Source organism: Tamandua tetradactyla, chromosome 6 (genome assembly GCF_023851605.1).
Source record: "Tamandua tetradactyla isolate mTamTet1 chromosome 6, mTamTet1.pri, whole genome shotgun sequence".
NCBI lineage: Eukaryota > Metazoa > Chordata > Mammalia > Pilosa > Myrmecophagidae > Tamandua > Tamandua tetradactyla.
The window spans coordinates 129,569,528-129,702,034 of NC_135332.1; the positions used below are offsets into that span (position 1 = coordinate 129,569,528).

The 132,507-nt window shown below is 37.8% G+C and overlaps 2 protein-coding genes and 1 pseudogene across 2 annotated transcripts; 1 reads left to right on the forward strand and 2 right to left on the reverse strand.

Annotated features, from left to right (window-relative positions):
• Nucleotides 1–4,763: 4,763 nt before the first annotated feature.
• PSKH2 (protein serine kinase H2) lies at nt 4,764–22,000 on the reverse strand. The gene is given in 8 exon segments (XM_077163311.1): nt 4,764–4,858; nt 4,861–5,101; nt 10,141–10,545; nt 10,548–10,598; nt 10,600–10,620; nt 10,622–10,802; nt 14,839–15,052; nt 21,868–22,000. Coding segments are annotated over 8 exon segments (1,341 nt in total).
• Nucleotides 22,001–51,600: 29,600 nt separating this feature from the next.
• Nucleotides 51,601–112,006, forward strand: ATP6V0D2 (ATPase H+ transporting V0 subunit d2). The gene is made up of 8 exons (XM_077163223.1): nt 51,601–51,931; nt 62,197–62,368; nt 93,483–93,661; nt 94,777–94,856; nt 96,223–96,300; nt 107,717–107,893; nt 109,142–109,219; nt 111,182–112,006. Exons 1-8 carry the CDS (start codon nt 51,802–51,804, stop codon nt 111,341–111,343), a joined length of 1,056 nt encoding a protein of 351 aa, XP_077019338.1. The 5' UTR covers nt 51,601–51,801; the 3' UTR covers nt 111,344–112,006.
• On the reverse strand, nt 82,831–83,385 carry LOC143685722 (thiamine pyrophosphokinase 1 pseudogene; annotated as a pseudogene).
• Nucleotides 112,007–132,507: the final 20,501 nt, after the last annotated feature.

Here is a 132,507-nt window from a genome sequence, read left to right on the forward strand (position 1 = left end):
GGGTATAGTTTCTTCGTGGAAGAAAAGGAAATGTCTTTGTATAGATTATGGTAGCGAAGGCATGGCTATTTACTTAGGCTGGATTGTATGATGTATGAATAAGACTGTTTTTAAATGAATGGAGAGAAACAAGTGCTAGAGAAAATATGGAGAAAGTGATGTACCTGTTCAATGTCAGTAGGAAATGAGAGATGCAGTCCCTGGAGGGCAGGGTGGTGGTTCCACAGGAGGCTAGGGGTGGGGTTGCCATAGGATCCTGCCACCCCATTGCTTAGTATATACCTGGAGGAACTGAGCATGAGGGCTGGAATGGACATTTGCACATGGTGTTTAAGGTAGCAGTGCTCATAATTCGCAATGGAATGCAGATGGGCTAAGAGTACAATGACTGAGGGAAGGAAGGGGGTACTGTGGTGTTTGCATACAATGGACTTCTGAGTAGCTGCAAGAGGGAATGAAGTTGTGAGGCATGCAATTAGGTGAATGAACCTTAAGGACTGTATGTTGAATGAAGTGTCAGAAACAAAAGACAAATATAATTATGCCTCACTCATATAGACTAACTATAATGTACAAACTTGGTGAATTGAAGTTCGAAAGCATGGATTACCAGGTTGGGGCCTATTGTAAGGGGTCCTAGATTGTAAACTCTTACAGCAGTCATTGAGTTTGTAACTGTTTTAATTCAGAGATACTGATCTGTTTGTATATAACCTGGTTGTTTCTAGTAACTTTGGGTATTTATGTGGCACCTGAAACTCAGAGTTAGAGCTCTGAAGCTATGAAAGTCAGCACTACCCCATACAGGAACTGTTTAAAATTTTGACTAGGGATATGAAGGAGGCTAATCTGGATAGCACTAAAGTAGATTAGAATACAGGGTAAGGATGATATCTTCCATATTTTAGAGCATCAACTTCTGTGTGAGACCAAAGGGAGAGATGTGTATCTGATGCAAAACTTATATTTTGGGTAATGTATTACCTAATTTAATTTGTACGGTCAGTTTAATTGAAACCATAAGTGCATGAATCTTGAATAGGGCATGAGATTTTGTTGGTTTGTCCAGATCAGTGTGATGTCCCAATATATCCCAGAGTAATTTGGGTACTGAATAAAGAAGTATTTGCAAAGCCCCCTTGGGGAAATAGGGAGAAAAAAGGAAATACTCAACTTCCCCATTTGTATAATTTCTGATATTCTTGCAAGCAGTGGGGACAAGCAGATCAATGGACTGAATCCTTGATCTTGTAGTTCGACCCTATGAAACTTATTCCTGCAAAGGATAGGCTAAGCCTACTTAAAATTATGCTTAAGAGTCACCCCCAGAGAACCTCTTCTGTTGCTCAGATGTGGCCTCTCTCTCTCTAAGCCAACTTGGCAGTGAACTCACTGTCCTCCTCACTATGTGGAATGTGACTCCCAGGTGTATTAAATATCCCTGCAATCTGAGTCAGAACTCCCAGAGTGAGCCAGAACCTGGCATCATAGGATTGAGAAAGCCTTCTTGACCATAATGGGGGAGAGAGAAAAAAAACAAAATAAGGTTTCAATGGCTAAGAGGTTTCAAACAAAGTCAATAGGTTATCCTTGAGGCTGTTCTTATGCATTATATAGATATCCCTTTTTAGTTTATGGTGTATTGGAGTGGCTGCAGGGAAGTACCTGAAATTGTTGGAGCTGTGTTCCAGTAGCCTTGATTCTTGAAGACAATTGTATAATGATATAGCTTTTACAACGTGACCATGTGATTGTGAAAACCTAATATCTGATGCTCCTTTTTATCTAGGGTATGGATAGATAATTTAAAAAATAAATAAAGAATTGGGGGGATAAAGCGTAAAACATCGAGTAATTGAGATACAGGTGTTCAAAGAGAGGGAAGGGTAAGGGGTATAGGATATATGAGTTTTTCTTTTTATTTCTTTTTCTGGAGTGATGTAAATGTTCTAAAAATGACCATGGTGATGAATACACAACTATGTGATGATATTGTGAGCCACTGATTGTACACCATGTACGGACTGTGTGTGTGTGAAGATTTCTCAATAAAAAACATTTTTTTTTTAAATAAAGGTAAAATAGCATGAAAAGGGATGAAATATAATTCAGGTGTGCATTATTTCTGTTACTCAGATTATGTCAGTCAAACATTAGGAAACTTCTCAAACTTCAGTCATCAATCTTCTGCATACCACGGAAAACAGATCTTTTTGACTAACATCTTTTACTGTGCATTTTGACGAACAATTTTAGTGCACTATTACATGACTGCCAGGAGACAGGGAAAAATGGTGAGAGAGAAAGTACAGGGCAAATAATAACACAAAACAAGGCCTAAATAGAGATTAGGCAATGTTGAAAGAGAAGTTAGTAAATTCAGGAGAAACATATTTGTATGTTTGTTTCTAATTAGGAAAAAACAGAGATTCATAAAATTAATGAGAAGAAATTTTAAATGGAAATATGAGATTTAATGTGCTTATTATAAAATAATTTGGCGTTTCTTTTCAGTTTGTATTAACCTTTGTCAAGTAAAGAAAACAGTATCCAAGTATTTACAAATTGGTGTGCAATACCTAATTTCACCAGAAGATGGTAGAATAGGGTCAAAACATGAGAAAGTGCTCGTTTGTACTTTTCTATCAGGAGTTTCACAAGATCAAACGTTATCATATTTAAGGAGCTGCCTAATTATTTTCATTTAAAAATGAAATTTAGAAAGATGACATGGTTGGTTGGTTAATCTGCTTGCTAGTCTGTTTAGGGTTGGGGAAGGAAAGTGGGAGAACTCCTTTCTTGGAAATAAAATACAATATGGAAGTTTCTTTTCACATCAACTTAATAAGTCTGTAAAAGAGCTATGAATATCTCAGAGAAAAAGTTCAAAACTCCTAGGTATTCCCCAAAATGAATTGAAAACTTATAACCATGTAAGAACCGGCTCATAAATGTTTATAACAGCTTTATTCATAATTGCCCAAAAGTGGAAGCAACCATAATGTCCCAATAGTGAACAGCTAAACAGACTGTGGAATGCTACTTAGTGATAAAAAAGGAATGAGCTATAAACCATGAAAAGACATGGAGGGATCTTAAATGTATATTGCTAAGCGAAAGAAGCAAGTCTAAAAAGGCTACATACTATATGATTTCAACTATGTGACATTCTTGAAAAGTCAAATCTATATGGAGAAAAATAGTCAGTGGTCGTCAGGGGTTGGGGAGTTCAAGGGTTCTTGAAGAATAGGTAAATAGGGGATTTTTAGGGAATGATATTGTGTACTTATTAAAACCCAAAGAACTGTACATGTGGACTTCTTTAGTTGGTGTTCTAGTTTGCTAGCTGCCAGAATGCAATATACCAGAAACAGAATGGCTTTCAAAAGGGGGAATTCAATAAGTTGGAAGTTTACAGTTTTAAAGCTAATTAAAGAAAGTCTGTAGAAATGTCCAATCTAAGGCACCCAGGGAAAGATACCTTGATTTAAGAAGGCCGATAATGTTCAGGGTCTCTCTCTTGGCTGGAAGGGCACATGGCAAAGTCTGCTAGCTTTCTCTTCTGGCTTAGTGTTTCATGAAATTCCTCGGGAGGCACTTTCCTTCTTCATCCTTAAAAGTCGCTGGCTGGTGGACTCTCTGCTTCATTGTTCTGTAGTGTTCTGAAGCTTTCTCCAAATTACTTCTTCTGTCATAGGATTCCAGTAAACTAACGTAGAATGGGTGGAGACACATCTCCATCTAATCCAGTTTAATACCCACAACTGATTGGGTCACATCTCAGTGGAGATAATCTAATCAAGTTTCCAGCCTACCGTACTGAATAGGGATTAGAAGAAACCATTGCTCCCACAAGATTGATTAGGATTAAAACATGGCTTTTCTAGGGTACATAAATCCTTTCAACTCAGCACACTTGGTAACTGTAGTTATTAGCTTTAGTTAATAATATGAAGTACCTATATTGGGTCACAACTTGTAACAAATGTACCATAGTAACTGTGCTAGTTTGAAACTGTTATGTACCCCAGAAAAGCCATGTTCTTCTAATCCAATCTTGTGGGTACTTATCTGTTGTGGGTGGGACCTTTTGATTACGTTGTTTTCATGGGATGTGACCTATCCAGTTCAAGGTGGGTTTTAATCCTTTTACTGGAGTCCTCTATGAAAAGAATAAAAAGCAAAAAATAAAGTGAAAGCTCAGAGCTGATACAGAAAGCAGACAAACACAGATGTTTGGAGATGCTAAACTAAAAGATGAAGGCCAGATTTGTTCCAGAGAAGCTAAGTGAGGACCCATAGATGCTTAGAGGGGAAGCCACTGGAATTAGAGCCGTTTGAAACCAGAAGTCAGGAGAAAAGCACAGCAGACATTGTCATGTGCTTTTCCATGTGACAGAGAAACCCCAAATGCCATCAGCCTTTCTTCAGAGTCAAGTTAACTTCTCTAAATGCCTTAGTTTGGACATTTTTATGGCCTTAGAACTGTAAACTAGTAACTTGACAAATCCCTTTTGTAAAAGCCAACCAATTTCTGCGGTATTCCATGCCAGCAGACTTAGCAAACTGAAACAATAATGTAATGCAAGATGTTAATGATAGAGGAAAATGTGTAGGGGAGCTGAGGATAAGTGGGAATTCTCTTTACGGTCTGCTAAGTTTTTTGTAAATCTAAAACTGTTTTAAAAAATAAAATTGGCATCTTTAATGGATGTCTTAGGTTCCTTAATCATGGTGAAATGGTCCCCACTGACATGGTCTTGTTAATATCTCTGGCTTAAAATGGATAAAATGGTTTTGAAGGTCATCCATAACAGAAGTGGTGATTCTTCTACGTTTCCCTTGCTCCTCCTGTGCTTGATTTGTGAGGATAATATGACTTCGAAGACTGTGCCGATCTGGGACTCTGTGGGTAGGGAGGGGTCTTCCACATGAGGTTCCAGGAAATAACCTTCTGAATATTCTTCATGGAAGACCCTGCAGCCCTGGTGATCACCCAAGGATGGTCCAGGGCCTGGCCAGTTGACATGCGGTAATCAGTGTCCAAAATCAGCAGTTTGTCTATAAAGTCTTTTGCCAACTGGGAAACATTTGGCCAAGGGTAAAAAACAAAAAAATATATATATATATACATATGCATATACATATATAGATTTAAATATGCACACATAGACACAAAGAAAATTGTATTATTATATACTCTTAATTATGTAGATCTTATACGTAATTTTTTATTTAGAGTAGTTGTAGGTTTATAGAAAAATTATGCAAAAAGTAAAGAACTCTCATGTATCTCCTTCTCACACACACAGTTTTCCCTGTTATTAACATTTTGCATTAGTTGATACTATTGTTACTGTTGGTGAAACAATATTATTATAGATATACTATTAACTTTATCCCACTGTTAACATTAGGGTTCATTCTGTTGTAGAGTTCTATAGAGTTTTTTGTGTGAGGTAACTTATAGACAACCTAAAATTTCACTTTATATCCCTTTAAAGTACCCAGGTGGTATTATCTATATTCACAAAGTTTTGCTTCCATCACCATCACCCATTGCCAAAACTTTTCCAACTCCCCAAACAGAAACTCCATACTAATAAAATATTAACAGGTTGCCTTCTTCTACCCAGCCCCTGGCAATCTGTATTCCAGTTTCTGATAATGGATTTGCATATTCTGCTTATTTCATACAAAAGAGATTACACAATATTTGTCCTTTCGTGCCTGGCATATTGCACTCAAATTATGTGTTCAAAGTTCACCCATACTTTTGCTTCATTCCTTTTTACAACTTCATTCTTTTTTTTTTTTTTACCACTGAATAATGTTCCATTTTATGTAGGTAACGTTGTGTTTATTCATTCATCTGTTGATGGACACTTGGTTAGTTCCACATTTGGCAGGTGTGTATAATGCCCCTATGAACACTGGTGTGCAAATATCTGCTTGATTCCCTGTGTTCAGTTTTTTTGGGTGTATACCTAGAAGTGGAACTGCCACATCATATGGTAATTCTATACTTAAGTTTCTGAGAAACTGCCAAATTTTTCCACAGCATCTGCACCATTTGACATTCCCACTAAAAACTGAGCAAAGTTCCTATTTCTACATATCCCCTCCAATACTTACTTTCCTTTTTTTTCATAGTCGCCTTTGTACTAGGTGTGAAATGGTATCTCATTGTAATTTAAATTTGCATATCCCTGGTGACTAATGATATTAAGCAGCTTTTCCTGTATTTATTGACCATTTGTTTATCCTCTTTGGAGAAATATCTATTCAAGTCTTTTTCTCATTTGTTCATTAGGTTGTTTGAGTTGTAGGAATTCTTCCTTTTGCTGTTGAGTTGTAGGAATTCTTCATATGTTCTGGGTATTAATTCCTTATCAGATATATGGTTTCCAAACATTTTCTCCCATTCAGTAGATTGTCTTTTTACTTTCTTGATAAATTCCTTTGATGGACAAAAGTTGATTCTGATTAAGTCTCATTTATTTATTTTCTTCATTTGTTGCTCATGCTCTTGCTGTAAAGTATAAGGAACCACAGCCAAACACAAGGCGCGGAATTCCCTATGTTTTCTTCTAGGAGTTTTAGAGTTTTGGTTCTTATGTTTAGATCTTTGATTCATTTTGAATTAATTTTTGTATTTGGTGTAAGGTAGGGGTCCACCTTCATTCTTTTGCATATGGATATCCAGTTCTCCAGCACCATTTGTTGAAAAGACTCTTCTCTTCCCTCTGAGTGGAAAAGGTAACTTGGTCAAAGATCAATTCAATTTCATTGGTCTATATTTCTGTCCCTGTACCAGTACCATGCTGTTTTGATTATTTTGTAATAAGTTTTAAATTTTGTAAATGTGAGTCCTCCAACTTTGTTCTTCTTATTCAAGACTGTTTTGGTTACTCAAGGCTGCTTTCTCTTCCATATGAATTTTCTTTTTTTTTGGCTTGGGCAGGCATCAGGAATCGAACACGGGTCTCCGGCACGGCAGGCGAGAACTCTGCCTGTTGAGCCACTGTGGCCTGCCCTCTTCCATATGAATTTAATGATTGCTTTTCCATTTCTGCAAAGAAGTCTGTAGGAATTTTAATTGTAATTGTGCTGAATCTATATATCACTTTGGGTAAAACTGACACCTTAGCACTAATTCTTTCAATCCATGCATATATATTCTTAATTACACATATCAATGCATATCAAATCCAAAAAGCTTTTTCAAATAAGTAATTGGAAGACTATGTCATTAAATACACAGTAAACCTAAAAATATACTTTTGCGAGAGGAGAAATAAATCTCTTTAGCAAAAGAATAAAAACAAACACAAAAGGAAATTCTCTGTCCAATGAGTTCCTTTCTAGAAGTCTGTAGAGGGTACTGTCATTAGCAATATGAGTTCCACATCATATTTACTCGAGCTGTAGATATCTCATACAATCCCTTGGACCACAAGAAGTACAGTGGAGAGCAGACTGAGTAGAGAAATCACCAACTTTTCTCTCCCTTTAAAAGCTAAATTTGGACTTAAGCCACCTCCATCCCCACAGCCTGGAGAGAGAAGGGGAAGGAAGAACATTAAGGATTCTTCAGCGAGGACTCCTCCTGTGGTGATTTTCTCTAAATGCACAGGCCCTCCTTGTTTCCAATCAGCTGACTACAAGTGGGATTCAGCATGTAGCAGAGATACAACACAGTGCAATAGGAGCAGCCAGCTATTTGATGTTTCAGGGATTTATTCTGGCAATATTTGCAGCATTTGCACATACTTTAAGTACAGTAGCAGCAATTCATAGTGGCTTTGTGAAGATGAGGACAAGAGGGCTATTGTTTGTTCTCAAACTTGTCTCTACGTTACTTACCAACACATTGCACATACCTAGAGAAAGTATCCCTCATCATATAAAAAAAAGAAACATCGATAAAATGGCCTTGCATTTGTTTTATCTCAAACACAATTTTAGTTGCTGTTTTTAATTGTCTCTCTCAGGAATGATAAGAGATTCTTTATGCTCTATTGTCTTTGCCTTGTGGAAGAAAAAATCAGTTTCTGCATGTAAACATCATACTCTAATCCTTCAACACCGTACTAACCTAGAATTTGAATCAAAAGAAAGCAGTGAAAGAATTAATCTGTTTTCTCTTGAGTTTATTTAGGTAAATAAGATATGACAAATGTGTATTCCAAACTAAAAATCACAAAACAATTTAACATATTTGCCGAATACTCAAACATGGGAAAAAGAAAATGTAAACTCTGCAAATCTAGACAAAGCACATCTGTAGGTGACACTCATAATGACATGCCCTCCGATGCTGGCCAGTCAGTTAGCTCCTTGACCCTGAATCCAGACACATTTGTCTAGGCTAAAGATTACTGAAATGAAGGTCAAATTAGATGTCCCCTATGGAACAAGCGACTGAATCCGTTTGGAATGAATATAAAATATGTGCAGCAAGGTGTATGAAGAACTCATTAGGATGACCACAAATGCATATACGCGTAAAACACAATTACAGAAAACAAAGTAACTGGCGTCCTGGGAAAAAAGGTTTTCTGCCAATGCTCATGTGCAAACACAGGTTATAAACTACAGATTCCTGAGTGGTAAAAAGCAACTGAAAAATATCTAGGAGTCAACTTCATCTTGCATATTTGAAAACAGCAGCCCTCACATCTCTCCACCCGCGTGGTAGGCAATGGCTCCCAAGCACAGTCTAGAATTATCCATTGGGGTTCAGGAAGAGCAGTTCAGAACTTCTTTTTTATGTACTTATCCTAAAATTTAGTTTTGTTTATGTTTTATAAAATATAAATAGACTAATATACATACGTATGTACATTTTATACATGAATAAATACTGACTGTGCATGCTCAAAATTTCTGACTAATTGTAGTATGTGACCCTCCAAAAATCTGGATGCCACACTTTGAATCAGATTCCCACTCTGAACCACCTGTCACCCGATGACCTCATTAAGTCCCTTCAACATCTTTCACATCCACTTAGTTACAAATCAAGTTTTTTTCATAATTCCTCCTCCCAGAGTCAGCTCACGCTGACACCGTCGCCTCACAGATCCCCCTTTGGTTTTCCTCTGCAGTTTGGGGGAGACGCTGCCCTTGACAGGCTGTTAAATCATCTTAACGGGGAAAAATCTTGGGATGGTGGACAGTGGATAGGGCTAGAAAGCCTGCCCAGCCACATGCACAAAAAAAGCTGTACAGCCTCAGGGCCTCAGTTTCCTTGTCAGCAAAGTGGAAATTATATTTCTTTCACAGGATTGTTATTAAAACCAAATTAGACCAAGTTTATGAAAATGTTGTTGTTGCTGCTATTAAATCTTTACAACTTCACTCCTCAGTTCTTTTGTAGACATGTTAGCCTACTATATTTAGAGAACTGGAAGATGAAAATGTCCCCCAAATTCTCAGACCTTTTCCACTTAATACTCTCATGCAAAATGAGATAAATCATTTATCCCATGATAAATCCCCTAAAAAAAGTTCTGTGTTAAGAAGTACTGAACCATGCAAAAAGAAAGGAAGTACTTTCTCTTATCAAGATATCCAATTTAGAGGGAATTTATTTGTACAATTTAGTTACAATAAGTGGCAATAAATGTGGATAATTTTGACCTTTTAGTTCTTCTTCTGTTGCTTATCGCATTCTTTGCCTATTGTTCTGTCCTCTCCAATAGAGACTAGCTAAAAACTGTGCAAAACAGCCAGTTTTTTAAAAAGGTACAAAGCTGAAATTTAATATTAGCAATTGCACAACTTATTAGCTTTGGAGGAATAAAAGGAATTTTTGGCTAAGTAGATACATTAATCTATTCAGCCAGTTTAGGTACATGCAATTGTGTGCTAACCACAGACTATTCAGTAATCTAGACACTCATTAACTCTAGACCAGTGGTTCTCAATCAGGGGTGATTTTGCTTCCTAGGGGGATGTTCGGCCATGTCTGAGGATATTTTTCTCTGGGGATGGGGATGCTACTGGTATCTCACAAACAGATCAGAGATGCTGCTAAACATCCTACAATGCACAGGACAGAAAAGAATAATTTGGCAGCCAAGAGTGACAAACCCTGTTCTTGGCCAACACCATAGGAATAAAATGATCGCTTACCTCTCCCATATGATTATATTTGCCTTTCAGAATCTTCCTTTAAAGCTTCGTCTAGCTTTCATTATCAAAAGGCAGGAATCCACTGGGCAGAATGTATGTAATTACACTAAGAGCCCACATGTCCAATGCACTGGTTTACGGTGTTCTTAGCAAAACCTCAGGGACTAAGTACTCTAGTGTCCCACACAGCATCTTCATTGCTCAGTCACCACTTTTGTTCCCAGAGTTTGCCAACCCCAAATCTGTGATTAAAGTTTTTGACTCAGCACCTAGATGATAGTATAAGAGATTTTCAGGCTTTAGGTCCCAATGAGTTATTCACAAAGTGTGCAAATACCTAACTCCATCAGCAACCATCTGGAAGATTCTAACGGCATCCCATTATGCAAAGGATCTCTGAGTTGATCAGGTCGATCAAGGGGCTCTCCTCCGGTGGCCAGCTCCATCACCACCGAAACTCATATCACGTGCTTCAAAGACAGAGCTCCCTGAGCTGGACTCGGTAATGACGGCTAGCCGGCCTCAAGTCGTTGAGCTCGGACTCACTCGCTTCTCTGCCTTCCCTCTCTCTGGTGTCCATCACTTTTATTGCAAACTTCTCCTCCATCCTGACAACCTTACTGAAACTGCCTCTCCCAATAACAGCCTTGAAGTCATATCTGCTGGGAAGAAAAAAACAAATCGGTTATCTCTCTGAAATGATTCTCAGATGTATCTAAGCCCATGTCTTATATTATCCTCTCAATCCTCATATTCGCCCCCGCTCTGATTTCTTCACTTATTATTGCGTAATTATGTTTATTATTTTTGAAAACCATGCCAAATCCTGTTTTTAAATGGAGGGAGGTGATAGAAAGTTAATTAGCTGGTAGATAACAAAGAGTCTCAATAAAATAGCTACCATTTATTGTGTCAGTCATCATATATATATATGTATCATTATATATATATATATATATATATAATGATACATATATATATATATATAAACCTTACCATTACAAAACCCTGGTAGGGAATATAATACTATCCCCCTTTTTTAGGTTAGGCAAGTAAGGCTAAAAAAAAAAAAAGTTAAGAGATTTTTACAGGGCCACACAAATTGTAGTTAGAATGGACAGGACTGAAATTCAGTTCCTTTAAATGTGTTTCACCAAACTGTCCTTGAAGAATTTCAGGTCCTCCCTCTGCTATTTCCTTACCTCTCTCCAGACCTTGCTTTTATCGTTCATCAACAACAAGCACCAAAGCAGTTTGAGAGAACAAAATAGAGATTTACTCCTGAGTACAACTTCTCTAAGGAGAGAGGGTACCGTATCAGGAGACCGGTACAAATAGTATGCTTCTTTGTGTTACCTGACTATGAGTTCTAAGTCCCATACGCAATCCCATACATTAATTCCTAAAGAATTATCAGTGGAAAAGTAAACACAGCTATGTTATTACAAGGGCAGGTTTCAGAAGTTGGGTGGGGTAAGGTTAGTGCCACCCTCGAGCCTTCAGTTCCCACAGTCCCGTCCCCACTGCCTGCCCCCCTGTACTTGCAATGTCTAAGTTGTAAACAGAAATTTAACATGAGATTTATGTCAATAATGTGTAAAGTAATTATCTCTCAGAAGAGTCCAAAAGTCAGTTAGGATTTCAAAGGCTAGGGATTTTAAACTTTGAGTTATCAGCGTAAATTTCTCTATAAATTTAGGAATACTATAAAATTAAGCCCTCTACTTATATTTAAGAGATGTTGAGAAAATGCTAAACTTAGAGTCATGATTTCAAAGCTGGAAAAAATCAGAGAACAATTTAGTTAGAGCTCTCATTTTGCAAATAAGAAAATTTGAGGCTTAGGTTAGTCAATTGGTTGTTGGAGCTGTAGAGACCCAGAGCTCCTGACTGACACCATTATCTGGTGCTCTTCCTATTTTATTAGAATTTCTCCTGAGTCAGGTTACTAGAGAATGGAACAAAAATCTAATATACCCAGGGAAAATGTAATTCTTTAAGTCACATAATCAATACTAATGATTCAAAGGAAAATATCAAGTCTTATTTAGTTTTGCTTAGTTTAGTTTTTCTGTAATTTTTATTTCTGCCTACTTATTTTTTCTTTATACTCCTGTGCTTACTGGATAAAAATTACATTCTGCTATATCAGGTTACAGAAAACAGCTTGGTTCTATACAGTACATTTAATTTTCTGGTCAATTACCTTATCAAAACAGATAGCAATTCAGCAGTTGTAAATGGATTCTTTCCCCTCTTTCCTTTCTAATTCTGCTTTTTTATTCACATACATCCCCAGTGTGATTCTGAAGCTAATCACAGGCATTTCAAATTCTATTGCTTCACAGAACAACTAAGTTTTACATTACCTCTAATATGGATGAAAGCGCTTTGCAAATCCTAATTTATTGTTATGCCCTCAAACCGCAAGAGAAGCTCATTTACTCATGGAATTAATCATCAGATATCAGACAAATGACCATTTCTGGGCACAACTTTCATTTGCTTAAATAAAAGAAGCTTTATTTAATACTGTTAAAGAGCCTTCATATAACCAATACTTGGGGAAAATGCTAGTCGTTTGGAACCGGAGAAAACAATAGACTTTAAGCTAAGATTTAAAGTAGTTGAAATAGATGGCCTCAGAATGAATAAAAATTATCCTAGAATAAGTTCCTAAAGCATATCCTTACCCGCAAGTCCTGATTATGCTTGAGTAGCTATACAAGCACAGTTCCTGGCACAGAGGAGACAGTAATAAATGTTATTTGGATGAAATAATCATTCACTATGTACATACGTGTAATAAAATAAAATGGCCTCTGCACAGCATGTTGCAGGGAGGGACCCTTTCTGAGAAAGGAATTTCTAGAAGACAAAATAATTGGCCTGCAAGGACTTTCCAAGAAAATGGAACAATGGGATGCACCCTATAGAACTGCAGAGAAGTTTTCAGTCCAGGACAGATAGCTTATCAGACTGGACGTACCATACCAGCCAATGATATCTGCTCCCTGTTTGTAAGACCCTGCTATGTAAAATGGAAACTTAAAGCCAGCCAATGCCAATCAGAAAACTTCCTCAATTGCTTCTGTGTTAGCCCTATATAGGCTCCCCTTTTCCACCCCAACCCCCCTTGCAGGGCTCCCTTCTACTTTCTGAATGGGAAAGTTGCCCGATTTATGAATTGCTCAATAAAGCTGTGAGATCCTAAGCTGCATAATAAGCTTTTCCATTAACATATTAATCCCTATCATCACATATATTTTTAAAGTATTAATCAAGGATTGAATCAAGCAGGAGAGAGTGTATTTACAAGTCCTTCCATTTCCCTCACTTCCATACCTTCCCAACAGAACAGTTTTATAGGTGATGAGATGTCCCATCATTTCAGAAGATGATGAAAATTGAACTTATCAATTTAGCCTCAGCTGCTACAAACTGGGAAATTTTTGCGCATGGATAAAAAATGAAGCAGGGAAGCAATAATACCACAACCTGTTTGATAGAAACAATCATAATGGGCTCTCAAGGAGAAAGTGAGTATAATCAGAAGTAAATTCTATCATTTCTAGTCTGTGAAAGTTATAAATAAAAATAACAAAGGGCAGAGGAAAGACAACTGCTATTGACCCAATTCTACCAATATTTATTAACCTTTTGGAGCTCAACTCCTTATCAGTTAAGAAGAATGTTGAGTTAGTCTCTAAAGCCCTTACGTGCTGAGAGCCTCTGCTTCTTTATTTATACTCTTTGTATTTATGCTTCTTTATACTCTAAGAGGCTGGAGCTACTCTGGAGGTCGAGACTGAACAAGTACAGAGAGAGGCTGGACCAGACTAGCCTTATCTCCCTGTCACACTGATGACCAGAGAGGATGTTTAACCAATTCAGTCCTGACAAGTTCACACTGACTCAAGTTCAATTGGATAAACCAGCTTTGTTCTTCTCTAAGCCTAGCAGATACTGGGCTGATTTATAAGAAGTCACTGTACTAAAAGTTTCCCAGGAGACCAGGAAATGGCTCTCCCGGCAAAGCACTGCCAAGAAACAAGAATGCAAAAGACAACAAGTGTCCCAAGAAGCCATCTGAGCTCCCACCACTGTGTCCCGCCAAACACTGCAGAGTGGAAGGGAATTCTGTTATTTCCTTGGTCAACATGTCCAACAAAGTACGTTCAGAGGAAATTATTTTGTTCTTCATGACGTCAATACGCACAATACACACTAAACAAGGATTTGTGCCATGCACTGGGCAACATAATTTATATGGCACTATTTTAATTATCCTCACAACGATCAACTGTTGTTATTAGTATCATCTATTCCCATTTTACAGAGGTGGAAACTGAGAAAGAAGAAAAGTTAAGAAATGTTCCCAATGACACAGGATAGAAGAGACAGGAGTGGATCTCAAGCCAGCTGACTCAAAGCCTCATTGGTATTTCACTATGGCTCCTTTTTTCACGAATTTATTAGAGGCGGGACCCAGATAACTTTGGTAACTTCCCCATTGCCCCTGCTCAGATTGGAGGCTTGCCTCCTTCCCAAACTCTGAGGACAGGAATTGCCTCCCTTTTCTTGCTGTTCTCCTACCCTCCTTTTCAGTCTCTAATCTTGCCCACGCCCTGCCTCCCTGCTCAGAAGTCACAAGGCACAGCCAAGGCCTGGGCCAGCTCCTGGGCCGCGCTTTCCCTGGCGAGGACCCGGGGATCGGAGTTGCTTGGGAAGCGGGCCGCCTGCAGCCTCCACGCCGCTTCTGCAGCCACCTCCAGCCCCGGCCCCGCGCCCCCAGCGATGCCTTGGCCCTGACCCTCCTGCTGTTCCCGGGTCCACCTTCCTGCCTCATCGGTTGCGCCGCAACCTGTGCCCTGCCGCACGTCCCCACCGGAGCGGCTCTCCCAAGAGGGACCTGGGGTTCAGGAAGGAGGGCCTGCCAGTGCGGCCGCCCATTTATCCCCAGAACAGCTGGGAGGGGAAGGGACGGAGGACACCCGCAAGGACAGGCTGGGAAAGGAACCCCACGGAGGAATCTTTGTTAGGAAGACCGCCCTCAGCACTTCCCAGTGAGACTCAGAACCCCTTCATCGTTCCGCGCCACCGGCCTTCTCTAGGGCTTGGCTTGGTAAGAGCAAAGTGGGCCAGGACACAGGAGCCCCGGCTTTCTTCTCTCGACCTCAGTTTCTTCCTCTATACACGTACAAGGATGACATCTTTTTAAAAATTATATATTATAAAAATATTTTTTTTGTATATTTCATCTATGTATTTATATAAATGTAAGCATGTGAGTGGTGTGTGCATGTGTATGTGTGTTTGTGTGTGTGTGTGTGTGTGTGTGTGTGTGTGATTTGGTGGGAAATGAAATTCAATCAAGGCCGAGCAAGTCTTACAGGGCTAGAAAGCTGTAGAACAGAACTGAAGGCCAAACTTCCTGACTTCCTGTCCAGTGCTCTTTCAGTTATGTCCTGTTTCACTTCTAATTTCATTTATATTTCATTGTGATTTAACAGGGAACATTTGTTGTGGGTAAATTAGTCATGGATTTTTCCAGAAGAATTGCATTTTAAGGGAAATTTTGAAATATGACTGAGAGAAAATTAGAAAATTAGCCCATTCTGCAAAGGTGGTATATCTGCTAAATAAAGGACTTTTCTTTGTAAAGAGCTCTCAGGATTCTCCAAGTACTTGAAATAAAGAAAGAAGGTTGGTTTTAAGCAAGCGAACAACACAGGCTTTCCTATCTCAAGCTTTTGACGTAATTCACTGGATAGACTATATAAGCAGAGTGGAAAAAATAGAAGGGAACAAATGGAGACAGGGAAATGTTAAGATGCTGCTTAAAGAACAATATCTGTTGCTCAGAGAACCCTGATGTAAGGATTGTTTGAATATGTCACCCAAAAAACAGGAAACACCTATAATAAATCCTAAACCTGGGAGACATTTGAAGGCTTTGGTAATTCCATGATTCATTTCTGCGTACCTGGGTTTCCCCAGCAGCACTCTGCTTCATAGCAAGCTTCAGAAACCTCTCCTGTCTGGCCACAGCTGACCCCACAGCAGAGAAAATTATGTCAAGAGCTCCCTCCCTATGCCTGAACCGTGTTCCGTGAGAATTGGCTAATGCAACCTCTGATTTTAAGGCCCTCGACAATGAAAACATTAATAGAAACCACTGATTAATTCTCTTTTGGAAGCACCAATCATTAACTGCAAGTGTTACTGATAATGTGAATTCTCTCCCTGGAAACAAATCGTAAGTTCTTATGCATTGGAAACTTTGACTTTCAAGGGTTTTCACCAAGCTTTGAAATGTTCAAGTGATTATAAATGTATTCTTTTAGCCTAACTAGCCCCTGAGAAAGAAGATACCTAAAGCATATTAGATTAGTATCCTACTACATGGGATACATGCATAGTTGCCTCATTATATAAGATGGCTCATTGTTTACAACTGCATGCTATTTACCAATTAACTATTTATAGTTATATAAAATATATATTTTATCCTAAATGAAGTAATAAATAGTTAAAATGAGCTTTAGACTTAATTTTACATTATTGTGTTTAGTATTCATAAGTGTCTTCCTGTAACCCTTATAAGTGGCTTCCCATAACTGTCACACCAGCTGAGTAAATGGAAATGGTGTTTATCACCTGGTTCAATGATTTTTACTCCACTGGTGTTTTCTGAAGAGTAAATAAATAAACAGAACGTCCAGTTTCTAACCAAAAATCTTACGTTACCCGCAACTCCCATTCATAGCCCAAAATTCACAGACTCACTAGATAGCGATTATAGCATTCCTACCACTGTGTAACCCATACTCCAGTTATTCAGTGCCATCCGGGCTCCATCCCAGACCACTTTTTAAAAAGTATTATTAGAAAGAGTTAGAATTCTAGGCATAGAGTTAAATCCTAGAATGGGTGGGTCCTGGAAAATAAAGATCCTGAACCCATAGAAACTTTCCTAGAATAATTTTGTCTTATATTTCATATGTTGATTTAATTAAGTAGCTTAAAAAATATACTCCACAAGTTATAATATAGCCCCTAAGAGTATGCCACTGAAAGGGCTTAAGGAGTTATGCCAAATCAAATATTCATTAACGATATGGACTATCATTTAGGGAAAACTCACTTCTTTCTTAACATGAGCAATATTGGGAAAAAAACACAAAAAAAATTTTATATGCATTTTGAGTTTTATTCTACTTGCATGGTCTTTCATACAGGTGAATAAAATAGAAAGTAAAATAAGTAATTAGGAGTAGCACAGGGAATGATATGCTGGGAAGCCCTATGATTCTATTCCCTCCTATATCCTAAAAAATAAAAGGATAGAATCAAAGACATTCTACAGATAGCATGAAGACTTGCTTCCTTGAGAATTAGTTCCTCTTGAAATAGCTGCACTTTTAGTTCAGTTTTGTTTTGTTTTGGTGGTAGCAAGTTTTAAAAAGTTTTAGTACTCTTTGAGCCCTCCTACTGGGATTGATTTTCTCTGCAGTGATCTCAGGCCTGAAACAACAGTTAGAAGGTGTTCATCTTATCGACCTCCTTTCCCCTGAGGTATAGGATTTGTGTTTGTAATGACAGGTAGTATGGGGCTCTTTTAAGCCGATTTCACATACACCGTGATGTGTGGGGAGAACAGTGCAGAAATGCTCTCTGACCTTTTCCTCCATAAACAAATAATAATAAACTTTTAAGTAAGATGTCTTTGTGTGAAATGCAGATGGCAGAAATTTTCCTACTTCCTTGGCAGAATATTTCTCCTACCAAAAAAACCTTACCAAAACTCCTACCAAAAAAAACAAACAAATAAACACAAAAGAGCATAATGTTTCAAACAAATCAGTAATTTTTCAATTACTGAAAATAATTTTTTTAGTACACTAATGGATTTTTCATGTTAATTTGCATGGCTCCATATTTAGCACGAAAGAATTGAATTTTAAGCTCAGCAAGTTATTTATTTTATAGTTACAATAAAAAAGAAAAGAAATAATAGTTTATAGTAATAAATTGCAAGTTAAATCTTTGCTATCTGTGTAAAAACACAAATTTCACCTTTTTTCATAGTCGTAAATCAAAAAGCAATCAGTTACCATGGTGAATGAAGTTTCCCTATTATAGTGGATAAAATAAAGACAGATGAGAGTCTTTCGCTGTATTTTAGCTGATTTGCCTAAAAGAACTCTGCCTTTTCAAGTTGGCAGTTTGCATCCAAAGCCTTAAAAATATATGTGGTTAGAAATATATTTAGCTACATGAAAAATACTTACAATATGTTGCTGGTTGAAAAAAATTCTATATAGTTAGTGTGATCTTATTTTTAAAATCATTAATGAAATAAACTCCTATACTGAAGAATGGAGGCCTCTGGGCAACTGCCAACAAGGAACTGAGGACTAATAACAATGATGTAAACTTGGAAATGGATTCTCCAGCCCGGGTGGAACCTTGGGATAACTGTAATCTCAATTTACAGCTTGACTGTGACCTCATGAGAGTCTGGCTCTGACAGCAGACTTCCTAAATTCAAGTCCTGTTACCATCACTTACAAGCTCTGTGACCTTGGGGAAGTTATTTTTACTCTCTGTCCCCACCCCCACTCCCATCTATGAAATCAAAACGGTAAAAGCCCAAACATTAGAGGGTTGTTGTGAATAATTTAATTCATCTAACACACTTAGAATAGTACCTAGAACATTGTAAATGCTCAATAAATATTAGCTGTTTTAAGTAAATGGCTTTAAGGGGTTGTATTAGTTATCTAATGCTGCATAACAAGTTGCTCCAAAATTTAGCAGACTAAAACAACAATAGTTTCTCACAGTTTCTAAAGATCAGGTATCTGATAGCAACCTCACTGGGGTGGATCCAGCTCAAGGTTTCACATGATTGTAGCCGAGGTCTCTGTTGAGCATGCTGTCATCCCAAAGCTTGACTGAGGCTGAAGAATCCCCTTCCAGGTTCATGCACATGAAAGTTAGCAGAACTTTTCCCTTGCTGACTGTTGGCCAAAGGCCTTTCCTCACCACATGGGCCTCTCCATAGTCTGCCTGAGAATCCCCATGACATGGCAGCTGGCCTCCTCCATAGAAAACAATAAGAGAAAGAGTATGCAAGAGCAAATGAGCAGTAGGGAGCCCAAAATAGAACCTGCAGTCTTTTATAGCAGTCTCACAAGTAATATACCATCAGCTCCACCTCTAAGCTATAGCTCACACAGAGCAATATTGGAAAAGTGTGAGATGGGACCAAACAAGGATGTGGCTACCAGAAGGTGGGGATTTAGGGGGCGCATCTTGGAGGCTGGCTACCACAGGAGTAGAAATTAGGACCAAAGAGTGAAATTTCATTATAAAGAGGAATCTGGAAAAGTTAGAGCTATCTAGACATGTAGCATTCACTTAGTTGCAGATTCTCCCTTGCCAAAGTTATTCAAACATAGTCTTGGAAACACTTGGCCGTGCTGGAGAAGATGATCATAAGGTGATGGGGCTTGACGAACATTCAGATCTCTTCCAAGTCTAGGGTTCTATAATTTTGTGTTTGTTTCATGTGGTTAAGTCTAAACTTCATAACTAGATAGTGAACTCCTTGAAGAGAAGGACCACATCTTTGCTTTCTTAGTATCCCTCACTGTGTGCAGCTGATTGGTGCAAAGAAAGATTTCTGTAAATTCTTATTGATTCACTGTGAGGCCACTCAGATGTTGAAATCATTATCAGATGGAATCAACAAGAATTTATGCGTATATCTGTATGTTTATATGTTTTTAAATACAACATTTAGATCTAGGCCTTTTTACTAAAAGTCTTTGATTTTGGTATAGGAAGTGCTTTACTCACTTCTGTTAAATTTCCCTAGGGTCTTCCCTTCCATTTTTTTGAGCTTTCTTTAAGATCTGAGACAACTCATAAACCATGAGATTTCAAGTAAAGTGTCTTGCAAGGAAAAATATGCAGTTGCCAGGAGATCAAGAAACAAAAACTAAAAAGAGGATCAATTCATCCCAGATATTTAAAGGGGGAGAGGAAATACAAAGACAATGAATGAATACCAGTGGCATCATAGCACAAGTAAGACAATTTTTAACTTTCTATCACTGAAGTCTAGCTTCTACTTCTATATGTGTCCTTTATGAAACCAAAAAAAAGCAAAAAAATTTCTATTCCTATACCTCAAATTCTACTGTTATGACTTCCGACTATATTGACAACTATTTGGTAAGACGCTACCAAAAAGATATTGTGTTATTCTAGGGCTTCAAAGCAAGAGATGCCAAGCTAGGACTATACATGTAAGGATTTTATTAGGTAAAATTTGGTCTGTGTGAAAAGACTTTGGGAGGAAGCCAAAAAAGGATGAGAAAGCTATTGAAGAACATTGTATCCACACGTCATAGAGTGACAAGCAGCAACTTCTCTGGGTATCCTTGAGCCAAAGGAGTCCCCTATCTCTTAGGAATAGATCTGCCAAAGTGTACCCGCCATACTCAGTCATCATGAGGGGCTGCTTATAAGAAGTATGACACTGGCACAAAGGCAATGGTGGATTTCAAAGAGCAATTATCCTCCCTATAGAGATTGGCAAGACATAATTCTCATGGCTTCCACAAATATCAAGTATAGAATATAATTATTATAAAAGGAAAGCAGTATTTTACTAGCTAGATAAACTTTTCAAATGAGCATTTTAATAAATAAAAATCAACACATCACTTCCTATTAGATAAATTTTTCCATAGTGTTCATAAAAATTTCAAACACCAGTGGCTTAGATAGATTGAGTTCACCCCTGCTCCAAGGAGCAGCTAGAGAAGTGACAGAAAAACAACTGGGAAAGAGGTTCCATGGTGCAAGTGACCTGAGACGGTCTTCTACACTATATATGGAGGTACCGGATGAAAAAAATCCCTCAGCTCTGAAGCCCTGAGCTCCCTTGGGGGATCCAAAAGCCAGTAAATGAGCTTTCCCTGCTCAGAGATGCCGTCCAACTAATACAAAGAGCTTACGTCTCCTCTCTCCAAACGGAGGCCCAGAAACCTCAGAAGTACAGGGACAGGGAGGTGGGATGAGGAAGTAAAGCAAGCCCCGCCCCTGACCACCCTGCACCCATGTGCACCAGCTCCCCAAACCATGACCCACCCTCCACAGCCCACCACCCACACCCTTAACAACCTTGTCCCATCAGTTGCCGCCCACTGGCACTCCAAGCACCTGTATCGCACACCACCCACACCTGCACCCTGGCGCCCTCCCATACCTTGCACACACAGATACTCTCCACCCCACCCCTCCACACCCCATGCACCTGTGCCCCAGACCCCCCACCTGTGTCCTGTGCAGGCCCCCACCCACTCCCCACCACATCCTGCAAACGCACTGTGCCCCGCCCCCCCCCAAGTCCTGCACACATGTGAACATGCACCCTATGCCCCACACCCTGCTCACCATGCCGTGCCCACCCTTGGTCCAGGCACCAGCCCCATGACACCACTGCCTGTGACCCCTGCACTGCATACTCCCCATATCTCACTCCCCAGCGTCCCGTCACCCCCCCCATGCCCCACCCCAGTGCATCATGCACCCATGCCTTATTCCACCATACCTTGCCCCTCCCCTGCAATCATTCTCCCACCATGCCATGTCTCCATGCTCCCCATACCACCCCCTTGCCCTTGTGCTCAAGGCCTGCCCATGCTGCACCTTGCCCCAACATGACCAGTGCCTCCACTCTTGACCCTGCGCCCTGCACTCCGCACCCCTGGGCACCACTGCCAAGCCCCTGCTCCATGCATAGCCTTGTGCCATGCTCTGCCACCGTGTCACCAGGCTCCATGCCCATCCAACAAATACAAAGCCTTAGGTGACTGAGAGAAATCAACTTCCAAAGTAGCCCTATCAAGATAATTAATGTCTCCAAAGTGAACAGAAAATCACAAAGCATGTGAAGATGTAGACAAATGTAACCCAGCCTAATAGCCAAGTTAAAAAGACTGGATGAGACACAGACTTCGGAACAACTAATCAAAGATGTTCATACAACTCTAGAAGTAAATTCAGTGGGTTGGCTAATGACATAAGGGAGATCAAGAAGACACTAGAAGAGCATAAAGAATAATTTGAAAGAATAAGTAGAAACTGGCAGATATCACAGAGATGAAAGATACTGTAGACCAAATAACAAATATACTAGAAATACACAACAGCAAATTTGAAGAGGCAGAAGAAAGAATAAGCAAAGTAAAGAACAGAACAATTGAATTCATATGCACAAAAGAACAAATGGCAAAAAGGATGGAGAAATTTGAATTCGATCTTAGGGAGATAATGGGCAATACAAAGCATAGAAATATAAGAATACTTGGGTCCCAGAGGGGGAAGCGAAGAGTAAAGGACTAGAAAGATTAGTTGAGGAGATAAGAAAGAAAACTTCCAACCCTTATAAAAGACATAAATATGCAAATCAAAGAAGCCTAATGAACCCCAAATAGAATAAATTCAAATGAACTCATCCAAAGACACATACTAATCAGACTGGTGAATGCTGAAGAGAAGCAGTCCTGAAAGCAGCAAGAGAGAAGCAACTCGCCACATACAAGAGAAACCATGTAAGACTGAGTTAGGACTATGCAACAGGCACCATGGGGATGGGAAGGCAGTGGTACGATATATTTAAGATCATGAAAGAGAAAGACTTCCAGTCAAGAATTCTGTATCCAGCTAAATTTTCCTTCAAACCTGAAGGAGAGATTAAAATTTTCAACAGACAGACAAAGGCTGAGAGAATTTGTAACAGGAGATCAGCCCTACAGGAAATACTAAAGGCAGTTCTGTCAGCTGAAAAAATAAGACAGGAGAGGGAGGTTCTGGAGGAGAGCACAGAATTGAAGAATACCAGTAAGGATAGCTTAAAGGATAAAAAGAGAAAGGCTAAGGAATATATAGATCTGACAAATAAAAAACAAAAGATAAGATGGTAGATTCAAGAACAGTTTTTTTGTTATAACTTTGAATGTTAACAGACTAAATTCACCAATTAAAAGATACAATTGGCAGAATGGATTAAGAAATTCGATCTATCTATATGCTGCATACACGAGACTCATCTTAGACCCAAGGATACAAATAGATTGAAGCTGAAAGGATGAGAAAAGATGTTCCATACAAGCTGTAACCAAAAGAAAGCAGGAATAGCTATACTAATATCAGACAAAATAGATTTTAAATGTAAAGACATCATAAGAGACAAGGAAGGACACTACAATTAATAAAAGGGGCAATTCATCAAGAAGAAATAACAATCATAAATGTTTATGCTACCAATCAAGGAGCTCCAAAGTACAGGAGACAGACATTTGACAAAACTGAAGGGAGCAATAGATGTTTCAACAACAATAGTGGGAGACTTCAATGCACCACTCTCCTTGGATAGAACAACCAGACAGAGGATCAATAAGGAAACAGAGAACTTAAACAATTTGATAAATGAATTAGACCTAACAGACATCCCAAAACACCAGATACACATTCTTCTTTAGTGCTCATGGAATGTTCTCCAGGATAGATCCTAAGCTGGGGCACAAAATAGGTCTTTGTAAATTTAAAAATATTGAAACAATCCAAAAACACTCAATGGAATGATGCTGGAAATAATAACCACCAAGGATCCAAATTTTCACAGATATATGGAAACTAAATAATTCACTCTTAAACAACTGGTGGGTCAAAAAAGAAATTGCCTGAGAAATAAGTAAATGTCTGAAGATGAATGGGAAAAGAGAATACAACATATCAGAACTTATGGGATGCAGCAAAGACAGTGATGTAAGGGAGATTTCTTGCCCTGAATGCTGATATTGAAAAAAGAAGAGACTTCCCGGCTAAGATGGCAGCTTAACAATGTGCGCATTTTAGTTCATCCTCCAGAAAAACTACTAAATAACCAGAAACAGTACAGAACAGCTCCTGGGCCATGTCAGTGACTGGACACACAGCATACCCCAGTGTGGATAAACTGGACCGGCTGCAAGCCCCCTCAGAATCATGAGTTCCCCAAGCCATGGCAGCTGGCACCCCTCCCCCACAGGCTGCTTCCCAGAGGGGACAGGAAAGGAACTTTACCAGCAGCAGGGGCTGAGCCCAACCACACCAATTGTGGAATTAATTAACAAGTACTGACTACTAAAAATAGGCCCCCAGCTCAGGTGAACCTGGTCAAAGTGGAGGTCGCTGATTTTTGCCCCAGAGCTGGGGGGCAGGGCTAATGGAAAAAGAAAAAAAAAGGAAACAGAGGTTTTTGTGGCTGTGTTTCTACAAAGGCTTGACTGCCTCTGGATTCAGCAGTGGGACTTCTCGGGCTGCAACTGCCTCAGACATATGCAGAAACATGGTTGTTTGAGAGCTTGTCTGGAGACTTTGCCTTCCCGGGGGGGGGGGGGGGGGTGAAGTCCAACTCAGATGGAATCCCTCCCTCAAGGAATTCAGACCTCAGGACTTGGTAATTTGAAGCCATTGAAACCAGCCTACAATCTCTCCTCTGTCTCCACCACGTTCCCAGCAGGGAGAGTCTGCCAAAATTAAAGGTACCTCATCATCTTATGCTGGTAGGACCCGCAGGCAGACAAGCGCCACATACTGGGCAGGATATGAAAAACAGAGTCCAGAGACTTCACAGGAAAGTCTTTCAACTTGCTGGGTCTCACCCTCAGGGAAAACCAATGCAGGTGACTCTTTCCTCCTGATAGGAGGCCAGTTTGGTCTGGGAAAATCCAGCTGGGATCTATAATACCTAGGTAGACCCTCCTAAGTGTGTGTGTGGGGGGGTGGAAGGCACCATACAAGCAGGGCAAGAAACAAGAAAACAAGAACTGAAAAATTCTCCTCTGTTAAACAAAACCTAAGCTAGAGGTCCAGATAAAGCTGAACTGAAGGTCAAAGAACAGACAGACAACAAATTCATCAGCAAGATAACCCTAGGTAAAAGAAGTGAAAGCAATCTCCAGAATAAACTAATTAATGTAATTAAATGCCTAGACGCCAGCAAAAAATAATAACTCACACTGGGAAAATTGAAGATATGGCCCAGTCAAAGGAGCAAACCAACAATTCAAATGACATACAGGAGCTGAAATAATTAATTCAGAATATACGAACAGACATGGAAAACCTCATCAAAAACCAAATCAATGAATTGAGGGAAGATATAAAGAAGGCAAGGAATGAACAAAAAGAAGAAATTGAAAGTCCGAAAAAACAAATCACAGAACTTAATGGGAATGAAAGGCACGGTAGAGGAGATGAAAAAAAACAATGGAAACCTACAATGGTAGATTTTGAGAGACAGAACATAGGATTTCAAAACTGGAGGATGGGACATCTGAAATCCGACAAGAAACAGAAAATATAGGGGAAAAATGGAAAAATATTAGCAGGGACTCAGGGAATTGAAGGACAATATGAAGCGCACAAATATACATGTTGTGGGTGTCCCAGAAGGAGAAGAGAAGGGAAAAGGAGGAGAAAAACTAATGGAGGAAATTATCACTGAAAATTTCCCAACTCTTATGAAAGACTTAAAATTACAGATCCAAGAAGTGGAGCGTACCCCAAAGAGAATAGATCCAAATAGACGTACTCCAAGACACTTACTAATCACAATGTCAGAGGTAAAAGAGAAAGAGAGAATCTTGAAAGCAGCAAGAGAAAAGCAATCCATTACATACAAGGGAAGCCCAATAAGACTATGCATAGATTTCTCAGCAGAAACCGTGGAGGCGAGAAGACAGTGAGATGATATACTTAAATTATTAAATGAGAAAAACTGCCAACCAAGAATTCTATATCCAGCAAAACTGTCCTTCAAAAATAAGGGAGAAATTAAAACATTTTCAGACAAAAAATCACTGAGAGAATTTGTGACCAAGAGACCAGCTCTGCAAGAAATACTAAAGGGAGCACTAGAGACAGATACGAAAAGATAGAAGAGAGAGGTGTGTGAAGAAGAGTGTAGAAAGGAAGACTATGAGTAAAAGTAAAAAGAAGGAAAATTAGATATGACATAAAATCCAGAAGGCAAAATAGTAGAAGAAAGTACTACTCATGCAGTAATAACACTAAACATTAATGTATTAAACTCCCCAATCGAAAGACATAGACTGGCAGAATGGATTAAAAAACAGGACCCATCTATATGCTGTCTCTACTCAAAGGACATGAGGGCAAGGACATAAATGGACATTTGCACACCAATATTTATAGCAGCATTATTTACAATTACCAAGAGATGGAAATAGCCAAAATGTCCATCAACAGACAGGTGGCTAAACAAAGTGTGGCATATACATATAATGGAATATTATGCAGCTGTAAGACAGAATAAAGTTATGAAGCATGTAACTATGCTTTCGGACATTATGCTGAGTGAGATTTGCCAAAAACAAAAGGACAAATACTGTATGGTCTCACTGATATGAACTGACATTAGTGAACAAACTTGGAATATTTCGTTGGTGACAGAGACCATCAGGACATAGAAATAGGGTAAGATATTGGGTAATTGGAGCTGAAGGGATACAGATTGTGCAACAGGACTGAATATAAAACTTCAGAAATGGACAGCACAATACTATCTAACTGTAATACAATTATGTTAAAACACTGAATGAAGTTGAATGTGAGAATGATAGAGGGAGGAGGGCTGGAAGCATAAATGAAATCACAAAGAAAAATAGATGATAAAGATTGAGATGGTATAATCTAGGAATGCCTAGAGTGTATAATGATAGTGTCTAATAAATGTACAAATTTAAAAAATGTTTTTGCATGACGAAGAACAAAGGAATATCATTACTGCAGTGTGCTGAAAATTGATGGTAATATTTTAAAATTTCAACTTATGTGTGAGACTAAAGCAAAAAATGTTTATTTGGTACAAAATTTATATTTTGACTAGTGCATGTCCTAATATAACTTATGTAGATAGTTGGTTGAACAACATAAGTACATGGAACCTTGAGTAGAATATGAGATTTTGTTGGTTTGTCCAGAGTAATGCCCCAATGAATCCCAGAGTGATTTGATGAGTGAGTGGAAAAGTATTTGCAAAGTTCTCTTTGGGGAATGGTGAGAACGGGGGAAAATTCAACCCCCCCAGTTGAATTCTTGATATTCTCACAAGCAGTGTGGACAACCAAAGCTATAAGCTGAGCCCCCAGTCTTGGGGTTTGTTCATATGAAACTTAACCCCACAAAGGATAGGTCAAGCCTACTTAAAGTTAGGCCTAAAAGTCATCCCCAAGAGAGTCTCTTTTGTTGCTCAGATGTGGCCTCTCTCTCCAGCCAACACAACAAGCAAACTCACCACCCTCCTCCTATCTATGTGGGACATGACTCCCAGGAGTGTGAACCTTCCTGGCAATGTGGGACAGAAATCCTAGAATGAACAGAGACTCAGCATGAAGGGATTGAGAAAAATCCTAGAATGAGCTGAGGCTCAGCATCAAGGGATTGAGAAAATCTTCTCGGCCAAAAGGGGGAAGAGTGAAAGGAGACAAAGTGTCAATGGCTGAGAGATTCCAAACAGAGTCAAGAGGCTGTCCTGGAGGTTATTCTTATGCATTAAGTAGATATCACCTTGTTATTCAAGATGTAATGGAGCAGCTGGAGGGAACTGCCTGAAAATGTAGAGCTGTGTTCCAGTAGCCATGTTTCTTGATGATAATTGTATAATGATATAGCTTTCACAATGTGACTGTAAGATTGTGAAAACCTTGTGTCTGATGCTCCTTTTATCTACCTTGTCAACAGATGAGTAGAACATATGGAATAAAATTAATTAATAAGGGGAACAAATGTTGAAATAAAAAAAAAGAAGAAAGAGCAAAAATCAAGGACTTAATTGCTTACCTGGAGGAACTAGCAAAAGAACAGCAAACTAACCCCAAAGCAAATAGAAGAAGAGAGATAACAAAGATTAAAGCAGAAATAAATGAATTGGAGAACAAAAGAATAATAGAGAGAATCAATAAAGCCAAAAGTTGATTCTTTGAGAAAATCAATAAAATAATGGACCCTTAGCCAGGCTGTCAAAGAAAAAAAAAGAGAGAGTATGCAAATAAACAGAAATGAAAAGGTAGTCCTTACCACAGACCTTGAAGAAATTTTTTAAAAATTGTAAGAGGGGCGGGCCGCGGTGGCTCAGCGGGCAAAGTGCTTGCCTGCTATGCCGGAGGACCTCGGTTCGATTCCCGGCCCCAGCCCATGTAACAAAAACGGAGAAACAGAATACAATAAAACAAGAAAATGTTTAAAAATGTTTCCCTTTCTTCCTTCCTTCCTTCCTTCTATCCTTCCTTCCTTCTCTCTGTCTTTCCTTATAAAAAAAAAAAAAAAAAAAAAAAAATTGTAAGAGGATACTATGAACAACTACACACCAATAAACTAGACAACTTAGAGGAAATGGAAAAATTCCTAGAAACACATGAACGACCTACACTGACTCGAGAAGAAATAGAAGATGTCAAGAAATCAATCACAATCAAAATCTTCCTACAAAGGAAAGGCCAGGGCCAGACGGCTTCCCAGGGGAATTTTATCATACATTTCAAAAAGAACTAACTCCTCAAACTCCTCAAAAAATTTGAGGAAAGAGGAATACTATCTCAAGTGTGGAAGGGAAAGAGACCTCAAATAGCTAAAAATATCTTTAAAAAGAAGGACAAAGTGGCAAGATTAACAGTTCATGATTTTAAAGCTTATTATAAAGCCACAGCAGTCAAAAAAGCATAGTATAGACACAAAGATGAAGAATTGACCAATGGAATTAAATCAAGAGTGTGGAAATAGACCACCAAATCTATGGTCAACTGATCATTGATGACGCTTCCAAATCCACTGAATTGGGACAAAACAGTCTGTGCTGGTTCGAATCTTGTGGACCCCAGAAGAGCCATGTCCTGTAATCCTCATTCAGTACTGCTGGGTGGGACCTTTCTGATTGTTTCCATGGAGATGTGATCCACCCAATTGTGGGTGGTAACTTTTGATTACATGGTTTCCATGGAGCTGTGTCTCTACTATTCAAGGTGGGGTTGCTTACTGGAGCCTTTTAAGAGGGAACCATTTTGGAAAAAGCTTGAGAGCCCACGCAGCCAGAGACCTTTGCAGATGGAGAAAGAAAACAGCCCCAGGGGAGCTTCATGAAACAAGAAGCCTGGAGGGAAAGCACATGAAGAGATGTCCATTTTCATTAACTAAGGGAAATGCAGATCAAGATTACAATGAGATATCACTTCACATCTATAAGAATGACTGCTACTAAACAAGCAGGAAACTGCAAATATTGGAGAGGATGTGGAGAAATTGGAACACTTTTGCCCAGCTGGTAGGAATGTATAATGGTACAGCCACTATGCAAGACAGTTTGGCAGTTCCTTAGAAAACTAAATATCAAGTTACCCCTATGACCTGGCAGTACTACTATTTGAATACCCAGAAGAGCTGAGAGCAGTGACATAAACAGACATTTGCACATTGATGTTTCTAGCAGCATTATTCACAATTGCCAAAAGATGGAACCAACTGAAGTGCCTCTCAATAGATGAGTGGATAACAAAATGTGGTGTGTATATACACCAAATTTTGTTTGTATATATACATAACCAAATATATATATATATATAGTGTATATATATATATAACCAAAAATATATAAGACAATCAAATCAGACAGGAAGAAGTAAACATTACTTCAAGTTACCCCTATATACATGTTATTTGGTTGCCTTATATATATTTGGTTGCCATATGTATATATATATATATATATATGATGAAATATTATGCAGCAATAATATGAAATGATGTTCTGAAGCATATAGCATGTATGAAAATTGATGACATAATGCTGAATGAAATAAACCAGACACAAAAGAATAGAGAGTGTATGATTTTTCTTTTATGACCTTGATGAAGGTAAACTCAGAGCCTTTTAATATAGAATATAGGAGACATAGAGATACATGGAAGCTAGAGATAGGTGAATGGTTATCTAATGAGGTTGAATTTAAATCTAAGGTAATGCATAGAAGTCATGGCAGTTCATGAGTGGTTCTATAAGTAATATTGCCTAATTGAAGGTGAACATGACTGAAAGGGGTTAAATAGAACCTTGCATCCCACTGATTATCACTACAAATATAAATAAGTTCTTGCACGAACTACTTGAAAGGTATGAATCATGTACAAAGATTAAATAATATTGTGGTATGGGGGAAACTACTATTCAATGCTGTGGTCTATGTTTAACAGGAGGACATCAGCAGTACTATGGCAATACCAGAGATAAATAATTGGGTTGGGGGAGGAGACGAGTTAAGGGTAGGTTTGGATTTTCTGTTTGGTGAGGGTGTGTTTATCAGTCATTTTTCTCTTAGAAGCAATGGAAATTTTCTAAAATTGAGAGTGTTGATTGCTATACAACTAAGTGACAATAATGTGGGACATGGATTCTTGACTATGGACATTATACATGATGCCCGTGAATGAAGTTTACACTGACTGAGAAGTAGAATGGCGAACTGTGGTGTATACATATCATTAAATATCGTGAGGCTATTCAAAGGAACTAAGTTGTGAGACATGCAATGAGGTGAATGAATCTGGGGGACATTATATGATGCAAAATAAGCCAGAAACTAAAGAACAAGTATTGTATGGTCTCTTTTAGAAAATACTTATGAGAAAATTGAGGCCTAAATTGTAAGCTCTTATAGCGGTCACATTTAGTCTGGACATGTAATTGTTTTTCCTAAATTTTGAGATCCTGTGCGTATAACCTGGTTTCTCACTGGAACTTTGGGTACCTGTGTGACACCCAAGACTCAGAGTAGGATTTCTACAGATCTGAAAATAAGCAATGCTACAAACTATTAAAGAAACTGAAAAAGAGATCAGGCTTCAATTAGAGATAAGAACAAAGCTGGGGTCAGGACTAAGATAAATCAGAACACAGGGGTAAGGAGGACATTGTCTATATTTTAGAACTTCACCCACCCAATGAGACCAATGGAAGGTTTTATCCAAAACTTAAATTCCTGAATGGAGAGATCATTTAACCAACCCAAACACATGGAGCCCAGAATGGGAATGTGGGCTTGTAATTCTGTATAGCTTAATTAATGCCTGGAAACTTCCCAGAATATGTTGGGCAGATAATTAAAAATTAGTGGCAAAGTCCCTTGAGGAACACGAGAAAAAAATAGGGAAATATTAAACTTTATTACCGGGGAAACCCCTGATACTGTCTCAGACATTAGAGACTCCCAAGTGAATAGGCCTACCTATAGTTATGCCTAAGAGTTACTTCCAGAAAGCTTCTTTTGTTCCTCAGATGTGGCCTCTCTCTCTATGCCCAACTCTACAAGTAAAACCAGTACCTTCTCCCCTGTGTGGGACATGACACCCAAGGTTGAAAGTCTTCCTGGCAATGTGGGATATGACTCCCAGGGATGAGCCTGGCCCTGGTACCATGGGATCGATAATTCCTTCCTGACCAAATGAGGGGAAAGAATTGTAATGAAGTAAAGTATCAGTGGCTGAGAGAGTTCAGACAAAGCCAAAAGGCTATTCTGGAGCCTGCTCTCATGCAAGCTTCAGCTAGGTACTGCTATTTACCATGGTTTGCCAAACCCCAACCAAAACATTTCCTGCCATCCCTAAAGAATACCTAGGGCTCTATCTGAGATTCTACAAAATTAGTTTGATATGTGATTACTTTCCAGAAAACTACAACCTCCAGATGGATTCCCAGGCCAGATAAATCCTGAAACCCAGAGGCCCAGCCTGTCCAGAACATCAACTAGTTTCATTCCCCTATTTCATATTATCAACAGCCTTTTCCAACATGAAAAAATTAGAGTGGCTATAGTCTAAATACCCCTAAAGATTGAGAGGATGATCAGAGGAGAAGGAGAAGTTATAACAGAGAAGATGGAATTGAACAAATTAGTATGACTGCTGAATCATTGTATCACTATTTCTTTTAGTTTCCAGTGTCTTGTGGCAGCTAGAAGGAACAATCTAAAACTGTGGAACAGTAACCTACACCAAACTCTGAATTCTGTTCTCAAACTATTTGCTACAATGTATTTTGAAATTTATTGTTTTTTGTACATATATTGTATTTCAAGATAAATATAGAAATGAAATTTTTGAAAAATAAGGCATCAGTTGCCAAGAGAGATTGAAAGGAGTCAAGAGTCTATTCTGAAGGTTATGCTTATGCAAGCTTCAGTTAGATTGTGCTAATTGCCATGGTTTGCTAAACCCCATCAGCATCACCCTTAAGAACACCTAGAGCTCCAGCTGAGACTCTATAATGGTTTCCTGCACTAGGTTTGCCTTCCTGGAACATGTAATTCCTGGAGGGTTCCTAGGTCACAGAAATCCTGAAACTCAGAAGGACCAGCCTCTTCAAATTTGTCAATTAATTTCATCCCCCTATTCTTTAGTGTGGCCACCCCATCTCAATATGAAAAAATCAGAACTAGCATTGCCCAAAGATCCCTGCAGATTGGGAGATTAAAGGGGAAGGAGGAAGAATAACAGAGAAAATGGGATTTACCAAATGAGTGTGGCTGCTGAAGCATGCCCCAGATTTCCCTGTTGTAATGTTTAAGCAAAACAAGGCTAAAAAACTGCTGTTGATGAAAAGAACTTTGATTCTTGTTTGACCTGTGGTTCCAATGCATTTATGCAACCTAAACAAGATAATTCTCATAAATCTATAATTCCAACACAAGCTTTTCTCCCTACAGAAATGCTTTTTTCTTCCTAACACACCATCAGTTGCATTCTTGGCAAAACTTTTCTCTCTGACTGTTAGCCTGTGATTAATTTTCTCTCTCCAACGTTTTGTAGAAGCCTGCTGTGAACTGAAATTGGAGGTCACAGTTTCCTTCCAAACATTAGGCTTTGGAGGAAGGACATGGCCTTACTGCCCAAAAGAAGATCTCTGTCAAGCTGAAGCCAGCTGTGAAAGCTTTGAAGGCTCAATTCTCTTCACCCTGTCATCAGCGCCTCTGGTATCCAAATTTTTCAGGTGTCATTAAGTTTCAGTAATGGCAGGGAATAGTTAAATCCAAATTTTATTCCTCCATTACACGAGGTTTTATTTCTGAAATTGTTTGTTTTTGTTTGGTTGTTTTAAGAAATTGCTTGGTTTATTTACTTAATTTCCAAATTCATGCTGGGTGCTTTAATGAAGTAGTAAATTTCTGTAAAAGAAATAAGCTCTCAGGTTATTAAAATTGCATCATTGATTTATCCCTATGAGTTTTGTGGGGAAAATAGCTCAGACAAGACGCCAAATAAGTAAAATCTAGAGTTTAAAAAGAATTTTAAATTCATTAGTTTGATATGTGTATTCTTATTTTTTTCACCCTATATCCCAGCCATTACCAATGGTTATCAAACTTAAATGTTCATAAAAATAACCTGAGGAGCTAGTTAAATATGCAAATTCCAGGACAACATTCTCCAAATTTCAGCTCCATTGACCCCGGGAAAGAGCCCAAGAATCTGCATTTTTAATAAGCATCCAATACAAGTGGTCTATAAGTCACAATTTGAAAATACTCTTTTAGATATTCAAATGTAAATAACACTAATTTTTTTTTTTTTTTTTTTTACTTTTTCTATTGTATGGTATAACATCAAAGCAAAGAAATAAAAAAGCCATAGTTTTCAAAGCACTCTTCAATAAGTGGTTACAGGACAGATCCCAGAGTTTGTCATGGGCTACTATATGATCCTGCCAGATTTTTCCTTCTGGCTGCTCCAGAATATAGGAGGCTACAGGGCTTAAATGCTTTTTTATCATCACAATTGACTTTTTTCCTTCTTTTTTGTGAAAAATAACATATATACAGAAAAAGCTATAAGCTTCAAAGCACAGCACCACAATTAGTTGTAGAACATATTTCAGGCTTTGACATGGGTTACAATTCCACAATTTTAGGTTTTTACTTCTAGCTGCTCTAAAATACTGGAGGCTAAAAGGGATATCAATGTAATATACCCAAAACAATTGAAAGCAGAGATATGAACTACTATTAGTACACCAGTGTTTATGGCAGCATTATTCTCAATTCACAAAGGTAGAAGCAATGTAACTATCCATTGACAGGCTAATATTGGTAAATAAAATAGTATAGCTATTATTTAGCCATTAACAGGAATTAAGTTCTAATACATGTTAAACATGAATGAGCCTTGAAGATATCATGTTGAGTGAAATAAGCCAAACATAAAAGGACAAATATTATAAGATCTTACCTATATGAAATAACTAGAATATGCAAATTCATAGAGACAGACAGTCAGTTTACCAGGGATAAGGGATAGACATAGGGAATGGAGAATCAATGCTTAGTAGGTACAGAGTTTCTGTATGGGGTGATAAAAAATTTGGGCAATGGAGGGTGATGATGGTAGCATAACATTGTCAATGTGATTAACACCATTTAATTGCATGCTTTAAAATGGTTAAGTGGGAAATTTTATTTTTCAGCTTTGTTACCACAATTAAAAAAAAAAAACACAACTGGTAGTTTGTGTGTGTATTTCCATGATTATTAGAAGGGCTAAGTTTTTTTCCTGGCATTTCTTAGCCATTTGTACTCTATGAATTGTCTCTCATTTTGTCCATTTTTCTTTGGGGTTAGTATCCCCTCTTCCAATAGAATTATGTTTTCTTAATTTTCTTTCCCTTATTAATTTGCTTTTAATAAATTAAAGATATTAATTCTTTCTGATGAATTCAGACCTGCCCAATGTCACATTCCCTTCTCAGTAGATTATCTAGTCTATGAGAATTGATACAATTCTAGCAGTTGAAGTTTTGTTTATGGTCATTTTTGAACACAGTTATTTAAATATTTATGTATCAATTTTTTTCCTTTATTGTTTCTGCCTTTTGCACTGTACCCAGAAAGGCCTTCTACATTGGATACATTCTGATGTTGAAACACACTGTGTAGTCAGTCTCCATACTTTTTATTAAACACTTTCTCATTTTCCACTCACTACAAGAATCGAAACTCCCCAAAGCAAACTACATCTCCGGATTCAAGAGTTGTTAGAACTTTGCTTTTGAAGTAAAGTGAAGTGAGAAAGTGATGGCCTCATTCTCCCCAAGTTAACCCCATTCACCCAAATCTTTACAACCTGCTGTCTCTTGTGACTTCACAATTCACCAATCTTTTCATTGACCCCATTGACTAATGTAGACCTACATATTAAGGTCTCATATTGTGGGCTGCTTAGTAGTCTGTCATCTAGTGGTGAAAGTGGAGAATTACAGTGGGGGTTGGGGGAAGGAAAAGGTAAAATGTCATTTACTGTCTATGAAGAAGGAAAGAAGGGCAAAGGCTTGGATTTGTGATGGAGGCCAACGATGCTTTGGGGAATGAAGTGAAACCTAGACAGTAGCAAAACTCACTGACATTTAGTAAGGTGTGTAAAAAAGTTCTTAGCATAGACAACTGGAAGTCACTGGTTTAAATCTTGATGTGACATTTTTATATTAAAAATTTAGAGGTGGAATGTAGACACTTGCTATAATGCTATAGCGACCTCTTGTGGTTCAAAACCAAAACGGTCCTTTTAAAAAAGTATTGTGGCCCTCTAGCAGCATATTATTTTAGACTTAGATGACTTCTTTCAATGTTCACCCAAGCTGTTATCAGTGATTTTCAGCGGTATAAGGAAAACTTTTCTTTCATATATTTCTGTAATATTTTAATTTTTGCAGAAAGTGTGCATTGCTCTGAAGAGCAGAAAAGAAAACAATAAGGACAGAGAAAAATAAAATTAGACGCAGGGGAAAATTATTGTCTCACTCAGGTAACTGTTCTTCTGAAAGTCAGAATGTAGAGTTTGGGTGAAACTACTAATGCCCATAAGTTTTTTAAATAGATAGCCATGATTTTGAACTTTTCACCTATGTTTTATAGACCTACCTATATAAATATTGAATTTAAATATTAATGAGTGATGACTGATTTTTGTATTTTTTTTAATCAGATTAAAAATTCTTGCCTTAGAACAGATTTCATAATTAGAAATGAAGTAAGGTTACTGAAGGACAATGAGATATTATGAAGGAAGAAAGATATGTACTAAATCAGGTCCAAATTTAACTAACTATAAAAGCAAAAAATATTATTTTAAGTGCAAAAGGTGAATCATTATGGCAAATAGCACATTACACATTATTGACAGGAAAGATTCAATAACTAGCCAATACCTAAAATATTTTTAGTCTGCTCTTCAGGAAAAATAAAATATTAAAACACCATTGAAACTTTAAAGTATATAAAATTAGTAAAGGATAAAAGATCCCACTCTAACCTCACACATGAGGGATTCTTCTGGCTGAAGTAGTTTAGAAAGTCAGTGATCGCGATGACAGTTCACAAATTCTTCTGTTTATAAGAAGCAAGTTAAACCAGGACTGCGCTTTGGCTGGATAACACAATAGCTGTTCTGAGTCAATGTCAAGGGAGCAATTTTGGTTTGCCTGCAGTTTTCTTGTACTAAAGATAGTCACATGCTTTCTGGTTTTTCTCACTGTAATCCACTTTAATGAAGTTGGGACTCTTAAAAACATATACCAGAGTTAAGGTTACATGGCATTAAAATTCAAACATTTCAGTATAATGATTTTCTTGGACTCATATGGGAGGTTTGTTTTGTCTTGCCTTACTCCAGTTGGGAAATGTAAGTACTGGACAGAAAAATTAAGGAAAGGCAACTCTGTACCCATTTACCAAAGCACTGTCCCCTATCTGAGCAAGGAAAATCTCAGTAAGGTCTTTGAAATCTGATTCCTGCTTGTATTGACCTTGGCTTTCAGAGGAATATGTGGCCATCACACTACTTACTGCCCTGTCCACAACACTGCAGACTTTGCCTTTTCCACAAGTATAAAGAACTGCAATGCTAAATCAGAGCTCCTTGGAGAAATGATTCCAGGTCTGGACAAAAAATATACAAAATAAGCATGAACCATTCTGTCATTCCAGAAAATGAGGAAGCTATCAAAGACTACCAGGATTATGTCAAAAGAGCATGTTGACTATGTTTAAACCCATAAGTCTGTAATAATATTTTTAAAATCCCTAATTAATCACTTTTGGAGGAAGAGAATATCTGACCACTCAATTTTAAAACTAGGAACCCTTTAAGCACTTATCCTGCCTTTCATCTACAAATTGTAAAAAGGGTAAATAGGAGTTAATGCTAGAATTCTTTTTTTATCAAAATGTGACAGTTAAGAAACGAAAAAGAAAGCTCACACCCTTCAAGATGGTAGAGAAGCTTCAGGGCTCCATCCCCCTATGGGAGCTTTGAACAATCAGCAAGAACAGGAAGAAACATTTTCCTCAGAGCTCCAGAAAACAGTAAAAGGACTGCAGTAACAGGGCAGAGTGCTGAATCAAGGAAAAGTCTCCTGAGAAACTCTATGATTGTGTGGCACCCTGGCTGGCTCCTCTCCCATCTTCTCACCAGCTCCAAGGGGAGCCGGCCCACATTCCCGGTGCCTGGACCTGGTTCCAGAGGAAGAAGAGGCCCTTGTGTACATGCCAGGAAACTGCATGCCTGGCCCAATCTGTCTGGTGGTGGCTGGTGGGACTTACCTTGCCAGAACTCGCCCTGCATGTAGAAGGCAGCTCCTAGAGCTCTGCTACACAACACAGTGGGAGGACAGACAAGTTGTGCTGCCTGGGGCAAGGGATTAATGGCTATTAGACATACAGTGCAGTGCTTGGGACCATGAGGAAACAGTTTCTTAAGGAAAAGGGAACATTATATAACAGTGTAAATGAGGGAATTCCTAGGGCCACACATGCATGCCCCACATAAGACACCTGTGCAGAAAGGAGCAGAAGGCTCCTACACTTTGGCTGGAGCAATTCTCATACAGCTCATTGTATAGATAAACCCTAAAGGGGAGCTCTTGACAGGTTAATCTGCAAAGACTGTGAAAGATATTTTCTTTTCTTCTTTCCTTCTTTTTTTTTTTTTTTTTGTTAACTCCTGGCATTTGAGGAAAACTCTCATACACTAGCTGGTTGCAAGCTTAAGGAACAGATGTGGCATGATCTACATTTCAGTGATAACATTAAGATATCAACATCTCCAGAGTTCAACAAAAGATTACAAAACATACAAAGAAACAGGAAGTGGTGCCCAGCAAAGGAGAAGATTAAAGCATTGGAAACCATTAACATGAAGGATTAAGCCTGGGGCATTCCAGGCAACAACTCAAAAAATAAAATTAAAAAAAAATGCTAAATAGGTTCAAACAGCTAAAGGAAAACATAGACAAAGAACGAAAGAAAATCAGGAAAATGATAGATGAATACAGACAATATCAGTAGAGAGATGGAAATTATGAAAAGGGACCAAACAGAGCTGAAGACCACAGTAATAAATTTAAAATTCCCTAGAAGGATTCAACAGCAGATCGGAACTGGCAGAAGAAAGAATCAGTGAAATTGAAATCATTCAGTCTGAGAAACAAAAAGAAGAGGAAATGAAGAAAAGAGAACAGAGCCTGAGGAACCTGTAGGGAAGAAAAAAGGGTGCAGAGAGAAGGTTTATTGAAATAATGCCTGAAAACTTCCCAAATTTAAAAAAATACATGAATATGCATATCCAAGATGCTCACAAATTCCAAATGGAATAATCCTAAATAGACCCACATTGCAGCATGTTATACTCAGACTGTCAAATGCCAAAGATAAAGCGAGAATTCTGAAAGCCACAAGGAAGAAACATCATGGCACATGCAAGGGGTCCTCAATAAGAGTAAGTGGCAGTTTCTCATTGGAAACCATGGAGGTAAGAAGGCAGTGGGATGACATATTTAAAGTGCTGAAAGGTAAAAAGAAAAAATGATCATCTAAGAATTTTATATCTGGCAAAACTGTCGTTCAAAAATAGGGAGAGAAATTAAGTCATCCCTGGATACACAATACCGGGGTAGTTTTTCGCCACTAGACCAGTGCTATTAAGAAATACTAAAGGGAATCTGCAGGGTAAAAGGACACTAGGGTAGGCCACGGTGGCTCAGTGACAGATTTCTCGCCTGCCATGCCGGAAACCTGGGTTCAATTCCTGGTGCCTGTCCAAGTTAAAAAAAAAAAGGAAAGGACACTAGACAGTGTAAAGAAATACAGATCTCCATTGAGAGTAAAGACATGAGTAAATATGAATGTTAGTACTGTTGTATTTTTGGCTTGTAACTGCGTTTTTTACTTTCTATAGTATCTAAAAAACAAGTACATAAAATCTTATAATAAATCAATGGTTTCACATTCATATTGTATAAACATGTAATTTGTGACAAAGAATTATATAAAGGTGGGGGTGGAGGGTATAGGAACATAGTTGGTTTATACCATTGAAGTTAAATTGGTGTCAAACAAATGAGATTGTTATAGATTTAGGATGTTAAATTTAAGCCCCGTGACAACTGCAAAGAAAATATCAGAGCATATGTAAGCTCATAGAGACAAATTAGAGTACGGTTGCCAGGGATGGGGATTAGAGATCAATGGGGAGTTAATACATAATAGGTAAACGGTTTCTGTTTGGGGAGATGGGAAAACTTTAGTAATAGAAGGTGGTAAGGGTACTGCAGTATTATGAATGTGATTAATCCCATTGAATGACATACTTGGGAGTAGCTGAAATGGGAAATATTTACACTGAGTATATATTCCCACAATTAAAAAAAAAGAAGGAACAACTGAACAGGCAATGACAATTAAATGCAATCCTAGAAGAGATCTAGTAAGGGAGGACAAAAGGCTCAAATGGATATTATTGGGGCATATGAAAAAATCAGAATATAGACTGTAAGCTTTATATCGATGTTAAATTGCTTGAACTTGGTAAATGCACTTAAGTTGGTCACATAAGTGACTGTCCTTGTCCTTAAGAAATGTGCATGGCAATACTAAGTGCTCAAGAAGGAGGATGTACACAACCTGCACTCAAGTGTTCAGAAAACTGGATGGATAGATAGGTAGATAGGTGATGGATGGATGGATGATAAGACAATACAGCAAATGTGGCAAAACCTTAAAATTGATGGATCTGTATCTGAGAGGGTAGGGGTATATGGGACTTCTCTGTATAGGGTTTGTATTATTTTTGTAACTGTTCTGTAACTTTAAATGTGTTTCAAAACAAAAAATTATCTACAAAAGTAAAAATTAAAAAACAAAAGGAAATAAAGAAATCCTAGAAAAAGATATAATCATTTTATTTAATGAAACAATGCATCTAGACAGTGATCATAAATGGCTGCTAACCTTAAAAAGTGAGACATTACATGCATCCTGATAGAAATATTAAATACCACTATGAGGTGCTTGTGTGAAAAAAATACATATGTACATATATATACATATAAGTTAAAGGACACCTCGGGATACAATCAGCAAACTCCAAACTGTGGGAAACTATATTAGACATGTGACCAAGTTTCTTAAAAATAAAAAAAAAGAAAAAGTAGGATTAGGAGAAGGAAAAGAGTACCTAAAAGAAAGTTAAGAGACATGTGGAGCAATTGCAGTGTCTCCTGATAAAAACAAACCTACTGTAAAAGAAATAAAATGTATGAGACCATTAAGGAAATTTGAACACTGGCTAGATATTTAATGATATTAAGGAATAATTCTGGATATTATATGATAGAACCATCATTCTTTATCTTTTAGAGCTCTTGATTATTTATAGGTGAAATAATGTATCTTGGATTTATTTGAAAATAATTCAGGGTTGGGAGGAAGTAGGCAAGGTTACAGATCAGGGACTGGCAAATTATGAACCACAGAACAAATTTGACCCCCACTGCCCATTTTTATAGGTAAAGTTTTATTGGAACAGTCATGCCTATAATCTGTTGTCTACGGCTGCCTTCATACCACAGTGGTAGAATAGAGTTGTTATAGCAGAGACTGTACAGCACAAATTATAGGAAAACATAGTAAAATAATTAGAAGATGACATTTTTATAATTTTTTTACATGTAAGTTTTTCATTTAATTTTGAATAATGACTGTCTTTAACGATCGGCTCACAAAACTCCTGGAAATGTATCAGTTGACTTTCACAAGGCTGTAGGGGCAGGCGCTAGCGCACCATTGCCTCTCTCTAACTCCTCCCCTTGTTTGCACATCTACACTTGCATTTCGTTTTTGGTAACTCCAGCTCCGCAAAGTTGCTCATGCTTTCTGAGTAGGAAAAAGCCATCCTGGCCCTCTGACTTTTTTCCTTGTTTTCAATAACATCCTTTGACTTTGCTAATGATGTTACTGCATCAGAATGGGGTTAGGAGGTAAGGGTCACACGTGTAACTAAGGGCAAGTGGCTGTGAGGCTGCAGAAGTGCTCCAGTTCAGTAGCCTTTGTGCCACCACACTCACCCCATGTCCAGGATTCTCTAAGTGAATGTTAGAGGGGAAGAAAAATTTCTTCTGTGCAGGAAGGGATGTTCTCTCCCCTCACCTCCTTGTAGCCTGTGGAGAAAGGCCCTGAGAAAAATATTCCTAAAGTTGGAAAGTTGGAAGAGACTTGAAAGAAGGGCATTTTATGCCAGACAACTGGCATTTTATGTCCCTTTTAGACATCTACTAAGCCACTGGATGTAAATGTCCTGCCCCTGTGCCTCAGAATCAAGGGGGAAAGCCTAGGATAATATGATATGATGGAGGCTGTGAGGAGAGAAAAGACAAACACCATTCTAAGCACTTGTTGTACTGAGCTTGAGAGAGGTATTAGCCCCATTTTACTGAGGAAAAAACTGAGGCACAGAAAGGGTGAGTAAACAGCCTGAAATTACCAGCAATAAGTGGCAGAACCAGTTTAGAGTTGGTGCTTCTAATCACTATTTACCCTAATATGGAAAGATGGAGTTTCTTCCTACAAAATAGATGAGGCCACAGTACTAAGGTATTATGTCTCATTGACAGTAATTTCAAATTCTGATTGCTCCAGAAAATTCAATCACCTGCAAAACACTAACAAAAAATGTTGAAACTATAGCAGTGTTACAGTGAATGTAAAGATGAAAGTATAAAAAGAAGGCAAAATCTGGGAGAGATTCTGTGCCAAAGAGTCCTGTGAATTGGAGGTGAAAGATGGAATGATGACATACGCATGGGAAAGGGGCTAGAAAGCTACGATTTTGCCACGTAGGGGAAATTAAGAGGTTTGCTAGCCTCCAGGTTCAGTTTGGAATGTGGTTGTATTATGTTCAACTTCGTTATCATGCAGGGCTTGGTTGATGGCAAATAACCACACATATGCCCTTATAGTCTAAATAAAGCAGTCCGGCTCAGTGCCACAACATATGAGGCATTGCTATCTCCTGATTTAGAGGAGTGAAATATCTGTCTCTGTCAATCTCTCTCTCTGTCAATCTCTCTCTCTGTATATGTGTGTATATATATATATATATATATATATATATATATATGGATTTTTTTGTTTTTTTTAAGTGAGGTCATTAATAGATTGATGTGGAATTTGCAGAGAAGGGAGACCAAACCCTATTCTAGAGGGTAAAAGGTGCTAAGGAGTTGCCAAGACAATAAATTAGTAATAGGAGGACAAGACAGAAAACCACAACCAGTGCCTTCTGGTAGATCCTAATATTCATTCTCCCATTACTTTCTGTATAGCAGGATTTTTAGCTGCATTGTCTGGAAAGAACACAGTTTTCAGCTCTCCTTGCAGTTCACAATAGCTATGTGATTGTGTTCAGAGGAACATAAGTAAAATTGACATGTACATAATTCAGAAAGTGTCCTTAAAGGAAAGGCCACTCACTTTACCTTCTTTGTCCTCCTTGTTGGCCAGAATGGAGATATAATGGTTCAGCTAGACCAGTCAGTTTGCTCATGTAGTCACCTTGGGACTGGAGGCAAATCCACAAGATGGTTGGAGCTCATGTCCTTGAGGAAAGCTTCTACACCAGCTCTGAGCTGCTGACTTCAGGACTTTCCAAATGTGACAAGAAATAAATATCTGCTATGTGAATGTCACAAACAGGGGTATGAGTGAATAAGGTCAAGATTGGATTTACAGCAAAACAGCCCAATGCTGAGTCCTTCCGTATTACAGGAATGAAATGGCATGAGAAGAATTTCTTATATTTCACTCTTATGGACATGAATGCCGAGGCTTCAGGTAGGGGTCAAATGGCCCCAATTATGCAGAGGGGAAGGTTCAAACAAGGTCCGTATTTAATAAGCCAGTTCAACTTCAGTATTCTGATAAAAAGCCAGGCTAAATAGACTCATTCCCCACCATTCTCACTCCATGCTCAGCCACATCCAACTTCTCACAGTCCTTGAAATTCCCCAAATTCTTTCCCACCTCCTTATCTCTGCACATAATCTTTTTTTGCTGAAATCTTTTCTTGCTTTGCTGCTTGCCAAATTCCTCCTCTTCCTTTGAGAAACAAATTGAATGTCACCTCCTGTGACTTCCCCCGTCACCCTGACTACCCCAGACCAAGTTAGATGTTTCTGGTTCTGTGCCCTTACGTCACTCTGCAAATGACTCTATTACTGCATGCTTCACATTGATTGTAATTGACTGTTGATACTTGTTTTCACCTCCAGACCAAGAAGTCCTTGAAGTCAAAGATAATTCCTTGGCCAATTTTTAACCTCAGGGCTTAGTACAGGTCCTGGCACAATGGAGGCTTTAAAAAAATAAGTGAAAGCATCTGAGATGAGTAGGGCTGTCAAATAAAAAAACACTTTTAATGACCACTTTATTGTCAATGTTTACAATTTAACTTTCTCTGTTAGGGGGTAAAACTCAAGCCTAAAGTGCTTGCACATTTCTCTGCTTGCTGCAGAGTAAAAATTCTTGACTTCAACTTTCAGTAGCCAACAAGGATTACAGGAAAATAAGTGATTGGATAACAGGAAAATACAAATTCATTTCTAATATGGATCCCCACTACCAATATCGTGTCCCAAATATTTAACGATAATATAATGCTACTTTCCATTAGTTAATATGTAGAAGACAATATAAATGTAGGATAAAGAGTATGAATTTGGGACTAAGAAAGAGCTAGATTGAAATTCTGACTTGCCCACTTATTTATTGCTGACTGGCAATGGGTAAATGTTCTACATCTTCGGGCAGCATCTGAATGTGGGGCAATAAGTTTATTGTGAGTTTCGAGTGACACAATATATGGAGAACTTAGCACAGTGACAGGGTATATAGAAATACTCAGATGATTGTGACTATTATTATTGCTAGACTTAGAATTGATTGTTTCTAAAATTACAAATCAGCTCCTGGATAGCTGGAAAATTTATGAGAAGAAAGGATTTTATGAACTCCTTCTGGCCTTTTCCTGGTCTAGGTCTTCTCAATATATTTATCAAAAACTTAGATGAAGATACAGATGTCAGTCATGCAATTTGTAGAGGCCACTCCCATAGAACTGAGAGACAGTACAATGGATTATAGAATAAAATACTAAAAGTATTGAGCAGCCTGGAACATGGGGCCAAAAGAATCAGATAAAATTAATGAGATTTTTTATAAATTCTTACATTTAAGCTTGAAGAATCAACTCTACACATACCTGGATTAATATGAATTTCATTTTAAAGCAAACAAGGTTTTCTCATTGATTGTATACTCAAAGCCATAATAAATCAAATTCGCAATGTTCATGCAAACAAAGTCAAAACTTATGTTGTATTTATAGAAATATAATATTCAACCCCCATACAAAGCAATAGTGCTCCTATATACTACATTAGTCAAATTACATCTGGAGTCTTGTTTTCAGTATTCTGTGTCACATTTTAATGCCTATGCTAATTTGTAAACATTCAGAAGAATGTAACCAGGGTTTTGAAGATGATGAAATTATCATTGTCAGTATCAAAGTTAACATTTATTGACTGTTTATTGCAATTTGCCTGGCACTGTGCTAGACATTCTATCCTTGGTTGATCTTCACAACCATCATTTGAAGTAGGTTCTCTTTTTCCACCTATTTTACAAAGGAGAAAGCTGAGTATTTCAGTGTTTAAGAAACTTGTCCGAAGTCATGGAACTAGTAAAAGATGAAGCAAGAACAGGAATAGCGGACAGTTTGTGGTAATATTCTTTAAAATTTACATGACTCATTTATTTGCATTATCTCAATAAATATTAATTGAACGCAGTGCCATTGTTGAGATTATACAACTGTGGTTGAGATATGATATTTCTTGTCCAGTCACACCACAAGCAAATGGCAAGACATTAAAAACACACAACCTCACACACACACACACACACAACCACACACATATTTAAGGCCCACAGAGCAGATATATCTCTGCCTAGATTGTCACTATCTCAGTGCCTCGAACACCACCTGACATACAATAGGTGAAAATAAATACTTCTTGAAAAATTGAAGACCCTCAATACCAAAGATCTTTTTATTCCAAATTATTTGATAGTTTCACTATAACTGTCCTACCTCATGTTTGGCAGAAAAATTGAAGGAAGGAGGTATATTTCTCTCAGAAAAGAAACTACTTAAGGAGAGTTATTTTCAAATCTCTGAGGAGCTAGCATTTGAAAGAAGGATTCTCTCTGGCTGTGTGATAGCATCATGAACAATAGAACTGACAAGCAATTTAATTCAAAATAAATTGAATTTCCTGTCGGTGACATCTGCCTAAAAATGAAATGGACATCACGTATGTCTATGGAACAGGCTTGTTTGTCACTGAAACCTATGCTGGTTAAGGTCTGCTATATTTTATCTGCTATGTTGAAATCTTCTGGTGTTGTCTATCAAAATAAGGTTAAGAATAAATGAGCAATGTATCTTTTATTTTAAAAAATGAAACGGACAGCATTTTTTGAGAATGGAAACTCCTAATCAGAGGAAGTATTCAAGCAGAAGAACTTTGAAAGAGTGGCTGAGCAGTGGATTTTAGCCTTGATACGTAGGCTGTTAGAGAACATTGTTCCTTTGCAATTCTTAGATTCTAAGATTTCATGCTTTATTTATTTTCTATACATCTGAAGAACGTGAAAGGAAAACTAGATAAAAAAAGGAGACAATTTGAAGAATACTTATTATAGCCGTTATAATTGTAGGTGGAAGCAGAGCCCAGCTGCAAAAAAACTGAGATAAAATTTGTGGCCAAGATCTAAATAAATAAATAATTATAGTGTGTGCTGGTTTGAAGCTGTTATGTACTCCAGAAAAGGCCATGTTCTTTTAATCCATTCTTTGGGTGCAGCCCTATTGTGGGTGGGACCTTTTGATTAGGTTATTCAATTGAGATGTGGCCCCGCCCATTCAAAGTGGGTCTTAATCTTTACTGAAGTCCTTTATGAGGATAAAAGAGAGAAGAAGCTTAGAGAGGTCAGAGAAAAGCATTCAGAGAAGTTTGGAGAGAGCTGAGAGAAGACCCTGGAGGAGCTGAGAAAACCACTGAAGCCAGAGGCTGAAAGCCACAGGACTCAGAGTGAAACCAGCAGATGCCAGCCGTGTGCCTACCCATGTGACAGAGGTGTCCCAGATGCCGGAAGCCTTCTTCAGAGTCCAGGTATCATCGTGTTGATGCCTTCATGTGGACACTTTCATGGCCTAAAAACTGTAAACTAGAAGTTAATAAATCCCCAACACAATACAGAGAGAAAATTAGGGCATAGGAGAAACATTTACCATGTAGCAGGAGGACAGAAACCCATGGTGAATTGAGAAAGCTTCTTAGGCCAGTATTTCATAACTTTTTTTTTTAGTATTGCCTCTATTGAGGAACCTTTGTAGATCATTTTTTCCTTATTGAGTATCTGTGAAATTTAAATACTATATGTTGGAGATTTAATTCTGTCCCCCACAAAGACTTATTCAAGTCCTAAGCCTGAATCTTGTGGATGTGAACCCATTTGCAAATACAATCTTTTCTTTTTAACATAGTTTTATTGACAAAACATAACAACATACAAACACAAACATTCTCAACATATGAACATTCCATTCTTGGTATAGAATCAGTGACTCACAATATCATCACATAGTTGTATATTCATCATTGTGATCATTTCTTTGAATATTTGCATCATTCCAGAAAAAGAAATAAAGAGAAAAATTCCATGCATACTATACCCCTTACCCCTCCCTCTCATTGACCACTAGTATTTCCATCTATCCAATATATTATAACCTTTATTCCCCCTTGTAAATAGGATCTTTAAAGACCCTGTAAGTTAAAATAAGGCCAAGCTGAATCAGGGTGGGCCTTAATCCATTAAAACTGGAATCCATATAAACAGAGGAAATTCGGACATGGGAGTAGGAGAGAGAAGACAGATGGCTATGTGACAGAGACAGAGGTTGAGTTAGGGACTGCCTGCAAGCTACCACCAGAATGCCACAGACTTCAGAGAAGGCATGACCCTGCTTACACCTGGATTTTAGACTTTGAGCCTCCAAAACTGTGAGACTCTTGTCATTTATTTATGTTGAGAAGTCTGTGGTGCTTTGTTACAGCAGCCCTGGCAAACTAAGACACCACGGATATACTGTCTATGTATTGTACATATATCTGTGCTTTGTGTGTATATAAGGAGTAGGATTTTTTTGACTCCTAATTTTCATCCCCTTGGGGGGCCTCCCAGCAGATGTTAAGTTTGAGCTGAGACTTAAAAGATAAGGAATTTTTGAGAAAAACAAGTAATAAATATAATAGATAACGTGGTGAACTTTTACTCTGTGCCAGCTGTTTTTCTAGGAGCTTTACTGTATTTATTCTAGAACCGTCATGCAAAGGGATCATGGTTCTAGAGCTAAAAACCTCTTCTTGTGTGAAAGGGGAGAGAGAGAAGCAGAAATGGTTGAAGTTCAAGGGCAGACAGTCTCGCAGCCACCCAGAAGGATCTTGTCTACCACACACGTGAGATTAGAGGTTTATCGTGTGCCTGCTGTACTGATCAAACTGGCAGTTTTCCAGCTCAACTTAGATACCCCATAGGCTTCCCCAACTAAAAACGTCCAAATCTGAATTCGTTATCTTAGTAGGTCTTTCCTCATCTTTCCTAGTTCAACATTATGCTGGTGAAGTATTTCTCAAATTCTTAAATCATGATCCATAGTAAGAATACATTTTACATTGCAACCGAGTTAATATGTGTGATGTGCATATGAAACAAAGCTTTCAAAACATTGAACAATGTGCTTAACACTCTGAAATTTTCTATTCTATTGAATACTGGTGATGTTTCACTACCTTGATTTCATGATCCACTAATAGGTTGTAATTGCAACTTGAAAAATTTTGTAGAGAAAAAGCCCTACTTATTTCTTGGCCCCTAAAGCCTGCCTCAGTCTAATAAACATCTGAAAATGTAGATGGCAGGATTATTAAAGATACTGCCTTGAGATCTAGAGAAACCTAAACATAGTAACTATTGCCAATTCAGTGTGGAAGCTAATTCTTCCCAAAGAGAGGTCCAATGGAAAACTATCGAGGAGGCATCTGGCATGATGGACAGAACAAGGATTCTGGGTTGCTCTGTTAGACCACTGGTTCAGGAATTTAGAGTCCATAAAAAATCTCCTGGAATGCTTATTAAAAACAAAGATTCTCGAGTCTTCCAACATGCAACAGATACACACAGCCAATGCATTCTCTGTGTTAGGAGTTCTGAGCAATGTCCAGGAATCTTCATTTTGTAACAAGCACCTCACATGATGTTAAAGCAGGCAATCAAAGTGCATTTTGAGAAAGCATGGGATTCTCTTATCACATGTTGGAAACTGTCTAGCCCTAGGCAGTATGTTGAACTACATGAAATTGCTGATACACAACCTATTTTTTTTTTAGGTACAAAAGAGAGGATATATTAAAAATGAAAAAAGATATTACCAAAACAAATGGCAAATACATCAAACATCTTCAGATCCAGAAAACTAACATCTTTATTGACTGCCAGACACAGTTGTGATACTTTATCTTTTGCTTTTGCTTTATAAGTCATTGATTCCCTCTTCATGTGACAATTTTATAACAGTATTTTCTATAGAAGGAATTAAAACCATGGTTCTCCTCTAGCAGGGATAATGGAAATTTGATTTTTATTCTTTCTAAAAGTTTAAAGAAGTTTCAGGGTCATCATTCATCATTGGTAAGGCCAGGTACCTTTTTAGGGATTGTCAAACTATTAAATTTCCTTCTTATATAAGATGTAAGATTTCAGGGCATTTCAAGTTTTCTTGAATGGTGCTAATGTTTGAAAATTATGCTAACATATACAGCACAACATTTCCCATTTTAACAACTTTCTAGGATACAATTCAGTGCTGTTAATTACATTCAGTGTTGTGCCACCATCATCCTATCCTGGTGGTATATCTTTTTGTTTGTTTGTTTGTTTGTTTGCGTGGGCAGGTTCCTCAAATCAAACCCGGGTCACCTGCACAGCAGGTAAGATTTCTGCCACTGAGCCACCAGACACCACCCCTGGTGATGTATCTTAAACAGTCTTTGAACTGATGATATTCATTAGCTCTTTTATTGTCTATGTCCTCACTGCAAGTGCTTATTTGTGAATTCTGTTATTCTCAGGATTGCATTCTCTTTTTTTCCCTTTAGTTGTTTTTTATTCAAGAAGAGCTTCCTAATCTCACCTTCATTTCAAGCATTTAAAGATATCAACATTTTAAATTATACCAATTTCTGTGCTATGAAATTAGATACAAGATGACTTTTTTTTAAACAAAAAAACATACAAACACGAACGTTCTTACCATATGATCATTCCATTCTTGGTATACAAACAATAACTCACAATATCATCACATAGTTGTGTATTTACCACACACAACCTATTTTTTAACCCATGAAAGTAGTACATTCATATGGTTCAACCTAAAACATGGTGTTCTAGTTTGCTAGCTGTCGGAATGCAACACACCAGAGATGGACTGACTTTTAATAAAAGGGGATTTATTTCATTAAAAATGTATAGTTCTTCAGAGGAAAGGTAGCTAATATTCAAGTTTCTTTCTTATGCAGGAAGTCACAGGGTGATCTCTGCTGACCTTCTCTACAGGCCTCTGGGTTCCAACAACTTTCCCCAGTGTGATTCCTTTCTTCATCTCCAAAGGCCTGGGCTGAGCTGCCAGTACTGAGATGAGGAATGCTAGCTGCTTGGGCTGTGCTACGTTGAGCTCTCTCATTTGAGCATCCAGACAATTAAATCAAACGTCATTCATTGCAGTAGGCACGCCTCCTAGCCGACTGCAGATGTAATGAGCAACAGATGAGGTTCACATGCCATTGGCTCATGTCCACAGCAACAGAACTACGCACCTTCACCTGGCCACGTTGACACCTGAACCTAACTACCACACATGGGGAGTTTGGGAATGGTAGAATTATGGAGGGAAGGGGGTATTAATCATAATAATAAGAGCCTCTACCACTCTACCATTTCTGAACACTTTCAAATTCTGGGTATTGTATTAAGCTAAGATTGATTTCTCTGTGGTTCTCAACCACTAAAAATGGAATCTACATTGATTTGGTCTTAGCTAGCTTCCTCCAAACAATTTGGAAATACTGCGACTGGAGAATTTCTGGCATTTTAATTTCAATTAAGAATTCGATATACATTATACATCTGAAACTATATATGCAAAACATTTGCATTCAGGGTATTTGACAATTTTTTGAGCCAGGTGTATGGGAGAACAAGAACTCTTTTTGGAGCAGAAACTCAACAAGAAAATCTTGGTTTAATTAAGTACTTAAGTATTACCAGCTGTGCATTTGGAGCGACCTCACAGCTTCTGAAGGCTCGTTTCCTTTATGTGATTCAGGTGAACTTTGCAAATGTTGTGACTTATTATTATAGAACTGTACCTTGTGTACCTGCTTCCAGAATTGTTTTCAGACCTCTGCCTCTAGATTGAGTGGGAAGCAGCTGCCTGCCTTTGGGAATTTTAAGACATTACTAACCATTTGTATCACAAACAAGTGTGTTGCCGAATTAGCTTCTGATGAATTACTTGCTCACATTTGTTCTATTCACATAAATTAACTTTTTTTTTTTTTTAGCTCTCTTTCTTCTCCTAGTTCTCAGGAAATTTAAAACAAATGTAATTTACAGTTGAAAGCTCTGATGTGGGGCGGGGAGGCAGAATGTTTATTAAACATTCAGGCATTTCAGACCTTCCAGTAGCACAGCTGGGGGGGGGGTCGCTGGCTGTGGGCGGGGACAGGGTTAACCCCTGACACCCCCTCCCTGCAACCCCCTTACTCTCCATCTCCCACGGGCGGTTGGCTTCCCCGTTTCCTGGGGTCATCTGGCTGATTCACTGTGGCCATCAAAACAGGGGAAGGAGGCTGTGGAAAGCCACTGAAACCGGGGGAAACTAGTCATAAAATCCTGACTATCAGCTGACAGTCCGCCTGACAGCTACCAGCCCTTTTTCCAGCCTGGCACCAGTCTCCAGGAGCTGACCGGGACTGGAGGTCTTTTGCAGCCTAAATCGTCTGCCTTCTCTTCCCCCATGCTTGAGAGTGCGGAGCTGTGCTTTAACGCCGACCATGGCTACCTGGAGGGCCTGGTGCGGGGCTGCAAAGCGGGGCTCCTGACCCAGCAGGACTACCTCAACCTGGTCCAGTGTGAGACCCTGGAAGGTAAGTCGGCTCCTCTCCCCATTTAAGAGAGGGAAAAAACAATGTGTGTGGGGGGGGATGATCTTGCCCACCCCAAGAATGGAGAAGAGAAATGTTCCTGCGGCCTGAGAGCCCCATAAACTCATTCTTATTTCCAGGGTCCAGACTTCAGGGGTCCATGAACTTGAATGAGGGAAAAAAAAATCTCTATTTTCAATATTTTCCAAGTGAAATTTATTATTTCTTTTAATTGTGAATCTAAGCAGCAAACCATGGTAGTTCATATTAGCAGTACCTGTCATTTGTGTGACCGGTACAAATTACCCATATCTTCATATCCCTTTACAGTTCTTGCAGATACCTGGAAATACCATTTATATTCTTTCAGTATTTCAAAGTTTGGTAGATGTTACACTCACCGATTGATCTTGATATTTGATGTCTTAATAAAATAATCTCAATATTTACTGCAAATTCTTAAAATGTTGTGACAATATTTTTAATAGGGTTTCCTTTATAAGCCTATGTATTTTTATTATATACATTTATTATATACATTATTTGGAGAAATGGGTCCATAGATTTCATGAAATTGCCAAGGGGGCCACAGCAAAAAAAAAAAAAAATTAAAAAGCTAACAATTTTGGTCTAGAAAATTTTGTTCTATCCCCAATATCTCAGTATCTATTGATTTAAGAGTTTGAAGTTTGTCTTTAGCTGAAGCTTAAGAAAAAAATCAAGAGAGGCACCTGTGATAGGCCTGCCTTGGATTCAAAAAGTCCCTGCTGTGACCTCTGCCAGGTCAAGGCAGGTGACTTGGGACTCAAAGCCCCTGAGTCTCAGATTCTGCATTTGCAAAATGCGATGGCAATGCTGCAGAGCAGAGTTGTAGGTAGAAAGATGCTATAAAACCTGAGAATGCATCAAAAACCAAGAAGCGCTCCCAGCAAACGGAAAATGATCGTAAGCCACAATATTTTCAAAATCTTACTAAAGATTATTTCACGTCTATAATAGTACTTTTATTATTGAAAACAGCAATACTTGCTCATTTTTAAATGTTCTTTTGAATCCAATATATGCCAATAATAAAGTTTTCAAAACTGGCCAGATTATTCTAGAAAAGCAAGGAAACAGTGACTATAAACTTCCTAGAAATACATTAGAAGGTGAACACACACACACACAAGAAAAATTTCTGAAGGTGACTTTGTAGGGCTGCAGAGGCCATTCATTCATTTATAGTTCTGACCAGTTAAAGCCAGAGAGGAGCTGCCTGAGTTGAATCAGCCCCTACCTTTCAGTTTCAATGGAAACAGCTTGAAACTGATTCTCTCAGATGATAACAAACTGATTCTCCTGGCTGCAGATAATTACCATGTAATCCCAAATCCTAGATCACTTCATTTTATATTAAGAGTGTAGTAACTGGAGAAGATTAAAAATATACAGCAAATCTGCATAAATTGAACTAAAAACAAATTAAAGTGTACTGGATGGAATAAGTGCTTCTAAGAGAAGCCATTTGAGTGAATTTTATTTAGTTTTCAGTCAGCTTTTAAATGAGCTAAGGAATGCAAATTTAAATGCAAAATATACCTAAAATATCTCTGTGTAGAAAACATTCTTTAACCCTCTCTCAGCGATATCAGAGAGAAACCAAGAGTAGTCATTCTAAAGCCACATATTGAATTTTAGAAAATAAAAAGGCAAAAAAGATAAAAATCAGGAATTTAAAAGTTGCTTCCAAGTATTTTCTGCCAAGGGCCCTTTTGATCTAATGATGCAATTGAGGGAGGGGAAAGGAAGAGGAGGGAATAAGGGTTAACGAAATCTATCATCTCTCCAATCACTTAGGTGAATGTGGTCCCTTCAGTTTCAAATTGGGAGAGAAGGAAAGGTTTCAGACCTATTTGAAAATCTGAAGAATGAACTTTTCAGAGACGTCGACACAGGTGTATCTACACAGAAGTACCCATGAAATGTCAGGGGCTCTATGGACACAAATCTGCTGTGTACACCATTGCTTTATCATCATTGCATCTTATGGCTTCTGCCTTTCTTTCCTCCCAATAGTATTTTCAGTCATTCATTTCATAAATATGTTTGAATCTCTGAGCCAGTGTACTCTTTGGAGACTCCCCAAAATGGCAAATGTGAGTCATCAAACCATGGTTTGGCTTATAATGGTTGCTGAGAAATTAAACCTAAATAAGGATTTCATGCCCTCAGTTAACAGCTGAGTAAACTGAGGTTTAGACTAATCCTAACAGACTGACAGTCACAGAGGACGGAGATAGCTAGATCTCTTTTTCTGTTCTAATATGTCGCTGCCTCCTGAGTATAAATTGAAGATACATTAATAGGTCTGCAATGATGATGTCAGCTCCATTTGGATTTAGAAATAATAAGGACTATCCTGATTATTTCAGAGGCTGTTGGGAAATAAGCAACTTGTGAAACGCAATGCAAAGGTTGCATCTGTGAACACATTTAGAGAGAAATCCAGTCAGATTCTAAACTGAATTAAGAGTTGAAGATAAATCAAGGACATTTGTTGAGTTAGAAGTTAGGAACTTTGGGATTCCTAACTTTTGCACAAAATCTGCATGGTTAAAGAAGAGCAGATAAAACTGTTATTATAGGAAAATGTATAAAGCAGGCACTTTATGTAAAAGAAAAGCAAACCTGGCAAAGATTAAATTTACCTTTAGTCTTTTAAAGTTCTCTGATCTTGAACAAAAAAGAATTTGTTCTGATATCAACAGATTATTTTAAAACCACTTACAGGTGGTAAATTTGGAAGAGAGAAAGATTGTACAGAAAAAGCTTTGAGAAGTCCTAATATTAATATTTGTACTTAATTGTGGCATGGTTGTGCAAGGGTGATCAGAAACACTTATCTATTCCAAGGCCTGCCCCTGACTAACAATAATCCGAACCAGTCACCAAAATCCTCTGGAACTCAGTCTTTCCTATGTACAAAAGAGGGAAGCTGTCTCTGTCGCCTTTTGTCACTGGTAGAGCTTTGAAGCGGTATCCATAAAGAAGTTTGAAGGACTTTAAAAATGACTCTGAACCAAAATAATAACTTTAAAAGGGTATAAAATATTTTCAAAAAAATAAAAATAAAACTGCTATTTTCATCAGATTGTTTTATTTTTATTTCAACCAATACTGTGATGTTATGTTCTCTTCTTTTTGAAAAAGACAACATGGTGAAATTAATATTTTAGAGTTTTAGAATTTAATAATAAATGGCCTTTTCTAAAATACATGGTGAAAGTGCCTACTTGGCTCTCAGGGAGAGTTAGTGAGAATAGGCTGGGATTGAGCCTTTACTTTGTCTTTCCTACCATAATATTTTGGAAGAGAGTGGAGAGAACTGATTATATTTCATCAACAATCATGTCCCTTTTCTGGGACATCACCTTCATTCCTTCTCCAGCTGGGACTTCAAGAGGAATTAATTGAACAGTCATATACTAAATACTTTCTAGCTAGGGCCAAGGAAGTATAGATGAATAAAATATAGTCCCTGACTTAAAGAGATTCCCACTTTATAGAATAAAATATTAGAAAAATAAGAAACCCTTAAAAAGGGCAACGGTGCAGTACCTATTGAAATTCCAAATGCGTACACACTTGTCCCAGGAATTCCAAGCCCCACTTGCACATGTGGGCAATGCCAGCTGAACCGAGCTTTCTCTGCTGTAAGCTGGGACATAGCATTGTTGGCAATAGCAAAAGATGGCCATTTGCAGGGAACTGGTTAAAGAAATGATGGAACATTCACATAATGGAATCTTCTGCAACATAAAAAAAAAAAAACAAAAAACGAAGCATTCTAAGAGGACTGGTTTAGTAAGATCACCAAAATGTATGGAGAAAAGCAAGTGGAACAACTGGACATATGACATGATACTCGTTAAGAAAAATGATGGATAAATAAATATATTTTCGCTACAAAAAAACTAAAAATAATATTTACCTGAGTGACAGGGGTGGTGAGTGGGTGGATGGATAACAGGTTTAGGAGACTTTTCAATGTATAACTGTATATATTCCTACTACCTATTTTTGATTTAAAACAAAGTAGGGGGAAGACTGACTTCCAAGAGCTTTTCTCTGAGCTCCCATTGACACTATTTGTACCTCTTAATTACAGGGCTTAGTTTTTCTGTTTTGTATTACAATTGCTAGTCTATCCTGTTACTTTGCTGTTCAAAAACACTTCAGTGTCTCCCATCAGGCAGGATAAACTTCACTCTTAGTTTTTTGTTATTGTTGTTCTCTTTTTGTTTTTTTTACTTTATTTTTATTTATCACTCTTAGTTTTAAAAAAGGCTTGAGCAGCCTTGTCAATCTCTACCTTGTAACATTTTCCCCAGAACCCCTCTGCCTTTATTCTATAGACCTTCCACTACAAATTCCATTCTCTATCCAGTTTGCCTGGAGAGCACCCACTCCCCTTTAGAGTCTCAGCTCCAGCGTCATCTCTATGAAGCCTTCCCTGCCATATCCCTGTTAAGGTAGAACTGACAAGCCTCAATTTTGTGCTGCATTGTCCCTTGTAATGAGTTTAATCTTGCATAGCACCTGTTACATTTGCTTTGGTGTGTCACCCCAGGGTATTTGTCTTTCTAACCCCAGAGCCAATCATACTTAGGAGCATACTCATGAATAAGCAAATGGATCTATCCTTTCCTATATTGTAGGCATCTCAAGGGCAAAAACTACACCCTTTATTTTTTTCTGCCCCACCCCCAACCTAAAGCTGTGTTTTGCGTATAGCAAGAATCTGAAAATACACATTTTTCATGTGTTTGGTTCATGTTTGGCATGTTTGGGTTCAAGTCCTGGCTCGCTCCCTTGGCTCTGTGATGTTAAGTCAGCCGCTTAACTTTTAGTGTGGTATTTTCTTAATTAAAAAATAGAGGATACTTAGAGGAGATAACCGACCTAAATCAGTTATCAGGAGAATCAGAAATCCCTGAAGATGTTTTGTAAACTGCAAGGGCTATTACCCTCCACCAAACCACAATGTATATGCAAAAAGAATTTGTTTTTCCTCCTCTGCTAGGCTTTTGAATTCCTGAGGTCCTCCTTCCCATTTCATAGCCTTTGGTTAGTGGTGTTTGTATGTGACTCTATTCAGTTGACTCCGTCATCCTTCAGAGAGTTAGAGAGTTTTGTTTTGGAAATATTCATTCTGGTGCAGAAGAATCTAAATGGAGAGTTTTAACTCTGGTAACACCCACTGAACTATATAATGTAGTGCTGTGGGACCCTACATTCCTGGCATATTGGCCCCAGGTTTTGATCACAACTTAAATCTAATATTTGAGGGTCATCTATATGACAATAATCATTCCAGGAGCTGTGGAGTATATGAAAAAGAATAAGACACTATTCCCTGAGCGACTACAAGTTGAGAAAATATTAAATATAAGTTTTTTAAAGGTCAACAATTAGAAAACCAAGAAGGTTCCAAATGTAAAACTAGGATCATAGTCAGTAACTAATACCCATATGAGAGAAAGAACACCTCAGGTGAGGTGAGGGTTATCTAATACAGACCAATGGAAACCGAAAGGATTAAGGGCTGAAAAGGCCAATGGGGAGTGGAAAGGTGGGATGGCTCAAAGCCATTCTAGGCAGGCAGAGAGTGAATTACAAGTTCCTACAATGAAATGTTTCAGCTGGGGAGTACAACTGTTTGGCTGCAATGACTAGAATAGTTGGAGATATGGCTAAAATTTATATTGAGAAAATTTTTGAAGGATCTTGTAGGTCCTATTATGGAACTGCAAGATATTGAATAAACACAAGAGACATGTTTGAATCATCAGTCAAATACTTGCCAGCATGGAAAACTCAAACAAATTACCTCGCCTAGCCTCAGTTTCTTCACCTGTGAAATGGGTATTACCGCTAAGCTTAAGAAATGATTTAGATATTAAAACCATTCTGTCAATGGTAAATCATTCCTATAAATATATTGAGAGTTGTTTTTAATCTTCCCCAAATTTTCAGTGGTTCCGAGCTACTTGTGGGATCATTACAAAAATAAAAATAACTCTTAGGAAAGATTAAACTGGAGGCAGGGAACAGGTTCAGGAGAAAGGAGAGGAGCGAATCTCCTAAGAGGTGGTCACAGTAATCCGGTTGTCAGATGGTCATATCCTAAGCCAGGGGAGCAAGGAGTGGAAATCAGAGAAGAAACAGAGGAACAATTCAGGGGATTTGCAGTAATAAAGCACTGGTGAGTTTGTATACCCTAAGAATGGAAATATAGTTAGCAGAAAAAGAGGCTTAAGTGTCAGGTTTTATAGATTACAATAGTTTTATTAGAACTCTGAGTAATTATAAGATCTGATGGTAGAGGCCAGTACAATGGTTGGGGAAATTCTAGACTGGAGAATAAAAGCCAAAGCCCTTAGCCAAATGAATTGGATTATTTTGAAAGTAGGTGAGTACCAGCAAGAAGAGAATTAATATTTTGCTGTGGCTTCAACTACATCATCGTGTTTAATCCCCAGAACCACCGAAAGCAGGGATCCAAGTTTGTAGATGGAGAAACTGAACTGGGAAAGGTCAGATATCTTAGCACCAGCCGAGTGTGGGAAACAACAGAGCAGCTGCTCCAGGGAAACACTCTTTCCTACAGGCACCTCTGAAGGTGCTTCTTTGGAGTGTGAAAGGTATGGACATTTACTTATAGAGAGGCCCAAACAGGATACTGCACAGGAAAAAAATGAAAATAACCTCTCATCTTTCTAAAAATTATCTGCCCAACCAATTAACTGGAAGATCACAGTGAAGTCCCAGCCTTGTCCTGATGTGTGCAACAGCCAGGTGGTCTTGGATAACTTCCTTAACCTGGTGACTGCAGCCAAGAGAACACATTTTACATCCCAACCCTGTGTACACACATGTCATTACACACAGATTTGTGCTTCTCTGTGTGGTGTACTTTGCTATTTGCTATTACAGCCTAATCATTCCTTTTATTCTAGTGTGGTTTGGGCCCCATTTAATTGATTTAGTCAGTAGTGATATTACAGTTTGGAAAACATTTCATTTCCTCCTTTAAATGGAAAAATAGAAAATGATACTTGCCACAATAACTCTCTGGATTATTTCTAGGATTAAAACAACAACAACAAAAAGGTAGTGTAATTTTTCCAAAGTGTGCTTTGAGGATGGCACTGTTGTTTTCAAGTGACTTGGGAGATTTTCTATGCAGTGCCTTGAAGAGATCACTTACATTTACATAGTACAGCCTTTCAATTCCTACAGTGAAGAAACCTATTTATTCTAAACTTGACCACAAAATCCTACCCCTCACCTATCTGCTTAGAAAGGCATTTGGTATTAAAAAAAAAAACTATATAAATATATATATAATAAACCCATGGAGAAAAATGATTCTCCCTCTTATGTCTATCCTCAGCAATATTCAAGTAACTTTCAACTATTTCTTTCCTGTAACAAGATGAGTCTGTTTAGAGTCCCAAGCTTTCAGATAGCAATTTGTAGTATTTTTTTTTGGTCTGGAGTAGGAATTACCTTTCAAACCCATAAGATAGTTACTCTGTATAAAGAGAAATATTATTAAAGCAAAATAAATTTAGTTGGGTGAAAACCACTACAAATAATTATATTTTTGAGTTTAAGGTTTTAGTTCTAAAAAAGTCAATGAATTATTAAAGTTTTTAAATGAGCTAGCCACAGAAATAAAAGAAAATAGAACATCTTTAAAAAAAAAAAAAAAGAAAGAAAGACATTTAGGGGAAGGCTGAAAAAAAATCTGAGCCCACTTTGAACACAAGAAAGTTATAGACATTGCTATTAATGGCAGTCTATCATGGCCTTAGAGCAAACATTTCAGACCTTCAGGTTGTGTTAGAATTTGAATGCAAGAGTCCCCTGGGACCGAATTGGGTGCTAGAGAATATGAGTCCCACTTCATCCCATTTGCCTTTCTGTCAACTAGTTTTACACAATTCTTACAGGGTCCAAAACACTTGGGTCATATAGTTTCAGGATCCCACTGGCAGCTGAAAGCTTTGGGAGTTAATCTGCTTTAAAAAAAAAAAACATATGTCACATAAGCAAAATATCATGGTTTTTAAAGAAATGCCATTTGTCACATCTGTTGGCAAATATTCCTTGGTGCTGCAAATGTACTGTCAGATTGCATAAAAATCTGAACAGCCAAAGTAAAAGCCAAACAAGACAAGGCTAAAAAAAAAAAAAAGTATAATTGTTTTAAATTAAGTTAATTAAATAGATAATTAAGTAAACAAATTCTGTAGTCAGATAAAGAGCATTTCCACTGCTTAATCTACTCCAGACATTCAGGAAGAATGCCTGTATCCCAAATCTAGGCCACTCAGGAACCACATTATGTCTAATTGCAGACCCACCCTCCCCCAGCTGCTATAGCAGTCAATTTGTAACCCACAGTAACTGTCTGTTGTCCTCAGGATAAAGGATGCCATCATACCAAGCTCTCCTTGAGTCAATTCATGTTTACTTCTCTAGCTTCATTTCTTACTTTTCTCTTTCTCCCACTTAATGCTCCTGTAACACTGAGCTGCTTACAACTTCTGGCACATACTATACCTGTACTAGTTCATGGAATGTCTTCCTCCCACTTTTACATAGCACTTTCAGGCTTATCTCAGGCTTAACCTCCTTCTAGAAACTTTCCTAGGCTTTGTGCTTAATCAGTGAACTTGTCACATTCTTTGAATTGTCTGTGATGGTCTTCTCCGCCATCCAACTGAGTTTCCTTGAGGACACGGAGTATGTCTGGTTCATCTTCAGGTCTCCTGTAGTTAACACATAGTGTGTACTTTATAAATATTGGAATGAAAAAACTGTGGTTCATTAAACTCCAGCATGCTACATTGGCTCCAGCCGTGTGCTAGATAATGCCAAAGACATCTTTGCTAGTCTGATATTCAGTAATATTTAAGTGTTGGATTCTGTGAAAGGAGCCACATATAACTAAAATGGTGTATCTGTCTTTGTGGCATTATCGTACATAAGACTATATAAATACACTGATAAGGTGCTGTGCTACATATATTGTCAAAGTACTTTGAAATTCAGATAAGTGAGAGTGAGATTGAATAATTCTTCCTGAGAGAATTTAGGCTTTACAGAGCAAGTGATACTCCAATTAAATTGGTTGGCAGTACAGTACAGGTTTTAAGTGGCTTTGGCTTAAATCCCAGATAAATTTGGACTTTGAATCCTCATTTATCTATGTGTGATCTTGAGCCAGTTGCCAACTTCACTGAGCTTTGGTGTTCTATTCAGTAAAATGGGATAAAAATCATTCCCACATCATAGGATTGCCGGGAGTATTAAATGAGATAATACAAGCAGAGAGCTTTGTACCATGCCTGGAACATAACAGGTTCTCAGCCATTGGTAAATAATTTTAACGTCATGACCCAGACCATGAAGGATAAATTATAAGAAGCAAGTCTGATAAGGGGATTGAGGAAGAAATTCTGGAGAGTTAGGGTCGGGATTAACAAAGATGTAGATGCTGGAAAACAGTTTGTTCAGGAGGAAGTTACAGCAAATGAGCTGGAACTCAGTTCAATCCAATTAGCTGACAACCAGAAATACCACTATTTAAAGGGTGTGTGGCATGACCTGGTAGAAATAATGTTTGATTTTAAGAGTGGGGAACTCTATCTCCTAGTTTGAGCTCAACCCCTGTATAACTCTTTAGCCCCACTTGCTCACTTTCTTCACCTGTAATAGAAATAAATTAAAATAGAGCAGTTCTGGATGCCCACGGCACCTCCCGTACCCATGGTAGATGTTACTAATAAATTATGTTTTCCATCAAGCTGGTGTGGAGCCTTAGTTTCCTCAGTAGGTTCCCAAGCAGAAATTTCCAGTCAGCTAAAACTGATCCTGGGAAAACCTATTGCCATCTCTGGGCTAAATGTTTGTTAATGTTCTTTTTGACTATGCCTAATGATATTAAATGTCTTAGGAACTTGAAAATTTTTATGGTGTGCTAGAATATCCATATTTATATTGAATATCCCATTGGTTCAGTATAATGAACCAGTGTTCTTATATATCCATTATATTGAATAACCCTGAAAACGAAATCATAAAAGGGCCTTATGTTATGGTTTAGTAAGGTAATAAATGTGCATTTAACATGAAGTTACCATAAATCCAATTAATGTTGTAAAGAGTATTTATGTATATGATCAAAACTGATTTGGGGTTTCATTCAATTTCAGATCTGAAAATTCATCTCCAGACCACTGATTATGGCAACTTTTTGGCTAATCAAACGGGTCCTCTTACCGTTTCCATCATTGACACTGAGATGAAGAAAAAACTATGTGGGGAATTTCACTATTTCAGGAATCATTCCCTGGAGCCACTCAGCACGTTTTTCACCTATATGACGTAAGTGACAAGAGGAAGCCCTATGAGCTCTGATTTTATTGTGCAAATGACTTTCCTAACAGTTAGAGGTAAGGTATTAAGTAAGGCATAAGACTTTTTCCATTGCCTGTAAATTTGAATACATCAACTTTTAGCAACTATAGTCTCACAAAACAACAATTTCACCATTAGAAAACAGATTTCATTCCCTTATAAATATCATCACATAGTTGGTGGAACTCTCCATAGAAGCTGTGTTTTTGTTTTAAAAAAATAGATGATGCCCATACTTAACATCCAGCTGTTAGAACTAAGGGGAATTATTATGTAATATGAGTGGATTGCTTATCTTTAAGTGGGGGGGCGGGGTTGAAGTATCAAAATTGTTCTAAGGCCACATTTAACGTTTACTGATTCCCCTATAAGAGGATAAGTTGTTCCCATCATAGTTATATAAAGTTATACAATTGTATATAGTTAATTCTTCCTCTCAATTTTTTTCAATTTGTCAAATCTTTTAAAGTGAAAATCCCTCATTCTTAAAAATATTTGAATGCCCACACAACAATAAATTGTGCTTTTATTAATTCAGTTGATAATGATATTTAGTGCCCAATAGGCCATTCATAATAACTTTGCTTCTCTCCAGTTGTCTTAGCTGACAAGCTGGGAATGAACATCCCCAGTAGATGAGTTAGTTGTTTCTTATGTAGGTACAAATTAGATGTAGCTTACGTCTAGATGGGTGCCTGGCATATAGGCACTCAATATATTTGTGGAAAGAAACTAAGACTGAAGAAAGAAGTTGTAAAAATCAAAAATTAAAACAGAATAAAAGAATAGAACTTGGAATTAAACACCATGTTCAGCACTAGAAATAGGAAACTAGGGAATGGCGTAAGTAAAGGAAAATGGTCATTGGGGGTTGCCAAAGCATGGCTTTGGAAGATAACTTGGGACTTCTAGAGACAAGTTCCAAGAGAATAAGAGAATGGCTGGATGAAGTGGGTAGCAAAGGGACCTTCTGAAAGAATAGCTTCAGTCTACACTCAGCTGATTTACCGTAAAATGACAGTGCTGCCTCAAGGACCAGGGAGAGAAAAGAACGAGCTTATTTGATCAGAAGGACACTCTTAACATCTGTCTATCCCTTCTTCCCCATCTACTCATTTCTCCATCAGTCCATTTCTCCATTCTACAAATAATGTGTCTCTGCCCTTGAGGCACTTTGATGGTTCAGTTAACAAGAGTTTGAAACGAGGAATATTGAAGAATGTCTGTTAAGCTGAACAAAGCTAGATGGATTCTAACTGCTACATGTGACTTGGGTTTGAGGGAAAAATAATGTGCAAGTCAGCAAGATGTTTCCTGAAATCTAAATCTGGCAATCAGAAAACACTCTGGAAACAGAACTTTATTCCCAGGCCTTTGGCACAAAAGGAAATCAATGCAAACTTTGTATTGTTGACAGTGGACGAGACCAGAAGTAAAAGTCCTTCTATTTGGCATTTGATATCATCACCATGCTTTTCAAGTATCAAATTTACTTAAAGAATAATATATTTAGAAAAAAATTCTCAAGGGACATGAAGAAGGCATAAAATAAAAGCATTCCTCTATTCCACATTTCCCTTTGTTTTCCACTGAGTTCCTCTCCCCAAATGTAACCACTTCTCAGATTCTTATGTTTTTTTTCCAGAAAAAATATTTGTGTGTATATTGATCCACATTCTCCCTGTCCTACTTCCACATTTCAGATTTATGCTTTTTTCCTTCTTAACATTTCTTAGAAATATCCTTGTCAACATCATTCTTTAAAATCTACATGGAATTCCATGTTTCATACCTATCATGATTCAATTTACCAGCCATTGATTGATTAATAATCAAATGGCTTTTTTTTTTTTTTTATCCCCATTACAAAAAAATTTGGTGTCAGCTTTCTTCTAAGCTAAATTTCTATTTTGGTAAATTTTTTTTGGGGGGGGCATATACATTTTTATTGTGGTAAATATTGTGAAATTGTTCTTAGCAAAGATAGCACCAATTTAACCTTTAAGCATGACATGAGAGGGTATGTGTGCATATACTGTTATGAGCGCTGGATATTGTTTTAATTTTCACCAGGCCTAGATATTAAAAATGGTGTCTCTTAGCTTCAATTTGAAACATTATTTCACATTTATTAGTCATGTTTATTTGCTATCTGTCTGAATACTTTATATATTTTTTAACTGGAGTTTGCGGTATTTTTTATTGATATGTAAGATTTTTTGTAAATTAGGAAAGTTGGCCCTTTGTAATATCTTTTGTAAAATTATATCCTCAAATGGATATAATTTAATTGTTTTTGGCTGTTGAAACATTGAACATTTATAATTAGCTATGACCATCAGTCTTTTTGTTTGTTGACTCCTGGTTATTGTACCCTGCTTAGAAAGGCCTACCTTGCTCCAAATTCATAAATAAATTCACCTGTCTTTTCTATCATTCATCTGTGTTGTTGATGTTATTTCATTTTTTCACATTTAAAACTTTGGTCCACCTGAAATGTATTTTGGTATAAGAAAATAAAGCTGCATTTCCAGCTCAAATTATTTTTCTAATGGCTATCTAGTTGTTAATCAAGTAGAAAAATGACTATAGGTTGAGGTAGGATGTAATTGTTGATATAATTGAGATATATGGTTAGTGCCTTTGTCTCTGGTTTAGTCCAGTTGGTCCTGTTAGCACGATTGGTTACGCATTATTCTCTCCTTTTTATTTATAGGTAAGATGCAGATTGACATTTTTAAAGAATCCATGAAAACACAGTTAGGGATGAAGATTAGTTATGAACTTGGATCTGACTCAGTCCAAAAACCCAAGTCGTTTCTTCCTCACCACAATCATTATGGGAATTTAAAGGAAATAGGATTTTCTTACAGAATAATCTGGAAAGCCTTCCCAGAAAGGCTGACCTCGTTGCTAGGCCTGGAAATAGGGTAGAATTTGGAGACTCAGGAGAAGGCACAGCACCTGGGGTCAAACATGTGAATGGGAAGGGTGATGCATGCATGAGTTACAGGTCAGTTTGCTGGAAGAGGAGAAATGAGAGGGGAGGATGGAAAAGAAAATTAGAGCCAGATCATAGAAAGCCTTGAAGACCACGATAAGAATTGGCCTTTACCACATCAGAGAGTATTTTTCAAGAGTATGCATTTTGTTTTGTTGGTATCTGCAGAGCCTTTTTTTTTTCCAAATGCAGTCTTAAATAGAAAAGCAAAATGTAAAAGATGAAAGAAGAGGCCAAGTTTGTTCACGTGACTCTTTTTCATCCCCTGTTGCTATCTTTTCTGTAGCCTCTAAGAGAAGCTTTGCAAACAGTGATGCCCTTGCAGAAATATCTGGCCTGGGTAATTATGGAGACATTAAAGAGTCCTGAGCTGAGGAACAAAATGGCCCTAGATGTGCAGTGATAATCATGATAATAAACAACATCTATGGAGTATCATCATACATCTGGTCTCTGCTAAGCACTTTACAAACATTATTTCATTTAACCTTCCTGATGATTCTTATGCAATACTTACCATTGCTATTTTAGGAATGAGGGAACTAAACTTAGGTTGAGTAACTTGGTGAGTGTTACAGATTTGACAAGTGAGGAAGTAATGATTTGAAATAAATGTTAGCAGTAGGCTCTTTAAAATTACTTTGTTCAGGTCTTAGATGAGTTCATACAATCTGACCAAGATGGTGGCAGAGGATGGACCAGTTTTAACAGAGTCAAAAAGCTATCTGGTCTTTTACTTTTGGAGTTGAGAGATGGATATGGCATAAAGGAAACATGCCCAAAATATATTGGGAAATGCTTGAAGTCTGAGAATGACTAAGTCATTAGGTCAGTGGTTCCTCTTGAGTGATGATTCCACTGATTTAATGTTTCTGAGGCTCTGACACCTGGTAGGACCCTTAGCACTAATTAAGCAAGCGTCTGTATTTCACAACTACCACATTGGTCTAGCTCATTTGTAATGCTTCTAAAAATAAACTACCTTTTAAAAAAAGTATTTCTAGTCATTACTGATATATTAAAAGTGGCATACAAGAATAGAAGTGGATACAAGGCCCTGGGTAGAATGTTCAGGTAGGATTGGAGGGGGGAAGTAATTGGGCATTATTAGTACTATGAGAAATGTACTATGTAGCAATGGACATCTTCTACTCCCCCAATTGGTAGGAAACCCTTTGGATTAGTTCTTTTATTATCTCTATCTGGACTTGCTGGTATATAATAGTTGTTAAATATTTGTTGAATTGATATATTATCCTTTATTTAGCAGTACCTATACAGAGCTAGAAAATTACTTCCAGATAATTCAGCATTTTAATGTTTTATGTAACCCTTGAATATTTGGTTTTTATTGGCCAGTGAGAACATGGGGGCCATACCACAATTCATCCAAACTGTATAATCAGTGGCTCTCAGTATAATCAGAGTTGTGCATTCATCACTACAATCAATTTTAGAATATTTCCATTACTCAAAAAGAAAAACCCGATAACCCTAATACTCCCCTATTAGTGACACTTAGCATTAGTGCGGTACTTTTCTTAAAGATGATGAAAGAATAGTAAACTATTACTGTTAACTCTAGATCATAGTCTGTATTTAGTTTATTTTTTCCCATATACCACCCTATTATTATTAGCACTGTGTAATATAGTAACTGTGCCCATTTGAATCTGTGGTGGACCCCAGAAAAGACAAGTTCTTTACTCCTCATTCAGTATTGCTGGGTGGGAGCTTTTTCATTGTCCCCATGGAGATGTGGCTCACCCAGGGTAGTAACTTTTGATTAGATGGTTTCCATGGAGGGGTGTCTCTACCCATTCAAGATAGGGTTGCTTACTGGAGCCCTTTAAGAGGAAACTATTTTTGGAAAAAGGTTTAGAGCCCATGCAGCCAGAGCCCTTTGCAGGTGAAGAAGGAAAATGCCCCTGGGGAAGTTTCTCGAAACTAGAAGCCAGGAGAGAAAGCTAACAGACTTCGTCGCGTACCCTTCCAGTTGGGAGAGAAACTCTGAACATCATCAGCCTTCTTGAACGAAGGTACCTTTTGGATGCTTTAACTTGGACATTTTCATAGCTGTGCCTTAATTTGAACATTTTCATAGCCTTAGAACTGTAAGCTTGTTATTAAATTCCCCTTTTTAAAAGCCATTACATTTCTGGTATATCACATTCTGGCAGCCTGCAAACTAGAACAGTGACTTCTGGGCATTCAGTGGGAGCTTTTGTTCCCTAAGAAGCTTTCCTCTTTTCTGACTGTGAGGCTTCATGGTACCTTTGGTCTTGTGACAGCCGCCTGACTCCTGGGAGAGATGGGCATGCTGCCTCCTTAGTCTGAAGTGATTTGGGGTAATTCTCTCAGTAAATTGCAATTTAGGTGTTGGAATACCATTTTACACCTACTAGGATAGCTACTATTAAAAAAAAAGGGACAATAACAAATGTTGACATACATTGTTGGTGGGCATGAAAAGTGATGCAGCCACTGTGGAAGACGGTTTGGCCATTCCTTAAAAAGCTAAACATAGACTTCTCATATGATTTAACAATCATACTTGTGGGTATATACCCAAAAGAATTGAAAACAGGAACTTGAACAGATACTTGTATGACAATGTTCATAGCAGCTTTATTCACAATAGCCAAAAGATAGAAGTAGCTCATATCTCCATCGACAAATGAATGCATAAACAAAATGCACTATATACTTACAGTAGAATATTACTCAGACATAAAAGGAATGAAATTCTGACACATGAATAAACCTTGAAGACATCGTGTTGAATGAAATAAAGTAGACACAAAAGGGCAAATACTATTTCACTTTTATGAAATACCTAGAATAAGCACAAATGTAGAGACAGAAAGACAGGTTACCAGGGCCTGGAGATGGTGTGAGGGAGAGGAAGTTATTGCTTAATAGGTACTGAGTTTCTTTCGGGGGTGATGAAAAAGTTCTTGGTAACTGTGGTGCAAAGTATTGTGAATGTAATTAATAGTCTGAATTGTACACATAAAAGTGGTTAGAAGGGGAAATTTTGTGTTGTATATATGCTACCACAATAAATTGTTTAAAAATAAATGAAAAATAAAAAAAATAAAAGCATGCCTGGAAATATATTTTGTTTGGGAAGCTCAATATTTAAAAAATCAAACTTTTTAACTTTTTTTTAGTACCCTTAAAGCTTGCATTCTTTGGTTAGCCACAGTCCCTGACACTCCCTATTGTCTTAAAATCTTCTTCATGCATTTAAGTTACTTATCAGAGCCTTGAAGGTATTTATTTATGAGCACTTACTTAGATGTTTTACCTTCATCTCTTCACAAGAATCCCAGCAGGAAGATGTTTGTATCTCCATTTTAAAATGGAAATCACGGATCAACGAGCTCCTGAATTTCTTAATCAAAATTATGAAGAGCCTTGAAAGGGATTCCATTCCAAGTCCTTCACTCAAGATAGCCAGTGAGTTTGCCACTGCTCCAGTAGTTTATAGCAAAAAAGCAGAAGAATCATAAACATCTGTGAGCCAGATAGATAGATAGATAGATAGATAGATAGATAGATAGATAGATAGATAGATAGATAGATAGATAGACAGACAGACAGACAGACAGACAGACAGACAGACAGATAGTTGATACCTATCCCCAGGAGATTCTGACTTAGTAGGCCTTGGAGTGTGTGCCATCTGTATGTTGCAAAATTTCCCCCAGATTGCTCTTATTTGGCCCTCTGATTAAAAATTTCTCAGCATGATGCCTCAACTTTATCCCTTTAAAAGCACTTTCACAAACACTCTCAGTTTCTCCCCACAGTTATCTACATTCATAGCATTTCTTCTTCTCAGTGAAAGAAAGGTCAATTACTCCTAAACTTAGGTCTTCTAAATGGTTGGTCCCACCATGTCATAAAACTTGCCAGCCTTGGCAGCATGTAGCTGCTTTCTGCAGGGCGAAGAGATTTGTGACAATAACAAAGGCTGTAGAAGTGGGGGAGAGGTGTCCCATACTCTGAAACTGTTTTTCTTATTTCTTTTTCTCCTGGATATTTTGAAAAGTCAAGTGTCTATCTAGCACTCATAGACTCCCCCATGATATAGGGCTACCTCCTGTCCTAGTAAGAAATGGCTAGAGCAACTTTACAGAAATGACTGAGTTGACCCTAATAGGGATTCTCAAATTTAAGTTGGTATATTAAATACAATCTAAGCACTGCACATATTGGATGTTATAATTACTGTACATGTGAAACTTGTTTTGAAAATCTGGAATAGATATTTTTAAATACTTAATAGCAGGAAGATCTGGAGATTTTGTATACTATAATTACACACAGTTGTGTGAAACAAAGGGATGAATCCAGTAGCATTTTAATGATGAGATTGTTTAATATAGGCCTGAGTTTTATTTTCCTTCCCTCCCACCCAACACTTCCAATGGCATTTCAAATTCTTGTCTCTTTTGAAATTAACCATCTTTTAAAAATAATCTATCAAGCATGCAAAGTATCCCACCTTAGAGTCTATAAATTTTTTGATCTAAGATGATCAAGGAAATATAGTCTTCATTACTTACACAGTAATATCAATCAAAAATCTTAGGTTAAGTAAGGATCAGACCCTGAAAAATTCTTTAAAGATTCATTCGTCAAAGCTAAAGTTCTTGACAAACCCTGGTGATGCATTATAAACTTTCTACAGGCTTCACACTGTTGTGCCCCACTGTTCTGGTTTGCCCAGGACTAAGAGGTTTCCCAGGATTTGGGACTTTCCGTGCTAAAACTGGGAAAGTCATCGGCAAACTGGGATGAGTTGGTACCCCTAGAACTTGATAGTAAATAAAGCAATGACATAATTTGGGGCGCTAAGAGCTTACATTCAAACGGAGCAAGCAGATGTATCTACAAATGGTGAAGAAATAAGATAAAAAACAGTTATTGTAATAGGGTTTTGAGTATCCAATTGGAGGAGCCTAGAAAATGGGAAAACTAATTCTGCTTTTAAAAGATTTTGCAGAGAAAATAGAACTTGAACCCATGTTAAAAGTGGCGTTATGTTAAAGGAATTACTTGTGCATTAGAGAGGCATGAAAGATTTTTGTGTTTAGAAATAAGTCATCTCAGATGTGCCTGGAGCATAAATGAGCAGGAATGTAGGCTGGGCAGGTGAAGAGCTTTCACCTTAAATAAAGGAAGGATGATCAGAATAGCTGCTACTATTTACATGCTTCTTATGAGCTCCAAACTGCACCTCTCACTTAATCATTACCACTTTGTAAGGTGGTGTGGTAGGTTTAATTATGTACTCCAACAAACACATGTTCTTAATCTTAATCTGCATTTTGGTGGGTGTGACTCCATTATAAATATGACCTTTTGAAGACATTATTTTTAGTTAAAGTGTGGATTGCTGGAGTAGAATGGGCTTTATCTGGATTACTGGAAGCCTTATAAAGGGAACCCAGAAATCCCAGAAGTCAGATAGGAAAGTGGTTACTACTTAGTAGAAGGTGGAGAGTCAAGCTAAGGAATCCGAAGGATTGTCAGCAGCTGACACCAAAATGCCATGGTCTTTGGTGAGAAAGCTAGCCTCACCAATATCTTGATTTTGGACTTCTAGCCTCAAAACTGTAAGCCAATAAATTCGTGTTGCTAAGCCATTGTTATCCATTGTGAGAGCAGTCCCAGCAGACTAAAAATAGGTGGGGAAATATTCCTATTGGGAAGCTATATGACAGTGTTAGAGCACTTGGGAGTCTTGATTCTGCCACCTCCGCTGCATTGGCCTAAGTCCACACAGTGTTAGAGTAAACCTCCAAGTGTTAGTTTTTCAGCTAGCCAAGGGGAGAGAATCTGTCCTTAGAAATACTGTGCATGGTGCCAGGCACGTGGTGCTTATTCAATAATGGTAACTTCTATTTACTTGAGATGTACTCAAAGTGGCCAAGTCCTCATAGCTACTAAGTAGAGAAGCTAAGATGTGACATGTTTCTAAAGGTGATGGTTTTTCTCCTTTTGGTTGGTTGGTTTTTATTTTGCAACTCTTTATTTCCCCCCAAAGTGAGGGGAATGATCTAATGTATGTTTTTAGGAAGATGATTTTGTTGATATTATGAAAGATGAATGGGACTTTGTATTAGCTAAGGTTCTCTACAGAAACAATCAGCAGGAGATATCTGTAAATATATAATTTATAAAAGTGGTTCACATAACCGTGGGGATATAGAATCCAAGGTCTGTATAGCAGGCTGCAAAATGGCAGCTCCAATGAAGGTCCTCAATGAACTCTTAGGAGAAGCTGGCTGGCTGAAGCAGGAAGAGAAATTGTCTCTTCTGAGTCCTCCTTAAAAGCCTCCTGGTGATTAGATTAAGTGTCACTCATTGCAGAAGGCACTCCCCTTAACATTTGCAATCAGCTGTGGATACTGCCAATGTGGTCATGATTTAAGTCCATGAAATATCCTCATAGCAACAGACTGGCCAGCACTTGCCCAACCAGACAACTGGGCACCACCACCTGGCCAAATTGACACATGAACCTGACCATGACAGTCCACCCCTCGTCAACTTGGTAGCTATACACATCACCTTCAACCATACTTAGTCTCTAAATAGATTAACAGACACATTTTTTAACTTACCTAACAATACTCAATTGTCCCATGTATAACTAGAAGTGCATTAAATCTCTCCAGAATAGGGTGCAGGTCCTTGGGTAATACTCAATCTTAAACTTGATATCTTACAACTTAATAACTATAACATGAACAAAACAGCTTATGTCATATGACAAAGAGGATAAAATAAAGAGGAAAACAAAGATATTTGATTTATGTATAAATACATAGATGTTAATTACAAAGCAAGGAAGAAATATTCATCCTATTGCATACAGTCCTCATTTTTGTAACTGGTCACATGGTCATAGTGCATATTTATCACTACCTTCTTCCACTACCCATTCCATGTTCCCTTTAATATCAGCAAGCACTTTAGCTGGCCATGGTTCTTTGCCTGGTGGTGTGACCCAAACCTTCATTCCTGAAGTTTCAGAGCCATTAGTAGTCTTGCCTGGATTGGGTTGTTGCAGTTTTCCATTGATTTTAATCACAGGGCATGGTAGTACTAAGAGAGGCCCTAAGGGATCTCCTATATTCCAAGAAAACTCTTCTTTACCTCCAATTGCATAGTTGCAGTCCTATTTCCCCCTGATAGTTAGGGTCAATCTCCCCAGCCAGTAAATTAATCCCCTTCTTGGTTTGTTGATCCAGGGGCATGAGTAGCCTGAAGTGACCAGGCGGCAGTCTTAGATTCCAGTTCAATGGAATCATTGTTGTTTCTCCTGGTGGAAGTACTACCTCTTCCGGAATTAGCTATGACTCCACCCATTCTACATGGGTCTTGAATAGTTTACTAGAATCCTATAAAATAGGAAGCATTTTGGAGAGTGAGAGAAAGTGGCAGAATGACAGCAGACAAGGATGAGCGGAGATCCACAAGAAGATTGGGAGAGGCACAAGAACCACACAGAGTCCATTATCCAGCAACCTTTGGAGATGAAGAAGGAAAACTCCTCCCAGGGAACTTCATGCAGCAAGAGACCTGGAGAGGAAGCTAGAAGATGTCACCATGTTCGTGATGTGCCTTTCCAGTTGAGAGAGAGAGCCTGAATTTCGTCGGCCTTCCTAGAGTGACGGTAACCTCTTTTTGGTGCCTTAATTTGGACATCTTTGTAGACTTCCTTTAATTGGGACATTTTCTCAGTCTTAGAACTGTAAACTAGCAAACTAGACTTGAACAGACTTGAAGTAGAATAGACTTGAAGCAGAAAAACATATTGGAGGCTATCTAAAAAATTTAGATGAAAATATCGACAGCAGGGATAGGAAGGGGGGGCAGTGGTTAGATACATTTGGCAAGCAGCCTTAACAGAAGTTATGCATCTTACGCCAGGGCAAGAGTAAACAGGCAATGTTTCCTGGGAGCTCTAAGCTCATCCCAGGGAAGAGAGAATTTACAGTATGATGAAGGATTCTGAAACAAATATCTCTTAATCGCACTATCATTTGATACAATATGTACTCTTTTCCATACACTGTTAAAGAACTAAGATGATTCTGTAAGTAAAATTTTGAATCTTAATATTTCCTTTGTAAATACTATAGGTATATTTCCCATTTCAAAAATTTTTTCTAACATTATATAACCTTCCATCTAGTCACAGACATTTTAGATGTGACCCTCCACCCCTTACCTCAAAATTTGCATAGTATTTAATTTGCTAAATTCTGACACTCAATGATCAGATTCCCAATATTACTGTCAGATTAACCATTTGACAAAACAGTGGATTTGTGATTCTGTATCTTTATTGACCAGAATATCTTCTGAAATCTTAAATTTATGCCATCTTAAAGGTATTTTATCCATAGATTCAATATGAATATTTCACCTGGGAGCAAATACAGGACAAAATGTCTCAGTTGCAGTTGCTGATAAACTGTTCAGCATTTCAAGCTCTCAAGCCCTTTGTGAATGGAAAACACTTGGTGCTACTCTGCAAAAGTAATACCTGGTCCATCTGTGACTGAATAATGTTCATTGAATCAGCAAAACATTTATTAAATGAGTGCTATGAGTGAAAGGCAAGTCTAGATCCTAAGATTAGAGTGAATTGAATATCTCTTTGCTCTCTAAGGCAGCCAAGGAATTGTTTAAGGTGCAGATTCAAGACTGTACCTATAAAATTCTGATTTAGTAGGGCCTAGAATGTGGTCTGAATCTCTACTTTTAACAGGCTCTTCAGGTGACTGATTCTCAGGCAGGTGAGAAACACTCTTAAGACCAGTGGGTTCTTATCGGTCTGTAATATCCCAGCGTGGGACCTTAACAAAAGTTACTAGTCACTCAAAACCTTGGTTTATTCATCTATAAAAGAGAAATAATAACTATATGCAATATAGTGTTATGGGTTTAATTTGAAAACAGAACCAGTACATATTTTGCAGGGTCCGGTGCAAAATGAAAATACAAGGCCCCTTGTTAGACTATTAAAAATTTTAAGAGGGCAACATCAGGACACTAAGCCCAGTGTAGGGTCCTTTCTAGGGTCCCCAGTGCCATTATTCAGATCATACTCCGGTGAAGCCGGCCCTGATTGAAAATGTATTAGTATAAGTATGCGTATAAACATATACACTGCTCAGAAAAAAATGTGTTTGTGCCATAGAGTATAGCATTCCACCTGTGAGAGTGAGACGTTTCATGAAAGAGGCAATGCCAAGCTATGGCTTAAAGAAGGGGACTGTGATCGTATGTGGCTGTGGCTGGATCAAGGTCACCTGGCGGAGAAGAAACACAAGAGGCTTAAACAGGGTTGGGTTGGGTTGAGGATGCACCATAATATCAGCGGAATGAGTGTTTGAGGATTAAGGAAATGATGGGTGCGAAAGAGTTGGGATGCATCCCCATTACAACAATGTACCCTCGGTGGGGTACAAATCAGGACCTGGGTGGACATGTTCCTTTCTTTGCTCTTTATGGTTCGTTGGATTGGCATCCATCAACCACCAGGGGGCGTGATTGGTCCCGGTAATCCGTTTCCCAAAATACTAATCTTCATACAAGATTTGAGTCAGTCCTGTAATCTGGGGACATTGAAATCTACCCTACACTGTTCCAGATAGCTACTGTCCTTATTTTATTTTGTATACATATTTTTTTAACAAGCAGATTGTTTTTAAAAACCAGGAAATTAAACTTATTTAGTGTTCATTATAGTCCAGCACTTTTATGATCACTTTACATGTTTTATTTCATTTAATTCTCACAATAACCCTATAAGGTGGGCCTAATATTATTGGCTTTTTAGGAATAAGAAACAGATTAAACAAAGACTGTACTTCAGTATCCATTTTCCAAAGACAAGAGGTAACCGCCCGTATAAATTCAGTGCATATCTTTCCAAGGTTTTTCTATCAAAACAAATTTCATATATAGCACGTGTTTAACTCAGACAAATACTGTGTTTTAGAAAAGTGAAGTCAGATGATGTGTATTGTCTGCAATTTTTTTTTTTACATAACCTATTAGGGAAATTTCCTACGTGAATACATATAGGTCTAATTTCATGCCACTGTGTGGGGTGTACCATAATGCATTGCATCATTATCCATTGACTAAGTTGTTTCATTTCTTTTTTGTTTTAAGTAATAATGTAACAAACATTTGCATCCATTTTTGCTTTCTACTGCCAGGATTTCTTTGGGATAAATTACTAGAAGTGAAATTGCTTTGTCAAAGGATGTGCAGGTTTTAGATTTTGGTAGAAATTACCAGCTTGCTCACACCAACAATGTATAAAAGTCTTCTTTCTCTCCTACCTCTCAGCTATATTAATTCCTTTCCTTGTTAGAGGAAATAAGATTCTCCAAAGCCTCCTATCACTGGTGTTTTGAATATAATAAAGATGAGATCCATCCACCAGTCTTCTTGACACTGCTCTTAACCTTATGAAGGGCAGGCTATGATAAACACACAGTCGTTTTTAACCTGGCGAGGAAGAAAAATATCTCCACTAATGTTTTCATAGGAGTTAGCAGAATATTCACATGCATGGCTTGGGAAAAGGTGACAATGAAGCAACTTCTCTAAAACTATTATAATCCTCCTGAATAGAAAATTAAAGGAAAATAAAGACTACACATCCATGACTCCTAAAAAGGGAGTTTATGGTAGGATACCAGAAAGCTATTATAGTTAATAAAATGGGTTAAAAAATGGTAAAAAAAAAAAAAAAAAATTATCTGTCAATAGCTACGTTTGAAATGAACACTTATACTGACTTACCTAGAAGCACATAGTTACTTAGTGGCGGAATTGGACCTGGAATCCAGGCTTTATTTCGTCTCAGGTAGGTAATAAATCTCTATGAATGAATGAGCTAACTATTCGCCCACGTTCACCAATGCTGCTGCCAATATATATAGAAGATTACATCCCAGGATAAGTTGAGAGAGAGAGTGAAAAAAGATTTTACTTCTAGCTGGAGACATTTAAAAAGCTTAATGAAAAATGTTATTTGAATACGGTCTTGAAGGATGGGAAGGATTTGAACTTCCAGCAATTGATAAGTGAAGGGAGGCATCATAATTCAAGAGAAAAGTAGGATCAAAGACAACAGATAGAAAGGGCCAAATCAGTTTGGAGAATTTTTAATCCAGACAGATGGGTTAGAAGAAGATTGCAGAGAATCTTAAATATTAGAGAAAAGAGTATTCTAAAGATTCCAGAGCTACCAGTGGATTGAGAAGTACATTAGTGATCAGCCTTCTTGTTCTCAAATAGGCTATTATATGCATTGCTGACTTCTGAATAATTTTTCAGCATTTTGTTTGGCGAGAAGGAAAACTGAGTGTGGCAGCAAAATTGCTTCAGAAATTATTTTAACTTTCACTTCCTCTGTTTTAAAACAGGGTAACTTAGGGGAAGTAAGAAATGTTACCACAAATGTCAAGTTTCAAGAGGAGGCAGGATGTTTATGTGAATATTTTAAATCTCAAACTATTTTACAAATCGGACAAAATGATAGTACTGCCACATTTTAGCATATGTTTAACTTTGGACTGACCAAACCCAGCGTAGGATAGAAATGTTTACAAATGTAACCAAGGAAAACTTTCATGTGAAAATAAATACATGGGAAAAAATATCTCATCCGCTTCTGACATGGCCCTTATCTTCTATGTCCATGTCACAAGGAACCGTGGGGCCTGTTAAGAGAAGATCAGCACACTGAGGAAAGCTAACTGAAGCTTTGAGGAAGTTACTTCTGAAAAGTATACCAAATGTATTTCACTTCCTTCCTTATGTCCATGTATAGTCACCTCTGAAAATGTATTTAATATTCCTGAGTCTTCCATATGTACAAGTGTGACCTAACTAATATATCACATAGTTCTGGTCACCAAAAACAGACTCACTGTCATTGATAACACACTTTTATATGTTGCAGATGAAAGGGTGCTGACCTTATCTCCTGGGCAGAAAGGAACTTGCAGTAAATCAAAGCCAGACATAAAGATGTGATTTCACAGACTCTTGAGATGCAGCCAAAACTTAGCTGCAATGCTTTTAAGTAATGAGTCTATTGTAACTACCAAGTTACTTACTTTTCAATCTGAGACTTGAAGTGCTACCATTTAACAAAGGGATTTAGGCCTTTTTATACGTAGGAGTGGTTACCATGTATAACAATCCTTTAGCAAGCATTGTTTAGAAATTAATGATTACATTCCACAGGAGGTAACAGTAAGGTTTTTGAAATTCAGATATCTCAAAGGAAACCTCATGTAAAATAACCATAGAAAGGGCGCTCCTAGGGTTATAACATTCAGAACAGGATGGTCACAGGTTTCATAAAATCTGTAAATCAGATTTGGGTAACAAATACTCCAACAGGTAACAATGTATGTGGTCTTATAGATATTCCCAGTCATTTAAATGACTGTGCCACTCAGCCTCTTGTCTACAAACCAAACCTGAGTTAATAAGCCCTTGTCTTCCTAGAGTGATATGTAAATTTAGAAAGGATTCAACAGCTAGAACTAAATGCAAACCTACAGAGATGAAGAAGTTTCAGGTTTCATAAGCATCTATGAAAAGTGCACTAAGATTATATAGCGTGCTATTTTCTGCTCCCTTTCCTGCAAAGTTCATTTATAGGAAAATATCTTTCTCTAAGAGTATGACTCTCCCCCTTTATTCCAAACTCTCTTCTAGTGCTGTTATGGCTATTACTAAGCCCAATGTCAACATTCAAAGTTGCATAAATATTTCCATGATATAGCTGAGGAAATGGTGCTCTTGTTAAACTGGTTTTTCAGTGGCAGAGCTGGGCATAGAATCTGGTTTATCCATTTCAAAGCCTGTGCTCTTCCTACTGTGACAACTAATTCATGGTTTACAAACTTTTCATTTTCACGATTTAATTTTCACAGTGACCTTGTGAAAACAAGATATTCTACACTATCCCCCTCAGCTTGTTGCTGAGCTTCTCGAAACAGATAGTCTTTATTCACTTTCTCACCTATTTACTCAACCCACTTCAGCCTTGTTTCCTACCCTGTGAGGTCAATAGAATCACTCTAACTGCTAAGTGCAATGGGTATTTTTACAGCCCTTTCATAACTCACCACGGTATTTACATCCGTTGACCTCCTTTGTCATCTGCATTCTGTAATAATTTTCTCTCTTTACTATTCTGGTCCCTCTTCATTCTTCCTCGCAAAGTTTCCTTCCTGATCCTTAAATGTTTTGGGGGGAATTCTCTATTTTAAAATATACACTTCTGAGTCAGCTTATTCACATTCATAAATGATTTGCTGTAATCGTTGTATACAATGAGATAAATTTGTTATATTCTAAAGCCAGAAGGAAGCCATTGGCAGACTTTTAGGAAAGAGAGTGACATGTTGGGATTTGTTTTGGTTTTTTGAAAAGAGAATGGGTTAGAGTAAGTTAAGACTAAAGATAGGAAGTTATGATGGTGATCAGGTAGAAAAGTCTGATGACATTTTTTTTAATGTATTTTTTAAGTTGTGAAATATAACATACATACAAAAAAGCAATAAATTTCCAAATACATTTTAATAAGTAGTTATACAACAGATTTTAGAGTTTGGTATGGGTTACAGTTCCACAATTTTTCATTTTTTCTTGTAGATGCTCCAAGACATTAGGGACCAAAAAAAATATCAGTACATTGATTCAGCAGTCATATTCATTTGTTAAATCCTTTCTTCTCTATTATACTCTTCCTTCTTTTTTCTTTTTTTTTGTGAAAAATGACATATATACAAAACAATAAATTTCAAACTACATTGCAACAATTAGTTGTAGAACGGATTTCAGAGTTTGGTATGGGTTACAATTCCACAATTTTAGGTTTTTATTTCTAGCTGCTCAAAGATAACTGGCAATTAAAAGAAATATCAGTATAATGATTCAGCACTCATACTCTTTTGTTAAACCCGACTTTCTCTTTATAACTCCACCATCATCTTTACTCTTTCTCAAAATCTGATGATTTTTATTGAAATTGTAAAAGTGAACTAAAACAGTGATTTGAGAGATAGCAAGAATGGGACTTGGTTGAAAATGGTAGGCAAGGAAGAGTCTGGAATGACTCTTAGTTTTTTCACTTAGATGATAAAGTAGGTCATGGTGGTGGTGACAAGATTGAGGATACAGAAGAAGGCAGCTTTCAGGTTTTGAGATGTGATTGAGGTGTCTTTGTAAAAATGAGATGGCCATATCCACAAAAAGGAAGTGAGAGAACATGAGTCCGAAGCTGGGGAAAGAGGTCTTGGCTAGACCTGAAGATGTGCAAGCAGTCAGCTTCTGCATGATAGAAGAGCGTATTTCTTCTAGGCCAGGGTGAGATCTTTGAAGTGGAACATTACCTGAGTGAAAACATTCAGTTGGAATCCTTGTGTAAGTGATCACACAAATTCCTCAGCTCTGTTAGCTGAGAAGACCTAAAGGAAATGATACCCCAATGATACTTAGTGTCCATATCTTGATCTCTAATACCATTCTCCAGAACAAACCAGGGTTGCTTAGAAAAATGCTGATTCTAGGACTGGGGCAGGAAATATAAAAGATGAACTTAGGACATTTTGTAGCCCAGAAAGTAAGGAAGTGCTACACACACACACACACACATTTACGGTATGTCACAGGAGCCAATTGAAAGAGCTCCCAATAGCCAAAGCTGGAATATTTGAACAAAATAAAATAGTATTGAACTGTAACAATAAAGTATAAAATAAATGTCCATGAGTCCATATTGATATAATTAATGATGAAATAAAATGGGGGAGAAGGCACAACTCTCTCATGAAGAAGTATCTACTTATGCAGGTACTTCACCCTGAAGGGGGAAGGGGGAAAGAATAGCTTTACAGTAGAGAAACACTACTCCAGCCAGGTGATCAAGGCCATAGCCAACAGTCATCATGTTAATGGCATGTACTTTTTTTTTTTAAGTTTTTGTTGAGAAATCTTTACATATATACAGTCCAACTATATTATACAGTCAATGGCCCACAACATCATCACATAGTTGTGTATTCTATCACGTGATCATTTTTAGAATATTTGCATCACTCCAGAAAAAGAAATAAAAAGAAAAAAAGACAAAAACTCATACATCCCATCCCCCTTACCCCTCGCTCTGATTGACCACTAGTATTTCAATCTACCCAACTTATTTTATCCCTTATCCTCCCCATTATTTATTTTTCTATCCATGTGTTTTTAGTCATCTCCCATACCCTGGATATAAGGAGCATCAGACACAAGGACACAGTCACACTGTAAAAGTTATATCTTTATACATTCATCTTCAAGAATCAAGGCTACTGAAACAGCTCAACAGTTTCAGGTACTTCCCTCCAGCCACTACAATACACTATAAACTAAAAAGGGATATTTGTATTATGCATAAGAATAACCTCCAGGCTAACCTCTTGATTCTGTTTGAAATCTTTCAGCCACTGAAATTTTATTTTGTCTCATTTCGTTCTTCCCTCTTTTGGTCAAGAAGCTTTCTCAATTCCATGATGCTAGGCCCTGGCTCATCCCAGGAGTCCTGTCCCTCATTGCCAGGGAGCTTTACCCCCCTGGGAGTCATGTCCCACATAGTGGGGAGGGCAGTGAGTTCACCTACTGAATTGGCTGAGAGAGAGAGGCCACATCTGAGCAACAAAAGAGGTTCTCTGGGGGTGACTCTTAGGTATAATTATAAGTAGGCTTAGCTTCTCCTTTGCAGGAATAAGTTTCATAGGGGTGAACCCCAAGATTGAGGGCTTGACCTATTGAATTAGTTGTCCCCACTGTTTGTGAGAATATCAGAAATTCTCCAAATCTGGAAGTTGAATATTTCATCCTTTCTCCCCAGTCCCCCAAAAGGACTTTGCAAATACTTTTTTATTCTCTACCCAAATTACTCTGGAATACACAAGGGCATCACACTAACCTATACAAACCAGCAAGATCTCACGCCCTGTTCAACATTCTGTGTGCTTATGGTGTTCAACTAAACTGACCATACAAGTTCAATTAGGTAATGCATTACCTAAAATATAAATTTTGCACCAAATAAACATCTCTCCCTGTGGTCTCACACAGAAGTTGAAGTTTTAAAGTATGGACCATATTATTCTTTACCTTGTATTCTGATTTACCTTAGTCCTAAACAGATCAACTTAATTCATATCATTTTAGAACGGTTTTGATTATTGACTCATTCTCTCTACTTGTTATTGATCTGTTGAGATTTCTGTTTCTTCTTGAGTTAGTAAGTTTCTAGGAATTTGTTCATTTCATCTAGGTTGTCTAATTTGCTGGTGTACAGTTTTTCATAATCTCATCTTATAATCATTTCATTTCTGTGGGGTTGGTAGTACTGCCCCCCATTTCATTTATTTTTGTTATTTGTATACTTTCTCTTTTTCTCTTGTTAGTCTAACTAGAAATTTGTCAATTACATTGATCTTTTCAGAGAACCACCTTTTGGTTTCATTAATTTTTTCTTTCTTGTTTTTCTTTCTTTGTTTCATTTATCTCTGTTCTAATCTTTATTATTCCCCTTCTCAGCTTACTGTGGGTGTGTGTGATTTTCTTTTTCCTAGTTCTTCTAGATATGAGAATAGGTTGCTGCTGCTGCTTCTTTTTATTATAAAATTTAGAGATATAAAACTTCCCCTGATTATTGCCTTCATTCCATCACATAAGTTTTGGTATACTGTGTTTTTTCTTCCTTTGTCTCAAGATGTTTCCTAATTAACCTTGTGATTTCTTTGACCCATTTGTTGTTTAAGAATGTGTTGCTCAATTTCCGTATATTGTGAATTTTCCAGTTCTCCCTGTATTATTAATTCTGTCTTCATTCTGTTGTGGTTGGAGAACATCCTTTGTATGATTTCAGTATTTTAAAATTTATTGATGTGGTGCAATGGTGGCTCAGTGGGAGAATTCTCACCCACCATGCTGGAGATCCAGGTTTGATTCCCAGAGACTGCCCATGCAAAAAAAAAAAAAATTAACTGAGACTTTTGACTTTTTTCATATCTAACATATGGCCTGTGTGTTCTTGAGAAGAACTCTGTGTACTTGAGAAAAGTTCTGCTATAGTTGGGTGAAGTGTCCTATATATACCTAAGTATATCTGGTTTTAAGTATTGTGGTAGATTGGGTTATATTTCCCAATTTAGATATGTTCTTAATCTTAATATCATTCCTGAGGGTTGGAACCCATTGTAATTGGGATCTCTTGAAGATGTCATCATACATTTTAGGGTGTATCCCAATGGAATGAATATGGGCCTTAATCCAAATGGATCTGGAGTCCTTCAAAGGCAGTAGAAATTCAGACACAGAGAAAGCCGTGAGGAGGAACTGGTTGCAGGAAGTCAACAAAACGGAGGTTCCACTTGAGGCCTGTTGTGGTAACATAACTACAAGGCTGCCCAACGGGGATAAGGCCACACCAGTCACCTTCCATTCCAGTGTTTATATGCAGCTTGTGCTTTCCTGGTTGGAGAAGGTAAATGAGAGATTTTTCTCGAATTATTATAATTGGCAAAGGAGTGATATCAGTCGCTTGAAACAGGGTATTCACAGATGTCATAATCTGGTCAAAACATCCACCAAGTTCTCCCAGTGTCACAATCAAATCAACTTCTAGGTCTTTTTCTTTTATCTTCTTTTGGAGCACTTGGAGGCACTTGGTAAAGTCAGTTTAGTTTTGATCAGGAGTTGAAATCAGTTCACAACCCTTAATACTGTAGAACTCTCTGACTTCAGGCCTAATAGAATCAAAACCTCCATTGATGAATTCAGGCAAAAAACTTTCCCGTTCTCCTTCTGTAATGTCATGTAAGTGGTTGGCACCTCCATTAGCACAGGCTTTGAAAAGAGCCATGGTAAGCAGGGGTTCCAATGGGGTAAAGACATGCTCCACATTGGAATATCTGCATGATGGCGGGTGGAGCCACCAGCGACTGGAGCGCACACTGGGAAGCAAGAGCAATCAATGACTCGACGCCCAGCTGGAAGGGACTCTCAGTGGTATGTACTCTTGATATGATGTGATGAAAACACTTCTGTGGCTTTCCTCCCAATAACCTTATATCTAAAATGAAATAAAAATAGACATGTATCCTAAAAAGTGCCTAACCATTCTCGAAATTATCAAGGTCATCAAACAAGGAAAGTCTGCCCCAGATAAGAGGTACCTGAGGAGACATGATGACTAAATGTAATGTGAAATCCTGGATGGGATCCTGAAACAGAAAAGGGCATTAGGCATAGACTAAGGAAATCTGAATAAAATATGGAATTTAATAATGTTTCAATATTGGGTCATTAATTATAGTTCATTAAAATGTACTAATGTAAGACACCAATAATAGGAGAAACTGGGTGCATGGTGTAAGGGAACTCTGTACTATCATCTCAGTTTTTCTGCAAGTCACATTGTTCTAAACACCTATTAAATTTTTAAAAATGGAACCCTTATTATCCTGAGTTAAACAACATTTAAGAAACAGAGGAAGAACAACAAAAGGTCCGACTGAAACTGACTGGTGTGGAAGATAAACTATAAGCGATTTGTTTATCACAGAACCCAAGCCAGGAGGAGGGTGCAATGAGAGTGTATTTATCACCCATCAGATACTACTGAATTTCTGAGCAGGTGTGATGGTTAAGTTCTGGTGTCAACTTGGCCAAATGATTATGCCCAGTTGTCTGGTCAGGCAAGCACTGGCCTGACCTTGCTGCAAGGATATTTTGTGGTTTGTTGATAAACCAGAAGGCTGCTGTGTTAAATCATCAGTTAGTTGATTGTATCTGTAGCTGATTACATCTGTGATCAACTAAGGTGCATCTCCCACAATGCGATAAGCCTGTCAGTTGCAGGCTTTTAAGGAAGAAGAGAGATTCTTGCACTGCTTCTTAGCTAGCAAACCTCTCCTGTGGAGTTCATCCAGACCCTTTATTGGAGCCACCAGCTTCACAGACTGCCCTGTGGATTTTGGCCACTTGCATTCCCATGTTTGCATGAGACATCTTTATAAACCTCTTACTTACAGATCTCTCTTGTAGGTTCTGTTTTTATAGAGAACCCTGATGAACACAGCAGGTCACACCTGAAAAGAACGCTACCTCTAGAGTGAAGCCTTCCTTATTTTTAGTACTTGAGAAGTACTGTTTGCCTCCTGCCTTCCTCCCCATGCGCCCTCCAGGGAATCCTTGAAATATTTCTTCTGACCAGAGCTGCCCTTCCTCAACCCATGTTTTAAAGGCCTGGATTTACCTCTATCTCTGCTCACTCCGATCAGTGCTCATGAGCACATCAGAATCCTAACTGCCCTCTTCATTAACTTAAAGACCATTTGGGGTTTTCTTTTAGGGCCAAATGACATTGTGGCCAGTGACTGTTAAGCACATTGTTTAGTGGCAGTGTTCCTTCTGCTCCCTTAGAATGATCATCAGCCTTTGATCATGTATCCCATTAATTAAGAAAATATCACAACATGTAAATATATTTAATTATAAATTATATATACACTTAATATCAATTTTTTAAAATTAGAAATTAAAACATATCCTAGTGAATAACTTTGAATACCTCTCGGACAGCAATCTTCAAGTAATGGTACATGAATCCCTAAGTATGCAGAACAGCTCCCAAGGATTATGTACACAGGAAACATTATAAGACAACCAATTTCCAGATCCTCAATGTCTGTATGTATCTGTTCTAAAACTACTTAAGAGTTCTTCAAGACAAGGCATCATGCTATTTCCCCCTTTTACCTTCCTTTTCATAACTGTCATTTTTCTACCTTATAAAAGATAGGCAAATGTCTTGTCCATTCTAAACCATTATATGATGCCTAGTCCTAAGGTGTAAAAACCTAGGCACTAACTAAAACCAAGGGATAGTTGAAATTCTGCTGTCTTGGAGGACCCTAAAGACTCAAAGATGGGGAGAAGATAGATTGACTAGGGAATTTGAGACCGAAGGAATGACATAGCAATGAGTTCCCAGTTTTTCTTATATCTCATATAACCTGAACTGGATATTAGAGATGCCTACAACCTAGAAATGGCAGCAGACGCAGACAAAGAGCTCTTCAAAATAAGACCATCTCTCTAGCCAAAGGATCAGGAAAGAGGTAGCCTAGCAAGACAGAAAAACCTTTAGATAATTACCACTCTATCACCACCAAATAAACACCCTGGGAAAAACTGAAACCTCACCCCTATCAGTAAAAGCTGAGTAGGGAGCATAAATTTCCCTTCTCACCTGGCTGTAAGGAGTCATTTCTCCCCCATCAACAGGGTTGTGTCAGAGGAGGCCAAGGGGGAAGCTGGGACTTTGCACCACCTGTCAGCATTAATGAATTCCAGAAAGCCAGCAGAAGGGGGAGGAAGCTGGAAATTTGTTCAAAGAAGTAATGGCTAAAAATGCCCCTAGTTTGGCAAAAACACAAATCTGATTCAAGAAGTTAGGTGAACCCCAAACAAGATAAAACAAAGATCAAGGTCAAGAAACATAAACTTCTTAAAGCTAATGACAAGGGAAAAAAACTTGAAAGCTATGAGAGAGAAAGGACACCTTACTTCTATGGGATGAGTGAATACAACTTGAATGACAGCATACTTCTTATCAGAAACCATGGAGGTCAAAAGGAAGTGGCACACCTTTTTCAAATGTTGAAAGAATTCTATATCCAGAAAGAATCTACTTTAGGAATGAAGGGGAAATCAAGGCATTATCAGATGAGGGAAAACAAAGAGAATTTTGTTCACTAACAGACTTACCTGAAATAATTGCCTAGCAAATCTTTTGAAATGGGAAGGAAATGAAAGGAGGAATCTTGAAATTACAGGAAAGAATAACATAGGAAAGTATGAGCAAATCAGCAGACTTCTTCCTCTTAAGTTTTCTAAATTGTATTTGTTAAAGCAAAAATTATAACATTGTTCTCAAGGTATGTAGTAAAAATGTTTGACAGTCATAAACACAAAGAGAAGGGGGCTTAAAGGGAGATAAGGTTGCTACGCTTCACTGAAATGGTACCCTGGAAAACAGTTTGGCAGTTTCTTAAATGAAACATATACTTCCCATACAACTCAGCAACTGTATTTCTGGGCATTTATCCCAGAGAAACTAAAACGTATGTTCACATAAAAATAGATACATGAATGTTCATAGCAGCTTTAATTATAATTGCTCAAAAAAACCCCACTAAATGTCCCTCACTAGGTGAGTGTTTAAACTGTGGTATATCAATATCCTGGAATACTACCCAGAAATAAAAAGGAGTAAACTATTTACACGCGATAGCTTTCATGTATTGGATGTATTCAAGAGCATTAAACTGAGTTAAAATAGCCAATCTCAAAAGGTTACATATTGTATGATTACAGTTACATATTATTCACAAAATGGCAAAACTATAAAGAGGGAGAACAGACTTGTGTTTGCCAGGGAATAGGGATGGTAGATGGGTGTGATATAAAGGGGGAATCTTTGGATGATGGAACAGTTCTGTATTTTGACTGTGGTAGTGTTTCCACAAAACTGCACATGTGATAAAATAACACAAAATCATACATACACATTGTACCAATGTCTTTTTCCTGATTTTAATATTTACTATAGCTATGTAAGGTATAATCCCTGGCAAAAACCGGGGGATGGGTACACAGAACTTCTGTTCTATTTTTGCAACTTCACATCAATCTATAATTATTTCAAAATAAATTTATGTTGTGCCCAAATAATAGCAATTATAGAGATGAAACAATTTATATTTAATTTTTATATGTTAGGTATGAAGAGAGGCATAAAAGACTCTTGAACATAAAAATATGAATGTGACATTAAGGTAAAGTTATATGAGAGAATTGGTATATGCGGTAGGTTGAATTATGTACCCCAGAAAAAATGTATCTTCTTGGTCTTAATCCACATTTCTGTGGGTGTGAACCCATTTGTAAATAAGCTCTTTGAAGATGTTACTGGTTCAAATGAGCACAAGCTGAATGAGAATAAGAATTGAAGTCCTTATAGCAAAATAGGATGCAGAAGAGAAGTCAACAGAACCTGAAAGAGAAAGAAGACATCACTGTGGGATGAGAAAGTCAGGGAACCCAAAGGGGTGTCAGCCATAGAGAATGCTACTGACTCTAGAAGCAAGCAAGCCCTAGACTTGTAAACCTTGAGCCGGTAAATTCCCATTGTTTAAGCCAGTCCACTATATGGTGATTATCTTAGCAGCCTGGGAACTAAGATAGTATGGAAATAAGTTTTCAAGAAAAAAAACAAGGAATGTATTATCCTTCCATGCATGTATTTTAAAATAAGGAATGGCTGTATCCCATCTCTAGTGTACTGCTATTTCTTTGGGAAACTTAAGAATGATTTAACAATATGATTTTAAATATTGGCATTCAGGCAGTCACAATACATCAGAAAATCATATTCTTTGCAGAATTTAGTGATACATTTTTTCCATGTCAACTTAGAATATGTGAGTGGCGTGTAGTTTTTAACAATTATTTCATGTAGTCCCAGGGCACAAATCTTCAAATTTAAGATTACTTACGATGTTCATACCGCACTTGGGAGAGCACTTCCCTACAGAGTCATTTTAGTAAATCCATGTCCCATCTCTGTTCCTGAGCCAATTGAAGCTTGACACTTTCCCTGTCAGTTTCCCATCATTGAGACTACTTTCTCATGTACATTCTGACCTGACTTCTTTTGCTCTAGTCTGCCAATAAGATTCTGTTTTTAGATTTTCTAGGAAATTACCAAAATCTCTGGTTCCCTCATGTTCTAGTTTGCTAGCTGCCGGAATGCAATATACCAGAAACGGAATGGCTTTTAAAAGGGGGAATTTAATGAGTTGCTAGTTTACAGTTCTAAGGCCGAAAAAATGTCCCAATTAAAATAAGTCTATAGAAATGTCCAATCTAAGGCATCCAGGAAAAGATACCTTGGTTCAAGAAGGCCGATGAAGTTCAGGGTTTCTCTCTCGGCTGGAAGGGCATATGGTGAAATCAGCTTCATCTGTTAACTTTCTCTCCTGGCTTCCTGTTTCATGAAGCTCCCCAGGGGCGTTTTCCGTCTTCATTTCCAAAGGTCACTGGCTCGTGGACTCTCTGCTTTGCATTGCTGCAGCATTCTCTGCTTTTTCCAAATCGTCCATTCTCCAAAATGTTTCCTCTTTTAGAGGACTCCAGTAAACCAATCACGACCCACCCAAATGGGTGGAGACATGTCATCACCAAATCCAGTTTAACAACCACTCTTGACTAAATCACATCATCCAGGGAGATGATCCAATCAGTTTCAAACATACAGTATTGAACAGGGATTATTCTACCTTTATGAAATGGGATTTTGGTTAAAACGTGGATTTTCTAGTGGGCATACTTCCTTTCAAACCAGCACACATCATATCCCCTTTTATAACTCTTGTGGTAAGTATCTTTTCAAAATATATACCTGGATGCCTCAATATGATTTTGGAAGGACCAAACAATGCTTATGTATGTTCCAGTCACAATCTGACTCAAGAATCCTGAAGGATTTGTAAAAGTCCTCCAGCTTTTTACTTATATTCACCTCACCCTCTTGGTAGCTGTGTATTCGGAAAAGACTCAGCCAACATCTTCCTAATTTATCACGAAACTGTTTTTCTCAGAAGAACTTTCTCTTTTTCTGTTTCATACCAGAGTCTTTAGTGAATGACAGTCATTCCTCAGCTAATGACACTGTATATAAAACCTTTTATCCATAGAGGAACAGTTCCTCTAGCCCACCAAATTACAACTTTATATTATTTGATCACTTAATTATTATATTGGTGTTATTATCCAGGATATATGTTTTAGTTACTCTCAAATCCTTAAAGAAATTAAAGAGCAAGATGCATAAGGAGTTTCAAGACCAAAAAGAAAATATTAAAGTATCAGTTGGCTTAAGCTATTGAATCTGACCCTAATGAAGAGCTAGAGCACTGACTTAGGGTCCCAACTCTGCCCCTTTCTAGCTGGGTGACCTTGGGAAGGTCTTCGCTCCTCTAAGCTTGGGTTTTGTTATATGTAAAGTGGTGATTATAGTAGTCCTTACTGCACTGGAATGTGAGGCTTTAGTGAGAATATGCATATGCTGCCTGGCACATAATAATCTCCAAAAGTTAGCATTTTTTAAATGGTATTACTACCTAATTGTTGAAATTAAGTAATCTACTCCATCACAGTTATAGGTGACTTCATGATTTTTACAGTTACCAATATCAGAGTTATATAATAAAATATTTATAAAGGTCTTAAAAAGAAGGTGCATGTCTAAACCATGAGTAGGAGAAAAACAACCTGACTGAATGGGCACTGCCTTAGTTTGCCAGGGCTGTAACAAATACCGCAGCCTAGTTGGCTTAAACAACGGGAATTTTTTGTCACACAGTTTGGGAGGTTAGAAGTCCAAAATCGAGGTATCAGCAGGCCATGCTTTCTCTGAAGTCTTGTCTCTGCAATCCGCAACACAGTCTCTGCCTCCTTTGCATGGAATTGTCTCCTGCTACCTCCTCACTCCTCCTCCTGTGTCCAAATTTTCTCAACTTTGAAGAACTCCACTCATGTTATATGAGGGCCCACGCTGATTCAGTTTAGCCTCATCTTTATAGGCTCTTCAAAAAACCTATTTACGAATGAGTTCCTGTCCACAGGACCAGGGGTTAGGACTTGAACCTATGTCTGTGGGAACATGAGTCAATCCAAATCACACACCAATTCTGTCTCTGTTACTATTTAAGAGCACAACTATCTATAACATGAGGGGATGGAGCTAGAGGAACACCCAGCTGTCTTTAATCTCAAAAACTACTCAGACAGCATCAGCAATTATTTCATTCCTAATCACCATCTGCATGACTCTGAAGGTCTATAAATATTATGGTCTAGAGAAAGTCAACTGTCTTCTAGACACATTATCCTCCTGCCACCCCATACAGACAATTATAATTATTTTCCTTGTGCAAATATATGGGGGGGGAAGAGAAGGAGAGGGTAGGAGGGGGAACCCCTCCCATGGGTCAAACCCTGTTCCTCCTTCATTTCCTGAGCAGCAATATGAGAACTGGTGTTATTGTCCCATTTTAGAAGCAAGGATGCTTAAATAATAGGGAAACAGGTTTGAATCCAATCTACAAAGCCCTCGCCCTTTGCAATATAGAACACAGTCTCCCTATTAGTAAAAAATAAAAATAAAAATACTCAGTGCACATGCATGCACACACACCTGTCAATAGGCAGAGGCTTCAGTACTATGTGTGGGCTAAAGTCCCACCATTGACATTGGTTGTCCATCAACATTGGTCTAAGAGTTCTTTAGCTGTTCATGTGCTTTTATAATACAGCAGTGCTTGGGGAGCAATTAAATGTCTGGAGCCTGCTAAAGATTATTAAGTGCTGGCAATTCCCTTCTCAGGTAATTGCTTCAAGCTATAAAGGGACAGCTAAATAAGTACTTCCATTTCAATATCATTTTCAAGAGAGAAAAAGGATTCTAAAATTCCATAGTGTCTAAATTTGGTGCTGCTCTTTGGGAGATGAAAAAACTTTATAGTCATGTGCTTTTTAAAAAGGTATAATTGCATGCTTCAAAAACTTCTTTCATTAGAATTTCCGCTGAGGTAAATTGTAGAAACTCCACAGTGAAGGAGATTCTTTCTTAGCCAGAAGTGAATTCTTGTACAGGATGTGTGTAACCCATGCAGAGACTCCAGTGACAAAGTTTCCAAGTGTCTAGGTTAATTTTTATACAGTGAAAGGTATAATTTTTCAAGCTTGACTTGTGGTGGTACTGTAGATTTCCTTTACTGTAAAACCTAGAGCATCTCCATTCATCTAGTGACTGTCCCTTCTCTCTTCTGGATCTGAAACCTCATCTTCTGCACTGTCTCTTTCCCCTTTGTTCTTAAATATGTTCACATCTCTCCCATCTTAAAAATGCAAACCAAATGTTGCTTTGGACCCCATGTTTCTATACAGTTCTTTCCCCCCTCCTTTAAAGTCAACCTGTATTTTTAAATTTTGTTTTGTTTTGTTTTTTGACCTATTTACTTCGTATTCAGTTTAAACATACAGTGATCAGGCTTCTGCCTGCCCTGATCCTACACTCCCTGACATTGCCTCTCTACATTCTCAGATGGCCCCTTGATTGCTGCATCACAGGCACTCTTCACTTTAGGTCTACCTCGACTTCCCTATTGGCTTTGGTGTTCTGGTCACTTCTTCCTAGAACTCCTGTGATGTCTCTCCCCTGGCTTTCCTTCTATCATCTGGTCATTCCTTCTCAGTCTCCTTCAAGGTCCTTAAATGTTGGGGTTCCTTAGACTGCCCTGGACATAGCTGTTTATACACACTCTAAGATACGATGCCAATCATTCCCAAGACTTCTGCTTCTGCCTTTAAACTACCTAACCCTCCACTCCCTCCCAAATGTCTCTGATGCACAGCTGTCTTTAGGATTCAGATTTTCGAGGCCTACTTGGCATCTCTTGGATAACCCATGTGCACCTTAAACTCATTCTGTCCAAGTCATCCGCCCCCACCACACCTGTTCTTCCTCCAATGCACCATATCCACCTAACTTAAACCCAGAAACCTAGGCATCATCCTTGACTACTAAACACAGCATAGTGTAAGAGTTAAGAGCAAGATTCTGGAAGTAGACCATCTGAGTTTGATTCTCAGCTCTCCTGTTTGTCAACTGTATCATCATGGGCTAGATTTTTATCCTCTCTAGACCTCATCTGTGAAAAAGAGATATGAATATCTGCCACACAGTGTTGATATCATGATTAAAATATATTGACTTTTGTAAAGCATCTTACTATATGTTTTTACCTTGTCACCTGTTTTAATCCATGTTCTACATAGATCATAACAGACTCCTCTGCTTAACACCATTTAGAGTCTTCCATTGTCCTTTGTGTCCACATTCCTTAAATTGTCTTTCTAGACCCTGTGTGCTCAGTTGGAGCCTGCCTCCAGTGCTCAGCTCTGGTCAGTAAAAACATACTTGAACAAGTCTTGTGCTCTCACCACAGAGCCTTTCACATGCTTTTTCCTCTGAAACACAAGCTAATTCCCAGCCCCTTTTACCTGGACAACTCCTGCTTATTCTTTAGTATTAGCTTGGATGTCACTTCCTTGGAAGTGTAATTCCTGAACTAATTAGTGTCCAGCTATTGGTCCCCACACCACTGTACAATTTCTATTGCACAGATAGGTGCTTCACTGTAATTTATTATAACTGATTCTTTGTCCAGTTCTTCTCTTAAATAGTATTATCTGTGAAAGGGATTATTTTCATTATTTTTTAGCTTATCAATCTCATTACTTTGACTGTCATGGGTGCTGAGCAAATGAGTAGACAAACACACACACAGAGAGAATCTTGGGAAGAGCTTATACTGAGTAAATAAGTCACAAGCAATCTGAATGAACTGAGCCTTGGGGATCTGTTAATATTTATATATATAGAAATATGGCTAGAACACTCACTATCTGGCCTCAGACAGAACACTTGATAGCATTAAATTTCATTGCAGAGTCAGATGGCCAGCTTTCAAGTTAGATGCAAGAATCTCCGGATCTGTATTTCTCAATGCTCCAACCCTACAGCACGTTCTGATAAAACCAAGCAATTTCATGGCTTCAGCCCCATCTCAACCACATTTGACAATTACTGTGTAGGATCCATCTACTGCCTATTCTCAATAGCCGATTTTATTTGGCTCTTATTAATCACTATTAAGTGAATGTTTTTAAACTATGACGTCTCCCAAACCCCAAAGTTTAAAGTAAAAAGAGACTAGTATATTTCCTCAATGAAAGAATGTGTGCCTGAACTGTTGATATTCTTCACTTGTAGGAAGGTTCATATTCTCAATGCAATTATTTCTCTAACAGTTGTGATTTCTAAACCAGGTGCAGTTACATGATAGACAATGTGATTCTACTGATGAATGGTGCATTGCAAAAAAAATCTGTGAAAGAAATTTTGGTGAAGTGCCACCCATTGGGCAGTTTCACGGAAATGGAAGCAGTCAACATTGCAGAGACACCCTCAGAGCTCTTCAATGCCATTCTGGTGGAAACACCATTAGGTATGACTGTGCTAGCAATTCTATAGCTGCCTGTGTGTACAAAAGTCATCAGAAAATACACTTTCAATTTGTTGTGAATATAGCATCATACCTATTCCTAGATGTGGAAAAGACATTATGACATCATCTGGTTCATTCTACTCATCTTCCCAATCGAGTCTAAAGAAGCTTGCATGGGCTCAAATATGAGCCATTTGTAGCAGCAAAGTCACTGAGATTCATCTCCCAACCTCCAAACCTTTGTACTTGTACTTTGCCATGCCAAACAAAAGAAGTTCTAATGTGTCAAAAATTTAATTTGCTAGCTAGATTTTATATGATGTGTTCCTCTCCTACCATTTTTAACTTTTGTCTAAATAAGGTTGTATAGAAGAAGTCTAGGGATGGCATTTTTTATGAGATGCTCTGGAACATATGTCATGTGGCCTAAAGTAATGCTGAAATGTTAATTTTGTTATTTGTCACTGAAAATAGTTACATGTACATTCAAAATGTTAAAGGGATAATTTCTAAGCGTGTTTAATATTGTCAGGAAATCTGTATAGTAGCAAATCACTATCGATTATTCATCGAAGTAATTGCCCTTTAAAACAAAAAAATTTTATCATTAAGTACCCAGCACTCAGGCAGCATAGCATGGTGAAAAGACGGTGAGCTCTGGAATCAGACAGCTGGGATGTGAAGCCAGGAAGGCGGCCTGGGGCAAGTCAACTCTCTTCAAATTGTGTCTTCTAGTAGCACAGTTTTGAAAACCAAATAAGTCACAGTTTTCATACATCTCAGTGCCTGGCACATTGTATGGCCACAGAATGGTAATATTGCTCTTAAATAATGGAGGGAATTCAAAAAGTAAGCCTTAAGAGAATAGTTCCTAGGTGTCATGAGGATTAAATGAGCTCAACTGTGTGTAGTGTTTGGTGAAGGCTCACATGTAGTAAAGGCTTAATAAAGAATAACTCCTGTCCTCATCACTACTGTTGCCTGATCAGTCTGGATTACAGCTCCTCAGACTTCCTCAGGTGCGAGCACAAGGTGATGTGTTCAGGAGACACTTTTCTTTTCACAGTTTATAATCATGCTTTTGATTTATTTTGTATGTTAACTTTTGCTTTCAGCGCCATTCTTTCAAGACTGCATGTCTGAAAATACTCTGGATGCTCTGAATATTGAAATACTACGCAACAAGCTATACAAGGTAAGTGTTCCCCCAGATATTATGTCTTTCTTTGTTTAACAATTTATCACGATTAGTGTTCTCTATTAATAATTGCTATGCCCATTAGCCAACTTCTACAATTAAGAAGCTGTTAATATAGCTCATACAGTCCTGCCTTTCTTCTAGTTGAATACATGCATGTCCTTCCCCCCAACTAGCAAGATTCTTGAGAGTAAACAACATGCCCCATTCTTGTATGTATCCCTAGTTCCTTGTACAGTACACAGAACATAAAAGGTGCTACTTGGATAGATTGGGGGAGGGGGAGATGGGGAGATGAGTGGGGTGAACCACAGCAATCCATCTTAGAGCGATCAGCATAAATACTGATCCTTCTTTTTATACATTGTTCATCTCTGTCATTGGTCCTCCAGTAAATTTTCTAGATCTTCCGATTTAGCTGTTCACACAGTTTTAATGTGACAGTGTATAGCAGATTCAGATGACTATCTTGTACACTGCATGTCATACATACCACTTTTTATAATTTGTCCAACTGTCTGGACTGGACTGCCACCATGTGAGTAGTTCTATATTATGGGCCAAGCAAAATATGTCCATTTTCACTCTATAACCACAGCATCCTTAGATTCCCTCACAGAAAAGAATTGGATATATACTATTGTGTATATGCGTATACACATGCACATGATATGCACAAACACACAATCTCTCAAAAGCATTGTACCACAGGCCTATCAAAAGACTTGTGGGCTCAGAGGAGGCATCCCTGAGGTATATCTAACAGAAGGCACAGTTCTAGGCAATTTAAGCACATTAACTCACTCTGTTCAGCAACATTGTGAGCTTGTCCTATCCTGTTCCTCAGATAAGAAAACTGAGGCATGGAAAAGTAAGGTTTACATTGCATAAGTCTGTTAGCTCCCAAGTGTAGGGATTCAAACACAGGCAGTCTGGCCCTGCAGCCTAACCCCTGCCTTTCCAGTATGTCCCACGTGCTCAAAGGCACTAGGAGAGACTAAATGTCAGCATAGAACTAGTTATTTGCTGAGCTCGAGTCTGGATTCTGCCCATAAAAGAGCTCAGCACTCCTGTTAGAAGAGCAAGACTTAATCATGTGTAATAATCCAAGAATCATGGAGAAAAGGGCTTGTTAAGTAATTATAGGGTATGGTAAGTACAATTGAATTTGTACTTTTGTGTAGTTATTTTTTAGTCTGTGCAACATGTTGTACTGAGAAAGTTCATACCAAATGTATTATAAAATATCTCCGTAAGGGAGAAGTAATTCAATTTCCATTAAAGCATTTAATGAACCATAAAAGCTGATCTAGAAACTTCCAGAAAAAATAATATTCATTTTATTTTATATCTTCTTTTTAAGTCTTACCTTGAGGCATTCTATAAATTCTGTAAGAATCATGGTGATGTCACAGCAGAAATTATGTGCCCCATTCTAGAGGTAAGAAAGGGTCCTTTAATTTTTTATGCCAGACAATGTTTTCATTTATTTAACCCTATTTCTGTTTGTTTTCTTTAGTCTTAGAAGCTCCTTTATTTAGAGATAAAATACATTTTATCATATATATAATTTGATGTCTTTAGGTAAGAAAAATGTTCCAAGTTTTCTACATGGAGGAATTGTTTTGGAATTAGGAAAAAAGAATGCTTAAAGAGTTTGATCATTCATTTTTATGTAGAAAGTTGTTTATAATTAGTAAAAAAAAAAAAATAGTACACTGTGAGCAATTGGTAGACTACAGATATTCTTTTAATAGTCAAGTTCTTCCAATAAGAGTACGTTAGGCAGTCAGGAACCCTCACAATATAATGCCAAAGCCCACTGTGGCTCCATCCATTCATATGACTCCTAAACTAGAGAGCTGTCCCTAACAACCCTCAAACATTGCAGCTCTGAGTATGAAGACTCCTCAGGGTAAGTGATGCACAGTTAGCAAGCTTAGCCAATTATGTCAAATGCCATTATGTTTCTTCCTCTTCAATTTGTTATACCCTTTTTTAAATTCCTCTTTATCACCAAGGATTTCATCTGTGCTCAGAGTTCTTTTGCTTGCTAATGTTCATTTACAAATACATGGGAGATTCAGGGGCAGAGATAAGAGGTTTCTGAGAAGCATCCTAGGCACAATTTGCACTGAGTATTTTTTCTAGATCTCTTATTGGTTTCATAATTCATCGGAATAAAAAAAGAATACTGTTTGTTTGACTTATTTCACCCAACATAAAGTCCTCAGGATTCATCCATGTTATCACATACTTCAGGACTTCATTCCTTCTTACTGCTGAATAATATTCCATCATATGTATATAATACATCTTGTTTATCCATTCATTGGTTGATGGACTTGAATTATTTCCATCTTTCCGCAATCACGAATAATGCCACTATGAACATCAGTGTGAAATGTTCACATCCCTGTTCTCAGTTCTTCTGCACACATACCTAGTGGCAGGATTGCTGGATCACATGGCAGCTCTATACTTAGAGAAACCTCCAAACCATCTTCCACAGTGGCTATTCCATTTTACATTCCCACAAGCAATGAATGAGTGTCCCGATTTTCCACATCCTCCCGAACACTGTAGTTCTCTTTTTAATCGTGGCCATTCTAGTAGGTATGAAATAATATCTCATGGTTTTGATTTGTATTTCCCTAATAGCTAGTGAAGTTGAGCCTCTTTTTATGTGTTTTTACAGGCATTGGAGTTCCCTTTTGGAAAAATGACTATTCATGGCTTTCTTTTTCCCATTTTTAAGTTGGATTTTTAAAACTCTTCAGTTGTAGGATATCTTTATATATTCTCGGTATCAAACCTTTATCAGATATGTACTCTCCAAATGTTATCTCACTAATATAAGCTAATTATAATATGTAAGCTCTTAGATATAACAGTTAAAGTTTACCAGGAGAAAGAGTGAGTCTAGAGAACGGGGAGCAGATGCTTAATGTGTGCAGAAGGTTTAACGAGGTTGAATGTAAATGTTTGGAAATAGAGAAAGGTGATGGTAGCACATGACGGTGAGTGTAATTAATAGCAGTGAACTGTGTGTGTGATTGCAGTTGAAAGGGGGAAGTTTAGAATCATGTATTTCACTAAAAGAAAACTACAAGTTAAAACATGGGGCTGTATAATATAGTGAACCCTGTGGTAGATGATGGCTGTGATTAGCAGTACAAATATAAGATAAGTTCTTTCATGAACTACGACAAATGTACATCACTATTCCAAGGAGTTAACAATAGAGTGGGGGGAAGTGCACCTATTGCAAACTATGTACTATAGTTAACAGTAATATGTCAAGATTTTCATCACAGTAACAAATGTACCATACCAGTGCTAGGGGTCAGGAGGGGGTAGGGCATAAGAGGTACGGAATGTTCTGGGTTATTATTATTTTTTTTTTAGCTTTTCTGGAGTAATGAAAATGTTCTAAAATTGATTGTGGTGATGAATGCACAACTGTGTGATAATACTGTGACCCATTGACCAATGGATCACATGGTGTGTGAATATATCTCAATAAAATGGCATTAAAAACTAAAACACTGCTTGGGGATGTTACAAAATATATGGTATATGCACCCTTTTTTTTTAATATTTGAAAAAAAAAACCATTTGGGGCTTTTCTAGTTCTGCACTCTGCCCTGTGAAACTAAATTTTGTTGAAAGAAAGTTTTTAATCATTAGATTTTCTATTACAGTGACTTCATTGACCCTTAGATTTTTTTTTTCCTTTTTGGGTGCATGGTCCTGGAGTTGAACCCAGGTCTTCCAGACCCTTAGATATTTTAAGCTCAGTGACTTCTCTGATTTAAAGAAAAGCCGAACATATGAAGCCAGAAGGAGATGGTACAATTTAGGAATGCCTAGAGTATACAATGATAGTGACTAAATATACAAATTTTAAAATATTTTATTCATCACATAGCTGTATATTCATCATGATCATTTCTTAAAATATTTGCATCAGTTCAGGAAAAAAAATAAAAAGAAAACAGAAAAAAAAATCATACATACCACATCCCTTACCCCTCTCTTTCATTGATCACTAGCTTTTCAATCTACTAAATTAATTTTAACATTTGTTCCCCCATTACTTATCAATTTTTAATTCATATGTTTTACTCATCTGTCAATAAGGTAGATAAAAGGAGCATCAGACACAAGGTTTTCACAATCACACAGTCACAGTGTGAAAGCTATATCATTATATAATCATCTTTAAGAAACATGGCTACTGGAACACAGCTCTTTATTTTCAGGCAGTTTCCTCTAGCCTCTCCATTATACCTTAACTAAAAAGGTGATATCTATATAATGCATAAGAATAACCTCCAAGATAACCTCTCGACTCTGTTTGGACTTCCTCAACCAAGTCCAAGTTATTTTGTCTCATTTTGCTCTTTCCCTTTTTGGTCAAGAAGGTTTTCTCAGTCCCTTGATGCTGAGTCCCAGCTCATTCTAGGATTCCTGTCCCACGTTACCAGGAAGGTCCCGTGGGAGTTATGTCCCACATAAAGAGGGGGAGGACAGTGAGTTTGTTTGTCATGTTGGCTGAGAAAGAGAGGCCACATCTGAGCAACAAAAGAGGTTCTCTTGGGGGTGACTCTTAGGCCTAATTTTAAGTAGGCTTAGCCTATTCTTTGTGGGGTTAAGTTTCATATGAACAAACTCCCAGATTGAGGGCTCAGCCTATTGCTTTGGTTGTCCCCACTGCTTGTGAGAATATCAAGAATTCTCCACTTGGGGAGGTTGAGTTTTCTCCTTTTCTTGCCATTCCTCCACAGGGGCTTTGCAAATACTTTTTTATTCACTGTTCAAATCACTCTTGGATTCGTCGGGGCATCACTCTGGACAAACCAACAAAATCTCATGCCCTACTCAAGGTTCCATGTACTTACAGTGTTCAATTAAGCTGTCCACATAAGTTATATTAAGAAATGCACTAGTCAAAATGTAAATGTTGTACCAAATAAACATTCAAATTAAAAAATATTTTTGCATGAGGAAGAACAAAGGAATGTCAATATTGCAGGGTGTTGAAAATACATGGTCATACATATTTTAAAACTTCAATGTCTGTGTGAGACTAAAACAAGAAATGTTTATTTGGTGCAAAATTTATATTTTCGGGTGGGCCACGGTAGCTCAGCAAGCAGAGTTCTCACCTGCCATGCCAGAGACCTGGGTTCGATTCCTGATGCCTGCCCATGCAAAAAAAAATGGTTAGAGTTTTTATACCACACTTATGGAAGGTGTTAATAATAGGCTAGCACATGGGAACTCTGTATTTTATACATGAATTTTCTGTAAACCTACAACTTCTCTAACAAAAAAAGGATAATTGAGAAATGAAAAAAAAATCTATATTTTGACTAGTGCATTTCCTAATTTAACTTATATGGACAGGTTAATTGAATAACATAAATTCATGGAACCTTGAAAAGGGCATGAGATTTTGTTGGTTTGTCTAGGTTACTGTGATGCCCAATAAATCCCAGAGTGATTTGAACAGTGAATAAAAAAGAATTTGCAAAGTCCCCTCGAGGGAATGGGGAGAAAGGGGAAAAAATTCAACTTCTCCATTTGGAGAATTCCTGATATTCTCTCACAAGCAGTAGGGATTACCAATCAATAGGCTGAGCCTTCAATCTTGGGATTTGCCCCTATGAAACTTATCCCTGCAAAGATAGTCTTAGCCTACTTAAAATTAGGCCTAAGATCACCCCCAAGAGAACCTCTTTTGTTGCTCAGATGTGGTCTTTCTCTCTCAGTCAACACAACAAGCAAACTCACTGTCCTCTCCCTCTCTATGTGGGACATGACTCCCAGGGGTGTGGACCTTCCTGGCAATGTGGGACAGAAATCCTAGACTACGCTGGGATTTAGCATCAAGGGACTGAGAAAACCATCTCGACCAAAGGGGGAAAGAGCAAAATGAGACAAAATAAAGTATCAATGGCTGAGGGAGTCCAAGCAGAGTCGAGAGGTTATCCTGGAGGTTATTCTTAGGCATTATATAGATATCACCTTTTTAGTTAAAATGTAATGGAGAGGCTGGAGGAAACTGCCTGAAAATGTAGAGCTGTGTTCCAGTAGCCATGTTTCTTGAAGATGATTATATAATGATACAGTTTTTGCAATGTGACTGTGTGATTGTGAAAACCTTGTGTCTGATGCTCCTTTTATCTACAGTATAGACAGGTAAGTAAAAAATATATGTAAGGAATAAACAAACAATAGGCGGAACAAATGTTAAAATAAATTGAATAGATTGAAATACCAGTTGTCGATGAGAGGGAGGGATAAAGGGTATGGCATGTATGAGTTTTTTCTTTCTTTGTTATTTCTTTTGCTGGAGAGATGCAAATGTTCAAAAAAATGATCCTGTGATGAATACACAACCATATGGTGATATTGTGACCCATTGAGTGTATACCATGACAAGAATATTTGCATGTCAAGAATGTTTGTATGTTTGTTTGTTGTTTACAATAAAAATATTAAAGAAAAGAAAAGAAAAGCCTGATAAGCATTACCCTTTAGACAAAAAGGAGGAAAAAACTGAATACCTTCATCTGCTTGTATTCTAGCCTAATGATCTGAAACCACATATGATAACATTAGTTCCCCTCAGAGCATCTAGTCATTAAAATTTTACAGTTCAAGATTCTCTGCTATCCTCTTTTGAAAGTCTTAAAATAAAGCCAAATCAATCCTTGAAGTAAAAATCTTACCCCTGGAGATATTTTAAAATATTTTTAAAAATATTTTTATTGAGAAATCCTCACACAAATACCATCCATCCATAATATACAGTCAGTGGCTCACAATATCATCACATAGTTGTGTACTCATCACCATGATCATTTTTAGTACATTTGTGTCACTCCAGAAAAAGAAATAAAAAGAAAAATTCATATATCCCGTATCCCTTACCCCTCCCTCTCATTGACCACTGGTATTTCAATCTACCCAATTTATTTTCCCCTTATTCCCTCCCCCCATTATTTACTTATTTTTATCCATAGTTTTTAAATTTATCTGTCTGTACCCTGGATAAAAGGAACATCAGAAACAAGGTTTTCATGATCACATTGTAAAAGCTATATAGATATACAGTCTTCTTCAAGAATCAAGGCTGCTGGGTGGGCCATGGTGGCTCAGCAGGCAAGAATGCTCACCTGCCATGCCAGAGGACCTGTGTTCGATTCCCAGTGCCTGCCCATGTGAAAAAAAAAAAAAAAAAAGAATCCATACTGCTGAAACATAGTTCAACAGTTTCAGATACTTTCCTCTAGCCACCCCAATATACCATAAACTAAAAAGGGATATCTATATATGTATAAGAATAACCTCTAGGATAACCTTTCAACTCTGTTTGAAATCTCTCGGCCATTAAATCTTACTTGATCTCATTTCTCTCTTCCCCTTGTGGTCAAGAAGGATTTCTCATTCCCACGCAGGTCCTGGCTCATCCCTGGAGCCCTGTTCCACATTGCGAAGGAGATTTCCACCCCTGGGAGGTCATGTCCCATGTAGTGGGGAGGGCAGTGAGTTCACTTGCCGTGTTGGCTTAAAGAGAGAGGCCTCGTCTGAGCAACAAAAGAGGTCCTCTGGGGCTAACTCTTAGTCCTAATGATAAGTAGGCTTAGCGTCTTCTTTGCTGGAATAAAATTCACAATGTCAAACCCCAAGATTGAAGGCCCATACTATTGAATTGGTTGTCCCTACTGCTTATGAGAAGATCAGTAATTCCCCTGATGGGGAAGTTTAATATTTCCTCCTTTCTTCCCAGTCCCCCAGGGGGCATTACTCTGGGATATACCAGGGCACCACAGTAACCTATACAAACTAACAAGATCTCACACCCTATTCAAGATTCCATGCAATTATGGTGATTAAATCAACTGACTGTATGTGTTAAATTATGTAGCAAGCAACCCAAAATATAGATTTTGCACCAAATAAACACCTCTCCCTTTGGTCTCACACCGAAGTTGAAGTTTAAAAATATGGACCATGTCATCTCCAAGGAATATTTTTTTGTCCCTAACTATATTACAGAGAAAGTAGGCATCAGATAAATTATTTTCGTGGCATGCTGACCATCAAAAGTAAGCCAGTCTCAAGGGAGCACGTCAAAGTGGTTCAGTGGTAGAATGCTCGCCTTCCGTGCGAGAGACCCAGGTTTAACTCTCAGATCATGAGCCCCCCCCTGCCTCCCCACAAAAAAAAAAAGTAAGCTAGTCTCCTTCAGACAAGCAGACCATATATATTTTTTCTTTTAACATAACAACATACAAGCACAAACATTCTTACCATATGATCATTCCATTCTTGATATATAATCAATAACTCACAACATCATCACATAGTTGTATATTCATCATCATAACATCATTAGAACATTTGCATCAATTCAGAAAAAGAAATAAAAAGAAAACAGAAAAAAATTCATACATACCATATCCTTAGCCCTCTCTTTCATTGATCACTAGCATTTCAATCTACTAAATTTATTTTAACATTTGTTCCCCCTATTATTTATTTATTTTTAATCCATGTTTTATTCCTCTGTCAATATGGTAGATAAAAGGAGCATCAGACACAAGGTTTCCACAATCACACAGTCACATTGCGAAAGCTGTATCATTATACAATCATCTTCAAGAAACATGGCTACTGGAACACAGCTCTACATTTTCAGGCAGTTTCTTACAGCCTCTCCATTACACCTTAACTAAAAAGATGATAGCTATATAATGTGTAAGAATAACCTCCAAGATATCCTCTCGACTCTGGAATCTCTCAGCCATTGATACTTTATTTTGTCTGATTTCGCTCTTCCCCCTTTTGGTCGAGAAGGTTTTCTCAATTCCTTGATGCTGAGTCCCGGCTCATTCTAGGATTTCTGTCCCACATTGCCAGGAAGGTCCACACCCTGGGAGTTATGTCCCACATAGAGGGGGGGGGGGGGCAGTGAGTTTGCTTGTTGTGTTGACTGAGAGAGAGAGGCCACATCTGAGCAACAAAAGAGGTTCTCTTGGGGGTGACTCTTAGGCCTAATTTTAAGTAGGCTTAGCCTATCCTTTGTGGGGTTAAGTTCCATACAAACAAACCCCCAGATTGAGGGCTCTGCCTTTGAGCAGATCATATTTATAATGCAATAAAGTCACCTTATAAAGCTCTTTTATTTTTCTCCATAAGCATAACTACCAGTCATGCTGTAAGAAGCCACATTATGTATGGTTAAAATATACAGTTCTTACCTGGCATAATTCCCATGGTTAGAAATGTTTTAAGTACTTCATACATACAAAATATGTCACATAAAATGATGCTATGTCATATATAATACAACACTAACAATTGCCAGGTACAATCCTAAGTACTTCATATGCAGGAATTCATTTGGACCTCACAACAACACAAGATGACTATTTTAGTATTTATTTTGCAAAAGGTACAACTGAAGGACATAAAGACTAGTAACTTACCTGACATCACACTAGTAAGTGGTAGCATCAGGATTTGAACCCAGGCAGCCTGGCTCCAGAGTCTATATGCTTATGCAATCTGCCACATTGCCTCTGCAATAAATCCACTATTCACCATTCATTTGTGTGAAGTAAGGCCAATTTATATGCAAGATCATAATGCATGTATGATAAAAATCAGAAATAGTATAAAGTTATGCCTTTGTAATCCTCAGTAAGGTAAAAAGGACAATACAGTATTAGAAGAATGCATGTCACTGAGAGGATTTGATCAAATTAACATATGATGGGTATCCTAATTGCCCCTTTCTCACTCCCATGATACTATCATATTAGATCAAATTAATTTTTTTCATATGGAATTAAAATAAAAATCCATTTAACTATTTTCATGCATATATAAAGAAATATCAGCTACATATTACATGCAATTATCTTTCCAATAATAACAGAACTATAGGGCATTTAACAGCTTATAAAGTTCTTCCATATATATTCCCATTTAATCTCATTTGACATGAGATTTCAAAAGACTTAATACGGTAGAAAAGAGCATTAGCCTAGGCTTCCATGAGAAAATTTGACCTAATTACAATATTGCAACTTATGAAAAAATATTTTCAAGACAAGTGCACTGAAGTATAACTGTCCTTTTCTGCCCCACACCTTTCCACTGTCTATATGATTAATGAGACACAGTGAAAAATAAACACGAAAAATGTTTATTTTATCTCCCCTGGTCAGCACACACTGCTAATGAGGCTGGGCCTGATGCAGTTCATTTCACCATCTTCCATTGCCATCGACATCTCCGTCCTTCCTCACGTAAGAAACTGGTGAGAATATGTGACCTGATCAGTACAACTCTATTATGTCAACAGATGATTTTGAAAGAGTCATTTCACAAGTCAACAGTAACATTATCTCTTGCAACAACAACAACCACAAATTAAGTTATGGCTTGAAAATGAATATTTGTAGGGAGGAGCAAGAGAGGTAAGAGGGGAAAGACTGAAGACATCCAGGTTAGTGCGTCACTCAGCATTCCAACCCTCTGCAAAGGATGCAGGAGTTAGGTGAGACTAATACCACCCCATTTACTCTCTATTATAATCAGGTGGGGTGTCAAAATATCTGCTTAAGGCTTTTAAAGAACAGTGTAGTCCTTTTACAATTGCAAAAGTATAGCTCTTTTCAAGAAGAGGGTGTGAACAAAGCGTTCTAGGCTAGAAGAGGAACTTGATAGGTTAGCAGTTACAATGGAAAGGAAATTAAATTGCAATTGGAGTTCAAAGAAAATCATACTCAATTAGGGTAGAAATAGGGCAAGTTCTTGAAACAGAGGCATTTGAGTGGGCTCCTCAAATGCAGATAGGATTTCAACATGCAAAGTTATGGAATGGAGTGTATGCATTAGCAAAGACAAGGAATTGGAAAGTATATAGAGGGTTTGGATAGTCATTGCATCCATCGTATGAAACGCTTCATGTTTTCTCCCTGGCTACCTTTTCATCCTGTTCTCCAGGCATTTCCCAATATTTGGGTTTTGACGTCTACGCACAATGTCATGCATTTTGTCATGCGCCTTCCTCCTTTGAATGGTGTTCTGCTGCCTTACATGCTCAGCACTGCCTACACTGCCCTCTCTTCTCACATCGTTAGGTCTTAAAAGTAGGAAGCACGTTCAAGAACATCTAGGACGATTCCCTCCATGGTTGTTCCACTTGCTCTAGTTATTATTTCAAGGTTTCTTGAGCCAAGGTTTCTTATTGCTATGAAATCTCCATTTGGCATTTCTTCCCTCATTCTACAAAGGTAAGTCTGAAGTTACTGACAGGACTGGTTATATTCTGTGGCCAGAGGCAGCTGCCTTTGCTTCCAAATAAGGAAACTCCCTGTGTCTGGCCCACTCAGAGTTTCCAAGAAATCAAAAGGATCAGATGGAACTAACCCCCTCTCTTTTAGGAAACACTTGTTTTAATGAAAGGGCTTGAGTAAAATCTGTTGTAAATCTGGTTATGTTAGTAGTTAATCAGTTAAAAAGTAAGCCAACTTAAGAATGTTTTAGAGCAAGTCTTTTCTAGCTTTAATGTGCATGTGAATCATCTTGGAATCTTGTTAAAATACTGTTATGGGTCAGTAGGCTGGAGTGGGCTTCAAGACACTGCGTTTTTAACAAGATTCTAGGTTATGCCAAAGCTACTGATCCACAAAACACATTGAGTAGCAACACTGTAGAGAATACTAGAGAATTTCAAAAGTAGTAGAATCATAGACTGTTTTGTGTGATTTAGTAAATAGTTAAGAGCTTTCTATGTACCAGGCACTGGACACTAAAAAACTGAACAGTGAAGAGAGACAGCAAGGAACAATGGTCGCTCAAAGATTTAAAACCTACTGGAGAAAAAAATGTGCACAGAGTTTTTTAACACCAAAAAAATGGTGCATGCACAGTGCTTTCAGGTATGTGGTAGGTTTCTTAGCCAAAGAACACCATGGCAAAAGCCCATGGAGAGCAACTGAGATGGAGTGGTCAGAAAACGCAGGAGGAGAACCAAGAGACAGTAGAAACATGGAGACCAAAGGAATAGAAACAAAATTTCAAGGAGTGAGTGGCTAGATAAAGAGAAAGGGAAGCTCAGCCATCTAGTATGGTTTTCAGCACAGAAAAGACAGCTTGAGTATATGTTACCTACCTTAAATATCAAGTAGCCAAACCCCATCCCCTTACAATTAAGGAAACTGAGGCCCTGGGAGGAAGATAACTTGTCCCCAACCACATAATTAACTGTACAGCTAGATTTATTGACACTAAAAGGGAAAAAAACATGAGAGTTTGAGTAAATGGTAGAGAGCATAAAATTTCATCATGCTCATTATGTTAGACTTATACTGACTGACAAAGAGAAAATTAACATGTATGACGTGTATTTTTGTTCCAAACACTATGTGAGGTGTTTTCACCCACATTACATTTTTCTATCCCTGAATAGACCCCAAGAAGTAGGGATTATTAGTCCCACTTTTATGGAAGAGACACCAATGACTCCAGTGGCCTTCGTGCCAAGAGACACAAGCAACTAATTGCAGGGTGCCTGGGAAATATTTAGTGGAATTCCAAGAGTCATAGACCATCATCCCTGCGGTCTGCCCCTTTTTTGGCAAGTTAAAGTTAGTCCGTCGTAAGAAGCGATGGGCGAAGAGAACGTTCATAACCCATGTCTGTATTATAATTAGATGTAGGTCCGGGAAGGAAAGCAAATGACTTCAGAAATGAATGTGCCTACTTGGGATTCTGTTCATGGCATTTAGTAGGTAATTGGACTTCACGGGTTTTATCTCTTGTAAATTCAGTTTGAGGCTGACAGACGCGCTTTTATCATCACTCTCAACTCCTTTGGCACCGAATTGAGCAAAGATGACCGGGAGGCCCTTTACCCAACCTGCGGCAAGCTCTGTCCTGAGGGGTTGCGCCTTCTGGGCAAAGCAGACGACTTTGAACAGATGAAGACGGTAGCGGATCATTACGGAGTATGTGATTCTACTGGGTTCCCTAAAGGCCATATGATCCTGAAATGGCATTCATTATTTCGTCCTGTGTGTTTCAGAAGCTCACCCATCATATTTACACTTCTCCTCTAAAGCAGTTATAATGTTCTTAGGGTGGTGAGCAGCGTCCCTTGCTGTAAATGCTTCTCCCAAAGAAATACTTAAAGTTTCAAGCCAAAACTGGGCTTTTAAGGTTCCTGCCAAGCGAGTACTTGTTTAATTCTCCAAGGAGTGGTCATTTGAGCACTTCTTTTGAAGTGCTTGATAAAGCAAGTTCCCCAAGAGCTTGCTGCAGTGTTCTGGAAATGTGAGCTCATGTCAGAGGCATGTAAAATAGTCTGACCCAGGACTCCTTTCAACTGCCCATCGAGTAAACAAGGTTAGGTACAGACTGTCTCGGTGAACTACAAGGGAGAAGATAGGCATATCAGCATATACCATTCCCTTTGCTGAGTGGCCAGAAATAGGGAAAAGAAAGAGGACTATTTGTCTCTTTCCTTTACTCTGGCTTCTAGCCACCCTTGAAGAGACTAAGGCGTCTCAGCTCAAAGTTACACAGGGTGTCCCCACCCCACCCCCATTCTGTTTCCTCTGACAAACAAACAGAAACATACAAACCCTCCAGGTAACTTTTCCAGGACGAGAATAATACCCCTCTTATCTTTTCCTGTGTATTTCTTAGGTCCTCCAGGAAAGATAAGGGTCAGCCAACTATGCATAAACCTTTGTAGCATCTCACATGTATGACAGGAGGCTCTTTAGCATAATATTAAATTTTGAGCTTCTCTCCAGTTTCCACCCCCTCCATACTCTAAATTCCATGTCCTTTCCAAAATCAAACTGCACAACTAATCAAGCTGCAGGCTTTCATCAGACCTTTATTATGTCCCTCCCCAGAGCTAAGAATTAGCCCAGACAGTTCACTCTGTGAGTAGAATTTCTTTTGCCTCTTGACAGAAGGCTAGAATTTCATCCACATTCTCTTGTTATTTGGATTATTTTATTTTATTTATTTATGTATGTATGTATGTATGTATGTATGTATGTATGTATGTATTTATGTATGTATTTATGTATGTATTTCCTCAGGAGGCCAAAGATCCTGCAAAAAATATTCAGGCTTTCCAGCATAGATTTTTAAATAAATGAACAATCTTTATTGCTAGGAAAATATATTTTATTTATTTATGAAATGGAAACGTCTTTAAAAATAAACTCTTTGTTTTTAAGGTATACAAGCCTTTGTTCGAGGCCATAGGGAACGGCAATGGGGGAAAGACGTTGGAGGATGTGTTTTACGAGCATGAGGTACGCTCTAAGTGGAAATGCTGGAAATGATAGTAGCTTACATACTCTTTTTCCCTTACCTGAGATTTTAAAGGTTTTTGTGGTGGTGGTGGTGGTGGTGGTGGTGGTGGTTTTTGCAGTTTCTTGCATTTGATTAGGCACACTCATAGTTTGGTGGGTCACAATCAATAATGGATTAGTATCTCCTCGATGGGGAGCCAGGGCCCTGTGACTCACAATCGCGACCCACATCCTCGCAGATATGCACACAAGGGAGCTCTGAAAGGAAGGCAGTGGCTACATCATGAATTCACATAGGGAGGCAAAGCTAGGGATGGTCTCCTGATCAACTGACTATCCCCAAAGTGAACGCTCTATTATGTGTATCTCCTCCACCCCTTCTTCAAAAGGCAACTGACGGACAGTTACAGTTCTGCCTCATGTGCACACTTATAATCCTTAGGAATTGTTTCTATGCAAATGCAGCGGATCTAGATTATTTTGTTTCCCTAACAAAGTTAGAATGCTTAACCCACTGATAGTTCCTGGGCCATTTACTGTACGTTTCAATACAAAGGCATATTTCTTGGTGTCAAGTAAAGCCTCCCAAATCCAATAGATTTTCTTAAATATTCTGTTCATTTATCTGAGATCTTGGTCTTCTGTTTCAATCTGACTGGAGATAACACAGGATTCTGAAATTTACCCGAGTTTTTGGGTTAGACTGGGTCCAAAGGTGGTATGGAAACTTTCCCTAAGCACAACTCTTTAGACATTTTCCAACAGCTCTTTAGTCTCTGTCCTAGAAAGAAATAAAAACAATGCAAGTTACCCAATATGTTGGGGCTGTTTCCACACTGTTGCATTATTGCTGCAAAGAAGGCTTTCAAGGAATTTACCATCAGCAGGAAAAATGAGTCTCTATTCCTGAGAGCAGGAGCTTCCACATCACGAGTTTTCCAAAGTATGTGAGGTTCCGTATCTCTCCTCCTTTTTCTATCTGAAACATCAAAATAGAAAAGAATAAAGGAGTTTTTCCATTTCAGACTTTACCCCAGGTTAAATGCATATTTTTTGAAAATTTCCTATTGCTCACCTATGCTCTATAAAAAAGAATAATAATTCACTGTATGTAAAGTTGCTGCAGAGCATCCACGGGTCTGAATTCCAGGGGTCTGAATCATTGCCCTGAAGCAGGGGTTAAACAGTTTAAAAGCCGTTTTTTTTTTTTTAAATAGCAAAGTTACAGCCAAGGAGAAATGTTTTACCAAAATCAGATGAGCCCACCAGCAAGAAGTCAAATAACTATACTGCAAAGTTGCACACAAGATACTGCTCACCCTACTCCACCCCAGAGTTCTCCTAGAAATCTTTGTGCTAGGGGTACTGCTAAGATTTGGAGCCTGTGTCTTGTGATTCTATAAACTTTTTCTTAAAAATTCATTTATTTAGCTATTTTTATTATGGTAATAAACACAGCACAATATTTCCTGTTTAACCACTTTCATGTACACAATTCAATATTAATATTATTCTTCCATCATTACCAGTCATTACCCAACTTTTGCATCTCCCCAAACAGAAGCTCTGTACCCATTAAACATTAACTTCCCTTCCTCCACCCACCTATCCTGCCCCTGGAAATCTGTAATCTACTTTGTCTCTATAAATGCATATTCTAGGTATTTCATATAAGTGGAATCATACAATTGTGCCCTGTTGGGCCTAGCTTATTTCACTCAACATGACATCTTCAAAGTCAGCAAACTTTCTTTTTAAACTACTGTTGTCTCTACATCTACCTGCAGAGTGACAGTATCCTGTTACCACTTATCAGGTTACTTACCGTGTTTCCCTCTGTCTGGTCCAACTTGGACATTGTCTGTTTAAATGTAAATGTGCACTGCACAAACAGATTGGGTACCAACCTGTAGCTTCATATCATTTCATAAATGTAGTGTCTTCATTTTTTTCCTTCCTCAGGTACAAATGAATGTGCTGGCATTCACCAGACAATTCCACTTTGGTGTGTTTTACGCATATGTAAAGCTGAAGGAACAAGAAATGAGAAATATCGTATGGATAGCAGAATGCATTTCGCAGAGACATCGAACTAAAATCAACAATTACATTCCAATTTTATAACCCAGCTGGGAGAGGGGGTCTAAAGGCAGGAAAATAAATCTAAGTTATAGAGGAAAATAAAAGGAATCATGTTCTCTAGGTTGCACAAAGTAAACCAGGTTGCACATCCATAAATTACAGACCCCCTGGAAACACAGTAAACCAACCTGAAACAAAGCTTTTTTTTTCCCAGCAGCCTCAAATCTTGTTTCCACATTTGTCTCGTTCTTGTTTGGTTGTTAAAAATTAGACCTAATAAAAGCATTTTAGCCTTGCTTTTTCCATGCAGCTCCACAGGCCCCAATACTGGGTTAAATACTTTTTAATTCATCTTTCCCTTATCCATCCAAGTTCAAAGCTGCATATATCAACATGGACCACATTTTATGGGAAATATTGCAGCTTTTTTTCCTAGTGAATTTTAATATGGTAGGCTTAGAAAAGCAACACAATTCAAAAGCACATTCTGCAGATACAGTGTTACATTTGTTATTAAAGCTATCACTTATAATTTAGTTTTGCACAAATTTCTTTAAATAAAAGATACCTTTCTCTTGTGATTCCTTCATGCTTTGTTTAAGAAAAAAACCCAGCTAAGTGTATTATTTTATTCAGAAGAAGAATTCAAAGACTTGGTTTGCAGGGAATAGATTGTCCCTAAAACCTGTGTAAACTGGTCATGAAGCACCAAGGAAAAGAAAAGGAAAAACAATTTTTTTTAAAAAAATGCAACTTCTTCCTTTAAAAATAAAGGAGATTCATAAATATAAATTCTGTAAACTCATTCTATATTAATATGTGAAAATCATAACAATGAGAATATTTGTAGAGCACATTCATATATAGAATCTAGAATTCGATGCATAAACCAAGGAGTAAGTCTTTCTGAAAAATCCAACTTTTTAGTAAAATAGTTTGGTGATGTTAGTTATAGGACTTATTAAACATAAGGAAAGACAATGACCAGCAGAACTGAAGGAGAGCTGAGTGCTTAGCTCACGCCCGTGCAGGGGGCCAGCTCAGCTGCCTGAGTCGCAGTGGAGTCGAGGCGGTGCTCCCAGTGCAGCCAGGGCCGAGGAGCCCACTTCCCAGGTGCTGCCTTGAGTCTGGAAATTGTCCACCATGTTCCTGGTCCCTGCAAGGGGCTGTTGCCCTTCACCTGGTTGGGGCCAGGACCAGGAGGTGCCTATAATGTACATGTTTAACCTCCATGGCTGCAGTGGAGACTTTAAGGCCTTGGGCTGCTGAAATCAGCAACGGTGCTGATGGGAAAGGGGCAGCTTGGAGAAAGGAATTGATATGACTCTCAGACTGTAAATGCTCCTACCCCCCACCCACCTCACCTCTTCATAACATGGTGGTATCTTTGTTTCCTGGCTGCTATGACAAATACCACACAACGGGCTGGTTAACAGGCTTGCTTCCCTCAGATGGTAAGTGGTCTGGCTGGGTTCCATGGCTTTCCTGTCACATGGCAAAGTCCTCTCCTTTCTCTTATACTTCCGGTGACTTCTCATTACTGCTCCAAGTGGCTTTCTCTTCATAAAGTCTTCAGTAATAGGATTAAGGCCCAACTTCTTCTACTGGACTAAACCTTAATTAAAAATAGCAGCATTAAAAATCCTATTTACAATGGGTTCGCACCCACTGGAATGGATTAAAGTTAGGAAGTTTAATTTTGAAAAAAAAATACATATATATCTTTTATAAACACACCATTCCACCTTCCTTCTCCCACACCTTTCACACCCCCCCCCCCCCCAGTAATCTCTAATCTACTTTCTATCTCGGCAAATTTGCTATTTCTGCTTATCTCTTATAAGTGATATCAGACCATTTTTACCCTTATCTGTCTTGCTTGTTTCACTGAGCATAATGTTTTTAAGGTTCTTCCATGTTGCGGCATGTCTCATAACTTCCTTTTTTTCTTATGGCTGAATAATATTGCATTGTATCTATGCACCACATTTTAAAATCCACTCATTTGTTGATGGACACTTGGTTTGTTTCCAACTTTTGTCTATTGTGAATGCTTGTTGATGGACACTTGGTTTGTTTTCAGCTTTTGTCTATTGTGAATGCTGCCATAAACATTGGTACAAGTATCTGCCTGCAACCCTGTTTTCACTCTCTTTGGGTATAACCTAGAAGAGGGATTACCAGGTCATATGGTAATTCTGTATTAAACTTTTTGACAGCTACCATATTGCTTTCCACAGTGGTTGCACCATTTTATGAACCCACCAACAATGCACTAGAGTTCCAATTTCTCCACATCCTCTTCAGCACTTGTTATTTTCCATTTTTAAAATAACCATCCTTGTGAGCATCATTGAGGCTTTAATTTGCATTTCCCCAAGGCTAATGATATTGAGCATCTTTTCATGAATTTATTGGTCATTTGTAAATATTCTTTAGAGGATTTTTAACTGGGTTTGTCTTTTTGTTGTCACATTGTAAAATTTCTTCATATATTGTCTATATTTGATCCCTTATCTGATATATGGTTTGCAACCACTTTTTCATTCTGTAGGTTGTCTTTTTACTTTGATAATTTCATTCAATGCACAAAATTTTGCTGAAATCAAATTTACTGTTTCTTTTGTCGTTTGTCCTTTTGAATCATTGTCAAATCTCAGTTCATGAAGATTCGTCTCCATGTTATTTTCTAAGAGTTTTATGGTTCTAGCTCTTCTATTTGGCTCCTTGATCAATTTTGTTGCTTTTTGTATATAGTGTGAGGTAGGGGTCTGACTTCATTCTTCTGCAAATACATATCCAGTTTTCTCAACACCATTTGCTGAGAAGAGACTGCTCTTTCCATGCTGCATATACTTAGCACCCTTGTTAAAAATCAACCGGCCGTAGATGTGTGGGTCTATTTCCAGACATTCAATTCTGTTCCACTGATCTAATAATTGTCTATCTTTGTGCCTATACCACTTTGTCTTGATTACAGTCACTTTGCAATACAATTTGAAATTGGGAAGAGTGAGTCCTATGAACTTGATCTTCTTTCAGTTTTCCCATTTATAAAAAAAAAAAAAAGCTGCTGAGATCTTAATAGGGATTGCATTGAATTTAAATGTTGTTTCAGGTAATAGTGACATTAATGCTAACTCTTCCAAACCTGAAATATGGGATGTCTTGCCATTTATTTAGATCTTTAATTTCTTTCAGCAGTGTTTCATAGCTGTCAGTATACAAGTCTTTTGTATCCTTAGTTAATTTTATTCCTAGATATTTTACTGTTTTAGATGCTACTGCAAATTGAATTGTTTTCTTAATTTCCTCATCTTATTGTTTGTTGCTATCATGTAAAGTAGAATACAATTGATTTTTGCATACTGACTTTGTTCTGTGACACTGCTGAATTCATTTTTTAGCTCTTCTAGATTTCTTTGGATTTTCTACTTTAAGACAATGTCTGCAAAAAAATAGTTTCACTTTTTCAATGTGAGTACCTTTTTTTTTTCGTTCTACAAAGATTTATCATTTCAAAATCACAGTGTAGGAACTTGAGTGATTTACCAATTTTGTTTTCTACTACATGCCTTGGAGATACCTCACTAAAAACCTGTCTCTGACATAACAGAAGGCATTTGCAGAATGTAATATTGTTGTGACAGTACTAAGGCTGATTGTTATAGACATATTAAACTCTTTTGAGTTTGGTTGCATCTTAATTATTTATATAGAACATTGGTCCAATAACACAAAAATAGAGAGCAGCAACTGGAAATTTATCTCAGTCAATGTTCAGAGATAAAAGGTTAGCCACTCTTTCCATTATTTCCTACCTATAAGTCCCTTTTCATTTTGAAATCTGATGGCAATTAAATTCTAGCATTGTTCCAAGCTACTGCATGAACAGGATATTGAAGGCCATCAACATCCAGCACATTGCAACGTAAGTACTCTTTCATTCACCAATTCTGGCACACTTCCAAAATATGCCCAGCAGTCCAGTTTTATTTCTGCCCAGGAGGCTTGGTCCCAAGAATCGAATACAAGCGCAGGTACATATAAGCAGCTAGATTATAGTCCACAACTCTGAAAATTGAAGAAGGTAGATATAGTGAGGCTGGCAAAGCCTGAGCCACATCACCTTTCTGGGCTGAGGGCAGAAGAAGCATCCAATGTGAGTACCTGTTATTTCTTTTCTTGCCTAATTGCTCTGGCAAGAACTTCTAGCACAACATTGAATAGCCATGGTGAATGTTGGTGAAAAATATTTTATCTTCTATAAAATGAGACCAAAAATAAGGAATATATAATCAGTTATATGTAGCAAAGGAGAAAACAATGAAGTAACAATTTATTTCTTCTGTCTGAATAACTGAAACTGAGACCCTAACTCTCCCCTCCCCACCATTCTTCCCAATAATAATTCATCAAACCCTCAAATGTCCACCTCTGTTGTCTGCTGTAATTGGTCTTAGAACATTGTATTCCATATGAGTTCTGTGCCCAGAATTCTTTGCAGTCTGTCACCAATCATGCCAGTTCACTTCTCTTTGAGCCAGTTCTCACTCTTCTCCATCCCTCACTTACTTTAACATTGCTTTCATAAGTTATGTTGTTCCTTACCAGTCTTTCCATGGGCAGGAACTTGCTAGATCTCTATAAGGTTTGCTGTCAGGAGAATTTGTGGGACTCCATATGATTAAAAAAGTAGTAGTTGCAATTGTCAGGACATTTGGAGAACATTTAAGAAAAAAAATGCACTCATTTTGTTCATTGTGAGAAACGAGAAACATTGGCTGAGGGTCCATAGAAATATCCACTCTGAATCAGAGTGAGTTCAGCCAAAGGCTGAATATTGTTGGACAATAAAGGAATTCAGTTAACCAGTCTGTCGACATGCCAAGGATGGCAGCCATGTAATAAGGCATTGAAATGGTTGAGAAATCTTTGTAAAGTGAAAAAGGATGATCAGATTTTAGGAGCTTTATTAATATTAATTTCTTAGGTCTACCATTTAAAAAATGCTGTTTATAATGTCTTAACAGAGAAGACATAAATATGACAAGAAATATAATCTTTCTGTTTCACTCCACTTTGTCTTAGTTACTTTAAAGGATCAAACTTCTCCTTATTTGATTCTTGTCATTTATTTTTTAATCATTTTATTTTTACCTCAGCAAATGGCAGCATTAATAATTGTATGCATTGAATAGAATTGCTAGAGAATATATGTGACAATATCAGAGAGCACCCTTCTTCTTAATTTTATCCCTTAAGTCTCACAAGAGCCTGTGCTAGGAGTTTTGATATCACTTTGGGTGACTGCACAGTCATAAAATACATAAGCATTATATCTACAAAAAAGTAGGATATAGAAACTATAAGATCCAAACTGCTTGTCCTAAGTAATTTCCTGTTCTCTTTCTCCATACTTACACCCGTATTATTCCAGCTGGTCTCCCTTCAGTTACTTTTTCAACCTCTTGCTCTTTCTCTTAAGTCACCCTGTGCTTCAGTTTTCAGCTTCTCCCCACTTAGTAAAGTTATTGAAATCCAACTTGCAGACCACTGCTCAACATAGACAATATCTGGCTACTTGTGCAAAGAAAGGCAAGGTGGAATTTCCTTTGGGAAGAAGGAAAATAAGAAGATGCATGTAGAGACTAGTGTGAATATCAGTAGAGTAGAAAGGAATCCTCCCCCAGATCTGCAAATGCATTTGTAAAGCTAGGATCACTGACAAACTATAAGAGCAAATATTTAAGTAGCTCTGTGTCAGTAGTAGAGCTACCAGTAGAACTCTGGTCCCCTGGACAAGTCCTTCCTCAACTCTTGATTCACAGAAGCTTTGAGCACAAAATTATTTTAAACCACTAAGCTTAGCGTACTTTGTTATGTAATAATACTAGGTGAAACAATGTTGTCAGCAATCATCATTGAATGTGGCAAACAGGATTTTGTGGTCACTCTGAAGTCCTTTCCTGATGTGCCCAGTCATCCAGCTTTCCAATCATCTTTGCAGCTGGTGAAAATTTATGCAGCTTTCCACAAATATCACCTACAGATGAGCCTTGACTCTGATCTGGAGGGATCACCTCTATTATATTTGAAGACAGGCTGCCACTCCAGGAGCCAGATTTGACCAAGCAACACCAGTTGACAATGCAGTAGTCTTGTTTTCCATAATAATACTTGGCAATACCAGATTTATAGTCATTGAATCCAGCTCTTTAGAGATGAAAAGACATTACGATCTTTATCACCTTTTGAAAAAATAGCAATTCTACATTTTAAATACTGTACATTTTCAGATTGTACTTCAGTTTTTGTTTTTTTTTTAATTAAGGCATTTCTTTATTCAGCTGTTGTGCTAGTTTGAAGTGATGTATGTACCCTAGAGAAGCCATGTTTTAATCCTAATCCCCATTTGTAAAGGCAGCCATTTCTTCTAATCCCTATTCAGTATTGTATGTTTAAAACTGTAATTAGATCATCTCCCTGGAGATATGATTTAATCAAGAGTGGTTGTTAAGCTGGATTAGGTGGAGGCATGTCTCCATCCATTTGGTTGGGTCTTGATTAGTTTCTGGAGTCCTATAAAAGAGGAAACTTTTGGAGAATGAGAGAGATTCAGAGACAGCAGAGCAGAACAACATAGCCATAAGAAGCAGAGTCCACCAGCCAGTGACCTTTGGAGATGAAGAAGGAAAATACCTCCCTGCTTCATGAAACAGGAAGCCAGGAGAAGAAGCTAGCAGATGACACCTTGTTCGTTGTGTGCCCTTCCAGATGAGAGAGGAACCCTGACAGTGTTTACCATGTGCCTTTCCAGATAAGAGAGCAACTCTGACTCTGTTCACCATGTGCCTTTCCAGATGAGCGAGAAACCCTGGACTTCATGGTCTTCTTGAATCAAGGTATCTTTTCCTGGATGACTTAGATTGGACATTTCTATAGACTTGCTTTAACTGGGACATTTTCTCAGCCTTAGAAGTGTAAACTAGCAATTTATTAAATTCCACTTTTTAAAAGCCATTGCGTTTCTGGTATATTGCATTCTGGCAGCTAGCAAACTAGAACAGCTGCTAATATAGGGATGCATATTTCATTATGTAAGATGCTCACTGTTTTACATTTTTGGTTTGTTTCAGGTTTTTTTTTTTAACATTTTTATTGATAAAGTAAAATACATACACAAACATTCTTAACATACAAACATGCCACACATGGTGTCCAATCAATGGCTCACAATATCGTCAATAGTTGTGTATTCTTCTCCATGATCATTTTTTGAGTATTTATATCTCTCCAGAAAAAGAAATAAAAAAGGAAAAACTCATACATACCGTATACCTTACCCCTCTCTCTCATTGGCTACTAGTATTTCCATCTACCCAATTTATTTTAACATTTGTTTCCCCCATTATTTGTTTATTTTTTTAATCCACATTTTTTACTCATCTGTCCATACCCTAGATAAAGGGAGCATCAGACACACAGTTTTCAAAATCACACAGTTACATTGTAAAAGCTATATTATATACAATCATCTTCAAGAAGCAAGGCTACTGGAACACAGCTCTACAGTTTCAGGTACTTCCCTCTAGCCACTCTAATACACCATAAACTAAAAAGGGATATCTATAAAATGCTTAAAAATAACCTCCAGGATAACCTTTCGACACTGTTTGAAATCTCTCAGCCACTGACACTTTATATTTTCTCATTTCTCTCTTGCCCCTTTTAGTGTAGAAGGTTTTCTCAATCCCTTGATGCCAGGTCCCAGCTCATCCCAGGATTTCTTCCCCTTGTTGCCAGAGAGATTTACACCCCTGGGAGTCATGTCTCACACTGGGGGAAGGGCAGTGGGCTCACCTGCCATGTTGGCTTAGAAAGAGAGGCCACATCTGAGCAACAAAAGGAGTTCTCTGGGGATGACTCTTAGGCCTAATTTTAAGTAGGCTTAGCCTATCCTTTGCAGGAATAATTTTCATAGGGGTGAGCCCTAAGATTGAGGGCATGGCCTATAGATTTGGTTGTCCCCACTGCTTGCAAGAGTATCAGAAATTCTCCAGGTAGGGAAGTTGAATCTTTCCCCCTTTCTCCCTATTCCCCTAAGGGGACTTTGCAAATACTTCTTTATTCACTGTCCAGATCATTCTGGGATTTATCAGACCATCACACTAAACTGGACATACCAACAAAATCTCATGCCCTTTTTAAGATTCCCTGTACGTATGGTTTTCAACTAAACTGACCATACAAGTTAAGTTAGGAAATGCACTACCCAAAATTTAAATTTTGGACCAAATAAACATCTCTCCATTTAGTCTCACACAGAAGTTGGAGTTTTAAGATATGGATGATATTATCCTTTACCCAGTCTTCTGATATATCTTAGTCCTATCCAGATCAGCTTCATTCATTTCTCTATCGATGTCTGATCATCTTTTCAACTTTTTAAACAGTTCCTGTATGGGGTACTGCTGACTTTCCTAGCTTCAGAGCTCTGACTCTGAGTCTCAGATGTCACATAAATACCTGAAGTTTCTGGGAAAGACCCTGTTATAGACAAGCAACTCAGTATCTCAGAATTTAGAATTTATACCTCTTAAATATATGTGACTGCTGGAAGAGCTTATGATCTAGGACCCTTTACAATAAGCCCAACCTGATAGCACATGCTCTAGACTTCAATTCACTAAGTTTGTACATTATAGTTAGTCCATATGATTGAGGCATGATAATATTTGTCTTTTTTGTTTCTGACATTTCATTCAACATACAGTCCTTAAGGTTCATTCACCTAGCTGCATGCCTCAACACTTCATTCCTTCTTGCAGTCACTCAGTAGTCCATTGTATGTATACACTATAGTTCCCCCTTCCATTCCTCAGTCATTGAACCCTTAGACCACCTTTATTCATTGTGGATCATGAACACTGCCACCAGAAACACCAATTTGCAAATGTCCATTGGAGTCCCCACACTCATTTCCTCCAGGTATACACAGAGCAACAGGGTTTCAGGATCCAACCCCACCCTTAGCCTCCTGTGGAACCACCATTCTGCTCTCCAATGGGCTGCACCTCTCATTTCCCTATGGACAGTGAATAGGTACATTTCTTTCTCCACATTTTCTCTAGTACTTGTTTCTCTCTGATCATTTGAAATTGCTTTATTCACACATCATACAATTCAGCCTAAGTGTATAGACATTCCTATGCCATCAAACTCTATTTGAAGGCATTTCCTTTTCTTCCACAAAGAATCCATACCCCTTTCCCAATCCCTCCACTTACTGACATTTCATTTTGGCATAATGCCTTTGTTATATTCAGTGAAAGCATATTACAATGATACTGTTGACTATAGACCCTAGTTTACCTAGATTGTACTTTTCCCATATACCATCTATTTTCAACACCCTCCAATACTGACATTCCTTTGTCCCTCCTCCTGCAAAAACCAGTTTTTAATTTGTACATTTAATCACCATCATTGTACACTCTAGGCATTCCTAAATTATATTGCCTCCGTCTTTATCCTTCATCTTACCTTCTGATTTCATACATGCCCCCAGCCCTTCTCCCTCAACCATAATCATATTCAGCTAATTCAGTGTACTTACATTATTGTGCTACAATCAGGTAGTATTGTGCTATCCATATCTGAATTTTTACAATCAAAACAAGACTGTACAATAAAATCTGTATTCCTTTAGCACCAATTGCCCAATCTCTACCCTATTTTATCTACTGATAATCCTTGTTCTTAAATTAAATTCTCCAAGTTCACTCATTAATGTTAGTTCGGATCAGTGAGACCATACAGTATTTGTTCTTTTGTTTCTAGCTAATTTCACTCAGCGTAATGTCCTCAAGGTCCATCCATGTTGTTACATGCTTCATTATTTTATTCTGTTTTACAGCTACATAATATCCCATCATATGTATGTACCACATCTTGTTTAGCTGCTCATCCATTGATGGACATTTGGGCTGTTTCCATCACTTGGCAATTGTAAATAATGCTGCTATAAACATTGGTATGCAAATGTCCGTTTGTGTACTTGCTCTCATGTCATGAAGAGATATCTAGCAATGGAATTGCTGGATCATATGGCAATTCTATACTTAGCTTCCTGAGGATCTACCAAACTGCCTTCCACAGTGGTTGTACCATTTTACATTTCTAGCAACAGTGGATAAGTGTGCCTCTTTCTCCACATCCTCTCCAGCACTTGTCATTTTCTGCTTTTTTGATAATGCCCATTCCAGTGGGTGTGAGATGACACCTCATTGTGGTTTTGATTTGTATTTCCCTAATAGCCAGGGAAGTTGAGCAAGTTTTCATGTGCCTTTTAGCCATCTGTATTTCCTCTTCTGAGAAGTGTCTGTTCATGTCTTTTGTCCATTTTTTAATTGGGTTGTTTGTCTTTTTGTTGTTAAATTGAAGAATCTCTTTATATATTCTGGATACTAAACCCTCATCTTTAAGTAGTTTCCAAATATTGTCTCCCATTGCCTAGGCTACCTTTTAACTTTCTTAACAAAGTTCTTTGTTGCCCAAAAATATTTAATTTTGAGGAGTTCCCATTTATTTATTTATTTCTTCAATGCTCATGCTTTGGGTGTAAGGTCTAGGAAACCACCTACTATTATAAGATTTATAAGATATTTCCCTACATTTTCTTTTAAAAGTTTTATGGTCTTAGATCTAATGTTTAGGTCTTTGATCCATTTTGAGTTAGTGTTTGTATAGGGTGTGAGATACAGTTCCTCTTTCATTCTCTTACCTATGTATATTTATTTATACATATGTATCATTTATTTAAGAGGCTGCTCTGTCCCACGTGACTTGGCTTGAGTGCCTTATCAAAGATCAATTGTACATAGATGAGAGGGTCTGTCTCTGAACAACCTATTTGATTCCATTGGTCAGTATATCTATCTTTATGCCAGTACCATGCTGTTTTAACCTCTGCAGCTTTGTTATATTCTTTAAGATCGGGTAGTGTGAGGTCTCCCACTTCATTTTTCTTTCTCAACATATTTTTAGCTATTCAGGGCAGCTGCCTTTCCCAATAAATTTGGTTATTATTTTTTCTATTTCTGCAAAGTAAGTTTTTGGGATTTTAATTGGTATTACATTAAATCTATAAATCAATTTGTGTAGAATTGACATCTTAACTATATTTACTCTTTCAATCCATGAAGATGGTATGCCCTTCCATTTATTTAGGTCTTCTCTGATTTCTTTTAGCTTTTAATAGAAAGTTTTTAATAGTTTTCTGTGTATAGGCCTTTTAAATCCTTGGTTAAATTTATTCCTAAATATTTTGCTCTTTTAGTTGCTATTGTAATGGAATTTTTTTTCTTGATTTCCTCCTCAGATTGCTCATTATTAGTGTATAGAAACACTACTGATTTTGGGGTGTTGATCTTGTGCCCTGCCACTTTGCTAAATTCATTTATTAGTTCTAGTAGCTTTGCTGTAGATTTTTCAGGATTTTCAACAAATAGTATCATATCATCCACAAACAGTGAGCGTTTTATGTATTCCTTTCCAATTTTCATGACTTTTATTTCTTTCTCTTGTCTAATTGCACCGGCTAGAACTTCCAGCACAATGCTGAAGAGCAATGATGACAGTGGACATCTTTAGTCTTGTTCCTGATCTTAGAGGGAACGCTTTCAGTCTTTCCTCATTGAGGAATGTGTTAGCTGTGGGTTTTTCATATATTCCCTTCATCATGTTGAGGAAGTTCCCTTCTTTTCCTCTCCTTTGAAGTGTTTTCATCAAGAAAGGATGTTGAATTTTGTCAAATGCCTTTTCTGCATCAACAAAATGATCATGTGGTTTTTCTGCTTTGATTTGTTGATATATTACATCAATTGATTTTCTTATGTTGAACCATCCTTGCATACCTGGAATATAACCCACTTGGTTATAGTGTATAATTCCTCTAATTGCTGCTGGATTCAATTTGCAAGAATTTTGTTGAGGATTTTTGCTTCTATATTCATTACAGAGATTGGGCTGTAATTTTCTTATCTTGCAGTATTTTTGTCTAGCTTTGGTATGAGAGTGATGTTGGCTTCATAGAATGAGTTAGGTAACCTTCCCTCCTCTTCAATTTTTTTGAAGAGTTTGAGCAGGATTGGTACTAATTCTTTCTGGAATGCTTGGCGGAATTCACACAAGCCATCTGAACCTGGACTTTACTTTTGGGGATTGCTTCTTGATGACTGATTCAATCTCTTTACTTGAATTGGTTTGTTGAGGTCGTCTAATTTGTTGTTCATGCCTTTCTAGGAAGTTGTCCATTTCATCTACATTGTCTAGTTTATTAGTATATAGTTGTTCATAGTATCCTCTCATTACCTCCTTACTTCTGCAGGGTCCGTGGTTATGTCTCCTCTTCTATTTCTGATTTTACTTATTTGCATCCTCTCTCTCTTTTTCTTTTTGTCAACCCAGTTAAGCGTTCATCAATTTTATTGGTTTTCTCAAAGAACCAACTTCTAGTTTTGTTGATTTTCTTGATTGTTTTCAATTTCATTTATTTGTGCTCTAATCTTGTTTTTTTTTTAATTTTTTTATTAATCAAAAAAAAGAAAAGAAATTAACACAACATTTAGAAATCATTCCATTCTACAAATGCACTCAGTAATTCTTAGTATCATCACATAGATGTATGATCATCATTTCTTAGTACATTTGCATCGATTTAGGAAAAGAACTAGCAAAACAGCAGAAAAAGATATAGAATGTTAATATAGAGAAGAGAATTAAAATAATAATACTAATAAAAAATATATATATATAAAAAGGAAAAAGAAAAAAAAACAAAAACAAAAGATACAAACACACAAACAAACAAACAAAAAACCATATTTCAGGTGCAGCTTCATTCAGTGTTCCAACCTAGTTACATTACACTTAGGTATTATTGTGCTGTCCATTTTTGAGTTTTTGTATCTAGTCCTGTTGCACAGTCTGTATCCCTTCAGCTCCAATTACCCATTATCTTACCCTGTTTCTAACTCCTGCTGGTCTCTGTTACCAATGATATATTCCAAGCTGATTCTCGAATGTCGGTTCACATCAGTGGGACCTTACAGTATTTGTCCTTTAGTTTTGGGCTAGACTCACTCTGCATAATGTTCTCTAGGTCCATCCATGTTACTACATGCTTCATAAGTTTAGTCTGTCTTAAAGCTGCATAATATTCCATCGTAGGTATACGCCACAGTTTGTTTAGCCACTCGTCTGTTGATGAACACTTTGGCTGTTTCCATCTCTTTGCAATTGTAGATAATGCTGCTATAAACACTGGTGTGCAAATGTCCGTCTGTGTTTTTGCCCTTAAGTCCTTTGAGTAGATACCTAGCAGTGGTATTGCTGGGTCGTAATCCATTCTGCCATTCTATGTCTTTTGATTGGGAAATTCAGTCCATTAACTTTTAGTATTATTACTGTTTGGATAATATTTTCCTCTACCATTTTGGCTTTTGTATTATATATATCATATCTGATTTTCCTTCTTTCTACACTTTACTCCATACCTCTCTCTTCTGTCTTTTCGTATCTGACTCTAGTGCTCCCTTTAGTATTTCTTGCAGAGCTGGTCTCTTGGTCACAAATTCTCTCAGTGACTTTTTGTCTATAAATGTTTTAATTTCTCCTTCATTTTTGAAGGACAATTTTGCTGGATATAGGAGTCTTGGTTAGCAGTTTTTCTCTTTTAGTAATTTAAATATATCATCCCACTGTCTTCTAGCTTCCATGGTTTCTGCTGAGAAATCTACACATAGTCTTATTGGGTTTCCCTTGTATGTGACAGATTGTTTTTCTCTTGCTGCTTTCAAGATCCTCTCTTTCTCTTTGACCTCTGACATTCTAACTAGTAAGTGTCTTGGAGAACGCCTATTTGGGTCTATTCTCTTTGGGGTGCGCTGCACTTCTTGGATCTGTAAATTTAGGTCTTTCATAAGAGTTGGGAAATTTTCAGTGATAATTTCTTCCATTAGTTTTTCTCCTCCTTTTCCCTTCTCTTCTCCTTCTGGGACACCCACAACACGTATATTTGTGCGCTTCATATTGTCATTCAGTTCCCTGATCCCCTGCTCAAGTTTTTCCATTCTTTTCCCTATAGTTTCTGTTTCTTTTTGGAATTCAGATGTTCCATCCTCCAGTTCACTAATTGTAGCTTCTGTCTCTTTAGATCTACCATTGTAGGTATCCATTGTTTTTTCCATTTTTTCTTCTTTGTCCTTCACTCCCATAAGTTCTGTGATTTGTTTTTTCAGATTTTCTATTCCTTCTTTTTGTTCAGCCCATGTCTTCTTCATGTCCTCCCTCAATTTATTGATTTGGTTTTTGAAGAGTTTTTCCATTTCTCTTCGTATATTCAGCATTAGTTGTCTCAGCTCCTGTATCTCATTTGAACTATTGGTTTGTTCCTTTGACTGGGCCATATCTTCAATTTTCTGAGCGTCATCCATTATTTTCTGCTGGTGTCTGGGCATTTGATCAGATTTCCCTGGGTGTGGGACCCGGCTGGTTGAAAGGTTTTTCTGTGAAATCTCTGGGCTCTGTTTTTCTTTTCCTGCCCAGTAGGTGGCGCTCGTGGCGCTCGTCTGTCTGCACGGCAGTCGGCCCGGGAAACCGCGCGTGGAGGTGGGGGTCGCTGGCTGCCGCGGCTTGGGAGAGTGCTGGTCCTAATTGCCCAGCTGGCCCGAAACGCCAAGCGTGACGGGAGGGCCCCGCTATCCAACGTTCCCAGTCAGACCGGGGAGCCACGTGCATGGAGGGGACCCCAGTCGCCAGCCGCCCTGGCCGGGAAAACGCGCGCCCCTCGGGTGTCTCACCGCAGCAGATTCTCCCTGCCCGTTCAGCTGTTCCAGAATGGGGTACGCTGTCTTTTTGGTCTCTGTCGTGACTCCGGGAGCTGTTTCGTATTGTTTCTGTTTCTTTAGTTGCTTTTCTGGAGGAGGAACTAAGACCCGCGCGTCTTACTAAGCCGCCATCTTCTCCGGAAGTCTGTGCTCTAATCTTCATTATTTCTTTCCTTTTGCTTGCTTTGGGGTTAGTTTGCTATTCTGTCTCTAGTTCTTCCAAGTGACCAGTTAATTCCTCAATTTTTGTTGTTGTTTTTTTTTAATATAGGCATGTAAGGCAACAAATTTCCCTCTTAGCACTGCCTTTACTACATCCCATTAAATTTTTGTTTGTTTGTTTTTCCATTAAATTTTGATATGTATCATTTTAATTTTCATTTGCTTCAATGTTTACGGATTTTTCTTATAATTTCTTCCTTGACTCACCAGTTGTTTGAGTGTGTAATTTAGACTCCATATATTTGTGAATTTTCTGGCCCTCTGCCTCTTATTGACTTCCAACTTCATTCCTTTATGACCCAAGAAAGTGTTTTGTTTGATTTCAATCTTTTAAAATTTATTGATGTTTACTTTGTGACCCAGTATATGGTCTCTCCTTGAGAATGATCTATAAGTACTTGAAAAAAAGGTGTATCCTGCTGTTGTGGGGTGTAATGTTCTGTAAATGTCTGTAAAGTCTAATTCATTTATAGTGTTGTTCAAATTCCCTGTTTCTTTATTGCTCCTCTGTCTAGATGTTCTGTCCATTGATGAAAGCAGGGATTTAAAATCTGCAACTATTATGGTAGAGGTGTATATTTCTCTCTTCAGTGTTTTCAGCATTTGCCTCATATATTTTAAAGCACTCTGGCTCGGTGCATAAATATTTATGATCGTTATGTCTTCTTGTTGAATTGTTCTTTTTATTAATACATAGTGTCCTTCTTTGTCTCTTTTAATTGTTTTACATTTGAAGTCTAATTTGACAGATATTAGTATAGCTACTCCTGTTCTTTTCTGATTGTTATGTGCATGAAATATCTTTTCCCAACCTCTCACTTTCAACCTATTTTTGCCCTTGGATCTAAAATGAGTCTCCTGTTTTAGGTTTTTAAAATCTTTTTTTCTGTTTTTCTTGTAAGTGTCAGAGTGGAATGTTAATATATACTTAATTTTTGCAACATCAGATATTTTTAGCAATTAGAGATGACTGGAGCATTTTCCTTTTGAAAATAAAAAAAGAAACAGCTGAGATTTTTATAATCTTCATGATTAGATACATTTTAATACAACAATGTATTTCTCAGGATTTTTGGAGGCATGGAAGAGGGGGTGGCTATGCCTCCCCCAGCTCCCATGGTCATGTGGTTGTGCACAAGCATCCACACTGGTGGCCATGAGGATGGGGGTTTCTGCTGAAAAAAATTCTTCAGAGCCTCCAAAGATTTTGCAGTAGAAAGAATGGAGGACAACAAAAATATTATTTTTTAAAAAAGGTAAGTTATACAAGAAACATACATGCAAATATATTAACATAAATCATGTCATGGTAAATTAATACTTTGCAGTTTAACTGTCCATGCCCTGTGCTGAATGTTACCCTCTGTATCACCAGTCAAAAGATTTCTAGTCATAGAACTTGAGTCTTTGACAGTGGTTTTAATTATTTGGGTTGAAATAATCCTTTAAGAATCTGATGAGCCCTATGGAGCCTTGCCTCAGAATGATAAACATCTGCACATTCACACCAAATTTTGCACATTGTTTAAAAGACCTGTGGACCCCCCTAAATCCATTCATGGACAACATAGGACCAAAGTTTGCAATTTGGAAAACTCAACCGAGCAAGCAGCTTCGGGTCTGAGGCACATGCTTTGGTGGAGACTTCCCACACCTGTCCAGCAAAATCAGTCACATCAGTTGTGGAGATGAATGATGTGACAGAGGTCACGACCATTTTGCCCTTATACTAAACTGAAATTAAAGGCCAAAGCCTTTGTACTCTACTTTTTTAAAACTATTGATGTTTGTATCCATTAAATGCATTATCCAATGATACTGTTTTTTTGGCAAGGAGAGTAAGTGAAAACTTTGTGAATTGGTTAAAAATAAATGCCGAACAGCTGATGCTTTCTGAAGCCTATCATTCAGAATTGAATGATGAAATGAGAAAATTTCTTTTAAAGCTTCATCTTTGATGAAATAGAAGAAAATTGTGTTCTCACATTCCCTTATGATACCTAGCAATGAATCTTTCCTATCCTCTTAGTCATCTTTTACTGCTTAATACCAGATAAAAATAAGTCAAGCAGAAGAGTGACAAGTGAGCAAGTCAGATGCATAGCCTCCTTAGTAAATCTTATAAATCCAGGAAGGGCAGGGGGAAATTTAAATCAAAATATTTCCCGTGAGGCAACATATATCTTTGTGTTCAAATAGCCTGTGCTATCCTGCATTGATGAGGCCATTTTCAGGCAAGACACAGAAACTGATTCTGTGTAAATCAAAAACAGTTGGTTGCTTAAAGGGTAAAGAGTCTCTGTTTTGGATGATGAAAAAGTTTTAGTAACAGAAGGTGTGATGGTAGCGCAGCATTATAAAAGTAATGCCACAGAATTGTACACTTAAAAATGGTTAACACGGCAAATTTTAGGTTATGTATGTATGTTGCCCCAATTAAAAAATTTAAATACAGCTGGAAACACTGCTCACACCTCCCCCTCCTGCGTCGCATGGAAACCATAAATTGACTTAAGACAGGAATAATTTTTAAATATGGGAAGGCAGCAGCAGCAAGGAAAAGAGGGATGTATCTGTAAGAAAAAGCAGTAATCAGCAGTATATTCAGAGGAAACCTCAATAGTGCATATGACTTTCTTTCAAAATCAATTGGGTTGAAACCATGAGAATAGCCCATTTTGAGAGTCGACTTACTTAAGAAAAAGTAATGAAAGCAAATGTCTTATAGATGTTTAATGAGAAGCTCTTTTTAAGTCAAGTTAATGCTGTAACCCTTTTCCCTATGTTCTTTTAGATTTCCCCTACGTACTTACCTCTTAGGATATAATTATTCTAACTAAATTTAATTAGGAAAGAGTAAACAAAAAAAGAAAATAAATGCTGATTTCAAATGTAACTCTCAGGCACTTGGAACCTACAGGGTTTGACCTCTCAGAGTTCAAGGTCTGACGGCTTTTGTTGAACATCCAAAGACCCCCTGAAATAAGTAAGGGGTCTACATATGCCTACGGCTCATCTCAGATTCCACAAATGTAAGTGGTTAATAGAAAGTAATCCTCCACTTCTGGTATTGTATCACTGTGGCTGTAGGCTCAAAAGAGAAGTTCCCTTTATATCAAATAGAAGCTATAAAACTGCTTATTTTACAAAACCAATTTAAGTTGAGGACCTTCCTTGTCAAGCTTGTAAAAATGCTAACAACCCTATAGGGACTATATAATACTACTAGCTGAAGCTGGCCCAAAGCCAGAATTTTTAAAGGGTGCTTTTGAGCAGACATTTAAAAAAAATAAATAATGGGAACATAAAGGTCACATACATTTTTTTAAAACCAGAGTTTCTCAACTAGTATGTCAAAGCACACCGCTGTACCTCAGGTGGGTTAGAGGGACATAGAGATGTGGATTCCTGCCATCTCAGCGTGCCCATGGCCTCCCATCTCCTCTGACCTTCGTCAACCTCTTCTGTCTACCCCCAGGCATCATACAGTGTCACGTAATATGTACACAGTGATGGGGGAGTAAGTAAGGCACTGTTTTATTCAAGCAAGATAGCATGATTTCTCCAAAGAGATACAAGTTCAGACTGGAAGAACCTATTTTTATATTTTTACAATGCCCCATATGGACCTCAAACCACCTGTGCAGGTCAATTTGGATTGTGTGGTCCCGAGAGATTAGCATTGCCCACATTCTCTGTAACTGGGTGTTCTTTGTCTTACAGTACACATTCAGGTTGACTATCTACATAGCATCCCCCAAATAAATTGACATATTCATGATCTATTATCTTTTTCTGCAGTACTTTAATGGCTGCATCTTGATCTGACAACCCTAGTGCACTAAAGTGAATATTACTTTGCTTCCTTATTCAGTATCACCACCTGAGAACCACATCTTCACGTGCTATTTTATCTAGTCCAAAGAGATCAAGAAATAAGATCTATGCTCTGGATACAGAATTATGGGCATAAAATGGGTCCTTGGAAACAATTTCAAAGCTGGAATGGATACTAGTTTTTCAAATAAGGAAACTGAATACAGAAGAGCTAATGATTAGTGGGTCAAAAAACTCAGATGTCCTGACTTCCATTGTCTCTTTATATAGAGGTAGATAATATAGATGATAGGTCTGTAGGAATAGATATATATAGATAATCTCTCTACCTTCTTGATGTTGGTTTCCATTTTTCAGTTTGTATTTTCTCCTTTTATTATATCTTCTAGTTTCAGACTGAGTCCTTTTTCTTCAGTCAAAATAAAATCTGCAAAACAAAAACAAAAAACCCCACAAAAATCCAATGAAACTTGCTTAAAATATCAAAAGGAAATTTATTGTCTCCCATAATGGAAAAGTTGCAGCACTCATAGATCTAGGGCTTCAAAGATTTTATTAAGAATTGGCTGTCTTTCACCAAACAGTGCCAGAAATGACCTTCAGCAGCCCCAGGCTTACATTCTACCAGCTAACCAGCCCAACAGAAGGAGACTCTCTTTTTCAATAGCAGCAAAAAAACTCCTGGACTTGACAATGATGTCTGCCAAGGCCTTTCATGCCAAGGCCTTTATTCTATTTGGGAAATCAGAAAAAAATATGAATATTAATATGTGTTAATTTACTTTTTTGAATGATTGGAATAGTTGAAACACTTTACCTCCTTTATGTAATAATTCATTTAATTTGTATCTGAACACTCATTGAACACCAGGCCATATCTGACTGTACTTTTAAGAGTTCGAGTTAGAAACAATTTGCTGTTGTCCACTCCTAAGTGCCAAATATGTATAATTATTTGGAATGTATGGTAGTCAGATTCAGTTGTCAACTTGGTCAGGTGAAGGCACCTAGTTCTGTTGCTGTGAACATGAGCCAATGGTATGAACCTCATCTGTTGCTGATTACATCTGCAGTCGGCTAGGAGGTGTGCCTGCTGCAATGAATGACATGCTCAACATAGCACAGCCCAAGCAGTTCAGCACACCTCATCTCAGCACTCCCAGCTCAGCCCAGGCCTTTGGAGATGCAGAAAGAAATCACCCTGGGGAAAGTTGTTGAAACCCAGAGGCCTGGAGAGAAGGCCAGCAGAGATCGTCCTGTGCCTTCCCGTTTAAAAAAGAACCTCAGTTGAAAGTTAGCTCCCTTTCCTCTGAAGAACTAATGAAATAAATCCCCTTTTATTAAAAGCTAATCCATCTCTGGTGTGTTGCATTCCAGTAGCTAGCAAACTAGAACAGAATGCTTATTAAAGTTCTGGTTTTTTAAGAATGTTAAATTTTAAATTTAAGTTATATCATGACATCTTAACTTCCCTGACCCATTGTTTCAGTTTGCTAAAGCTGCCAAAATGCAATATATCAGAAATGAGTTGGTTTTTACAAGGGGGATTTATTAGGTTACACATTTACGGTTATAAGGCCATGAAAATGTCCAAAATAAGGCACCAATAGGAAGATACCTTCTCTCAGGAAAGACTGCTGGCATCTGGGCTTTCTCTGTCACATGGGAAGGCACATGGCAGCGTTTGCTGGTCTTTCTCTCCAAAATGTCTGAGAGTTTCTCTCTTAGCTTCTCCGAGCTCTCTCCAAAATGCCTCCAGCCTTTCATCCTCTCATAAAAACTCCAGCAAGGGAATTAAGACCCACCTGGAATGGGTTGGTTCAGATCTCCAAGGAAACAACTTAAACAAATGGTCTCACCCACAATAGGTCTGTACCCATAGGGTTGGATTAAAAGAACATAGACTTATCTGGGGTAAATAACAGATTCAAACCAGCACACCCATCATATATGACTCATCAATAAACCCTCCCAATTCTACTAGCAAAAACTGTCTTTTGTCCATCACCTAAATCCAATCCTTCATCATCTTTTTCTAGATTAGGGCTATAAAGCTTTAGCTGGTCTTCATTATGTCTTTTTTCAATCCATTATCCCTACTGTTGGGGATAGTTGAGGGAACTTTGATAGCTGACAGCCTAAGACCATGTCACCCTCTGCTTTAAAACCTTTCCACAGCTTCCTACTGCATTTGAAATAAAACCAAACCTTTATGATAACCAACCAAGCACTGAATGGTAAGGACTTTGTCTCCCT

Bases quoted from the DNA above. Each gene is read 5' to 3' on its own strand.
- ATP6V0D2 (XM_077163223.1), top strand. From the start codon at position 51,802: ATGCTTGAGAGTGCGGAGCTGTGCTTTAACGCCGACCATGGCTACCTG. The intron at 51,932-62,196 runs GTAAGTCGGCTC...ATTCAATTTCAG, and splicing joins CCAGTGTGAGACCCTGGAAG to ATCTGAAAATTCATCTCCAG. The intron at 96,301-107,716 runs GTAAGAAAGGGT...TTGTAAATTCAG, and splicing joins TTATGTGCCCCATTCTAGAG to TTTGAGGCTGACAGACGCGC.